Source organism: Sarcophilus harrisii, chromosome 3, assembly GCF_902635505.1.
Source record: "Sarcophilus harrisii chromosome 3, mSarHar1.11, whole genome shotgun sequence".
Classification (NCBI taxonomy): Eukaryota; Metazoa; Chordata; class Mammalia; order Dasyuromorphia; family Dasyuridae; genus Sarcophilus; species Sarcophilus harrisii.
This window is the reverse complement of record NC_045428.1, coordinates 185,300,718-185,444,896: the sequence shown is the minus strand read 5'-3', so window position 1 is coordinate 185,444,896 and position 144,179 is coordinate 185,300,718. Positions and strand designations below refer to the sequence as shown.

General features: G+C 33.7%; 1 protein-coding gene across 3 annotated transcripts; it reads left to right on the top strand.

Moving 5' to 3' along the window:
• The first annotated feature begins 34,268 nt into the window (after positions 1-34,268).
• Positions 34,269-105,902, top strand: VGLL3 (vestigial like family member 3). 3 transcript variants are annotated; one of them, XM_031958844.1, is made up of 4 exons: positions 34,269-34,641; positions 46,516-46,633; positions 57,831-58,346; positions 101,026-105,902. In XM_031958844.1, exons 1-4 carry the CDS (start codon positions 34,516-34,518, stop codon positions 101,067-101,069), a joined length of 804 nt encoding a protein of 267 aa, XP_031814704.1. In that variant the 5' UTR covers positions 34,269-34,515; the 3' UTR covers positions 101,070-105,902. The 3 variants fall into 3 exon arrangements, with proteins under 3 accessions (XP_031814704.1, XP_031814702.1, XP_031814701.1); XM_031958842.1 differs by having other exon boundaries at positions 46,339-46,633; XM_031958841.1 differs by having other exon boundaries at positions 46,336-46,633.
• The last annotated feature ends 38,277 nt before the right edge of the window (positions 105,903-144,179 follow it).

The following is a 144,179-nucleotide window of genomic DNA, read 5'->3' as shown; positions in this document are numbered from 1 at the left end:
CCTTGCTTTCAAAGACCTCATAGTCTAATGGGAAAGAAAACAGACAAATACAAAGAAATATTAAATTAAATTAGGTAAATAATAATTAAATAAATAATAACAGTATTCATATGGTGCCTTAATGTTGGCAAAACATGGCAAATACTATCTTATTCTGTGCTTACAACAACTCAGGGCAGGAGATGTTATTATTATTATCCCCATTTTTCAAATAATAAAACTGAGGCAAGACAGAGGTCAAATGACTTATTAGGATCATGAATCAAGTATCTACATATCTAAGGCTTGATCTGAACTTGAATCTTCCTGACTTTATCCAATATGGATGAATTAAGGATAAACAATAGAGGAAAGATTAGAATTAAAGGAGATTATGAAAGGCTTCTTTTAGGAGGTGAAATTTTAGCTGGGACTTGAAGGAAACCAGAAAAGGCAAAAGACAAAGACAAAGAGGAAGAAAATTCATGAGATGAAGTATCTTGGATGGGAAATAGTGAGGAGACCAGTGTCTCTGGATCACAGAACATGTGGAGAATAAGAAGCAATAGAGTATAAGAAGTTAGGAAAGGTAGAAAAGAGGCAGCTTATTAAAGGCTTTGAATGTCAGAGGATTCTATATTTTATTTTGGAGATGAAAGGAAGCCACTGGAGTTTATTGAATACTGGCAGAAGTTGTAAGACCTGTAAGACCTGGCAGAAGACTGGCAGAAGAATGTAAGACATTCATTTAGAATAATGAAACTAATAGCTGAGTACAGTATGGAAGTTGGATAAAACTTAAAACATGGAAAGCAATAGACTATTGCAATAGTCGTTGTGATATAATAAAGGCCTGGCCAAAAGTTGGTTTTGGTGTCAAAGAAGAGGATATAGAAATATTATAAAGATAAAATTGTAAGGACAGTACCTCGTTGGATGTTGGAAAGTAAGAATAGAGAGCTGAGGATGACACCTAGTCTATAAAGCTGGAGAACAATGATGTCCTTGATAGTAATAGGGAAGGAAAAAAACATAACTTAGGAGGAAAGATAATATTCAGTTTGGGACATGTTGAGTTTAAGATATTTGCAGGACATTCAGCACATGATGTCCAATAGGTAGTTAGAGATAAAGACTGGAATTCAGTAGAGAGTTAGGGATGGATAAATACATTTGTGGACCATCAATATTGAATTGATAACTGGATCCATGGGAGATTCTGAGGTCACCAAGTGACATGATAAAGAGATGTAAAAGAAGAGGGCCTATAACAGAATTTTAGATTTAAAATAGCAAGTTAGTTAGATCTAGGAGGTTAGGTAATCAGTGTGATTTGGATGAAGATCCATCTTAGTTGACTAAGGAGACAAACCAAGTCAGAGATATCAGACAGGTAGGAGGAGAATTGCCTAAAATTTTATTATGAAAATCTAGAGAGAAGGAAAGGAGGATGTGATACTTTTAATGTCAAAGGCTTCAAAAAGTTTCAGGTAGATGAGGTTTGAAAAAAGCCCATTAGATTCAGCAATTAATGGAAAGTGAGGGGATGTCCATCAATTGAGGAATGGCTGAATAAATTGTGGTATATGATTATATTGGAATATTGTTGTTGTATGGGAAATGATGAGCAGGATGTTCTCAGAGAAACCTGGAAAGTCCTTTATGTACTTAGGCCAAGTATAATGTGCTCTATACAAACTAATAGCAATGTTCTGGGATGATAAGCTTTAATCTAATAAAATGACTTATCTATTCTCAGCAGGATATTGATCCACGATTACTCCAAAGGACATATGAGAAAAAAAAATCTTATCCATCCCCAGAAAAGGAACTGATTGTATCTGAATACATATTGAAGCATTCTCTCTCTCTCCCTCTCTCCCTCCCCTTCTCTGTCCCTCTTTGTCTCTTAACTCTGCCTCCCTCTGTCTCTTTGTTTCTCTTTGTGTCTCCCTCCCTCTCTCCCTCCCTCCCTTCCCTTTCTCTCTCTCTCTCTCTCTCTCTCTCTCTCTCTCTCTCTCTCTTTCTCTCTCTCTCTCTCTGTCTCTCTCTCTCTCTCTTTCTCTCTCTCTCTTTCTCTCTCCCTCTCTCTCCCTCTCTTTCTCTGTCTCATCTCTTTCTCTGTCTTTCTCTTTTTCTCTTTCTGTCTCTGTTTCTATTTCTCTGTCTCTGTCTGTCTGTTTCTCTCTGCCTCTGTGTGTATGTGTGTGTGTATGCGCGCATGTGTATGTGTATGTGTCTATTTTTCTTGGGCTTTTTTGGGAGGGTGGGGGATCTATATTTTCTTTCACAACATGACTTTTTGGAAATGTTTTGCATAAGATCAAATGTGGTTTCTTAATGGGGATTGGGATGGGGTTAGAAGAGAGAATTTGAAAACCAAAAGTTTTAAAAACAAATGTAAAAAATCTTTTAAATGTAACTGTGAAAAATATTAACTAACTAAGCAAACAAACAAACAAAAAAAGAAGTGGTAATTGATATCATTGGTAAGTTTGGAGAGAATAGTTTCAGCTGAGTGATAAGGTGGGATATCAGACTACCAAGTGTTAAGAAGAAAGTGAGAGGAGAGGAAATAGAGACACTTGTTATAGATGGTCTCCTTAATAAAGAATAATAGAGGGAGATAAATATGAGATGATAGTTACTGGAATGGATGGATCAACTAAGGGATTTTTAGGGGTGAGAGATATGTGTGTGTTATAAGGCAGTAAGGAAGTAGTCTGGCAATAGGAAATGATTGAACATGAGTGAGAGAGTAGAGATGGTAGTAGGGAACAATCTATTTGAGAAGATGGAGGAGAACATGGATAAGGAGTACTTGAAGAGGAAATAGACTTCACTTGAGAGGGATTGTTTCTTCTTGTGAGACAGAGATGATGCAGAAAATAGTGGAGGAATGCATCAGAGAGATATGAGATGAAAAAGAAAAAAAGGGGACCTTTTGGCAAAACATGTCAATTTTTATGAATTATGTTAAGATTCTCACCTGAGAGAATTGAGGACAAGAACCATGAGAAGCTTGAAGAGAGATGAAAAAAAGTTTGGGAAAAGCTGTTATGTTGAGTAGCATAGTGAATCAATGAAAGAGGTCTAAAATGATGGCCTTACTTCCCTAAGCAAGATTATGTAACGTAAATTTATAGACTTAGTAAGCATGATGCCATAATTTTCTTCATATTTTTAAAAAAATCTATTTATTTTAAAACACATTGCTCTATGAATTGGGAGAGAATGCTTTATTGGGAGAGAAAAAAATCAGAAGAAAAAGGAAAAACCATGGGAGAGATAAAAAAAAAACCAGAAAAAAAAGAAGTGAACACAGCATGTGTTGATTTACATTCAGTCTCCTTAGTTCTTTTTCTGGATGCAGATGGCATTTATTTTCTGTCCAAAAATCTACTGGGATTACTTTGAATCATTGAACCACTGAGAAAAACCAAATCTTTCATAGTTAATCATCACATATTTCTGCTGTTATTGTGTACGTATTCCTGGTTCTGCTTGTTTCACTCAGCATCTGTTCATGTAAAGCTTTCCAATTTGTTCATCCTTTTTTATAGAACAATAATATTCCATTACCTTCATGTTAGAATCTTAGTGTTAACTCAATGGAATTGATAGAAACAATGCTTACACGTTTGAGAGTTCCCACATTAGCTCACACATTAGTTCACAAATCTGGAGATATCCAAGTTTACACCTCCCATAATCCTACTGTCTTAGAGAAAGAGTCGACCTTTGGGTTCACACCTTTAAGAGATCATATATAAGAAGCTCTCAGTCTCAGTGAGAGTCAGTTGGAGATAGGCAGAAGCTGGAAGAGTTAAAGGACTAGCAACAAGAGCTCTCGGAACCAAGGAAAGCTTACCGGGATGTTTTGGAAGAAACAATAAAGAACTGGATTTTAACTGCTGGATTTTAAACAAAGGAGAAGATAGAACTGGATTTTAACTCTTGGCTGCATTTGAGGTGATTATTACTCTGAACTGAAACTAAGGCTGCCTCCAGAAACCCTCCCCAAGAAACCTGCTCCCAGAGAACCATCATTATACAAAAGAAGAGAATACCACACCTTCATATATCACAACTTGCTCAGTAATTCTCCAATTGATGGGTATCTACTCATTTACCAATTCTTTGCTACCATAAAAAGAGCTGCTACAAACATTTTTGCACATATGAGTTCTTTTCCCTCCTTTATGATTTTCTTGGGATATACATTCAGCAATGGCACTGCTGGGCCAAAGTTTATGCACAGTTTAATAGCCCTTTGGGCATAGCTCCAGATTGCTCTCCAGAATGGTTGAATCAATTCACAACTTCACCAACAATGCATTAGTGTCCCAGTTTTCCTACACACCTCCAACATCTATCATTATCTTTTCCTGTCATTTTAGCCAATCTGAAAGGTGTGAGGTGGTATCTCAAAGTTGTTCTTCATATTTGTTTGCACCACATGAGTAGAAGGCAATGGATAGTGGAAGCAATTCAGTTGGATTGTTAGGTAGGTTGATATCAGCAATAAAGGTCAACGGTCTCAAGAGAAGATGGCAGGGTAGAAGTGAACTGATTCACCAAAGTAGTCAAGATGAGGAAGGGAAGAGAGAGTTAGCCAGGACAGGGATAATTGCCTAAGAAACAACTGAGAGGTAGAGAGATTGGAGACCACAGTGAACTCAAAGAACAGATTATCATATACCCACAGTTCATTTTGCTATATATTTAATAGAGATTATTTTGTTTATTAACTTTCTGACTCTTTAGGGAAAAGTATGTTCACATTTTTGAAAATTAAATTAATTTTTTATCCATAGTGATAAGAAGATAATTAGTGTAGATTGTAGATTACAAAAGAAGCAAGAAATTCATATACATAGAAAGGTATTTTAGGTGATGATTCTTGTGAAATTAGAATGGTGCTAATTTTATAAATACTGTAGAGTAGATATCTATTCAAAAGAGATCTTTGTAATCACATACATACATATGTGCACACACATGGACAACTCATAGAGCAGGGCCATTAGTGTATTTATTTTAGGCAGACACCTTGAATGGACCATAAACTGGACCTGGAAATGAGTAACAGAAAGTAGTCTGGATTACATTTGATAAATTGTATAGTGTTTTTAGTGAACCTAAGCTTCTTCTTGAAATGAAGGCTCACATTTTATCATCAATAAAAGTGTATTGTTATTTATGGAATTCCATGGTTGTTGATAGATAATTCACAGAACAAAGAAGGCCATGATAGACAAAACTAATCTGTGATAAAAAATTTCTTAGGAGAAACAAAATAAAGGCTATAATTGGAGATTTGGGAACATAAGTGGGACAGGATACATAGCAAGAACAAGTAATAAGCGGTGAACAGTTAATGGGCTCCACTAGCACCATAACATACATGAGGCCCAATTATTCTTCTTCCTTCTTGTGATGTGAATTAGTTTTCTTTAAAAGGTGACATGGTGGTTCTGGAATCTGAGAGGCCCCTATTTCCCTATTGTAGCTTCCTTGTCATTTAAAGACATAAAAATCCCATATATACTGACTAGGTGAATTTTTGAAAACTATTTGATTTAAGCATGTCCTTCACCATATTTTGCCCTAATGACCACTCTGTTTCCATATAGAGACCAAGGGGTAGAAGGGGGGATGGGGTAGGTGACAGTTGCATCGAAAAACTAAATGTCAATGTATCCATGCTGGGTTAAGGTAAAGTTAATCACTTTTTATAAAGTATTCAATAACTTTCAAGGCCTTATTTCATTCCAATGATGAAACTGAACTAAGAAAGTTACTGGCATTAAAATTTCCTCCAATACCATCCAAAATCAAGAGATCCAGAATGAGAACGCTAGCATATTTCTTAGACTTTCATGGAATATTTATGGAAATGAACATAGAAGGGATTTCAGCAGATAAGAAGGTATAGATGAGTTAGGAAATTTACAATTATAGGGAGTTCCCACATGGATAAAATTATAGCTTTATAAAAGCATTAAAGTAATTTAAAAGTTATGTTATCTAGCCTCAATTGCTCAGAAACCCCAGGATTTTAGAGAGACATGTAGCTAGATTCAGGTACAGATTATGTTGGAAGAGGAGAGGTGTCATGGAGAGTAAGTATTCATGAGCATTACAAGGATGGATGGGGCGGGGGAGCAAGACCCAGAGTTTACTTTTTACCAGCCAAGAAAATAACAACAAAGAAAATGAGGGGAAAATCCTTAGAGGCAGAGGCAACTTGTTATAATTGGCAATAAATTTTGATTACATTAAATAGAAGAGGGAATGTGTTTGTAATACTATGTTGATATCCCTGAAACCAGAAGTTTTGTCACCAACTTTCACAAATCCTGAAAGTGGAACTAATGACATGCTGGACTTTAGACACATTGGCATATCTCCATATTAGATATCAACAACAAGTTAGAATAGATGAGGAAACTACTCATTCATTCCTTGCCCCAAATGCTCAAGCATAAGATGGATAGTTTTTCCACACCTAAATTAATATCCATTGGAGTTTCAATTGAACCTTTGCATGGTGGAGTAGGAATAGAAGGAGTATGTAAAGTACTGGGTTAATCTTGTGGAAAGAAAAATGTGGTAGGGGATTTCTAGATTCAAATGAGATAACTGATAAGGAGGATACTTGAAAATATAAAACTCAACTGTTCTTGGTGAATAGGAATTTAAGTCAGTGAGGATCAGGATGGACTGAGGAAGATATAAGGTCTTTAGAGGGGAAGGGTTGAAATAGATGAGGGCTAATCTTCAGGATGAGGGCAGGGAAGGGATTTGACTATTAGCCAAAACCTTAATATGTTAAATAATTATTTTTGAGGGAGACATCCTTGACTACCAAAAGAGGAATCCTTCAAATCCTGGCAAGGATATGCTGCAAAAACAGAGCCAGACAGGAAGGGAATTGATGCAGGGAAAGGTAGGAAACTAATATCAGGTCTCAGAGGATCTACATTTAACCTCACATGCACAAAAATGTTTGTAGCAGCTCTTTTTATGGTAGTGAAGAATTGGAAAATGGGTAGATGCCCATCCATTGGGGAATGGTTGAACAAGTTGTGGTATGCAAAGGTAATGGAATATTATTATTCTATAAAAAATGATGAACAAGCTGATTTTAGAAAGGCCTGGAAAGATTTTCATGAAATGATGCTGAGTGAAACAAGCAAAACATTACATTGTTCACAATAGCAGCAAGAATGTGCAATGATCAACTATAAAAGACTTGGTTCAATGATTCAAAGTAACCCCAATAGACTTTGGACAGAAAATGCCACCTGCATCCAGAAAAAGAACTAAGGAGATAAATGCTCACTTCTTTTTTATGTTTTTTTTCCCTCTTTCCCATGATTTTTCCCTTTTGCTGATTTTTCTCTCTCAACATGATTCATAAAGCAATGTGTATTAAAAATAAATAAATTTACAAGAAAAAAATCAAATCAGCTTGTTCATCATTTTTATATAACAATAATCATTCCAATACTTTCATATACCATTACTTATTCAGCCATTTCCCAATTGATGGGCATCTACTCATTTTCCAATTCTTTGCCACCGCAAAAAGAGATGCTACAAAAATTTTTGCACATATGGGTCCCTTTCCTTCCTTTATTATTTCTTTGGGATACAATCCAAGGGGGTCCTGTTGGGTCAAAAGGTAGGCAGTTTTATAGCCCTTTGGGCATAGTTTCAAATTGCTCACCAGAATGGTTAGATTATTTCATAGCTCCACCATGAATGCATTAGTATCCCAGTTTTTTCACATACTCTTCAACATTTATCATTATCTTTTTCTGTCATCTTAGACAATCTGAGAGATGTAAAGTGGTACCTCAGAATTGTCTTAATTTTCATTTCTCTGATCACTAGGGATTTTAAAAGTTTTTTCATATTGTGTATAGATGGCTTCAATTTCATCATCTGAAAATTTTCTATTCATATCCTTTGACCACTTATCAGCTGAGGAATGATTTGTATTCTTATAAATTTGACACAGTTCTTTATATATTTTAGAAATGAGATCTTTATCAGAAACACTGGTTGTTAAAAAAAAAAAATTGTCCTAGCTTTGTACTTTTCTTTTATCTTGTTTGTATTGGGGTTTTTTTGTGCAAAGGCTTTTCAATTTAATATAATCAAAAATTGTCCATTTTGTATTTCATAATGTTCTCTAGTTCTTCTTTGCCATAAATTCTTCCCTTCTCCATAGATGTGATAGATAAGCTATCCTTTGTTCTCTTTATTTCCTTATAATTTGGTATGGAGTGTGAGATATAGATCTATGATGAATTTTTGATACATTACTTTCCAATTTCCCAGCAATTTTTGTGAGATATCCCAGAAGTTGGAGTTTAGAAGTTTATCAAATACTAGATTGTTATAGTCATTGATTATTGCTTGTGTTTCATTGATCCACACTCTATTTCTCAGCCATTACCAAATGGTTTTGATGACTGCTGCTTCATAATATAATTTTAGATCTGGTTCTGCTAGCCACTGTCCTTTGTATTTTTTCCCCATTAATTCCTTTGATATTCTTTACTTTTAGTTCTTCCAGATCAATTTTATTATTATTTTTTCTAGTTCCATAAAATAATTTTTGTCAGTTTGATTGGGATGGCACTGAACAAGTAGGTCAATTTAGATAGAATTGTAATTTTTATTGTTTTAGCTTGGCCTATTCACAAATTGATATTTTTCCAATTGTTTAGATCAGACTTTGTTTATATGAGCAGTGTTTTATAATTATGTTCATATAGTTTTTGGCTTTGTCTTGGCAGGTAGACACCCAAATATTTTATTTTGTTTACAGTTATTGTAAATGGAATTTCTCTTTCTATTCTTGCTGCTGGGTGTTCTCAGTAATATATAAAAATGCTGATGATTGTGGGTTTATTTTATATCCTAACAGCTAAAGCTGTTAATTGTTTCAAGTAGGTTTTTGGATGATCCTCTAAGTATTCTTAGATTCTCTTAAGTATATCATCATATCATTTACAAAGAGTGATAGTTTTATTTTTTCATTACCTGTTCTAATTCTTTGAATTTCTTTTTCTTTTCTTATTGCTAAAACTAACATTTTGAGTACAATATTGAATAATAATGGTGATAATGGGCATCCTTGTTTCACCTCTGATCTTTTTGGGAATATATCTACCTTCTCTTCATTACAAATAATGCTTGCTGATGGTTTTAGATAAATGCTGTTTATCATTTTTATGAAAACTCCCTTTATTTTCATGCTCGCTAGTGTTTTTAATAAGAATGGAGGCTGTAGTTTGTCAAAAGCTTTTTCTGCATCTATTGAGACTATTATATAAATTCTGTTAGTGTTGTTATTGATGCGGTCAATTATGGTATTAGTTTTCCTGATACTAAACCACCTGATATAAATTTATATTTATTACATTATATAAAATATATATTTCCTGATATAAATCCCACTTGGTCATAGTATATTATCCTACTGATAAGTTGTTATAATCTTTTTCTAGTATTTTATTTAAAATTTTTTCATCAATATTCATTGACAGACAATTCATATTGTCTATCAATACAGACAATATATTGGTCTGTAATTTTCTTTCTCTGTTTTGGCTGTTCCTGGTTTGAGTCAAGCCAACCTTTACTCCTATACTCCAATCTTTACTCCTACTTGCCACCACCTTTCAGGTTGAATGTATTCTCCTCCCCAATTTCCCCACCTCCCACCTCCATTTTCAGCTCTCTTTTATATGCTATTTTCTGTAATCAGAATGTAAGCTTCTCGATGGCACCTTCTCTATTATCTTCATATTTGTATTCTCAGCTAAACACAATGCCAGATATATAAATAAGTGCTGACTGACTTTACTTACATACAATTAAAATAACATGTTGTTTAGTCATTTTCAATTATATCCCAGTCTTCATGACCTACCCCATTTCTTTTTTAGGGAAGTGATTCTTGACAAAGATTTTGGAATGATTTACCATTTCCTTCTCCAGTTCATTTTACAGATGTGGAATTGAGGCAAATAGTATCTGAAGTTGTATTTGAACACAGATTTTCCTGACTCCAGGCTTGGCACTATGTTCACTGTGTCATCTACCTGCTTACAAATACTGGAGTGGGGAGATATAAAGAGAGGCAAGATAATAATAACTTCAATAGTCTAGATTTTCCAAGGGAAAATAAAAAAAAACCTAGGAATAAAGAGGTAATAATAGTACTTCTATCTTAAATTATATGGAAAATAGCAATTATTAAAATAGAAAAGTAAAACAGAGAAATAAAAAAGAATCAAAAGCAATTGAACTCAATAATTCAACATTTAATATAGCTGAGAATATAAATATTTGCTAAGCCTACTATTGACAAAAACTGCTAGAATTTAAAAGAGAAAGCTATATAGTAGAAATTAAAATTAGACAAAAATTACAGCATATATCACAATAAATTTAAAATAAATGCACAACTGAATATTCGAAGTCACAATATATAAAAAAAAAGTACAAAATCAAATCAGGCACACTTTATAACTATGGCTAAAGGGACATTCTTAACTGAAGGAGGGAGGTGATTAAAGGTAAAATAGATAATTTCTATCACATTGAAGACTTTTGCACTAACAAAAATTATTGCAGCAAGATAAAAAGAAAAGCAGTTAAAAAAACTTTTATTTCAGTTATCTATAAGGACCTAATGTCTAAGATATTTAAAGAGAGATAAAACTATATAAATAAATAATAATTTGAAAAATCTCCAATAGGAATCATTTGAAAGAGGTTAAGGGTTTTCAAAAGAATTGCAAATTAAGAATTAACAAACATGGCAAAGATTATCTCCAATCACTAATTATAACAGAAATGCAAATCAAAAACACACTTGGGTTTCCTGAACACTCAACAAATTAGCAAATACGATAAATGATGGAAGTCAATCTCAATGTAATTTTAAAAAGAGAAATATGTTAATATACTCTTAGTGTAACTATCAATTAGTCCATGCAAGAAAGAAATTTGTAATTAAACTAAGCAAATTATTAAAATGTGCATAACTTTTGACCTCAAAATACCACTCCTATTTATATCCCTCAAAGAGGGATTTAAATTTAGATTTCCCATTTACATTAATTTTTTTTATAGCAATACTTTTTATAGTTAACAAAGATTTGGAAATACTTATAAAATAACAATGTTATCAGAGATGAATGTACTGTAATATATGCAGTAAGAAACACTAAATATTAAAAATGTAGAGAGGTAGGAAATGACATGAATTGATATAAAGTGAAGTAAATAAATCAGGAAAAATAAATAAATGATTACAACAATGAAAAAGAAAAAAAAAACCCCACAACAAAATGGAATTTGAATGTTATAAAATTATAATGGCAAAGAGTAACTCCAAAGAAACAAATATAAGAATATATTTCCCTCTCTGTAGAAGTGGTACAATATGGGTATGTAACATTGTATACTTTTTCAATGTACTTGTTATTTTTACTGTTTTTATTTTTTCTACCTTAATATTAATAATGTCCAAACATCCTAATGGTCCATGTATTCTTCATGGAAGCTCATATAAAGATAAAGTACAGGGTTCAAAGATAGCACTGAAAAATACTTTATCTTAGAGGTAGATAATTTTTACTCTGGAGACTCCAAATGCCTGAGGAATAAAAGGATCACCTAGAAAGAAATTTGTGTTTTCTTTGCATGTGGGATGTACCAAAGGAGAAACTCAGAACAATCTCAGTGATTCCTGACCTTGTTGGGATCAGGCTAAGAAAATTGTCCTTTTAGAGTTGAATGACCTCAAGAACCTAAAGTATGTGTTTGCCAATAGCATCATCAGAGTTCTACAATTTATAGTAGTAATAGAGATGAAATTATACTGATTTCTATGTATTTGGACTGTGGCATTTATATAAGTTGGCTAAAGTGAATTAGTTTATGATGCCAAGAACTAGTAATGCTCTGGCTAACTTCCAGGAGAGTTATTTTATTTTGATGCTGGATATATGCTGTGAACAATAACAACAAAAAATGTACAGTGAATACTATCAAATCTTTATAGCTGAAGAAAAAGAAAAGTGTGCTTTCAATTGTCAGTAATATTCTATTAATTTGAGTATATGCCACCAAGGAATTGGGAAGGGAGGGGGTATTCACTTAAAAAAAATAGTTTAAGACAAATTTTCATTTTGTATTTTTTTTTTTGCATTAAATACAAAATAAGAAAGAAAAAAGCCAAATAGAAAAAAGAAAAACAGACAGGAAAATTAAAAATAAAACTTTGTCATGTTCCCAGAAGAATATCAGGTAGGATTTGAAATATATAACAATAAATTTCCATTTCAAGAAAGCACATATAATAATAGAAGAAATTATAGTCATGTATGTCCATCTTTTCTTTGGTTCCCTTATGGGTTTTTCTTTTGTTCTCTGCTATGTACTTTTTTACTTTATTCTTTTTTCCCCTTTTCATTTACCTGATCTCCTCCAAGCAAGACACAGTAAAACACAGATATATATGTGTATTGTGTGGATGTGTGGATGTGTCTCTAAACATATACCATTATATAAACATGCATCTAAAACAATATTAGTAGAGCTAACATACAATATAGATTTCTCTCTTGATGGAATCTTTGTTTGACCTTGTATAAGATCAATGATTACTAGCCCTCCTTTTTTTTTTAGTGAATTCTATTCCTGATTCTTATTGTAATGTTTGTGTATATTATTTCCTATCCCTGCTAACTCTTCTACTTTAATTCTGCTCCTTAACTTGTCTTGTTATAACTTAACCTTTTCCTAACCATGGATCCCTCCCTTATCTTCTTCATATATGTATATATATGTGTGTGTGTACGTGTGTGTGTTTGTGTGTATATATATATATATATATATATACACATACACATACACATACACACATGCACACACATTTGTGTATGTATATATATACATACACATACACACACATGCACATACACACATTCCCTCTTCCCTCTTCTAATGCCTCTATATCAGTTCTTCCTTTGCACCTCATTTTTAATAATATAATTACTATTTTTACCTTTTCCTGGATAGTTTTTCTTTTGAGACGAGCTCATACTCAACTCTGCCCCAATCTTTCTTTAGAGCTACCCAATTACTGATGTCAGTCTTAAATATATGGCATACATTACCATGAAAAAACATAAATGATTTGTTCATGTTGAGTTCTTTGAAAATTAATATTTGTTATTCTAATATGTTGACTTTTCTATTATGTTGAGAGTTTGTTTGCAAGTTTGTTGAATGTCCTTTTTTTTTCATTCAATGTTATTGATAATTTTGCTGGATATAACTTTTTTTGGTCATTTTGTTCTGGGGGTTTTGAAATTTGGTAACCAACCAGGAAAACAAATGGGAAAAAAAAACATAGGAATAGTGCTACCAAATTTCAAAATCCCCAGATCAATAAGAAAATTTTGAAAGAAACAAAACAAAACAAACAAACAAACAAAAAACAACGCAAATAAGCTGGAGCTGCAACTAAAATTGTACAGATTTATCAGCAGCCACAATAAAAGACTTAATATTTGGTAATAATATTCCTATGTGTTTTCCAGAAAGGTTTCTTTTGTGGTTATCAGTAGTTTTTTTCTCTTTCTACTTTTTCTTCATGTTCTACCACTCATTTTCTGTGATTTTTTTCTTGAATTATTGTGTGAAGGTTTTTATTTTTTTTTTGGGGGGGGTCACATCTTTGAGGTAGATCAATTATTATATTTTCTCTTTTTGATTTGTTCTCCAGATATGCTGTTTTTCTTATTAGATGTTTCACATTTTCTTCTATTTTTTCATTTCTTATATTTTGTTTTGTTATTTCTTGGTCTCTTACAACTTAATGGTTTCCTCTTGCCCCATTTTAATTTTCAAAGAATTATTTTCTTTTTTAAGACTCTGTATCTTCTTTTCTAGTTGCTTAACTTTTTTTTCATAATTTTGTTTTTCTTGGTTGGCTCTTTTTTTTCAGTTTTTCCTCAATCTCTCCCCTTAATATTTAAAGTCTTTTAAAAGTTGTTTTATAAATTCTTTCTGGGTGGGTAGCCATTTGACATTACTCTTTGGGCTAGATGGGGCTTTTTAAATTTCACTGTCCTCTTCTAATTAAAAACAACAACAACAACAACAACAAAACAAAGAACTATTAGTGTAAGCACCTCTAATCCTGAATTTGAGAGTATGGTGCTTCTAGTTTCACTTCAGCTCTTTCCTCTGACTTAGAATCCCAAACCACCCTCCTGCAAGTGATGACAGCCAAACCTTGCTTCATTGCTTGTGCATTGACTAGGTGTGCTAGTGCCTTCTCATGCAGGGCCAGGTCTCACAGCACAGCTGAGTCTGATGATCCTAATCAACAGAGGTTCCCTTAGCAATCCCAGACTCATATCCATTCCCCACACTGTCTAGGAGGTGAAAAGTTCCTGCTGAAGCTCCAGCCAAACCCAATTAGTACCAGGGGTCCTCAATTAATGCTTCTGTGGAACCAGCCTGGTTAAACTCCATCCTGCAGTCTTTCTTTGGGTCTTCACAGATTATTCCAGGAGGACTCCCATTCTTCCCCCAAGTCTTCTTTATTTTTCACCAGTATAAGTATGTGCCTCAGGACAAATTGTTTGTGGGAGGAAATCTGGAGAGTTTGAAATTTTCTGACCTACTCTGCCATCTTCCCAGAATTTTCCTCAATGTTCACATTTTTTTATCAAGGAAGATTTACTTAGAGGTGCTGTTCTATTTCAATGATCTCATCATATGTATGAAGAGGCTGAACGAGTATCAGAAAAACCAATCAAACTATCAAAAACTTTTTTAGAGAGCTAGAAAAAATAATAACAAAATACATCTGAAAAACCAAAAGTAAAGAATGTGATGTTCTGATTAGCTTTCTGGAGGGCCTTCAGACCAGTCATAATCTCAACAGAATAATCAACACAAGAATAGTGTGGAATAAAGTCCAAAGTCTTTATTATCTCCTTCACAGTCTGTCTCCTTCACCTGGGGCTGGGCTAGCTTTCTGGAGGTTCTCTAGAATGGGTCTTGGTTTCAGTGGAGGAATGCAGGAGGCAGGAGAGTCATCATGAGGCTGATCAAAAATGGAATCTCTGTGGCTGACTTTGTCCTCAGTTTATATATTCTATTACAATTACATCATTACAATATACTGAGTATAAACCAATCATCATATTACTAGAGAACCATTATTTGTTGTAAGATTTAATCAATCATACTGAACTAGAGAACTATTAATCACCATGCTAAACTAGATAACCATTGTCTTATCAATTCCACTGAGTTAACACCTTTCTCCAGAGTTTTGGCCCATTACAAAAGAATATTAAGAGAATCAGTGAAATAAAATGTGAAGAGAGGTGACCTAACAGTGCCAGATTTTAAATTATATTACAAAACAATAATAATCAAAATAACCTAGCACTGGCTAAGAAATAAAGTGGCAGACTAATGGAATAAATTACATACACAAGACCCAGTAATAAATGTAACCATTAATTCAGTGTTTGATAAACCCAAAGACTCCAACTTTGGGATAAGAATGTACCATTTGACAAAAATTGCTGAGAAAACTGAAAAACAATTTGATGAAAACTAGGCATAAAACAACCTATCACACCATACATCAAAATAAGGTAAAAATGGACATGTGGTTTAGACATAAAGCATGATATCATAAATAAATGAAGGGATCATGGAAAAATTTAGCTGTCAAATCTATGGAAATGGGAAGAGGGAACCAAGCAAGAGGTAGAGAGGATCCCAGAAAGTAAAAGCGATAATTTTAATTGCATGCAATTAAATTAAAATAAAAATAAATAAATAATAAAATAAATAATTATAAATAATATATAATAATAATAATAATAAATAAAATAAAATAAAAGCAACAATTTTAATTTGCATGCAAAGTTTTTACACAAATAAAACCAATGCCAACAAAATTAGAAGAAAAGTAAGAAACTGGGGAGGAAATTTTATCACAATTTTCTCTGATAAAGGCTTATTTATTCAAATGTGGGCGATTGTACCAAATTTATAAAAATAAGAGCTAACACCAATTGATAAATGGTAAAAGGACATGACCAGGAAGTTTTTAGAAGAAGAATGAAAAGCTATCAATATGTTCTAAACAACTACTGATTAGAGAAATGCAAATTAAAATAACTCTGAGGTACTATCCCACACCTATCAAATTGTTTAACATAGCAGAAAAAGAAAATGACAAATACTGGAGGGAATGTGGAAAAATAAGTATACTAGTACACTGTTGGTAGAGTTGTGAACTTTTCCAAACATTCTGAAGAACAATTCAAAACTATCAAATTAGGCATAGCCTTTGATCCAACAATATCACTACTAAATAAAGATCTTAAAGAAAAGGAAAAAGAACAATATGAACAAAAATATTTATAGCACTCTTTTTGTCATATGTAAAGTATTAGAATTTGAGGGAATGCAAATCAATTATGGAGTGGATAAATAAGCTGTAGTATATGATTGTGTTGGAATTATTTTGCTATAAGAAATGATGAATGAGATAGGTTCAGAAAAATCTGGATAATTTATAAGAACTGTTGCAAAGTGAAATTAACAGAACCAGGAGAACACTGTACACATAACATTAATATAATAACAATGACTCTGAAATACAGTTATTCTAATCAGTACAATGATCCAAGACAATTCCCAAAAACCCATGATGAAAAATATTATCTGCCTCTAGAAGTATGCTGTTTTTTTTTCAACTTTATTTATTTTTCTTCCTTTTTGTTTTTTGGTAACATGGCTAGTAGGGAAATATATTTGATATGATTTTATATGTACATTTGATATTATATTGCTTGTCTTTTTAAGAAGTGGGGAAAGGACCTGAGGAAGGATAAAGATTTGGAACACAACTTTTTAAAAATAGATATTCAACTTCAGTTCCAATTGGTACCTGGTCTTCCTGATCCCTACTAATATTAGTGCCTTCCCTTCATTTCTTTCTAATTACTCACAATTTAACTACCTTTTATTTATTTGTATATGCTTGTTTGTAACATATTATCTCCACAATAGAATATAAGCTATTTGAAAGTCAGGATTATTTTACTCTTGGTTTCCCAAGGTGTTCAGTGAATACTTGTTGATTGATCAGTTGATTGCTGGTTAAGCAAAAGGAAAAGCATAAGAGCAAAAATGTCTAACTTGGCTTGAACCCTTTGGAATCATTAAAAAATCATTGAGATAAAGAAAGGTAAGTGATACTTAAAGATTTGATTAAATGTCCCACCCATTTACCAATTTGGGCTTTTTAGGTTGAAGTAAGACTTTTGTGTTGTATATGAACACCATACTGAAGGACTTCAGAGCATTCTTTATTACCAAGAAAGGCATTTGTACCAAAAGCCTGTGCCAGGTGCTAGTGGAGGACTTCTAACAAACAAATAAGATTTATTATACTATCCTATTCTATCCTCTCCATAAATTATAGTGATTGGCTTTGAAATAAGTGTCACCAATAAACTCTGAAGTAATATATGGAGCTCTATTCCTAGTATAAATGGACAATGATTCATTATCTTCTATGCTGACAAGCATTAAGTTGGATGCTGACAGCCAAAGATGGATAGTAGCATTAGCCAACGATGAGTTCAGCATTTATTATCAGGGAATACCAGTATAGATTCATATATATCCTTCTATAGGCCTCATGCATTGGAAACAATGTTAATTCCTATCGTGAAGGGCAAGAAAGAACAATAGAGCTGAAATGAAATATATTATATTCTACTGTTGATAGATATATGTAAGAATTGTGAGATATATGAATTGTTTATCTATAGAACAGAAGCAGCAATAAACTTTTAGGGTATGTGTACATAAATTTCTTATAAATATATGGGGGGAAGAAGAACATAATCAATATCCTAAGTTGTGGCATTATCAGGAATAAAAGAATATGCAATTATACTCCATCTTAACAAAAATAATAATAATAGTTTGCATTTATATAGTGCTTTAAGGTTTGCAAAATGCATTACATTAGTAATCTCACTGAATCCTTACAACTTTATTGTAGAGCTATTGTTATCCCAATTTTAAAGATGAGGGAAATTAAGACCAGACAGAGTAAGTAACTTCTTAGGGTGTTGTGTAAACTCAGAAGTATCTGAATTGTGTATTACAAAGGAATATTTACTTCAAAGATAGAACAAGAACAAACATGAAAATATTTCCTCCCAATATGAGCAGGGGGAAATATTTGGTTCCTAACCATTTCATTCTAGGAGAAGGGTTTGTGAATGAGGCTCACAGTTTAGTTTAGTTCTGGTTTATTTATCAGTCCCACCATATTCAAGCCCAAAGTCATTTTTCATCCCAGTTTCTGCTGGGCTGTGTTCTTGGACTGTCAAATCATTGTAACTTCTGATCCAGATTGGAAACTCCTCTCTTTACATCTAAAACAGAAGATAATAAATGAAAAGAACAAAGACCTAAGACTTAGCGTCTTGTGGCCTATAAGTTGGAGTAGAGATAAGGAAATGTCTCTCAGACTCCTCTCATAACACAGTCCACATGATTGTGTTAGCAAAAGAGTCATTTTCTCCTTAGATGTGAATAAATCAAATTCCTAGGTCTGGATTGTCAGGCTACAAAGATGTCAATAGTTTGGGTTGCACAACCCATGGAAGAGTATCTAAATATCCTCATATTTCCTAGAAGGATTTCTTTTCTGTTCTCCACTTTGATTAAAGCATTTTCTAAGATAGCACCAAATGTCTACTGCATTAGTATTTCCCTCAGCATTCTTGTTTTTTAACTTAAAAATGTATATGTTTTTTAATATCAATTTTTAAAATGGAGTTCCAAGTTTTCTCCTTTCCTCTCATTCTTCACTCACCCATTAAGAAGGGAAGCAATGTGATAGCATTCATACATGTGAAGTCACGCTAAACATATTTCCATTTTAGCCATCTTGAAAAAAGAAATACACACATGCACACATACATACACATACACCCACATACGCGCACACACACACACACACACACACACACACAAAAGCAAAGAAAGTATACTTCAACCTGCACTTTTGAGTTCATGAATTTTCTCTCTGGAGGTTCATGGTATTTTCCATCATGGAATTGTCTTAAATCATCATCTTGATCAGAGTACCTAAGTCTTGAACATCTTTACCAATTGCTGTTATTGCATACAATATTCTCTTGGTTCTGCTCACCATATTTTCCATGAGTCCATATTAATACTTACTAATTTTTTTTTCTGAAACCATCCTGCTTATTATTTCTTAGAATACAAGACTATTCCATATATATCAGTTTGTTCAGCCATTCCCTAGTTGACAGACATAGCCTCAATTTTCAATTTTTTGCTATCACAAAAAAAGCTGCAATAGATAGATTTTTACAACAAGGATCTGATGAGGTTTGTATCCCCCTCAATTCCTGGTGGTGCTGAGGTTAGTGGCAATAACAGAGTTGTTCAGAATTCCCCTTTTTGATTGGCTGCAGGCTTAGAGTGAAAGAATTCATTTATTCCTGAATTATTAATTGTAAAATGAAAATTTATTGTTGGATAGAAACAAGTTTGCTAAGAGACTGACTTCTATAGTGGCCGAGCCCTATTTGGAAAATGGAATTTTATGCTGAGAATGCTCAGTGGGCAGGATCCTGACAAATTGGTTGGCCCTCTGCAAGGAATTTAGCTGAAGGAAGCTTGTTATATAGGTAACTCTTGGTGGGGGCTGGGAGCAGTTTGAGTTGGAATCAGAATAGAGAATATTCGAATTCAATGAGTTTCCCTGGATTAATCTCCAACTCAATAGAGTTGAATAGAAATCTCCATCTCCAGCTGGGGCTAAGTAGGAGTGGTCCTGGACTCAACTAGTCCTACCCAGATAACAGAATGAAATCACTTTATCTTGATTTCCTGGGGTGGTTCTCTCAGAGGAGAGCTTCTAAAGGGCTCAAGTGTTCCCCCCAAAGTCTTAGAGAGTGAGAGAGTTTCAGGGCTCCCCTCATCATTTCTTTTCCTTTTTTTTTATCTTTGGGGTACAGTACAGTACAGTACAATACAGATCTGCTAGTAGTATCTCTGGGTTAAGGCATATGAACTCTTTAAAAGTCCTGTGAAAATAGTTCTAAATTTTTCTTCAGAAAAATTTCTTCAGAAGTTCAGAACTCCACCAACATTTCATTAGTGTTCCCTCTGCATTCTTCAGTACTTTCTTTACCACTATACCCTTTATTCTAAGCTTTAACCCACTTAACACAATTCTTTTATATTAATTCTCAATTAATTCTCTAATCACATATAAGGAAGTTTAAAGCCACATGCACTTGTCAGTCAGGAATTTAAAGCAAAAGGGAAAATTGCTTTGCCTCTCAGAGATTATACCTCGTAAGTCTTTCCTTGATTTTTAAAATATAATTTGTATAAGACCCCATAAACAACTTGATAGGATGAATGAGTGGAGAAAAATAAGGAAATTTTGGGTGTTTTAGACCCATATAGCTCTTTGTTTGGTAGGATCTTTTTATAAATTTATTTTTATTTTAATATTATATTGTTTTCAATATCTATTTTTGGTAAGATTTTGAGTTCCAATTTTTTTTTCTCCCTCCATCCCTTCCCTCCTTTCTCTTCAAGGCAGCTTGCAATCTGATACAGATTATACATGTACAATAGATTTTTAACATCTTTCCATATGAGTCATGTTGGTAAGGAAAAATCAGAAAAAAAGGAAAAACCCACAAGAAAACAACAAAGGTGAAAATAGTATACTCTGATTCACAATTAGTCTTCATAGTTCTTTCTCTAGATGTGGATTGTATTTTCCATTCAAAGTCTATTGAAATTATTTTGAATCACTGCATTGTTGAGAAGAGCTAAGTCTGTCATAGTTGATTATCATCCAATCTTGTTATTATTATATACATTTTCCTAGTTCTGCTCACTTCTTTCAACATCAGTTCATCTAAGTCTTTTCAGACTTTTCTGAAATCAGCCTGCTTGTCATTTCTTATAAAACTATAGTATTCCATTACATTCATATGTCATAACTTATTTAGCCATTCCCCAAATAATGAGCATCCTGTCAATTTCCAATTTCTTGCCATCACACACACACACACAAAAGTTGCTACAAACTTTTTGCACATGTGAATAAATGTTCTTTCCCCTCTTGTATGATCTCTTTGGCATACAGACCCAGTAGTGGTACTGCCAAATCAAAGGATATGCACAGTTTTATAACCCTCTGTGCATAGTTCCAAATTGCTCTCCAGAATGGCTAGATCAGTCACAACTCGATCAACAACACATTAGTGTCCCAGTTTTCCCACATCCCCTCCAATATTTATAATTATCTTTTCCTGTCATCTTAGGCAATTTGATAAATATCATGTGGAACCTCAGACTGGTTTTAATTTGCATTTCTCTAATCAATAGTGATTTAGGGCATTTTTTCATATGACTAGAAATGACTTTAATTTCATCATCTGATGCTATGGGCCAGAACTCTGAATTTGAAATAAGGATTTTACAAGGTGCTAACTCAGTGGAATTGATAGAGACAATGGATATTTAGCATGGTGCTTAACAGTTCTCTAGTTCAGTACATGTACTTAGTACTTAATATAGTTACACAAGATTCACACCTATGATAAGAGAGCATATAAGCTCAGACAAACTCAGCCAGAATCAGAAGTAGGGAAGATAGAGAAGTGGTGGCAGGCTCTCCTCCTTTGCTTTTCCACTGAAACCAAGATATGGAAGACCTCCAGAAAACTAGCCAAGACTCAATCGAAGGAGATAAGACCTTGAAGGAGACAATAAATATTGGACTTTTACCCCTTCCTACTCGTGTGGTGATTACTGAACTGAAACGAAGGCTGCTCCCAGAGACCCCAAGAAAACCTCAACAGAGAACTTTACATTTTAGAGAGAATGCTGCAATCTGAAAATTGTCTGTTCATATCCTTTGATTATTTATCAATTGGTGAATGACTTGTATTCTTAAAAATTTAACTTAATTCTCTATATATTTTAGAAATGAAGCCTTTATCAGAAAAAAAAAAAAAACTGGCTGTAAAAATTGTTTTGAAGGGAGTATTCTTAATTGGTTTGAAAAGTTCCTTGAAATAGTTTGAAGGAGGATGTAGACTTAATTAAATTAATTAAATGGGAGTGTAAAGAACTTTCTAATCACAGATCAGATAGAGGTTTGCTTCAGAGATCTTTAAGGTTAGCTGGAGGAAATGAGTGCAAATAATAAATTTAATCTTAGCTGGGGGCATTCTGCTTGAGTTTGAAGTCTGCTTGAGTTTGGAGTCACTCTATCCTAGATTAGAGTTTCTTAACTAAAGAATTTGTAGCCTGTTCTTATCAGATAATTTTTTTTTTTTTTCAAAGAGGCATCACAGTATAAGGGTAGCTTGGTGGCATAGTGGATATCCCAGGCATGGGGTCAAAAAGAATTGAGTTCAGATCCAATCTAATATATCTTTTAACTATGTGACCCTGGGTAAGTAACTTCATCTTGTTTACCTCAGTTTTCTTATCGTAAAATGAACTGGAGAAAGAAATGTCAAACCTTTAGTTTCTTTAATATAGAGTGCTGGGTGTAGAATTAGGAAGATTCATTTTCCTTAGTTCAAATGTGGCCTCAGCTGTGTGAACCTGAGAAAGTCCCTTGACCCTGTTAAATTTGCCAGAGAAGGAAATGGCAAATGCCAAGAAAATCCCCAAGGGAATCATGAAGAGTTGGATACCACTAGAAAATGACTGAACAACAACAACAAAGCATGGTATAAAAGATATGAACAGATATTTATCAACTCGAAAATGGCTTGAATTCTTATAAGTTTGAGTCAATTCTCTATATATTTTGGAAATGAGGCCTTTCTTTAAATGTAAAAAATGTTTTCCCAGTTTATTGCTTCCCTTCTTATCTTGTTTGCATTAGTTTTGTTTGTACAAAAACTTTTTAACTTAATATAATCAAAATTATCTATTTGGTGTTCAACTATGAGTTCCAGTTCTTCCTTGGACACAAATTCCTTCCTTCTCCACAGATCTGAGAGGTAAACTATTTTATGTTCTTCTAATTTGCTTATAATATTACTCTTTATGTCTGAATCATGAACCTGTTTTGAACTTTGTTTATTTTCTTTTTAGAACTCAGAATGAACCTCATTATTCAAATCCTGAAACATATTTAACTACATGTTAATTTAAGAATAGTGGCTCTAATATTCATCCCCAATTCACTTCTTATTCATCAACCCCATAGAGGAGAATTGGCTATCATGAACTGCATTTTTGCATGTCAATCACTTTATTCAACAGTCAACAATAAACATTTATTAAAACACCTCTATGTGCCAGACATTATGTAAAGCTCCAAGGAAACAAAGAAAAGCAAAAAAGTAATCCTCTTTCTGAAGGTGCTCAGTCTAAAGAGGGAGGCAACATAAACAACTATATACAAATACAACATAACGCGGAGATAATCAACACAAGGAAGATTGTTGTGCCAGTTTTCCTAAATTGTTCCGCTTCAGTTTCCCTTTTGTTCTGCCTCAGTTTCCCTAATTGTCCTGCCTCAGTTTTTCTAAATTGTCCTACCTCAGTTTCTCTAAATTGTTCTGCCTCAGTTTCCCTGAATTGTTCTGTCTCAATTCCTTGAATTGTTCTGTCTCAATCCTCCTGGTTGTAACCCCTCTTTTCTGTTCATTAAGATTGAGATGATTAGGGCTGTAGAGACATGAAATTCTAAAAGATAAGACTCCAGATGTCCTATCTCAGATACCTAATTGGCATCCTTTATATCACTAAGTTTCATATTTCCTAGCTTTAGTTGGACACCTAAATCCTCCCAATTTGTAAGAATTTATGGTCCTGCCCAATAACCTGTTAGAACCTCACTGATGGTCCCTGCCTGGAAATTCCCGCTCTCAAACTTCTGACTCCACCCCTGCCTTTGTCTACCTGAGCTTATAGCCACATTATATATATTTCATGGGAACCTCACATTCCCTGCTGGATTCTTTGAGATGAAAGTCTGATTTAGCCTTGAGACCAAAAATGGATCCTTTTGGTCCCAGAAAATCTCTCCCTCTCAGAAATCCAAATAAAATATTAAAAACTCTCTAATCTCTATTTTGCTTCAGTTTCTCCAGCATTACAAGATGCCATTGTTTACAATATTTCAAGAATATTTTTATCTTTTTTATTTTCTTTCTTCTCCTTAGCTTCCTTGAATTTGTTCAAGATTCAGCTCAAATTCAACTTTTGTAGTTGGCCTGAAAATCAAGTCAAGCAACATTTATTAAATGCCTTATTTGCTTTTCATCCATGTCAAACTTTTCACAACTCCATTTGGAGTTTCTTTTTGGTAAAGATACTGGAGTAGTTTGACATTTCTTTCTCTAGGTCATTTTGCTGATGAGAAAACTGAGGCAAAGAGGGTTAAGTGACTTGCTCAGGGTAACATTGCTGGTGTTTAAGGCTAGATTTGAACTCAGGATTTCTGACTCCAAGCCTGGTGTACCCATTGCTCACCTTGCTTCTCCCTATTTAAATACTCTATGCCAATTTTTGGGACTAGAAAGGCTGGCCTACTCTTAAGAAGCTCCCAATCTATGGACTAAGGCAGAGGTCCTCAAACTTTTTAAATAGGGGGCCAGTTTACTGTCCCTCAGACTGTTGCAGGGCCGGACTATAGTAAAAACAAAAACTTTGTTTTGTGGGCCTTTAAATAAAGAAACTTCATAGCCCTGGGTGAGGGGGATAAACATCCTTAGCTGCCACATCTGGCTCGTGGGCCGTAGTTTGAGGACTTCTGCACTAAGATAACATGCTAACAACTATGTACAAAGGAGATGTATATGGTTAAATTAGAGGTAATCTCAGAGAGAAGGCAAAGGGAGGAAGGACCAGGAAAGCTCCTTGCCAAAGATAGGATTTTAGTTGAGACTAGGGGCAGAGTTAAAAAAATTCCCAGAACTAGGAGATTGGATGAGGAACAGTTAGGAGACCAGTGTTTCAAAATTTTAGAATCTATGCAAGGGAGTAAAGCATAAGAAAACTGAAAAGGAATTAGATTATAAAGGGCTTTAAAAGCCAAATAATCTCCATCTTCTCCAATCTGAGTAGATCATAAAAATTCATGTAGAAGGTGGATTAACTTGTTGCCATTGTACAGTCATTCACTCATGTCTCATCTTCATGAACCTGTGGACCACAGCATATCAATATTATCCCCCATAGAGAAGAGTTGTTTTTTCTTGGCAAAGGTAATAGAGTTGTTTGCCATTTCCTTCTCTAGTGGATTAAGGTAAATAGAGTTTAAGTGACTTGCCAAGTATCACAGCTAATAAGTAGCTGAGCTTGGATTTTACCTTGTGTCTTCCTAACTTCAGATCTTCAGATAGCTTTATCCACTGAACCACCCAGCTACCTCCTGGCAAACAAAGGCTAAGTGATTTGCTTAGGTTCACACAGCTGGTTAAGTGTCTGAGACTCAATTTTAATTTAGGTCTTTCTGGCTCCAGTCCCAGCATTCTATCCACGGAGTTAATTTAAAGCAGGGTTAACTGAGGCTAATATTTTAAGTAAACAAGGAATTCTAAAATGAGGAAGTAAGGAAAGAATATATTATAGATGCAAGAAAAGGAAAGAATATATTATAAATGTAAGAAAACTAATTTGGCTGGACATTGGTATGGAAGAAGAGTAATGTGTACATAATACATAGGTAGGATAGAACCAGATTGTAGAAGGCTTGAAAAGTATATGAGGTACTTAGTATATATCTCTCCATATCTGAAAAGCTGAGAACTCCCTTTCCAGAAGAAATGTGACAATGGGGAATAGAAATGCCTCAGAGAGATTGTGGAGAACATGCAAATATTTTGTAACTGTTTCTGTTTCGCTAACCTAATGTAGTTATGAGTGACCTTTTTTCAACTGATTGCCTAGCCAGTACCTTCAAATATTGTTTCATTCTCTCACTTCAGAACTCTTGGGCTACTGGGGAGAAAGTGGAGATCACAATGATTCCTTTGCTTACAGCATCTGATGAGAGAGCATCTGCAAAAGGAGAGGTCTTCAGGTCTTCTCCCTTCAGTAGCCAAGTTGCCCTGTGAAATGTCTTTGACCCCTCCATTTGTTCTTTCTCTGTTGCTTATTCTTTGCGAAGAGAGTAGATCCTATAATCTTGTGCTTCAGCATCCTGGTGTTCCAGGTGAGAGAGGCTGAACAGAGGATAATACTAAATTTGTGAATCTCGGTAACATGATGCTGTTGACAGGAGTCGACTCCAAATAAAAAAGTACATGAATATTTCCAAAATTCCATCATTTCCTTGGGGTGGATCTATATTCCACCAACAAATTAGATTGCTAATAGCCCACCTCCACATACACATACCATATTGAACTGTCTTCATTAAGTAAGTTTTTCACTTTCATTGTCTATTATCTAACATTTTAGTGAAGAATCTCTCTAGAATCAGGTTGGATTTTGGGCAGCAGATATCAAAATTCATTGCCTTGCCTACTTGATAGAACATGAAATGCCCTGTGCTTCAGTAATAGGATTTTTAGGAATCCAAGAAGCTCACTGAACCATGAAGCATTGGTAGAATCTCTCTGGCAAGTAGTCTTTATGACCAAATTATTATTTTTTTTAAATAAGCAAGATTCAGAAACTTTCTGATAAGCTGAATTTGTGAAAAATGAACTTTAGAGTTCATTTGCTGACTACTCAGCAATGTGTTATACTAGAAATATCCTAATCTTAGCAAATTTTATAAAAAAAATCTAGGATTGGGGGCAGCTGGGTGGTATGGTACAGTGGATACAACACCAGCCCGGGAGAATCTGAATTCAAATTGACCTCAGTCACTTGACACTTACTAGCTGTATGATACTGGGCAAATCACTTAACCATTATTGTCTCACACAAAAAAGGCAAAATAAACATAAGACCTTGGATTAAATTGTACCTCCATTATTTCCTAGCTCTGTTAAGAAAAATGTTGAGAAAATTGTTACATGTTAAGGCTGGAGAAGAGATCCTTTAGTCCAAACACTATATATTATTGAAAAGATAGGAGAGAAATGTGTAAAACCAATCATAAAAGACATTTATGTATATATATATATAAAATATATATATAGCCTTTGTGTGTAGAGGGCTGAAACTCTGAAAAGGTGTACTTGAATCAGACAGCAGAGCTCTTAAGGATAATTACGTATTAGATGTGAGATAATGTCTCTATAAGCATATACTTAGATGATATGGTAATGTGATGACTCTCCTCACCATTGGTGCTTGCTGAATGTGTAGTAGTGAGGCAATCCTAGGCAAGGATTGGAGGGCTGAGGAAGAGAAGTCAGGATCACTTGGTTGCAGGATGAGGAGGAGAGAGGCTGGAGGGTCTGGACTCCAGAATCCAAGATACATCTTTGGCAAGCCACATGGCAACTTGCCTGCCTCCTTCATTTCTCCCCCTAAAAACCAAGGACTTTGACTGATCCAGACTTGATCCTGAGGCCTTCCAGAGAGTTAGCCCAGACTTTACATTCGCATGTTTGGGGGTCCTTCGGGTTGCAATATATTTTCAGGTCTAGGTGACCAATCTGCATACATTTCTCTTTTACTACTCAATCCAGTTTCAATTCCATTGATGTTCTTAATTGCTTATATTTATTACTTTTATTTCATCACCATGCTGCTAAACCTTAATTGATACCACCTCTTCAGCCTCCTCTTCCCTCTGATTAGAGGACTCCTCCTAATGTTCTTCTTTATAGATGGTAAAAATTGGTCCTTTCAGCTCAGTCCACTCTGCATATACTGCTCTTCCTATGTTTAACACCACAGAGCTCTAGCTAGTCTACTCCCATCTCCTCCCACCACTTCTTGTCTTCTTTTATACTTTTTCTCCCCCATTAGATTATAAACTCCTTGAAAGTAGTAGCTGTCTTTCTTTTCATTGTATTCCCAGAACTTAATATGCCTTGCACATAATAGATAATAAATATATTCAACTGGATATATAGCAGTAGATTACAAGGGACTAACTATTAGAAAAAACAACATTTTGGAATTGTCAATTGCCTTCTATATAACTTATCGACACCAACACTATCATTTCAGCAAGATTTTTTAGTGTTCAATATGTAATAGTGCCTTTGTTGGAGACTCAGAGGTCTCCTCAGTCAGTCACTAACATATAAAAAAAAAATCTATTTATAAAATACTATGTGCTAGAAAAACAGTGAGACATAAGGACAAAGAATGAAAGGACCCCTAAGAGAGAAGTCAAATAGGACATATAAAAACATGTTTGTGTGTGTGTGTGTGTATACACACACACACACACACACAGAGAGAGAGAGAGAGAGAGAGAGAGAGAGAGAGAGAGAGAGAGAGTACCATGTATGCCAGGGTCTCTGAATTGTAGAGGACCATAAAGTATAAGAATACTGGACAGGTTGTGAAAAGCTTTAAAACAGAGGATTTTGTATTTGATATAAATTTTACGTTGGGAGCAACTAGCAATTAGGAGAATTAGGAAATTTGAAAGAGTACTTAGGGTGAGACATGATATGAGTTCTAATATGGCATACCTATATAGGTAAAGCATTTCCAGCATGGCAGCCAGTCTTTCTGAAAGGCACAGAATTGGGAGATAGAAAGGCAAGTATAGGAAACAGCAAGAAGGCCAGCTTTCTACTAATATTTTATGCATGAGTGTGTGTGTGTGTGTGTGTGTGTAAGAGAGAGTGTTATTAAAGTGCCATAAGTCTGGAAAAATCCTGAATGCCAACTTTTAACTGAAGATTTTGAATTTGGAAAATTTCCAGCTACTCCTCTTCTGTGTCTTTCTACCTAGTCCTCTAATGCCAGGACTGTTAAATAGGTTTAAAAAAAAATGACCCATAAAGGAAATCAACGAGGAGTATTTGGTGGCATTTTTTTTTTTTTGTCAGCCTTTCAATATACATACAAAATAGTTCTGTGGACATATTTCAGAAAGGATGCCTTTCTTCCTTGAAAAAGAAACCCTCCAAAAAGCCAGCTATACAAGAATCACAAAGTCCCCATGTTCATTAGTCTCCTTAACCTCTCATTTTCCCATAAGAATACCCATATGGGTTGTTTATCAAAAAAAAAAAAAAAAGCTTCTATTATTTTAACACTTCTATAATCCACTCTACTGGTGCAATAAAAAGAATATTTGTGACTAAAATTTATCTTTAACTCTTGAAAAAAATAAATTCCATGGACATGAAAGAAGTGATGAATAGGATTTACTATCTTTTTTCCCTCAGCTCTTTACTTTTTCTTTAGAATATAGAAGACATGAGTCTTCTGAACAACTGGGCCAAAGCTTGGTATTCTTCTCTTGGTGATTGTTTTCTCTAATGCAAAAACTCTTCTGTCCACCAACTAGCTTTAACTAGACCTCTATAACTCTCAAATTAAGAGACCATCTCTAAGTCTGGACACATTAAAATCAATTACAATATTCAGTCATCTAAGAGGCAGTAAGGACTCTTAAATATAATCCTACACTTGCTTACAGAGGACATATTAAAGTTGCCATGTGTTCAGTGTTTCATGATGGTTGGTTGTTGGAATCTTTACAAAGTGTAAACTCATTAGAGTTGATAGAGACAATAATTAACTAATTTAGCATGGTACTTCTCTAACTCACTAATGTATTTAAGTACTCATTGGAGTTCACAAGTATGGGAGATTCACAAAGTTAACTTTGTAACTTTGTGAATTCATTCCTCCCTTAATCCCTCCCTCGGAGGAGGAGTCAACCTTTTACACCCAGCATAAATACAGCTTCAGTGAGCCAGTCAAGGCAGTTCAGAAGAAGCCCACGCATGGAGGTGCAGCCAGATTCATTCACTTCATCTCATACCACCTAGTGGCCTGGCCTCCTGCACTTCCCCCACTGAGACCAAGGCTGGTCTGAAAGGCTCTCCAGAAAGCTGGCCAGGCAAGGAGACAAGAGATTCATTCCATTTTCTACCTTTGTGCTGGCTGGAGGCTGAAGGACAAACCTCTGGATTTGGAGACATTCAGAGGGAGCTCTTGGAACTGAGCAGAGAGATAGGCCACCAAGAAAACTAACTGGGCTATTTTGGAGGAAGCAATAAAAGATCTGAACTTTTAACACCTGGTTGCATTTGGAGTGATTATTACATTTACCTGAAAAAAAGGCTGCCTCCAGAAAACCTCCCCAAGAAATCTGCTCCCAGAGAGAACCATTATATTATATAAAAGAAGAGAACACCACAGTTGGTGTCACAAGACCCAGAATTTCATTCTATTTATAGAGCTTAGAGAGAATATCAAGGGGGTAGAATAGCTATTTTTCAAAAAGTCCACTAAATCATCATTTTTTTTTGTTGTTCAGTGAACAATGACGTATTAAATTTCTCTTGTAAGAATTTGGTATTTAAGATATATAAACACATGTGTATATATATATATATATATATATATATATAATACAACATCTGTATATGTAAGTATAGTGAAAATCATTCTCAATAGATAAATGATCAAAGGATATGAACAAATAGTTCTCAAAAAAGGAATACTTCAAACTCTTAACAGCCACTTAAAAGTATGCTCCAAATAACTATAACAAGAGAAATGAAAATCAATACAATCCTAATGTTTATTCTGACGTATTGAAAATTGGCAAAGATGACAAAAGATGGCACTACTCAGCACTGGATAGATTGCAGAAAGGCAGGCATATAAATGTATTGACAGTAAAGCTTGGGATTAGCATTAACATTTTAGAAAGTAATTTGTAGTTAGGGTAATAAAGTGACTAAAATGTTCATACACTTTTACCCAGAGATTCCATTACTGCATTTATACTTCAGGAAGTAACTAATAAGAATAGAGTCCCTGTAAAAATGGAATGTTGGCAAAAGCATTTTTTGTGCTAGTAAAGAATTGGGGGACAGAAGGATGTAAATGTCCATCAATTGGGAAACAAATTATGGTCCATGACAATAATGGAATGGATATAACTGATGGATATGATCAATACAGAAGAGCATCTATATATTCAAGATCTACATGAACTGATTAAGAATGAAATAAACAGAGTCAAGAAAATCTATACACAATGACTACAGCAATATACACACACAAGTGAAAGTTGTGAAATTATAAAGAATAAGCATGGCTCAAAAGTTGAGATGAAAGAAGAGACTCATACCTATCTTTTAGTGGAGGAATACTAGTGTTAGACATTGCACATATTTCAGGTTTTCAAAGTATTGGTCAGTCATGTTGATTTTACCTCTTTGGTAGGGAGAAAGGGAGAGATAATGTAGGAAAACAAATGGAGAAAAATGTATTAAAAATCAAATCATGTAAAATATTGAAACATCAGATATCATGAGAGACAAATTCTGTTGCTTCTAAAATTTTATGTGAGGAAATAGATTTTAAAAAGGAAAGTGGTCTGTCAAAAGTTAGAGCTAGCTCATTTATAAAATAAGGGAAACTCCTAAATAACTTGTTAATTAACATTTATTGCTAATGAAAAATAATTTGATTCATAAGAACAAAATTCCATCTTTACAGCCTTTTTCTTAACAACTAAGTGGCTCCTGTTCACATATCAGAATGCTTTAAGAGCCTCAGAAATATTTAGCAATAGAAATAATTCTATATAATGGCTCTCTGATATTAAATATCAAAAATATATTAAATGTAAAAAAGAGAGATGGATTCCCATCAAAAGTATTAGTCACTGTGATGAAGGATTCAGGGAGACCTCTAAGTGGGATTCCATGTAGATGGTGTTAATTTCTTGCTTGTGGATAGCATTGTGCTGATTTCATTAAGCCCTAAAGCTTTTCAAAGCCCCTGAAGTCCCTCATCATTCAAAGGAGGTTGTCTTGTCCATTTACAATGGAAAGTCTGTTGTCCAGATTTTATCATGCATTTGGATAAAAAGCTCATATATCTTGTCCAACACTATATATATCTGGACAGGCAAACATAGATGGACACAGAGTTGACCTGGAAAAGGAAAATAAGTTGGATTATTTAATTTTAGGAAATAGCAAAACTGCTTTTCTGCCTCCCAAAGTTTCCCATGAAAGCAAAGGCCTAAAAGAATTGGAAATTGAGAGATGACCATCAATTGGAGAATGGCTAAATAAATTGTGATATTTGTTTCTGAAATAAGAAATGATGCTCTTAGAAAAATCTGGAAAGTCTTCCATGATTTCAAGCAAAGTGAAATGTACTGTGTACATAGTACAATACTATGTACTATATATAATAATAGCAAAGTTGTGGGATGATCAGCTGTGAATGAATTTACTATTCTCAGCAATACAATGATCCAAAACTACTCTGAAGAACTTAAGATAAAAAATGTTATCCATATTCTGAGAAAGAAATGATTATGTCTGAATACAGATTGAAACATGTTTTTTTTTTTTTTTTCCTGAAGTCTTATTTTTGGGGGTGAGGAGATGTATGTTTTCTTTTGCAATATTACTTTTATGTAAATGTAATTAATGCATGACTTCACATAGACCTTCACAATGGGAAGGGAAGAAAGAAGAGAATCTGGAGCTCATTTTTAAAAACAAATGCAAAAATTGTTTTACATGTAACTGGAAAAATAAAAATATTTAAACATTAAAAAAGAAAATAAATAAATAAAAATATATGTCAATACTACTGACATTCTACTTGGTGGTGTATTCTAGACTGAAGACATGGAATACAACTGTCTCTGAAGAACTAAAAAAATTAATATCATTCAGAGCAATGATGAGGTACCATATTAGGAAGAACAGGAGTATAAAATATGATGAGTACTATGGAATTGGTCCTTTGAGCCAAAGGTCACAATAAGAAATAAGATGGACTGGTCAAGAAACAGGGATGACATATGGACAGCCTAATGTTTTCACAACACCCTTCTAAAAGAAGGAGAAAGTGAAGAAAGCTTCCAGTAAGTTGGGTGGACTCTACATGGCTAGCTTTAAGCAGGATGGTAAGGCATGGAAGGATTGCAATCTACATCTTTGGAGGAAAGGGACGAATTAATGAGATCTATTTTAGTATTTGAACATATTAGAATAATGCTATCTGAAAGAGATTTCCCCCACCCTCCACTCCCATTAAAGGGTTTTGAGCTCCTTGGAAATAGGCAGCATATTAACTTGTAAAATGGTTTTAATCAACTGTTCCTGCTCTATTGCTCTATAGTGCATTTACTGAAAAACCAGAAAAGTTGATTTCCCACAAGTATGCTAGACCATGAGGTTGTAAAATTAAAATGGAAATTGCGCACAGAATAGTACATAGCATTCTGGATTTGTTCATACTTGAAGTCATGTTAACTTTCACTTTGGGGTACTGAGTGTGGAACTTAATCCTTGAACCTCGGGAGATCTTTTCGTCGGCTTGGCTCTCTTTTGCATTAACTCGCTGATATATTCCGCATAGCAATCGGGAGAAAGAAAGCAACCCCCAAACCGGGCCGCCAGGTGAAGCGTCTACTAGGCAGGGAGAACCAGAGAATTGAAGAAAGTACACAGACTCTCGCGTCATGACCCCCCCCCCCCCCCCCCCCCCCCCCCCCCCCCCCCCCCCCCCCCCCCCCCCCCCCCCCCCCCCATCTCATCCTTCCTAACCCTTGCCCTCCCTTCCTCTGTCTTTCCTCCAGGGAAAAATAGGAGCGGGCTTTCCAACTTTGCTCCAATCAGTGCAGCAGCCCCTCCTCTGGGGTCCCCCTGCTGGATGATATGCACCCACCCTGGAGGCAGTTGGAGAAACTTTTCAGCAGCTTCCCTCCCTAACCAGAGGAGGCGAGCACGACCCTACTCCAACGCCTCCCGCCTCCAGCCTCCACACCCTCTTTCTCTCCCCGCCCCTAGGCATTCCCCAGTTCTTGCCCAGCCCCAGGAGCTACTGATAGGCCGAGCGCTGGGCATTCACTGTGTATATGCAAATGAGAACCTCTCCTCACCGGGCGCAGTTTGGACCCGGGCTGCTGTTGCCGCCTCTGCCTACCCTGCTGCCTTTGCTCCTGCCTTTGCTGGGGAATTTGGTACTCTCATGCGGTGGCTGACCCACCGGACTGCTGTATAAGTATGAGAGAGGAAGACCCGGAAGGGGGCTGAAGATGAAGGAGTCCATGCATGAATCACCGTTGAATGTCAAACTAGCACAAGCCGGAGTCCAGTTCCGAGCCGGAGGCTGTGAAGTGCCCGTTGTAGCAGCCTGGGTTGCAACCACCGAGGTAGCAGCTGTGGCTGCAGAGGCAGCGGCGGCGGCGGTGGCAGCGGCGGCGCCAACAGCAACTGCAACTGCAACTGCAACAGTAGCACTAGCATTAGCTCTGTGGCCGCTGCTGCCACAGTTGCCATGAGTTGTGCGGAGGTGATGTATCACCCTCAGCCATATGGAGCAACCCAGTATTTGCCCAACTCAGTGGCAGCTGCATCCTGCCCCACAGCTTATTACCATACCGCTTCCCAATCCAGCCAGCAGGTGAGTCGTTGTCCTGGGGTAACTGGGATAGGGAGTCTGGAGGCTGCGATCTGTTCTGATATTGAGAAGTATTTACTGAGCACTCTCGGGACAGTTAGCCAGGAAAGGAGGAGTTTGTAGAGGCTGCCTAGGATACTGAGGGCTTCACAGTGGCAATTGAACCAGAAGAGGAAGGGAACAGGTGGAGACCAGAGGTAGGGACTGAGGTGAGCCAGATTATGAAAGCTTTGAAAAGCATCTGAGGTCTATTGTTGAGGATTATCTATCTGGAAATCTGCTATAAAGTGTCTCGGGGATATTGTAGACCACTTCAAAAACAGATCTTAGTTCTTAGCATGAGGTTCTTTGAAACTCAGCAGGTAAGGAGTCTTTTTTAGAGTCTGAAACAATAAGACGCCTAAATAAAACAAACTTCTTTTAATCAAATATTGTTTTTTTCCAAGTGAAAAGGAGGTCCAGGCGTCCAGGTATAATGATACACTATCAAATTCAGATGTCAAAAACATAGTAACCTAATGAGTTGAAAATAAAAATGGGCCCTTGGGCTGTGAAGTGGGTTCCTGGACCTAATCTCCACTTCTCTTGAAAATGAATTTAATATAGGTCTAGGGGGGTAGAGCATGGAATGACCACATAGTGTAGACTAAAATATCCATTCAGTCCCAGGGAAGGCTCACATGAATTATAATCCCTGGTCACAGGTATGGCCAGACATAGATCAAAGATTAGAGAACCAACAGGAAACTGTGAGATTAAGCAAGAGAAATGGAATACATTTTGAGGGAATGCATAAATAGTTGGCTACCCTCCTCCCATGAAACCACTGAGTAAAGCCACTGGTTGTGTGTGTTTCATAACCTAGGTAGCACATAGAAAAAGGATATGTCGCAAGAGGTTACACCAAGACAACGATCATATCTTTAGCTTTTGGGGGTCAGGGTGTTTATTTGGAAGATCTGAATCAGCATATTTTATGCAGAGAACTCCACCAAAATATGAGACAGGGTTTAGGAAAACTTATCCTCAAAACATTTATAGTTAGGTGTTCAAGATTAATTTGCTCTTCTACTTTTTATCAAACGGCCTCCTCATGCATCCTCCCGTTTTAAAAACTGTTAAGCCACTCTAGTACTAGTCCTTGGAAGAAATCAGCACTAATATTTGAAAAGGAAGACAAAAGTCTGTTCAGGAATTTCACTAATTGGAAGGAGAGGATTAGTATTTGTATTTGATTTAATACAGTATTAAGTATGAGGCTGGCCAAAGCTTGTTATATTCTATTGTTACTTATCCTAATCTCTGAACCTCTTATGGCTAAATTCCTTACCTGTGACTAGAGAAAACAACAACAACCAACAACCTTGATTTCTGGACAAGGGTGAGGGCTTTTTTTCTTTCAAAATGTAAATGATTTCATGAGTAATTGTAACTAAGCATAGAGCTGGGTAGAAGAAACATGGAAAAAAGGATGTTTACCATGAATTTTGTGTTTCTTGTCAAGATCCTGTACCAGGAGACAACAAACCCAGCCAGCATAGTTACAATGAGTTGTCTATTAGTATATATATATATATATATATATATATATATATATATATATAAAAGGACAATATCAGAAATGGATAAATATTTAGGTATTCTTACCCTCTGCCTCATATATATATATATATATGAGGGTTATACATATATATAAAATAGTACAAGAAATTGACATCTTTTCCTTTATCTTATAAAACAATCAGTAACCTCCTTTTAGAAATTATAGATTATTTTTGGCATGGCAAAATTTTTTTGTAAATATTAACTGATAAATAATAATTAACTAATAATTTATAAAACTAAATAGTTTTATTTATAGAAGATAATGTTTAGAATCAGAATTGTAAATTATCAAATTTAGGATGTGATCAGAAATGACCTGGGAATTGATTTTGTATTGTGGTATACCCAAAAAATCATGCCATAAATATTAGTTTGTGTTTAAATTTTCCAAATGATGTTAACCACAACAAAAACAAAAAACAAGTTGAATTCATATAATTGGCCCCAAAATGTCTGAAAGTTACTTGCAATAGCAGGTTAGTTAACCTTCCTCCTTTGTGTGATTAGTTAGACTTATTAGTACTTGGTTGATTTGAATTTGAGATTTTGAGTGTATAATTGAACTTTGGATTTTAATTTTGTTTTCCCAAATGTAGTAGGATGACCATATTTTCAATCTTGTAATTATTTGTCACTGCCTAGTTGAAATGAAGAAATTGTTCCTTTGCATCATTAGCTAGTAAGAGTTTTATACTTTAGTTTGATGACCTATGTTTTTAAATACAAAAAAAAAAAATCAGGAAATTCTTATCAGATTGACAGCATTTTTAGACTTTGTGTGCATGGGTGAAGTGGGACTAATATTGACTTGGCCTAAAGTAGTCATCTGAGGATACATTTTTTTTTTTGTTGTTGTTGTTGTTGCATTCCATAAGGTTTTATCATTATTATCCATGAAGATTGTTTTCTCTGTACATGGGAAGTGACCTCTAATAGCATCTTGACAGGAGATAAAAAAAAAAAGGAGAGCTATAACTCGCAAATTCCTAATACATTTCAAAAACTTATTTATGGAAAGACAAGAAAGGAAGGGAAATTGAAAAAGTGACATAATCCAAAGGACAGAGTGACCATCCATTAATATTAGCCCATCTGATGTAATGATAGAAAAGAGAAGCAAAGTTTAGTATGGCTGCCTTTTTCTGGAGTAAGCAATAGGCTTCCCTAAATTTATTTCCCCCAAAATCTGTACTGAGCTGGTGTCTTTAAAAACCAATGGATTAACCCTGACCAATATTCTGTGTTTTCTGTTTACATATTTTCCTTTCTTTTTAGTTCAAATAACTTTTTTAAATGATTTGAAAATAGCAGACTTTCTCGACTCTTCTATTCCCCAACAAGGAAATGTCTAAGTTTAAAAATGAAGCTTTCTCTTTTTTTTTTTGAAAACACATTATATTACAGACTGTGGATGCCTAGATAGATACATTTAGATGTCTTCAGATACATCATATCATAGTCATAGAACTGGAAGGGATCTTAGAGATTATCTCTAGTCCAATTTTCACAATTTATAGATTAAAAAACTGAGACTAAGAGACATATCGCCAATCACTTTGGTAGTGATATAGCAAAATGGTGATTCAAAACCAAATCTATTGACTTAAAATCTAGAAGTCTCCATTGCAATGTGCTCTACAATATCTTGTAGCAGGAGATTCATTAACAAGTTGTTTTTGCTTTTGCAATACTTTCTGTTCACACTGGGCTTCTTTGAAAGTCACAGTTAAAGATTTCCTTTCTCCTGAAGGATTTGAGTTGTAATGTTCAGTTGTAGAAACATCATTCTAAGCTGTGTCACTAAAGTGTCTCAGATTTATAGTGAGGGAGCCTATTCATGTTAAATTGTGCTTTTCAGGCACACAGAGAATACAATCTGGGAAAAATCCGTTGGTTCTGTAAATGTGCATGAATTAGAAATGCAACATTTTTGATTTGGTCCTCAGAATGTCTCTTGAAGTTTATATGGAAGTTTTTCTCTGACCTGCAGGAAGATCTGGGACTTTCCAGATAGATTTCATGACACCGCTACATATGTATACCCCTTCTCATTGCTTTCACTCCCCATCATCTCCTTCAAGACTGATCTTTCCCTATATCTTTATCTCACCACTACTCAGCCATGCCCTCCTCACCTCCCACCCACTAAAAAAGAACAGGAAAAAAAAAAAAAGAAAAGACAAGACATGCAATAACTTGAAGAATCCACATAAAATTTTGTAATAAGTATAGAGGAAAACTAAGGGACATACATCATGGAATAAGGAACTCCATTCTCTTCTAAGGAACTTGCCATCTAAATGCAAGATTTCTTGTTTTAAAAATTCCCCTTTATTTGAAATGATATGTTTAAATCAGAAGTTTTCTAAGATTGTGCCACTGTGTTGTGTAATTTTCCAGAATAGTATTTATAATATGGTCATACTATAGCTTGGTAAAAGTCTGTAGATATCAATTCTGACTCTGCTCTTTCAGAGAGACAGCTGAGTTAATGTATCTTTAAACAATTAAATTCAATTTTAAAAATCTGCCTCTTTTGTTGATAGTTCAATTATAGATCTGAAAGAAATGTTCAAACTTAAACTTCCCTCTGACATTGCACAACAGTTGTGTACATATGCAGATGTGAAGCATCTCAAACTGATCTTTTTTGATAATGAAAATTCATATGGAGTAGATTCCTTGGCTTTGAACTTTATGAATTCTTTAGAAGTCCTTAGTAGTATACTTCTTTAAAACTTTTGCTAGGAACAAAATTGCTCTGATTTTTTTTTTTTCTATCAGAAAAAAGCTTATGGTTTTTTGTTTGTTTGTTTGTTTGCAAGACATTGACTCCACTAAGCAAAAGAATAGCTATTTATACTTTGTGAAGATTTAGGAAGCAAAATTAACAAAAACTATTAAGTCCTATTGAGTCAAGCCTACATTTTACTTCAGTGAGGGAAAAGAACAGAATTATACACTAAGTAGATTGACCATACCGTTAGTTTATTTAAACCAGAGGATCTAATTTTCTTGCATCTATAAGCAAGGACTTAAGTGGATTTGTAGGAATTCATGCAGGCCCACTTTGAGGAAAAACAGTCCCTATAATTCTGTTCTGCACAAATAAACTTGACACAGAGACTTAGGGGCTTAAAGTGTTTCATAATTCCATGCACCTAATAACTTTCCAGCCAGAAAATCCAAACCTGGATGAAAATTAAAACTTGAAGTAGCCAAATGAAATTATTCTCTGATAGCAAATCACAATGACATGCTATAAAGTGATGGTTAAATGATCAGAATATATAAAATCATATACATAATATGGATAAGGTAAAATGTGTTTATCAGATTCTGAAAACTTTTTAACAAGGGTTGGTGGACCTTTTGAAACTTGAGTGATCTAAGTTTAGGATAAGTACCATGAATTAGATTGAAAAGAACCATTACTTTCCTTTCAATGGGTAAGTAGGATAAATACTATTTTATAGATGAGGAACCTGAGATTTAGGAGGACTTGTGAAAGATTATATAGTTGGTAGATTAAGTTGTACAACTGGAATTTGAACCCTTGATTCTTGCCTTCAGGTCCAGCTCTTTTAATTACACCACTACTGATATTACAAGGTGGTATAAGAATGAAATTCAAATTGGTTTGAGTGGTTTGAACAGTTTCTTGAGTCACTGCAGCCTATATTGAAATACAACTAATCCTACAAGTAAATGCCTCTTAACTAGCTTTTAATTGATTCTTTTGTCTGATTATAGCTTAAGGTATTACTATACCAGGAGCTTTTGCTTATTCTTAGGAGACTTTTGAAGATGGACAGTTTCCAAGATTGAAAGGAATAAAACTGTAATAGTAGAATTCCAGGCATTGTGAGGGGGATGGGAGAGATATTGAGGGCACTGGTTCCTAACTCAAAATATACTGCACAAACTATTTTCTACTTCACTAACTCATAGTTAGCTTTCTTTATTCTATTATACTATCTCACTCACATAAAAAAGCAATTTGAGGTAATAAATAATCAACTTTTAAAACCAGATGGGAATTTAGGGATTTTTTTACCCAGTCATCTTTTTTGATTGATGAGAAATCTAAGGATGATAAAATTGACCTTTCAAGGTAAAATAGATGGTTAGGACCAGAGCTGACTACAATCCAAGTCTTTTTACTCTTATTCTCTAGTTTTATTTCCCCTTTACCATGAGGGATATACACAAATTTTTGATAAGTATAATAAATGCTTGATGACCAAAACTTTTCTCAAATAATTCATACATCTAAAATGAGGAAAAACAAAATTGAATAATTAAGGCTGACCAGATGACCCCTCAAAATATATTGTATGTACTGTTTTTGCCAAAATTGCTTCTGTTTCTTTATCTGAAAAGTGAAGGGATTAGATTCCATAATCAGTAAAGACCTTTCTGAAATTTTATGATCCTAAGATCTAGTCTAACCCATTATTTAATAAATTTGTAAACTGAGAAACAGAGATATAAACAGAAGCCACCATATAGCTTATCCTGTTCTATGAATTCTAGATGGAAATAAACCCCAGATAAATCCTTACTTCACTGTTTTTCACAGAATCAAAAAAATGTCCCTTTCTGTAATTCTGGGATCCTTTGAAACAAGAAAACATATCATCACTGATTACTTCATTTTCCTTTCCATTTTTTCTTCATTATCATCATCATCATAAACATTCAACATTTATATAATGCTAAAAGATTTGTAAAGCACTTTACAACTGGTAAGTCATTTGATCTTCATGACAACTCAGGGAGATAATTTTATTATTAATCCCCATTTTACAAATGAGGAAATTTAGGCAAATAGCAGTTAAGTGACTTGCTAAGCCAGTGTTTAAAACAACATTCACATTCAGATCTTCCTTACTCCAAGTCTAGTTCTTCATCCACTGTACAACATTGTTGCTATGAATATTGACTATATGGAGAAAATAACAAAGTTAGTCAAATACCATAATAGCTTTTATATATCTTACCACATGAAGACATGTTTATATTGTCATTGCTTTTATACAATATAGTAAATTTTACAGTAATGTGACTATTTTTAAAATAAGGACAGAAGAACTTATTCATCTAAATACATGTTATTCCTTTCAAACTATTAGTCCAGATAGAGTGACAAATAAGCAAATGTCAAAGTTTATGTTTGGAATTCTTTAAGTATTACTTTCAAAGCCTGAACTGGGAAATATTTTTTTAAAATATTCACAATGATGGTAAATTATTGTCCCTTGAGTGTAAATCTAGTATTTGGAAGCAGACAGAAATCATTCTGAGACAAGTAGGGTGAATGATATGAACAATCAGGGTTGTTTGTAGCATTTTTTGAGTTAAAAAAACTCAATTATATATTAAATATATTAAATATTAAATATGATACCTATCCTAGTTACGTGATCTAGAAAGTGGTTCTGAAGACAATTACAATCTGAAGACAAGAATTTTGTTTATTGTTATCTTTGCAATAACAAATTTATCATTTTCATACATCCCTTTTTATATTCTCATATTCTCACTTCCTCAAAAAAAAGTTCAGTTTTAAAAGTTGAATAATGGTCATGATTATCCAGGTGATATACTTTGTTTAAGTAGAGACCTTGACCCATAATTAAACACTTTGTGTAGTCTCAGTGAGAGTTCACTTTTTCAAAAATATATTTTTTCTCTCTCATTAAGGAAAAGTAGGGCTACATAATATCAATGCTTTCGAGTTGTTTTTTTTTTTAAATTTTTGGCAAATCTGATAAGCAGGTAAATGAAGAATAATATGACACAGTAATAGAATTCTGACAATAGTTTAAGAAATCAATCTTCTGAGAGTCTTCTCCTTGGGAGTAATCCTAGTCTTGTGTCTTAAAATAAGTGTATCATTCTATTGAGATCAGTAAGGATGACAATTAACCTGGCCAACCATGTTAAATGATTCATTTTAAGACATATTTTTAACTTTAGGAAAAAGTTTCAACATATGTATAATAATCATTTGTCATTTGTCACCCTGTTCGTCCGAGAAGCAAAGGTATTTTGACTTCTGACTGAGAAGACATTTTCTTCTTCATAGAAATGTTCTAAGCTTTTTTTTTTTTTTTTCAATTGTCTGGAATGGAAATATTCAGTGCAAACAGACCATATTCTGGTCCTGATGACTGTAATTGCACAACCTGAGGGAAGAAAAGGCAGCTTTGTGTCCATTAGCTGATAATTCTTTTTATATAACTCAGTTCTTTTCCTGGAGGACAATTAGGCACTATTACAAGCACTTATAGAAATGAACTATTTGAATTAGAAATGAACTTGTAAAATGTGTGAGCTTTTTTGCTTGCTGTCCTCTTTATTTCGGTTTATTTCCTCTTTATTTCTATGTTCACAATCGCCTTTCTAATGGGAAAGTTAACAAGAATCTCTGAGAATGGAGTCCTCTTAAAGCTTGCATTTGAAAAATATATTGTAGGAATAACCTTGATAAAATTGCTAATTAGATAAAATATTGTGCAGATGTGACAATTTAAGCTTTGACCTCAAAATTTAAGCTTTGCATGTTGGCTTAAAAAATTGTTTTGTGATAATATATGCTGAAATTAACTTGCATACATATGGTAAATATGGTAAAATGGGAAGTGTGCTTTTCCAAACGAAAAGGCTTGTTTGGAAAGCCATCTCTTTTACATCTTACTTCTATTACCCCAAGCTGAGACTCATTTTCCTTAACTCAACTGAATTGAACTAAAAGACCTTTAAGATCCCCTTCAGCTCTAAATCTGTGACTCTACGATCTCTAGGGAAAGCTTTCTTTGGGAATTGTTGAAATGTTGAAAATAAATAGAAACAAGATATATGCCACAAAAATTAAACAAGAAATTGGACTGGAGTTATAAAGTACAGAACTCAAGAAATAGTTGAGGATCATGATGATTTGGAAAGAAAGTGTAATACATATGAGTACATGAGAGTATGAGCTAACCAATGCAATTTCAGTAAGGAACATTTTAAAAGAAATTTAAATACTTATTTTATTTTTTCCAATTACATGCAAAGATAGCTTTCAACATTGATTCCTGTAAGACCTTGAGTTCCAATTTTTTTTTCCTCCCTCTCTCCCCAACACAGCAAGCAGTCCTATTTAGACCATACATATACATACACTCCAAATATATTTCCATACTAGTCATGCTGTAAAAGAAAAATAAGAACAAAAGGGAATAATCATGAAGAAAAACAAGTAAACACACCAAAAGGTGAATGAATAAAAATGCCACTATCTGTACTCAGCCTCCATAATTCTCTCTCTGGATGCAAATAGCATTTTCTATCCCAAGTCTATTGGAAGTGTCTTGCCTCAGTGTAATGCTGAGAAGAACTAAGTCTATCATAGTTCATTATCACATAATTTTGCTGGACCTGTGTAAAGTGTTCTCCTGGTTCTGCTCACTTAAGTAGGCATCAGTTCATGTAAGTCTTTCCAGGTCTTTCTGAAATCAACCTGCTCTTCATATAGACTCAGTAATGACACTACTGAATGAAAGGGTATGTACAGTTTTAAGTCCTTTGGGCATAGTTCCAAATTGTTCTCCAGAATGTCTATATCAGTTCACAATCCTAGTAATGAATATTTAAGAGGAATAATCAATATCAAGGCCTACCAGTTAACTTTGATTTTGATTTCTATACTTTAAGACAAAATTGAAGTCCAAGTTGGATGGAGGTATTACATCACATGAGTAGATGATAATATATTCTCTATAGCTGTTTAAGTTCTTTTCTTTATATGAATTGATTTGTTGCAAAGGACCCAAATTTATTTCATCAGATATCACTCTTATCAGTTCAGCCATCATGTTTTTCCTATTGTTCTTGGACAGTGATTTCTTTTTTTTTTTTGTTTGCTTTGGAGCTTTGGCAAGCTTTAGATGCTGTTCTTTGTTGGAGATGGGTGTGCTGGAGCCAGTTTAGGGGCACCAATTATTAACTTTTCTGTGTTAACGTTTACAGTTCTGAAATGGTAAATTCCAAGTTAGGTCTTGTTTTTTTAATTGTTTAGTTGATTGTCTAGATTTGAGAAAATAATAGGAAAAATGTTAATAATACAGATTAAACTTCACAGTGAATTCCGTGTGTGTGTGTGTGTGTGTGTATGTATTCTCCAACTTCCTCATAAAAGCTGGTTGTTAAATATTTATGAGTATTTATCTTGTTGGGAAAGTTAGTTAAGATGTTGAATTTATGTCATAGAAAAGAAATAGGCAAAGATCTTCACTAGCAAAGAAGGAAAAAAAGAAATTTGTTTTATAATTTAAAGAAATATTTAAATATTGGAGTTATATTGGAGTTTTTATAGACAGAATAAAGGTGTGACATTATAAAGTAACATATAACATTAAAAAATGCAACAGATCATAGCTTAAATTATCAGGAAAATGATTTATAGAAATTGTAAAGAGCAAAAATGTATTTGGATTCAGATATAGGTTCTTTTTTATTTCATATATTGAAAATCTTATATCATGTAGACAGATTTCTTTAATGCCTCTATCTTTTTTGAGGTACCTTATAGTTAAATTGAAAAAAAATTGCATATAGAAAAATATTGCACTAGAAAAAATGTATTTTTAGTCATTTTTGTCATTATTATTGCCTATACAAGTTTTATGTCAATAGAGTCTAACAGTTTAATTTTTTTTTAAGAATAAAAAAATTAAAAAGAATCTGTAAAAATAATCAAGTCAAGATTGGATGTAGGTCCCCTGATTAAAAACCAGTTTTTTTTTTCTGTAGTTCTGTAAGAATTCAAATGAAACATGAGTAAATATTCCTCATTTTCCATCTATGCAAAAGTGAAAATATATTCATATTATTATTGCAACAGTTTGTAGACTAGCAACAAGGATTAAATTTAATGATAAGTCTTTGAGATAGATGTGTAACCCATACTGCTACAAAGTTTGAATATAAAGCATTATCTTTATTTACAAATCCTTAGAAACTCATATGTAAAGACTTTAGGAATGATATCTAGTAAGAATAATAAACTCTTCAATAAAGAGTGTAATTGAATGAAGAAAATTTGATTAAAAGATTTTAAGATTCTGTTGTTCATAACTACTAGAATCTTAGACTTCAAGTTTATATATTTCAGCAATATTTATATGTATATATATGCATATGTATGCATAGGTGTATTTTTATATATGATATATATATATATATATATACATATTTTTACTGAGAAAATATGCTGATTTTTTACAATATTTGTTTTGTAATAAAGATAACAGTATCAATAGTACCACTTCAATTAATCATGAATCATTTAGAAATCATAATTTTCCTTAGACATGAAAATTTTAAGGCATTTTAAATGATCCAAACTTTTCTACCCCTTTTTCAATTACTCCCCCACCCCAGTTCTATGGCTAGTGAGCATTATTTTCATTTATCCTTAAGCGGTAGTTTTTTTTTTTTTTCTTATAACAATGGTAACTGGACTATCTGAAAAATATGTTCCTTATAAAATGGATCTTCACACATATTCATTCTGACATTTTAATTTGATTTTAAAGAAAGGAGTCCAAAGCATCTGCCAAATCCTTTTATAAGATGTTAGATTCCTTATGTTTTAACAAAACATTCCTTCTCTTCTCCCTTCCATACCAACACCCCTGTGTTCTGTAGCTCATAATTAGAATATTGCATTATACCATCTTTAAAACATACAGCAAAAGGAGGAGTGGTAAGATAGGTTGACTTTGAAATGAACAAGGAAAAACATATTCTCTTATTCTTGTGATATCGTGATGTGGTGTATGTGTGTGTGGGTATGTGTGTAGAATGATCATTTAATCCTAATAAATTTTGGCATTTAAAAGTGAATTGATTGTTTTTTGCGGAGTTTCACATAACAAGGATTAAATTTTAAAAACTTTAGTGGGGAGGATAAGCAAGGAGTAGGGAAAAAGAACAACATTCCATGCTATGAAGCTACTTTTATTTATTTTTTTTAAGTAATCTAGTTAATGATCTTTTACAAACTGCCTTTGATACTGTGTTTTGTTTATTCCATACCAGAAGAAGTTAGCGGTATACAGCAAGATGCAGGAGTCTCTGGAAATGACCCTTCCCAGCAAACAAGAGGAGGAGGAGGAGGAGGAGGATGAGGAGGAGGAGGAGGAGGAGGAGGAGGAGAAAGACCAGCCTGCCGAGATGGAGTACCTTAACTCTCGATGTGTCCTTTTCACTTATTTCCAGGGAGACATTGGTTCAGTAGTGGATGAACACTTCTCAAGAGCTTTGGGTCAACCCAGCAGCTTCCATACAGAATCTGCCATTTCAAAAAGCAAGATGGGGCTAACCCCCCTATGGAGAGGTAAGAATTTAAAAATCATATGCTCTCCAGCTCACTGTATTTGTTTCACAACGACTCTGACTAGGATCCAGCTGGAGACGTGCCTCTGGAGGACAAATATTCACTTGCTTTTTAATTTTTAAGGACAGCAAGGAATTTCTTTCAGACAAACAGCTGGATCAGTTTTGTCACATGTGGAATGCAGGGTTGGAAGGGATGCAGTCACACCCCTTAAATTCTTTATGGAAAGTAATGATGCAACTGGTATGAGTTTATAGTGGCAGGAGAGAGCTGCAAAGCACCATTCCTGAAGCCTCTATGGCTCTATTTGGATCTCTTAATAATAGGCTTGCCTAAAGCAGCTTTTAAGAAATTAGCTATTGCTCATTCCACAAAGTGTTACTAAGATTTGAGTCTGGACTTCAGAGGGTAGACACTGAAAAATTTTTTGTTTTCTTGAAATAGCTTTCTCTCTCTTATGTCTGCTTCATCTACTTGTGAATTGAGGGTTCTGGCATTTATTTTGAACTTGATTTAAGATCCCATACAGGGATTTCTTGAGTACTAACTTAGCAAAAATTTGTATGTGGTAAGAAATCTTATTCATGATGTAACCAAAGTGTTAAACCATTGAAGGGAAGACAAGTTATCAAGTTGAGCCCTTTTACAGCAGTCCAAAGATATGTCTGGAATGTTTGTTTCCCTCTTTATAAAACTGAATATGGGATACCAGAACAAATCAGGACTTGTTGATTTATTAATGCAAAAAAGAGAGAGGAAAATCTAGTTAGCATAGTACAAGATGATATAAGATAAAAAAATATGAAATACTTTGTGTTTGTATATTAATTATGTAAAAATGGGGCTTTGACTGATATTCAGAAATGCAGATGCTTATACTTTATGAAGTATACTAATATAGATTTTAAAAATTGGATATTGAGAGTGGGATGGATAATTTTTTTTTAACAACTAATATAATGCTATCTGTGGCTCCTTCAGCCTCAGTGGCCCTGTCTACATCTCTTGCAGATACTCACTTCACTTTTATTCTCTCTCTTAATACTTAGAATAATGGCATGACTATTGCAGGCACTTAACTATCTGTTGGATATTTGGCCAAACTAAAGCCAATAACCCTAATACTATGTAGTATAAAATCAGATTCAAAGTGATTGTTAAGTTAGAGATATCAACAACTGTCATGAGCAAGTAAGAAGTGGAAGAAGGGAAAGGAAATGTAAAAAGAAAGTAAGGCAAGGGAAGACAGATTGTAACATTTAAAGAATATATTTGACTCACCAAGTTATGGAAATCAGAATTAATCTAATGTAGCTCCCTTGTTTAATGGATAAGGGATATCTAAAACTCAGAAGGTTAAAGTGGTTTGCTCAAGATTAAGCAGTAATTAGTACAATAATGGGAACTGAGTCCCAAGTCTTCTGAGATCCAGTGCTTTGAAACAGCATTCTATTTTTGTCATTAAATTAAAGATTAAAACATGAATGTTTAATATATAAATAAAAACAGAAGACCGTATATGCAATTACTAACTTCTGTTACTGAAACTTTCTTAAAACTGTATATTCAATTTAAAAATAGCAGTGACTTAGCCAGTCTATTTGTCTGTATCACTTTCTGTACTTCCTTTGGGTCTCTTCTGGGCATTTAAAAAATGTTTCAATTATGCACTTTTTCCTTTTCTTTTTAAAAAATCACTGTCAATACCTATCAACTCTTCCTCCCTTCAAAGAGAATCCACCTCTTATAATAATTAAGTATAGTTCAGCAAAACAAATCAATGTGGCCAAGTCTGAAAAATGCATGGTTTCATTGTGTATTTCTAGTACATCAAATGTCTGCTAAGAGGAATTTGTGATTTTTTTTTCCATGATAAGATGCTGCATGGGAAAAAGGACACTAAAAGATCATAGGGTGAGATTTAGTCAATAACAAAGTGAACATGAGTCAGCCTACAGTCTTCTTAAAAAAGCAAATATCCTGCTGGGGTGTGTGAATAAGAGTGTAATGTGGAAGAAAAAAACCTATCATAAATCAATTCTTTCATTTTATTTAAAAAGGAGTCTGTGCAAAATACTGTATTAAGGCATATATTTTCCATCTTAAGAGAAATATAGAAAATTTATATAGAGTTTTCAGAAAAGCCCAAAGATAAGTACGGTACTGTAAAATAAAACCTTGGAGATAGAAATCATTTTGTGTGATGAACTGGTTAATGGTCAATTTAATATTATTCATCAATCCCACTGACATTTTTTCATAGCCTGCAGTCCCTAGAATCCAATATTATATCTCTTGCTAAGCTCACTCATTTAGCCATTTAGTTATGAGACCTTGTGTTATTATGTACCAACACTCACAGACACACCCACAACCACACACACAGAGAGTCCCATTGATGAACCAGAAAGGTCAAACTGATAATCACCCCTGATATAAGGAACCTCTTTAGGAAACTTCTGCCCTCTTCCCTTAAATGGTAGAACACTTGCCAAAAACTTACTCCTTAGCTAAAGTTTGTCTTTACTTTTTTTTATTTTTATTATAGCTTTTTATTTACAACATATATGCATGGGTAATTTCTCATCATTGACAACTGTAAAACATTTTGTTCCAATTTTCCCCTCCTTCCCCTCTTCCTCCACAGATTGCAGGTAAACCAATACATGTTAAATATATTAAAGTATATGTTAAATACAATATATGTATATATATCCATCCAGTTATTTTGCTGCACAAGAAGAATTGGACTTTGATAATGTACAATTAACTTGTGAAGGAAATCAATGAAGAAAATCAAAAATGTAGGGGGACAAAAACAGAGGGATTAGAAATGCTAACTCATTTTGCAGAGTTCTTTTGCTGAGTGTAGCTGGTTCTATTCATTATTGAACAAATGGAACTGATTTGGTTCATCTCATTGTTGAAGAGAGCCATGTCCATCAGAACTGATCATTGTATAGAAGTATATAATGATCTCCTGGTCCTGCTCATTTCACTCAGTATTAGTTCATGTAAGTCTCTCCAGGCCTTTCTGAAATCATCCTGCTGGTCATTTCTTACAGAACAATAATATTCTATGACATTCATGTACCATAATTTATTCAGCCATTCTCCAATTGATGGGCATCCACTCAGTTTCCAGTTTCTGGCCACTACAAAGAGGGCTGCCACAAACATTTTTGCACATATAGTAGGTCCCTTTCCCTTCTTTAATATCTCTTTGGGATATAAGCTCAGTAGTAACACTGCTGGATCAAAGGATATGCACAGTTTGATAACTTTTTGAGCACAGTTCCAAATCACTCTCCAGAATGGCTGGATATATTCACAATTCCACCAACGATGCGTCAGTGTCACAGTTTTCCCACATCTCCTCAAACATTCAGCATTATCTTTTCCTGTCTTCCTAACCAATCTGAGAGGTATGTAGTGGTATCTCAGAGTTGTCTTAATTTGCATTTCTCTGATTAATAATGACTTGGAGCATCTTTTCATGTGGCTAGAAATAGTTTCAATTTCTTCATCAGAAAATTGTATGTTAATATTCTTTGACCATTTATCAATTGGAGAATGGCTTGATTTCTTATAAATTAGAGTCAATTCTCTATATTTTGGAGATGAGGCCTATATCAGAACCTTTGACTGTAAAAATGTTTTCCCAGTTTATTGCTTCCCTTCTAATCTTGTCTGCATTAATTTTCTTTGTACAAAAGCTTTTCAATTTGACATAAACAAAATTTTCTATTTTGTAATCAATAATGATCTCTAGTTCTTCTTTGGTAACAAATTCCTCCCTCCTCCACAGGTCTGAGAGTTAAACTATCCTATGTTCTTCTAATTTATTTATAATCTCATTCTTTATGCCTAGATCATGAACCTATTTTGACTTTATGGGTCAAGTGTGGGTCAATGCCTAGTTTCTGCCATACTGATTTCCAATTTTCCCAGCAGTTTTTGTCAAACAGTAAATTCTTATCCTAAAAGCTGGGGTCTTTGGGTTTGTAAAATACTAGATTATTAAAATTATTGACTATTTTGTCCTGTGAACCTAACCTATTCCACTGATCAGCCATTCTATTTCTTAGCCAATACCAAGTGGTTTTAGTAACTGCTGCTTTATAATATAGTTTTAGATCTGGTAGAGCTAGGCCACCTTCCTTTGATTTTTTTTTTTTTTTCATTAGTTCCCTTGAAAGTCTTGACCTTTTATTCTTCCAGATGAACTTTGTTGTTATTTTTCCTAGGTCACAAAAGTAGTTTTTTTGGGAGTCTGATTGGTATCGCACTAAATAGATTAGTTTAGGTCATATAGTCATCTTTATTATATTCGCTCACCTTATTCAAGAGCACATAATATTTTTTCAGTTGGTTAGATATGACTATTTGTGTGGAAAGTGTTTTGTAGTTTTGCTAGTTTCTGATTTTCCCTTGGCAGATAGATTCCAAATAGTTTATACAAATCGAAAGTTATTTTAAATGGAATTTCTCATTGTAACTCTAACTGTTGGATTTTGTTAGTGATATATAAGAATGCTGATGACTTACGTGGGTTTATTTTGTATCCTGCAACTTTGCTAAAGTTGTGGATTATTTTTCTTTAGCAGAATATGTGGATTTCTCTAAGTATACCATCATATCATCTTCAGAAAGTGATAATTTGGTTTCCTCATTACCTACTCTAATTCCTTTAATCTCTTTCTCAACTCTTATTGCCGAAGCTAATATTTGTAATACAATATTGAATAGTAATGGTGTTAGTAGGCAAGATCTTATCCTTATTGGGATATGATCTTATCCTGATCTTATTGGGAATGGTTCCAGTTTATCCCCATTATATATGATGCTTAATGATGGTTTTAAAAAGATGCTACTGATTATTTTAAGGAAAAGTCCATTTATTCTTCTACTCTCAAGTGTTATTAGGAATGGATGTTGGATTTTATCAAATACTTTTTCTGCATCTATTGAAGTGATCATATGTTTTTTGTTAAATTTGATTATTGATATAATCAATTATGCTAATAGTTTTCTTAATATTGAATCAGCCCTGCATTCCTGGTATAAATCCTACTTGGTCATAGTGTTTTATCCTGGGGATGATTTTCTGTAATCTTTTTGCTAATATTTTATTTAACATTTGTGCATCAATATTCATTAGGGAGATTGGTCTATAATTTTCTTTCTCTGTTTTCAGAGATCTCAGTGCTGTAGGCAACTTTCTAAGACAACTGGAATATTTGTTATGTGGCTTTTCTCATGCACACAATTCCCTCCCTCTTCACCTTTGCTGATTAGAATCTCAAATTTCCTTCAAAGTTGATCCACCCCAGTTCCATGGCTGGTGTTTTATCTTTGATTTTGCTTTCTTATGGATAGAAGAGGACTGCCCTTGATTAAAAAGAATGTGTTATGGCCTACCTCTGATATAGTAGCTCTATGACATTAGCAAGCTACCAACCCCCAAGCAACTAAGATTCTTAAGTTATAAATAAATTGCTAGTCTACATGAGTAGACTACTCTAAAATTTTTCTACTCTACTCTAAAAATTCCTTAGATACATGAAAGTATAATATGGACTCCAACAAAAATTCTTTATCTATATACAATTCTATGCTTCCTCCCTAGTTGAAAGTAAATATTTCCTTACTTTCCTTTTACTTTTTTTTGTCTTCCTTATCTCTATGACTAGTTCTGCCACTTATACAGCTTATACATAGACATTGAATGAAATTGAATTAGACACAATATTAATGTCTATCTTGCACATAATAGACATTTAATATTTATGAAACGATTGATTACATTTCATTACTTGGGACAATTCAAAGTCTCTTTCAAAGCATTTTATTCCCTTCTACTCAGTGGTGTTTATTTGAGACCTTTTTTTTTTTGCAAATAAATGGGTATTTTACATTCCAATAAAGAAGGAAGAAAAGAAAGTTGCTGTGATTCAGCAGGATGCTGAAAAAGTGTTATAACTTGTTGAATATATAAGAAAAGTAACTAATACCCTGAATACCTTTATATTTTGAGGGAGGAGGAGATGATCCCTCCAAAAAAAGATTTACCTAGGAACACCTGAATACAGGTGAGGAATTCCAGGAAGGCTAGGATACAGATAATTTCATCTCTAGTACAGAAAATAATTTTTGCTGAAGACCAACCATTGTTGGTGGTTTTTCTTGGTTCCAAGAGATCTTGCAGCTTTGTCCTTGGCCTCTGCTTCTGCTTTCTTCAGCCTCCAGCCAGCTCCGACTCGTGGCTTCTCAATCTCTGGCGAGTAGTCTTTTCTTCCAGAGTGTTCTGTCTCAGAGCCCTGTTGATGTTCTGGAGAAATTCCTCCTTTCCTCCTAGAGCTTCCTTCATTTATGTAATCTCCCAAAGGTTAACTCCGCCTTTTGGAGGGAGAGGGATTCTGGGTTATCTCCCAGAGTGCTCTCTGGTCCTAAGGAAGGTGTAAATTCAGCTCTCATACTAGCCCTGAACTCTCTTGTGAACTCTATTAAGTACTTAGATACTTGAGCTCTCTAAAGGTGTGAACACAAGCATTGTTCAATCAGTTCCACTTAGTATCTTGTTTCAAGTTCTGGCCCAAAATAATTCTTTCTAAGATTAAATTAACTCCAATGTCTTTAACACTTTGTAAAGAAATGTCTTAACACTTTAGTAAAGATTCCAACAAACCATGAAATAATTGGTTTAAATTCGGTCTTGGCAACTTATTGTTGGTGTTAGGAAGAACTTGAATGAAAGGTTTCAGTATAGTAAAACTGTCCTCAAACAGCATATTTAAAATGTAGATGTTAAATTTATACAAGATTCTTTGACAAATAGGACTAAAGAGATAACTTTGTTCAACTCAACAGATTTGGTATTGTTCAACTTAACAGATTTGGTATTGAAGGGAAACAAACTCAAAACTCATTAGAACATGGAGCATGTTTTGTAATCTCAAGAAGAAATATTCCTTATGAATGGCAGTTTTCCAATGACATTTGATAACACTGCATTTAATGAATAAGTAGAATTAGTGCCTAGAATTTCCTAGGAGGAGGAGATATGGTTGAATTTCTTCTAAGAAACTGCCCAGTTATCAATGATCCCAAACTATTTATTACAGCAAAAACTTTTAAAAAATCCTCACAAATATCTTCATATTGATAAGATGTCACTTTAATTCATGGAATGTTATGATCTTAGAACTAGAATTGCAAATATCAACATATTCCTAGTGAATATGCACAAATAGCATACTGCATATTAGCATAGATGGCTTGGATATAAGTAGTGACCCTTCCCTTTCCCCCTTCCCCAAAAGGACATTATTAAGAATATGAAATGAGGGTTGTGGGGGTATCATATCATGTATCCAACATAGGCACAATGGACTATAAAATGCTATTCATAGTTCCCATAAAACTGAAAGAACTTGAGGAAGGCCTCCAGGATATTAGGCATGTCCTTTGTAATGGATAATTAGAAGTACTTAGATAAGAATCACCAAGGCTGGGAAATAAGGGACTTGTTGAAATTTGCTTCAGCCAAAGCAAGCCTCTATGCTATGAGAATATAGACCCATCAAAGTTTTGTAGCAAATGGAGAATATTTCTGAGATTCTTAAGAATCATATTTATAATAGGAACTTTGGGAGTGACTTTTCAGAATCTCTTCTATACTTTGTCACAGATTTCTTAACTAATATTGACAATATCCTGGATTACTAACCTGGAATAGAGAAAGTCTGAAGTACTGATAAGATTATAATATTCCCTGAGGAGACCTGGGAAGGGCCCTGAAGGGGATCAGCACAGCTTTAAGGTATCATCCCTGTGGAGGTCTTGAGACTTTACTGATTTCAATCACAATGGCCAGGTTATGATGTCAAACCCCTAAGGTTAAAATTTTCCTATAAATCTGTGCATGGCCTAGTTATCTTTGCTGAATTTCTTTTAGGTTAGCCCCCAAAGGCTTCTTTTCACCCCTTCCCCCATACCTCATGGTGTTTTTCTCCTTGTAGCTAACTTTTTTAGAGTGCTAATAATTTTTTCCTGCCAGTTAATGTCATGCTCCCACCTCAGGGATTATTCCCTTTCTCCTGGTTAATTGTGAGTTCCATTAGGGAACTTGACTTTTCCCTTGTTAATTGTTAAAAACCCCTTTCCTTGCTAACTATATCCTCTCCCAAATCTATTTCATATTTACCACTCCTGGTATCTGTTTTACCTTTTCAGTGGGAATTTTATGTTTTTAGAGCTGTTTCTCCTGGTAAAAAAACTGCTTTTTAAAATTGTCATTGCAACCCATAATAAATTTGACTTTTTTTTTTTTTGAGTACACATTAAGGTTTAAACTAAGAAGTTCCTCAACAATTAAGCACCCCAACTGTTAATTCCATATCTGCTGCTTCTTGTATCTTAGATGGATTTTTGTAACAAATATGACCCAAAGTAGACCTAGTTATTATCCCTTTTTATGATCTTTTAGTACAAACCTCTCATTTTAAAGATTAGAAAACTGTGAAAGCTCTAGAAGCTCCATAGTTTCATAAAGAACCAAAAATGGGTTTTTTGTCCAAAAGCAAACCAAACAAAAAATGACATTCAAAATAGGATTATAGTATTTTAAAGAGTTCTAAATATTTGAATAACATTAAGGCCCAAAGCCTTTGTGCAGTATACTTATTAGCATGTTTTGAAATGCCATCTCTAAAATGAAAAGTAATTTTGTACAGAAATAACTTATATTGTATGCCCTTTTGGGGTAAATTTCCAAACAACAAATGTGTCTGTGATTAAGAACATATAAGCAAAATTCATATAATAAAAAATATTTACACACATATGAAATAAGTATACTGATTTCCAGGCAAGAAACAAAGTATTCCATGTGTTTCTTTGTATCACTGTAATTTATATACTTTCTTAAGCAAACAGAATGGTTTCTGAAGCATGGACTTTTCTTAAATCGATTTGTTTTCCAAGAATTGTTTTTTTTTTTTGGTTATAAAATACATCAACATTTTTTGAAAAAAAGATTGCATATATTCCTGCAACTTTACATTAAACTCAAGAGACATACTGGCTTTAAATTACTTCAAATTTCAGGTTTTGTTCTATCTTCACAAAATGATTTAAAAAAATAGATTTCTGTTCTTAATGTAATGTAATAATGTAATCAAATTGTAAGATCTAAAATATAAAGAGAATAATGAAATTTTAGGTTAGCACACATTCTCTGCCTACTCTTCAAATTCTGTCCATGTTAAATCTTATACCTAAAAGTCTAGGTTTTTAGAAACCACAAAATAACGTATGTTGTCTGTGTTTTTGACTTAATATTAAGTTTTGTCAGCATATATAAAATAAATATATGTATGTGAGGATTTAGGTATATATTTATAATGTGCGTGTGCCTACATACACATTAGTTGCATATACATACGTGCATGTATACATACATGTGTTGCATATGTGTATAAACACATGTGATATAAAACCTTAAGGGTTTGACATCATAACTTGGCTTTCTGATTGGATATAGTAGGATGGAGTTTCCTAAGATTTCGTAAAGCTGAGCTAACATCCTTCTGTACCCATCAGGGAGTATTATAATCTTAGCAGTACTCCAGGCTTTCTCTACCAACCCTACCTAGTTACCCAGGACCTTATCAACCTGTATATGTAATATGCACTTCTAGGAACATATCAGAGTTTAAGGTTAAATAGTTCATAACTCAGAAATACTAAATTTGTGCTTTAGAATCTCAAATCTATGAATACTTAGCAATTCCTATAAAGCCCTTAGTGGCCCTAGATTTCATTTTGAAAAACACTAGACAAAAACGAAGATGCATCAACCCTAACCCTAACCCTAAATAGATAGAGGTTCAGTCTATACATAGAACTCTATACATAGAAACAATCTGTAAATGGCATTTAGAAAGAAGCTTCATCAGCAAGTATGTATTAAATGCCTATTGTATATAGGGAAACAAAATCTGGCTAAAAATTATCCTTGCTTTCAAGCAACTTACAGTAAACAACTATGTACAAATAATAAAGGATAAATATCCTGGATAAATTGAAGATAATAAATAAAATGTACTAGCACAAAGGGAATCATGTAATTAGAACAACTTTCATCCTTCTATATCTACTTTGCAATCCTGACTTCCTTCTAAAACTCAGCTCAAATCCTAACTTTCCAATAATTCAAGTCAACAACAATCTACTATATCTTATTGTTTAAAAATGGGTATAATTGATCAATTTTATAGTTTCTTTCAACCTACCATTTTAAATTTAGAGGTAAAATTTAACTTTAAAATTGGGAAATAATGATATAGTGGATAGAAATGATGTAGTGGAATCAGAAATATTGGGGCTCAAGTCCTTCCTCTGAAACATACTGGCTCTGTAAACTCTTTCATTTAATCTCTTAATGCCCTTAGTCAATACTGTTAAAATTAGTGTTTCTCAAACTATACTCTCAAGGAACTATGGATCACTCCAAATTATTTTTCTTCTTTTTCTTTTTTAATGAACCTTATGTTTGTTAATATTCATTAAAGTAATCATTTTAGAGAATTTTTCTACAAGGGTTCTTTCAAAGTGTAAGTATTCCACTAATTACAGACAAAATTGAGAACCACTATTCTAAAGCTTCGAAGTTCCTGATTTTTACTTGGAGAGATAGTTCCTTTCTGGAAGCTTCATGCATATAACTATGTACAGGACCAGTTTAAAGAAAACTATTTAGCTGTTTGAATAAATTGTGTGTGTGTGTGTGTGTGTGTGTGTGTGTATGTGAAACTATTCAAGGCATAGGATTATGACCTAGATGCATAGTTCACCTCATGGCAGCAAAGCATATCTAAGAGGATACAAATAATGTTTCAAGTGCAGGACTTGTACACTTCATTATAGAAAATGGTAGCAAAAGTCACAAGTCCAGGGAAGAAAAACAATGCAAATTGAAGTAGCTGTGGAGCCACAAGATGTATTTAATGTTAATCCGTTTTTGAGTGCAAAGAGGAATACATAACAATATCTACTTGTAATATAATATTGGATGAAAATTAAAAAATAATGAATCAATGAAATTAAAGAATATTTAAAAAATATTGGTGAACAAATAAAGATAGATCTGTTCAAGAACTGAAACTTATGTAAACTTTTCCCCTCTGCTCTCAAGACAGCTCAACTCTTTCAAGCCAGAGGAGTAGTTTCCCAGCTTCATTTTGGACCAGCTCTTACCAGCCTCCACCTCGGCCCTGTTTAAGTGGAGTTCACCCAGACTTCTCGGTCACTGCACCAGGCACCTTTGCAGCATCTGATCCTGGTCCCTGGCCAGGACACAATTTGCATCAGACTGTTCCTCCTCCACCCCCTCCCGTGTCAGAGTCTTGGCACTATCCACTGACATCTCAGGTGAGCCCATCATACACACACATGCATGATGTGTACATGCATCACCATCATCCCCATCCGCACATGCACCACCGCCACCATCACCACCCTTCTGCCAGCTCCCACTTGGATCCGCGCTATGGCTCTTTGCTGATGCCTTCAGTCCATACAGCCAGGATTCCTGCTCCCCAGTGTGACATTACAAAGACAGATCCTACTACTGTTACCACTGCTACCTCAGCATGGGCTGGAGCCTTTCATGGAACAGTGGACATTGTGCCAAGTTTTGGATTTGATTCAGGTAAGACAGTTTTCTTTATTCTTGCCAGGAAGTATATAAAGGAGGAGGAGGGAGAACAAATTAAAAGAATATTGTGAAGTATTTCTTTCTTACTGTATATTCCATATATGTGTATTAACTTATGCTAGTTTCTTTTTAAATATCTACCACCCCCTATAAGAATTCTTATATTCCTTGGGCCATTTGTATTGTGAGCAACTTATGGCCATATGATTTTTAAAAAAGATATTATGTTTGCTGCCATTACTTTATACAAATAATCTGATCCTCGATCTTTAGTGCTGTCCTAGAATTTCTAGATGACATTTCTATAACATATGAAAACTTTTCTTTCTTCATGTGATTCTGTTCCTGGTGTTTTCTATAATTGCACAAATTATTCAGAGATGATAATAGAGTATGTTGAACATTCAGCTATTGTTAAATTCCAGTGACTCTCCTTTTCTTGTGAGTTCTGTATTCATTTCAGCATGTGCAGACCTTTTTCATTATATGTAATCACAATATTTCTGTAACAATGTCTACTATTCTAAAAAAAGATAGAAAATACATTTGAGAAGGAGTGAAATTGTTTTCTAATGTCTTTCTTTCCATCATTCCTTTTTTTATCTTTTCTCCTACTTCTCTTTCCCTTCTACTTTCTAACACCAGACCTAGAAGAATGTTTATTGAATCATTTCAGTCATGTCTGACTCTTGGAGTTTTCTTGGCAAATGTACTGGAGTGATTTGCCAAGAGAAGGAATTCTCTAGGTCATTTTTACAGATGAGGAACTGAGGAAAACAAAGTTAAGTGACTTGCTCAGGATCACATAGCTAGTTAAGTGTCTGAGGCCAAACTTGAACACAGGGAGATAAATCTTCATGATTGCAGGCCTGGTACTATACCACCTGGAAGGATACAATGTACTTTGTAACCAACACTTAGAAAAAAATAAAGGGTCCAAACACTTCTTCACGTAATGTTAGTTTTTAATTTTGTGCACTTTGAATCATAGCTCACAGGGGCTGAAAAGATGCATATATCAAGTAGTAGATCATCCTTTGGGTATGATTTCTAGATTTTCGTAAAGTTTTGTTTTTATAAGTCAACAGTAAGGAAACATTTATTAAATGTCTACAATATTCTAGGCAATATTAAGTATTGAGAATTCAAAAAAAGGACAAAAATAGCCCCTTCTCTAGGATATCACATTCTAATAGAGAAGATAATATACAAGTACCTATGTATATACAAGATTAAAAAATACACACACACACACACACACACACACACACAAACACACACAGATTGAAAAAGAGAGAGAGAGAGAGAGAGAAAAGACTTTGAACAGAAAATGAGATTTTGGCTAAGACTTGAAAAATAAGCTAGGAGGTATAAGTAAGATGGGAAAACATTCTAGGCATGAAGGACAGCTAATGATAACCTATGGAGCCAGGAAATGGAGTGCAGATAATAGCAAAGAGGTCAATGGTATCACTTCATACTAGAGGGAAAGATTAAAATACCAGCAAATTGAAAAGTAGGTAGGGGTTAGGTTGTGAAGAGTTTTAAAGTGAAATTGTATTTTGTATTTAATACCAGCTATAATAGTTTCTGCTGCATTAGAAATTCATTTTCAGAATCTAAAACTTTCCATTTTTGAAACTATTTCATTCTTTTCTTATTTTTTTCTGTAATTTGGATAGGTAGTTCATTATAAACCTATCACTGGTTCTCCAATCACATATTCCTTGACAAGTTGTTTTCATTATTACAAATGCATTAGCTAATTTTGTTACTCTAGTCTAATGTATTACAGACTAATACGACAGTTTGTACAGATTTCAGTTTCCTATTGACTATAGGATTTTCACTGAGCTGTTCCAAGACAAATATGACTGCAAAGGATTGTCTCTATTGAGAAGGGTAGAATTGGAAGGAGGATTAAGATGGCTTGTATAAGTTTGTGAAGTAGCTGCTAGTCTTATTGATCCCTATGATCAGAAACATAAAGACCAGATCTGACTGAATTCTCTAGATTGTATTTGCCACCATCACAAACATCCCTTAACAATTTGCTGAGGTGTGCTTTGGGCTCTTTGGCTTACATCAAAGAAGAAAATCTCTCAATAAATTTCTCTTTTAGATGAAACTAATAGTAAAATTAGGCATGAATAATTTTTTCTCCTCCTTTCCCCCCGCTCTATGATACAAGGAAAAAAAATCTAACATGCATTTTTTTTCTTCTTTCTTTCCTTCCTTCCTTCCTTCTAAAGAAAGAAGGAAAAAACATTTCTTATTTTTCTGTCTTTCTATTTTTTCATAAGACAGAGCACCATACCATAGTTCAAAAAGTTAAAGGATCCTTGTTCAAATCCCACCTTTGACACTAATGACCTTTGTGTGAAATGTTACTTCATCCTCCTTAGACCTTAGACTTTTGTTTTTTCAGTTGTAAAACGAGAAGGTTAGATTAGATATTCTCTCAAGTCCCTTCCAGCTCCAAATTTTAATTTCTGTCATTTCTATCTCTGGATTTTTCTTTCTGCTTAATATTTATTATGCCTTGTCACTATATTAAAAAAAAAATCAATATTGGCCTGATTACTTGATCTATGTTTGAGATATCAGATTTGTTTTAAAAACTGGAGAGGATTTCTCTATGATTTTATGGGAAGATGTGAAATTCATCTTCCAATGATCATAGAAGTAGTTTTTACTTTACATGAAACCAGCACTGGGCAACAAAATTGTATGTTGAATTGTACATATAGGAATGGCATGTGTGTGTGTGTGTGTATGTGTGTATATATGAGAATGAATGATATATATACATATACATACATGTATACACAATTATGTATTTTTATGTCTACATTTTATATATATATATATAAACCAATGCTTTACATATTTTGAGGGTAAGGGAAGTAAAAGATAGGAAAGGCACCTTGATGTATACTTAGAAAATAAGATTTTCCTCAACACTTTCATATATCATCAGGTAATTCTTGATATTAGCTGTCTATAATTCCAGAAAGGGGCACAGATGAAGACCTAATTAGGGATGGGGAAGAGTTCCCAAAGGCACTTAAAATGGAAGACACTGATACACATTTAAGACAAGCTTTGGTACAAATGAAAAATCTAAAAGCCAGTTTAGAAAAGATCAAAGAAGTACAGGACAGGGAGTGATAAAGACTGGGGTAATGCAAAAAAGAGACTTTTCTGAACTTCACAAGATGATATATTTGGAACTGGGAAGGGAAGTTTGTGAGAATCTAGTCCAGTCTTTTCTAAGCAGATAGGGTAGGTGGTCTGCCTAAAATCAAATAGATAGTTTATATAAGAGCCTGGATTTGGATGCAACTATTTATCCTCCAAACATAAATATCTTTTCCATTGTACCAAGTTGCTTCTTAATTTAGTATAATTAAATTTTTTCTGAGTATGATGTAATATGTATTATGAAAAAAATATATCTTCCAGTTTCTGAATAAAAATATTCAATAAACCTAACCTGCACTCAACCTTAAGGAGATTTGAATAGACAGTTTTCTTCAGTGAAATGGTATGATATTCTTACTTACTTTTATTGCCATTCCATTACCTAGTGTAAACCATGTGGTGGCTTGTGAAGGTCGCGTATTTTAAAATCAGCCAGAGTCAGGAATTCAGGTTAGGGGAAAATCATCTATCTTTATTCTCAGTGAAGAAGGATCGGAGGTGGAAGAGAATCGGTGATAGCAATGTGTGCAGCTGAGTCAAGAAGCTAGCTAGACCAGCAGCCACAAGACCAGCAGCTAGGAGTATCGAACCCAGGCCCAATCTCTCCCAGCTTCTCTTCCTGTCTCTCTCTCTGCCTCCACCCACCAAAATCGTCATTTCCTATACAACACATCAGGACTTGCAGGGAGAGTGGTCAGGGACCATTCTTTATCCAATCATGTATATTAATAGAGTATAGCCCAATTACTATTTAGCCTCACGTACTTGGGACCTCAGTGCATCAACTCAAACCTCAGCCCATTACAGTGGCTCATATCCAAGCCACTTTTAATGAACTTTTCAAGTAATTTTTAAAGATTTTTAATCATTTCTAACTTCTAAAATGCATTTATTTTACATCTTCTCTTTCTTCTACTACTTTTAATTATAAACCAAGAGCAAAGGCAGTCATGTTTTATTATGTGATTCGTTTTCTTTGTAAACACAAGCTGTTCATTGCTCAATATTCCATTTTCATCTAGAAAACCACAGATTTATTTTTCTTATGTTATTTTAGCAACAGTCAGGTTATTCATCTTTCTCCTCACTATTTCAGAGATACTTTCATCCTTCAGTAAAGAAGAGGATGAAAAACATTGTCTAAATGGCAAGTCGTATTTCAATGCACAGACCATTGTTTTTTAGACACTTCCTATTTAGGGCGCCCATACCAAAATAAGAGCTATATTGTCACCTACAATCAAGTTAAAGAGCTTTGAATTTAAAAGGGATAGAGATGAAATTGAATACATTTCTATTTCTGTTGATTCCTCATGAATCATATCTTCATATCATTAGCAAAAGTTTTCTAGTTGATAGCTGCATTAAAAATTCTTAGAAGTATCATTAGTGCTTGCCATGTATAGAGATGTAGACTTGGACTCAAGAAGAAATGAGTTTGAATCCTGTCTCAGACACTAGTTGAATGACCCTGTTACTCAATTAACTTATGTGACAAATTTCTTTCAACCTCAGTTGGAATAATAGTACTTAGTCACAGGGATATAATGGAGATTACTTTAAAAACCTTAAACCATTTCTGTTCTTACCCAGACAGAACTTTATTGCCTAAATAAGTTGTAGAGACCTGAATTTAAATTTTGGTTATTTTTAAATAGATTATTATTTTTATGAAATGTTTCACTTTCTGAGATATGAATTTGATAAATTCTAAAATTCATTTTCTCAAGCAATTAACTTCTTTTTTTATGAATGGGATTTTCTATATTAGAATCCTACTCTTTTTTCATGAGTCAACCAAGTACTACTTTTTCTTTTCCTTTTCCTTTTCTCCACTCCCACATGGAAGTCATACTTCTTTCCTTGAATATCTCCCACTGTTGTGACCTCTCTGAGGTGATTCATCTGAGATGAATCTACTAAACTTTTATACCACTGTCTCATTGTGCTACAGAGATAACAGTAGTTTCTTTGGATTATGCAAACAGAAACATTTTTTGACAGGATTTACCAAACTATAAAGACTTTTGGTACAAGTCCAACAAACTACTATATGTAGGTTGTAGTGTGATTATGAATTCTTTGGATATCACAACAGACAAACATCATAATCATAAAATGATGGGGGAGGGGTTTACTCACACAATCAGATTATCAGACCCTTGAAGTATTAAAGCATTATATTTATTTATATATACATGTCTCATTTTTCTTACTCAAGAGTAAACTTCTTAAGAGTATCATTTTTCATCTTGTGTTCTCAAGTGCTTATCATAATGCTTCTCATTAATAAATTCTTATTGAATTAATAGGGATGAAATGGAATTATAACTGTAAAGGGAAACTTTTTGTAGGTTAAAACAGGCTAGAAATCTACTTGGGAAACAGATAGAATCATGAATCTTCACAGTTAAGTGATCTTTATTTTTCCAGGAGTAGAATCTAGAGCAGAAATATTCAGGGAAATAGTTGATAAAATACTAAAACCTTAATACAAAAGTGGATGATGGTGATGAAAAGATGTACATGAGTTTTATAATTTATTCTTGGGATATTTATTTCTGTAGGACATGTTTTAAATATCCTCCCTAATGGAGAACTTGACACTATTGCTAAAAACTGATCCAGAAGATCACTTACTGACTGAATGTTTCAGAACTACCAAAATTGCACCAATTTTAAACTATTATTGTACTGCCTTAGTTTCTTATTTTGTATTACCACAGAGCTAAGGAAACATTCTCAATTAGTTTGTGAATTTAAATTTAAGTCTCTCTCAGAGATAGCTACTTGCTCTCAGAAATTTGATGATACATTGTTTACTGCCTACCATAAGTTATATATATCTAGAAGACTTTGATAATAATGATCAAACTGAGTTCTGCCATTAACGAGGTATTTAGAAAACTTGTCCAGAATTCATAAGGGAAACATAGAGATAATTAAGAATTGGATGGAAAAATCTAAGAAGAATATTTAAATCAGTTTTCCAGGTGAGAGATGACTAATGCAACTATATATAATGAACCTATCCAGAACTCTTACATGGATGATATTGCCTGGAATGCCTGTACATTGCTTATAGAGAATGTTGATGTTAGGAGCAAATATAATCTTAGCAAGGAAGACCAGTGAACATTAGGAAAAGTTATCAGATGATGTGGAATCTTCTTTTTTTAAAAAATATTTTATTTAGAAAAACAATAAGAAAAAAAACAAAACAAAAATAAAATGAAACAAAAGAAAACATAGTAATAAGCCCAGCAGAACATCAGAGAGGATTAAAAATATATAATAACAAATTACCTAATCAAGAAAGTATATATATATATATATATATATATATATATATATATTAGTAGAAGAAATCATATTCGAATGTCCATCTTTTCTTTACATCCTTGTAAATTGTTCTTTTGTTCTCTGTTGTGCACCCTTTTTACTTTATTCTCTCTTTCCCCCTTTCATGCCCTCACTACCTCCAAGTAGGCTATACTTAAGAAAGGATATATTTATGTATACGTAAGTATATACATACACACACACCTTTCCTAGAACTGCTGATTCTTTGCTTTAATTCTGCCTCTAACTTGACTTCCTGTTACTTAACTTCCCCCTGCTGGTGCATTCTTCCCTTGTTTTTTTCCCATAACCTTTGCTTCCCTGTCCCCCATCTATCCCTCCTTATTTATTTATAGATTTTGGAAGATGCTATACCTTTCATGTTATATATGTAATGTTCCCTATTTTTTTTTTTATTAGTATAGCTTTTTATTTACAAGATATATGTATGGGTAATTTTTCAGCATTGACCCTTGCAAAAGCTTCAGTTCCAACTTTTCCCCTCCTTCCCCCCACCTCCTCATCTAGACAGCAGGTAGACCCATACATGTTAAATATTTTAAAGTATATGTTAAATACAATATATCTACATCTCCATGAAGTTATTTTGCTGCACAAGAAAAATCGGACTAAAACATAAGGTAAAAATAACCTGAGAAGGAAATAAAAAATACAAGCAGACAAAAACAGAGGGAATGGAAATGCTATGTTGTGTTTCATACTCATTTTGCAGAGTTCTTTTGCTAGGTGCAGCTGATTCTATTCATTATTGAACAAATGGAACTGATTTGGTTCATCTCATTGTTGAAGAGAGCCATGTCCATCAGAATTGATCATCTTATAGTATTGTTATTGAAGTATATAATAATGTCCTGGTCCTGCTCATTTCACTCAGCATCAGTTCATGTAAATCTCTCCAGGCCTTTCTAAAATCACCCTGCTGGTCATTTCTTAGAGAATAATAATATTCCATAACTTTCATATACTACAACTTATTCAGCCATTCTCCAATTGATGGGCATCCATTCAAATTCCAATTTCTGGCCACTGCAAAAAGGGCTGACACAAATATTTTTGCACATACAAGTCTCTTTCCCTTTAAGATCTCTTTGGTATATAAGGCCAGTAGTAACACTGCTGGATCAAAGGGTATGCACAATTTGATAACTTTTTAAGAATAGTTCCAAATTGCTCTCCAGAATGGTTGGATGCATTCACAATTCCATTAACAATGCATCAGTGTCCCAGTTTTCCCAATCCCCTCCAATATTCATCCTTATCTTTTCCTGTCATCCTAGCCAATCTGAGAGGTGGTATCTCAGAGTTGTCTTAATTTGCATTTCTCTGATTAGTAATGATTTCGAGCATCTTTTCATATGGCTAGAAATTCTTCATCAGAAAATTGTCTGTTCATATTCTTTGACCATTTATCAATTGGAGAATGGCTTGATTTCTTATAGAGTCAATTCTCTATACATTTTGGAAATGAGGCCTTTATCAGAACCTTTGACTGTAAAAATGTTTTCCCAGTTTATTGCTTCCCTTGTAATCTTGGCTGCATTAGTTTTGTTTGTACAAAAACTTTTCCATTTGATATAATCAAAATTTTCTATTTTGTGATCAATAATGATCTCTAATTCTTCTTTGGTCACAAATTCCTTTCTCCTCCACAGTCTGAGAGGTAAACTATCCTATGTTCTTCTAATTTATTTATAATCTCATTCTTTATACCTAGATCATGAACCCATTGACCTTATCTTGGTATATGGTGTTAAGTGTGGGTCAATGCCTAGCTTCTGCCATACTAATTTCCAATTTTCCTTGCAGTTTTTGTCAAACAGTGAATTCTTATCCGAAAAGCTGGGGTTTTTGGATTTGTCAAACACTAGATTATTAAAGTTATTGACTATTTTGTCTGGTGAACCTACCTATTCCACTGATCAACTAGTCTATTTCTTAACCAAAATTCAATGGTTTTGGTGACCACTGCTTTATAATATAGTTTTAGATCTGGTACAACTAAGCCACCATCCTTTGAGTTTTTTTTTTTTTTTTTTTCCGTTAGTTCCCTTGAAAGTCTTGACCTTCCAGATAAATTTTGTTGTTATTTCTGTCTAGATCATTAAAGTAGTTTTTTGAGAGTCTGATTGGTATAGCACTAAATACATAGATTAGTTTAGATAGTATTGTCATTTTTATTATATTCACTCGACCTATCCAAGAGCACTTAATATTTTACCAGTTGCTTAGATCTGACTTTATTTTTGTGGAAAGTGTTTTGTAGTTTTGCTCATATAGTTCCTGCCTTGGCAGATAGATTCCCACATATTTTATACTATAGGTAGTTACTTTAAATGGAATTTCTCTTTGTATCTCTAACTGTTGGATTTTGTTACTGATGATTTATGTGGATTTATTTTGTATCCTGCAACTTTGCTAAAGTTGTGGATTATTTTAGATTTTTAGTAGAATCTCTGGCATTCTCTAAGTATACCACCATATCATCTGCAAAGAGTGATAATTTGGTTTTTTCATTTGGTTTCCTCTAATTCCTTTAATCTCTTTCTCAACTCTTATTGCTGAAACTAGCATTTCTAATACAATATTGAATAGTAATGGTGATAGTGGGCAACCTTGTTTCATTCCTAATTTTATTGGGAATGGTTCCAGTTTATCCTTATTATATATGATGCTTAATGATGGTTTTCAATAGATGCTACTATTTTAAGGAAAAGCCTATTTATTCCTATACTCTCAAGTGTTTTTAATAGGAATGGATGTTGAATTTTATTAAATGCTTTTTCTGCATCTATTGAGATGATCATATAGTTTTTGTTAATTTGGTTATTAATATGGCCAATTATACTGACAGTTTTCCTAATATTGAACCAGCCCTGCATTCCTGGTATAAATTCTACTTGATTGTGGTATGTTATCCTGGAGATGATTTTCTGTAGTCTTTTTGCTAATATCTTATTTAAGATTTTAGCATCAATATTCATTAGGGAGATTGGTCTATAATTTTCTTTCTCTGTTTTCAACCTACCTGGTTTAGGTGTCAGTACCATGTCTGTGTCATAAAAGGAATTTGGTAGGACTTTTTCATTCCCTATTTTTTCAAATAGTTTATATAACATTGGAGTTAATTGTTCTTTAAATGTTTGGTAGAATTCACATGCAAATACATCTGCTCCTGGGGATTTTTTCTTATGGAGTTAATTAATAGCGTGTTCTATTTCTTTTTCTGAAATGGGACTATTTAAGCAATTTACTTCCTCCTCTGTTAATCTGGGCAGCCTATATTTTTGAAGATAGTCATCCATTTCACTTTTATTGGCATAAATTTGAGCAAAGTAACTCTTAATTATTTCTCTAATTTCCTCTTCATTGGTGGAAAGTTCTCCCTTTTCTTTTTTAAGACTAACAATTTTATTTTCCTCCTTTCTTTTTCTAATCAGATTTACCAAAGGTTTATCTATTTTGTTGGTTTTTTCATAAAAAACAACTCAGTTTTATTTATTAATTTAATACTTTTTTACTTTCAATTTTATTAATTTCTCCTTTTAATTTTAAATGTAAAGTTTAGTATTTAATTGGGGTTTTTTAATTTGCTTTTGAAGTTGTAAGCCTAATTCGTTAACCTTCTCTTTCTCTATTTTATGCAAGTAGGCCTCTAGAGATATAAAATTTCCCCTTATTATCAATTTGGCTACATCCCACAAATTTTGGTATGTTGTCTCATTGTTGTCATTCTCTTGGATGAAATTATTAATTGTGTCTATGATTTGTTGTTTCACCCATGCATTCTTTAGGATGAGATTATTTAGTTTCCAGTTACTTTTTGGTCTTTTTACCCCTAGCTTTTTGTTGAATGTAATTTTTATTGCATCGTGATCTGATCTGCATTTACTATTTCTGCCTTTCTGCATTTAATTTTGAGGTCTTTATGTCCTAATATATGGTCAGTTTTTGTATAGGTTCCATGAACTGCTGAGAAGAAAGTATTCTCCTTTATTCCTTTATTTCTCCCTTTAATTTTCTCCAAAGATCTATGATACTTAACTTTTTTATTGTTCTATTTACCTCTTTAACTTCTTTCTTTCTTTCTTTTTTTTTTTTTTTTTGTGGTTTGATTTATCTAATTCAGAGAGTACAAGGTTGAGATCTCCCACTATTGTAATTTTGCTGTCTATTTCTTCTTGCAACTCTCTTCACTTCTCCTTTAGGAATTTAGATGCTATACCAGTTGATGCATATATCTTTAGTACTGATATTGCTTCATTGTCTATGCTACCCTTTAGTAAGATATAGTTTCATTATCTCTTTTAATTAGATCAATTTTTGCTTTTGCTTGATCTGAGATAAGGATGGCTTCCCCTGCTTTTTTGACTTCACCTGAATTATTATGCTCCAGCCTTTTACCTTTTCTCTGTATGTATACCCTGCTTTAAATGTGCTTCCTGCAAATAACATATTGTAGGATTCTGGCTTTTTAATCCAGTCTGCTATCCACCTCTGCTTTATGGGAAAATTCATCCCATTCTACATTTACGGTTAAAAGTATTAATTCTGTAATTTCTACTATCTTATTATCCCCAGATTATACTTTTCTTTTTCTTTCTCCCTTTCCTTCTCAGTATTAAACTTATGGGTACCACTTTCCTCACGCAGCTCTCCCTCTTCAGAATCCTCCCACCCCCTTTGAGTCCCTTCTCCTTTCTTATACCTTTCCCTTGTTTTTCTGTATTGCCTTCTAATTAGCCTACTCTTTTCCTTTTCCCTTTTCCTCTCCCACTTTTTAATGAGATGAGGGAAGTTTCTCTGTAAACCAAATATGTCTAATATTTTCTCTTTGAGCCAAATCTAACTAGAGTAAGATTCACACAATGTTCCTCCCCTACCCTAAATTTCCTCAGATATGATAAGTTTCCTTTGCCTCTTTATGTAATGTAATTTCCCTCTTTTTAGCTCCCCTTTTGCCTTTTTCTGATACAATTCCTTTTCTACTTCTGCTTCCCTTTTTTTTTTTAAATATTATAAAGTAAAATCAAATTATACACATGCTCTTTACGTATGCCCATAACAGAAATACAGTTCTCAAGAGTTCTTTTTATCTTTTATGTTTCTCTTGAGTCCTTTATTTGGAGGTAAAATTTTTTGTTTAGTTATGGTTTTTTTCATTAGGAATAAGGTGCTTGGTGGGTGTGGCCACATCCTGTTAAACTCTGGTGTTTTTTGGGGGGTACACTCTACCTTTTTTGTTTGTGTAACTTCTCTGCTGATCTACTGCTTTGCAACCAAAGCAGAGCAGCCAATTTGTAGTAGAGTCCTCTCTGCAAATTCTCCACCCATGGAAACCTAACCCTGCCCCCAATCCGCTCAGTGTGCTAGCGCCCATATTCTGCCTCCCTACCTTGGCTGGCTTCCTTCCACCTCATCAACACAGACTTTTTCTGGTGATTTTCCAAGTTATCTTTGGTTGGTAATTTGTTGTACTCCCAATATTCCTAGATTTTTACCAGTCAAGCACTATTTCTGAGGCTAAATTAGGTAATTAATAAGTGAGGGTAGAAGGGAGTTCAGAATGCAGCATGTGTCCTCTCCTCCATCTTGGCTCTGCCTCCCAATGGTCCCTATTTAATCCATTCTCTCACGGATGGCTTCACTAGCTTCCCCTTGCCCAATTCTAATTTTCAAAGACTTATTTTCATCTTTGAGACTGTATCTATTTTTCTAGTTAGTTATTTTTTAAAAAAAATCTTGTTTTTCTTGGATGACTTTTATTATTATTATTTTAGTTTTTCCTCAGGGTCTCTCTTTTTTGAGTTCTTCTAAAATTTTCTCTGGGAGCCATTTCATGTTACTCTTTGGGGTAGAAGCTTTTTTTAACTTCAGTGTCCTCTACTGAAGATGAATCCAGGTCTTCCCTGTTCCCAAAGTATGTTTTTATGGTGAAGTTCTTCTTTGTTGATTCTTTTTTTTTTCTTTTTTAAATAAGAGATACCTAATTGTATAGAGATACTTCTAGTAAGCACCTTTAATCCTCCATTGGGGGTGGATAGTACCTCTAGTTTCACTTTAACTTGAACCCCAAACCAAGAGCTCCACCCCCCATCAAGTGCTCACAGTCATCAGCATCCCTGCTCCACTGCCTCTGCACTCATTGAGTATGCTGGTTCCTTTTCACCCACAGTCTTGTCTTTGAGGTACAGCTGGGCCCTACGTTTCTAATCAGCCAAGGTTCCCTGAGTCTTCCAAGGCTCAGATCCTGACTCCAGAAACAGTTCAGGAGGCGAAAGTTTCTGTGATTTCTGCTGAGGCTACAACTGTACCTAGCTAGCCCCAGGAGTTCCCACTTGGTATTTCTTTTCTTTTTTCTTTTCTTTTTTTTTTATTATAGCTTTTTATTTACAAGATATATATGCATGCATAAATTTTCAGCATTGACAGTTGAAAAACCTTTTGTTCCAACTTTTCCCCTCCTTCCCCCCACCCCTTCCCCCAGATGACAGGTTGACCAATACATGTTAAATATGTTAAAGTATAAGTTAAATACAATATATGTATATATGTCCAAACAGTTATTTTGTTGTACAAAAAGAATCGGACTTTAAAATAGTGTACAATTAGACAGTGAAGAAATCAAAATTCAGGTGGACAAAATAGAGGGATTGGGAATAATATGTAGTGGTTCATAGTCATCTCCCAGAGTTCGTTCACTGGGTGTAGCTGGTTCAGTTCATTACTGCTCTGTTGGAACTGACTTGGTTCTTCTCATTGTTGAAGAGGTCCACATCCATCAGAATTGATCTTCATATGGTCATTTCATTCAGCATCAGTTCATGTAAGTCTCTCCAGGCCTTTCTGAAATCATCCTGCTGGTCATTTCTTACCGAATAGTAATATTCCATAATATTCAAATACCACAATTTATTCAGCCATTCTCCAATTGATGGGCATCCACTTAGTTTCCAGTTTCTGGCTACTACAAAGAGGGATGCTACAAACATTCTTGCACATACAGGTCCCTTTTCCTTCTTTAAAATCTCTTTGGGATATAAGTCCAGTAGTAACACTGCTGGTATCAAAGGGTATGCACCCACTTGGTATTTCTATGGAGCTATCCAGGAAGTATTTCGCTTCACATGGTTAATCCCAAGCCTTGGGTCTTTCTTCATATCTTCTCAGGATGAATCAGGAAGATCCCTGTTCTTGCCCTACGTGTTGATTTTTTTCACCATTCTATGTTCACTCTGAGGTACAAATTTGTTCTTTTGTGTGGGAAAGCTGTAGAACTTGAAATTTACCAACCTGCTCAGCTATCTTCCCAGAATCTTCCCCACTGGAATCTTCTTTAGTGGTATTTTAAAAAGATTAAATGAATGCTTATCTGGCTAGGAGAGCTTATGTTCCTGGTACAATGGAGTATTGCATTTAAAATCAATTTTGATTTGAATAGTAGCTCTGCCATTTAATCCTTTCTAACATTTAAAATGATGAATTCTTCATCTTAACATTTATGATCTTATGAAGTCAGAGAGACAGATACACAGAGATAGATGGAGAGACAGAGACAAGAAGAGACAGAGAAAGAAGGGGAGACAGATAGACAGACACACATACATGCACAGATTGGATCTGTCGAGGTTTCTATTAGATTTACCCCTGTATAATTACAATAATGATCAATGTTGTAATAGATACATCTGTCCATTCTTTGCCCAATTTCTATCTACTCTTAATTACTGAATGAGGGTAGCCTTAGTCAAAGTGGGACCTGTTAAAAAAACCTTACCTTACTCTAGTCACTCTGATCTATATCTTGCCACTGGACCCAGATGGTGCTGGAGGGGAAAGGGAGGCAGTTGACCTTGTACAGCCTCCCTTGCTTCAATCCAATTGATTAACATGTCATGGCACCACCTACTCCAAGTCATCGTCCTCTTCAAGAAGGAAGGATAAAGAACAGCAGCAAAGGTCATACTAATATACATTTACAACAATAAAGAAAAATGTCCAAAAAAATGTACTCCAAGGGCTAGGAGCCTGATAAATTCACGAAAAATGGTATTCTCTTCAAACAATATTCACATTATTTTTTTTTTCCAGCTTTTTTCAGTTTATCAGGATCTGATGCCAATTAAGGCTAATAATAGTCATTCTAAGGCTTTAAATGTTTTGTGTTTGCTTTTCCTGACTTGTATCATGTTTGTTCTCCACTGAAGGAAAAAGCCCATCAAAGATGGGCTTTGAGTTAACAGTACACAGCTTGTGTGCAGAAAGATGTTTTCATGACCAGAATGATATTGGAAACCATCATGCAAAAAACTAAAGGAGATCCTATCCAAAAAGTGAGAAATGTGTGAACCTTTTTAGAAACCTTTTTAGAAACAATATGTGTTGTTCTCTAAGCCTTAGCTCCCTATACTGATGTAGTCTTAGTAACTTTATTTCTGCCAAAAAGATATCTTCAATGAATAATGGTGGCATCATTTTTAAGATGAATTTTCTATTGAAGCACACAGAGATGTGTGTTTGTATAAATAATGAATGTCTCATTTTAAAAGATGCCTTTTATTTAGGAAAAAATTAAAGTAGTAAAAATATAAGGTATAAATACATATAAATATATAGATAAAATACAATTATCATGGGGCTAGCTATATTCTTCCATTAAGTCTGAGAGTGAGATAAGGAAAAGTTTCATGGAGGGGGTGATAACTAATTTTGGGACTAAGATGGGTTCTTGAAGAAAAAATAAATTTTAACCGACTGAACTGTGGAGGAAATCTAGTGAGGCATTAGGGTGGGCCATCATGAATTTATAGAAAAGGAAAGTCTAAAACAAGACTGGAAATTCTACAATAATGTATAATTAACTGGAATGTAAAATAGATGGAAGAAAGTAATGTGAAATGAGCCTCAAAACTTGTTTTAAAAATATAAGAGGGACTTAAAAGATTTTGATTCAGTAAGAACTCTCTCATACACATATTAAGATTGTGCTTGATTCCTTGATAAATGAAATTACAATGAATACATTTTGTTCAACAGTTTTATGTTTATGTACATTATGGTAGATATGAAACAAGGATCTTGTATGCTTACCAAAACTCTTTAGCACTTTCCTGGAGGATATCTTATACAGGGTTGAAATCAAGAAGGAAATACTTAATATGAGGCCCTCCGAATGCCTACTTTTGTTGATACTATTGTATTAATGCATCAAACCCAAGAATATAGCAGGTACTCTTTAATGACATCCATTAGTTACTTTAAAATTATAACTATAACAAACTATACATGAAAGACTAAATGGATGGTTAGATCTGCTGTCAAAGTCATGATATCCAATCGGAAGGTCAATATAGTAGTAAATACATTTTAGGGCTAATTTTGCAAATGAACAATGAGTTGATTTCGGAATTGCATAGAAGAAGAGGACTGTGCTGAAGGGTTTTGACTGGCTAATTATTTGTTTTTTTAATTATCATTAAAATCATATAGCTTCAAAAAATCAGGTAACTTAATTAAGGGTTCTACATGTAATGGCTAGCTTTCTGGAGGTCTTGGGACCAGTCTTGTTTTCAGCAGAATAATCACTACAAGAATAGTCAGGGATTCCAAAAGTTTTTGTCACCTTCATAGTCTGTCTTCTTCACCTGAGGCTCAGCTAGTTTTCTGGAGGCCTCCGGAATGGGTCTTGGTTTCAGTGGAGAAAAGGCAGGAGAGCCACCAGGAGGCTAATGAAGATGGAATGTCTCTCTCCCAGTCCTTGTTGGCTCTTATATACTCTATTATAAGTATATCATCACAGGTGTCAATCTTATAGAAATATATTAAGTACTAAGTACATGTAAAATAGAGAATAATTGTCTCATCAATTCCTCTGAGTTAACACCTAGTTTCAAGTATACTTCTCCAGAGTTCTAGCTCTCTACATCTCTCACTTTCTTTTGTTTTTGAACATAGGTGCTAACACCCACCCTGCCTTCTCAGAGAGACGAGAACCCCCAAAAGGAGGCGATCACATCCCTCCCTGACATCTCAGGAAAGGAGATGAAAACACCAAAGGGAAATGGGGAGTCAAACCAGATTAGTGGGTTTCTGAAGGGTCTCACTTGAAACAAGTATACATAAATCCATCAACATGGGAGGTATTACACAAGCATATAGTAATATAACACAGGCTAGTAGTGATGTAAATAACAACATGAATCAACATGAGAAATTATACATGTCCATCAGTCCTAGAAATAGTCCAAAATCAATCTATTGTCCATTACTTCATGTCTCAGGGAATCCAATGATTCTTGCAGGTTTTGAAGTTCTGCAACAGTCTTATCAATAATTTTTGATGTTCATGAGTCAATTTCCATACACATTGGGTTAGCAGTCATGCTTTTTCATTGGCACATGAAGTCAGAGAAGGAAACACCGAACGTTTCTTGAGTTTTCTCCTTTGTTTCGAGATTTTTCTCTTTTTATATCTCATTGGCACCCATCTGATTCCTTCTCCATCTGTAAAAATACAAGCAAATCCTCTCCCCCAAGGAGTTAACCTATCTGGTCCCTTCCATTCACTATGGATCTCTCCACATCACCTGGTGGTTATCTAAAGATAGTGGAGCTGCTCTCACTGGACACTGTCCTCCTGGTGGGTTATAAAACCTTTCTTCTGGAGCTAATGCATCTTTATTGAAAATTAAAAAAAATTAATGATATAGAGAGCCAAATTTAGAAGTTCTCTGTGGTTACCTGTGGTTCCCCCATTCTTTTGCTTTTGGAGAAGCGTCTTGATGTTTCTTCTCTCTACTATTGCCTTTCCTTGAGAATTATAAGGTATGCCTGTGATGTGTAAAATCTGATACTATGTATAAAAGTGTGGAAAATGTTTAGAAGTATATGTAGATCCATTATCTGTTTTTATTGCTTGTGGCATACCCATAATTGCAAAAGCTTGTATAAGGAATTCAGTGACCACTTGGGCTATTTCTTTTGCTGCTGGTATTGCAACAGTAAATCCTAAAAATATGTCTACTACAACATGGATTAAAGAAGGCCAAAAGATTTATAATGAGTCACATCCATGCCAAATTTCATTGGGTCTCAAATCATGAGGGTGTTTTCCTGGATAGAGTGTAGAAATGTGGAAAGGAAGGCAAGCTGTATAGGCTTTTACTATACTCCTAGCTTCCTCTTTTGTTATCCCAAATTATAAACATAAACTCAAACAGCCTGATGATATTTAGAATGAGATTCTTTGGCTGCCTGAAATAAAGGAGTATTGGCCAACATAGTTAGAAGGTTATCTGCCTTTGAATTTCCATAAAAAATAGGACCTAGAAGTCCACTATGAGAGTGGACACGCAAGATATAAATCTTACCTGGATGCTTTCTCACTTGCTCTTGAAGTTCCTTAAAGAGCTGATATATATTAGAAGTTACAAATTTTATTTGGCCTGTGGCTATTCTTTGTACCATACTTATTGAATAGGTGGAATTGGATATTATATTTATATCTCCTGGATAATAAGTGAGAGCATGATTGCATGAGATCCATTCTGCTAAATGGACTGAAAAGGAGTTCTGAATACTCTCTTTATAGTTGTCAGCCCTAATATTATGTTTGGGTGCGTCTGTAAAGATAGTTGGTCCTTTAAGAGGAACTTTAGAAACCTTTGCTTCAAGCATCCATCATCAATTATGTAGTAGCTGGGTTATCTTTAATGGAGACTGTGTGTAAAATTTGGAGCAGTGGCCAATAAAATTCACTACTCTGGGATGGTTTCACAGCATACATTAATTTGTGCATTGGTATAAAAGGTATACATCTTGTCAGGTCTTATCCCAGATAATTGTACTGGTCGCTTAATGGCCTGTAATAAAATTCTAGCCACAAATACTAGGTAAGGAGTAAGGCTTTATTCTGGTTGTGCCGGGAGGATCACTCCAGATTCTTTATTTTCTTCTTCATAATCTGTCTTCTTCTCTGGGGCCTAGGCTAGCTTTCTGCAGGTCCTCCAGAATGTGTTTTGATTTAAGTGGAGGAATGCAGGAGAGCCACCAGGACGGTCTCTATCTTGAAGTCTGTCTCTGGCTGAGTTTGTCCCCAGTTTATATGTTCTATTACAATTACATCATTACAGTATACGGAGTATAAACCAATCATTATATCACTAGGGAACCATTATTTGTTGTAAGATTAAATCAGACATACTAAACTTAAGAACTCACATGCTAAACTAGATACTCATTGTATTATCAATTCCACTGAGTTAACACCTTGTTTTGAATATACTTCTCCGGAGTTCTGGCTCTCTATATCTACATACTGATGTTTTAATGCTTCTTCAATAGATTAGTTTCAGGGGTTTTATTCTTAATCAACAAATATTCTTTAAATATATATGAGGCACTGTCTTAGGTGCTCAGGATACAGAAGCAAATATTAAATGATCCATGCTCTAAAAGAGTTGAAATTTTATTACATTGAGAGATAACAGATAATACATTAATGAATACATTAATGTAAATATTAGAATAATTAATTTCAAGGTAGTTAGTGAGGCAAGCCACTAAGAATGGGTTGTAGTGGAGAGGTGAAGGAATCAAGAAAGTCATAATCTAAAACATAGTATTTGAGCTGAATTTTTAAAAATAATTTTTGTTGATTTATTTTAAATTTTCCTTTATATCACCAACTTCTTCCCCAGTCCTTTCTCTCTTCTCTTTCAAGAAAGAGATAAATAAGAAACGTAATATTATAAAAGGTAAAAAATGAAAATGAAGAGAAAAAATAAAATTGATTAAGAACAAAATGAAAGTATGAAAATGTATTCAATATTCTAGATTCATGGGATACCCACTTCTGCATATGTATATCATGTACCTGTTTTCAAGTATCATAATTAATCATAATCATTTTATAGCTCAGTAACATTGTTATGTTCATGTATCAAATTTTGTTATGCATTCTCCAACTGATAGATGTTTTCTTCCCCTTTCCCCTCCCCCCCCCAGTTATTTGATATTGTGAATAGTATTGCTATAAATATGTTGTTATGTATGAGAGCTTTCTTGCCAGTGTCCTTTATGGGGGCATCAGTGGATTCTCTCTGTCCAAGAATATGGACATTTTAGTCACTTTATTTACATAGTTCCAAAATAGCTCCCAATTGAGCTTGAATCTCAAAGAAAGCAAGACGTTTTATGTATTGTCAGTGCAAAGAAAAAAAGTAATACAAAGTAGCTGGACTTAGAAAACAAGGAAAATGAATAAATACATAATGAGTGTATAAAGATAGATTGAGATCAAATTCTGAAGAGCTTTAAAATCAAACAAAAAAGGCTTAATTTGCTCCTACATGCAATACAAAGTCCCCAGTAGTGTGGTGAGTGAGGAAGTGACATCATCTAATTAGAAGTTAAAAAAAATTTCTGGCAGATGTGTAGAGAATGTATTGGGATTGGGAGAGAAGATATAAAGAGAATTAGGAAATAGGCAAAAGGTGGCGAGGACTTAAACTGAAATAGTGTCTATAGAAACATAGTGAAGGAATCAAATGTGAGAAATTTAATGAGGATAGACTTGACAAGATTATCCCACAGAGTAGATATGTAAAGGAAGCTGAGTCAAGGATAATGATATGGCAATAAATCTGAGAACATTTACAAATCGTGATGCACATTTTAAAGGGACAAGAGGGACATTTTAAAAAGAAGAGGTTTTTTTTTTGGGGGGGAGGGTAGATTAATACATCTTATATTGAATATGTTGAATTGGAGATACCATTACCTCTTTGGATATTACAAAACTTCCATGACCTGCTATCATGTGCAATGTTTGTACTTGTGCCCATTAATCTATTGCTGTTCATTCACTGTGCTATGAATTTTCTTCTTCAGCTTTTTGTATTACTAGAGCAACACTAGAACAACCTTTATTTCCTTTATATAATCAGATTACATTGTTAGGCATAATTAGGCTAATATATTTATATTACATTATGCATAATTTCATCATTTGTAATATTTTATAGCTTATTTACACTCATTTATTGTTAGGGGAAAAAGTGTTAAAAGATAGGATTATTTCAGGGAGAAGCTTGGACTATTTGAAAACACCACATCATTTCCTATTCCATTCTGAGCCCAACTCATTGTTCAATTGTAGTTTTTGTCTAAAGTGTAAATGTATAAGATGTATGAAATTTGATGGAAGATAAAGATATTGGCAAAATAAAGAATCTATTCCAGTTATGGGGGACAGCTTGTGTAAATTTGTGGAATTGTATAAGCTGTCTATTCTACTGCATAGCAGAGTTTGGAAAATAATCAATTTTTTAATCCATTTATTTCCCTGCATGGATAATTATATTAAAGTCTTTTGAGTGATTTTGGATAACATTTAGTACATTTTGCAAAGTTCCAGAAGTCAGTTCAATCATAATGATGTCATTCACAAGTAGGAGAATTAGGAAGACTAACCATTGGTATGAAATACTTCTTCCATTAGACTTGACATCCTGTATGATAGTGACAAATGCCTTTGGGAAAATACTCTCATTTTTTGTGTTTTATTTTATATCAATGATTAAGTGACCAACAAAGTTTAATATATTTGTGTATATGGTTAGGGATATATACATATGTGTATGTGTATGTATATGTGTGAAAAATACTATATGATCTTATAACATATATGACAAACACATTGAGGGAGGGACTTTAATATATTACAAACTCCACTGAATCTTTCTTTTTTGTAGTTAGCTAACAATTTTAAATGATGGGATTTGTATGTTCATTATTCATTCAGGTTTATCATTACAAATATATAGTCTGCTGCAGAATAATGTTTGTGAAAACCTTGTATTTTCATCAAGGATGGTTCCAATAAAGAACACTGACTCAAGAGTCATTGAACCTGAGCTTAACGTCAATCCAGGGCATCATGAAATCTTTCTGGGTTTGAGTTTCCTTCAATGTAAAAGGAAGGGTTTTTTCCAGTTCTGAGAGTGTGATTCTATAATCTTAAATCATTCAAATTAAATGTTTATAATAATGAGAAGATAGGTGTAGGGGTTAATATTTTTTGCTGTCTACACAATGTCCTTTTTTTTTAGTAATCATTATATATTATTTTTCTAAATCTTTTATGATGAATTAAACAAATATTTATTAAGCATCTACTATGTACAAAGCACTATATTATAATCCAGAGTTACAAATCCACAAAATAACCTCTTATCTTCCTTTAAAAGAAATATATTGAGCAATATCCTCAAAACTCCCACTTCAAGCAGGTAGCTTTTTATTGTATAGTTGATATAACTTTCTTATTTTTCACACCTTTATTTTTTTTTAACCTATGTAAATGGTATTTATTATTTAATTGGCATGGGAGCTTCTTTCACAGATGTAAACACAACCCTTCTCCCCCTTAGTAGATAATCTTTAGGAGTTATTGTGACAGAAGTTGTATCCTTTGATGGCAAATCCTTTCATTTCATTTATTTATTTATTTAATTATAGCTTTTTATTTACAAAACATAATGCATGGGTGATTTTTTTCAACATTGATCCTTGCAAAACCTTCTGCTCCAAATTTCCCCCTCATTCCCCTCACTCCCTCCTCTAGATGGCAGGCAGTCCAATATATGTTAAATATATATGTTAAATTCAATATAAGTATACATATTTATATAGTTATCTTGTTGCACAAGAAAAATTGGAGCTAGAAAGAAAAATAAAACCTGAGAAGGAAAACAAAAAAAGAAGCAAACAATAACAGTAAGAGTGACAATGCTATGTTGTAGTCCCACAATCCTCTCTCTGGGTGTAGATAGTTCTCTTCATTACTGAACAATTGGAACTGGTTTGAAACATCTTATTGCTGAAGAGAGCCATGTCCATCAGAATCGATCATCTTATACTCTTGTTGTTGCCATGTATAAAGATCTGGTTCTGCTCATTTCACTTAGCATCAGTTCATGTAAGTCTCTTCAGACTTCTCTAAAATAATCTTCTTGGTCATTTCTTACAGAACAATAATATTCCATAACATTCATATAACATAATTTATTCAGCCATTCTCCAATTGATGGGCATCCATTCACTTTCCAGTTTCTAGCCACTACAAAAAGGGCTGCCACAAACATTTTTGCACATGTAGGTCCCTTTCCCTCCTTTAAGATCTCTTTAAGGATATAAGCTCAATAGTAACACTGCTGGGTCCAAGGGTATGCACAGTTTGATAACTTTTTGAGTATAGTTTCAAATTGCTCTCCAGAATGGTTGGATGCATTCACCATTTCACCAACAATGTATCAGTGTCCCAGTTTTCCCACATCCCCTTCAACATTTATCATTATCTTTTCTTGTCATTTTAGCCAATCTGACAGGTTTGTAGTGGTATCTCAGAGTTGTCTTAATTTGCATTTCTCTGCTCAATAATGATTTGGAGCACCTTTTCATATGACTAGAAATAGTTTCAATTTCTTCATCTGAGATTTGTCTGTTCATATCCTTTGACCATTTATCAATTGGAGAATGGCTTGATTTTTTATAAATGTGAGTAAATTCTCTATATATTTTGGAAATGAGGCCTTTATCAGAACTTTGAATGTAAAAATATTTTCTCATTTATTGCTTCCCTTCTAATCTTGTCTGCATTAGTTTTGTTTGAACAAAAACCTTTTAATTTAATATAATTAAAATTATCTATTTTGTGGTCTATAATGATCTCTAGTTCTTGTTTGGTCACAAATTCCTTCCTCCTCCTAGGTCTGAGAAGTAAACTAACCTATGTTCTTCCAATTTATTTACATCATTCTTTATGCCTAGATCATGAACCTATTTTGACCATATCTTGGTGTTATGTTTGTTATGCTGTGTTATGTGTGAGTCAGTTGTAGTTTCTGCCATACTAGTTCCCAATTTTTCCAACAGTTTTTGTCAAATAGTGAATTCTTATCCCAAAAGTTAGGGTCTTTGAGTTTGCCAAACACTAGCTTGTTAGAGTTAATGACTATTTTGCCTATGAACCTAATCTATTTCACTGACCAACTAGTCTATTTCTTAGTCAATACCAAACGGTTTTGATGACTGCTGCTTTATAATATAATTTTAGATCTGGTACAGCTAGGCTACCTTCATTTGATTTTTTTTTATTTTCATTAGTTCCCTTGAAATTCTTGATGTTCTTCCAGATGAATTTTGTTGTTATTTTTTCTAAGTTAGTAAATAGTTTCTTAGGTATTTGATTGGTATAGCACTAAATAAATAGATTAGTTTAGGTAGTATTGTCATCTTTATTATATTTGCTCGACCTAAGAGCACCTGATATTTTTCCAATTGTTTAGATCTGACTTTATTTGTGTGGAGAGTGTTTTATAGTTTTGCTCATATAGTTTCTGACTTTCCCTTGGCAGATAGATTCCCAAATATTTTATATTATCGTCAGTTATTTTATTTTATTTTTATTTTTTAATTTAATAGCCTTTTATTTACAGGTTATATGCATGGGTAACTTTACAGCATTAACAATTGCCAAACCTCTTGTTCCAATTTTTCACCTCTTACCCCCCACCCCCTCTCCCAGATGGCAGGATGACCAGTAGATGTTAAATACATTAAAATATAAATTAGATACACAATAAGTATACATGATCGTCAGTTATTTTGAATGGAATTTTGTTAGGATTCTTACAAGGTACTAAATCAGTGGAATTGATAGAAACAATTATCTAATTTAGCATGGTTCAGTATGATTGATCTGATCTTACAAGGAGATGTTATGGGCCAGAACTTGAAACAAGGTCCTAAGTAAGTGGAATTGAGGAGATAGTGGTTAAATCTAGTTTGGTATTGATTTAATCCTGCAACAAATAATGGTTTCCTAGTGATATAATGATTGGTGTATACTCAGTGTACAGCATATAAGCAAGAAGCTCTCAGGGCCAGACACAGAAGTCACTAGAAGCTCTTGGAGCCTCGTCCAGGATTCATTTGAGGAGATTCAGAAGCCAGAGAAGGCAGCTTAAGCTCTTAGAACCAAGACTACAGAAGGCCTCTAAGAAAAACTAGCCGAGCCCCAAGTGAATGGCTAGATTTGGGGTGATTATACTGAACTGAAACGAAGGCTGCCTCCAGAAGCCTCCCAAGAAACCTGCTCCCAGAGAGCATTACATTTTTAGCGACGAATATTACTTTTGGTTTTGTGGGATAGACATGATCTTGATTTCAGTGGAAGTCTCTGATCCTGATTTCAGTGGAAAAGTCTCCTTGACAGATGTTTAGAAAACAGCCTTCTTTTCCTCTTCAAGGAAAATGTTTAGAGAGCATTGTCATATTTATGAAAAACCAAGGTTTGATTTTAATTTGGGAGCAAATCACTGAACTTTTAGAAACTATACAGTACACATCTCCTTGGTTCTCTATGGAAAAAGAATTGGATCTAGAAGAGTGGAAATTAATAGGAGAGCAACTATGTCAATTCTATAATAAAAATGGGCCTGATTCAATTTCCAAAGATACACTTTATACATACAATTTAATATAACTGGCTTTAGGAAATTATAGAAAGAGCAGGAGGGGAAGGTCCAAATAAACTTATGTGAAAAGGATAAAGAATCAGATAAGAATGGAGTTAAGTACAATTTTAAGTTTGGTGCTTCACAGCAGGAGAAATTAGGTCATTCCCCCCACCCCCACCCCCATCCCCTAACCTATTTCCCTCAATTAACCCTTTATGGAGGGAGTAGGAGGAAGGGGAGAGGCAGTGGCACAATCAGCATCACCTATGAAGCAGCCTATGACAAGATTACAAAAAGCACTGGTTAAGGCCAAAAAAAGAAGGAGAGGATATATCTAATTTAATAAATGCATACCCTGTGATTGAAGAGCTTGACTCTTCAGGAAAAAAGGAGAAGATACACTCCTTTTGATTTGGAAAAAATCAAGGATTTGAAAAAGGGTTGCACTCTTTATGGGGCTACATTGTCTTATGTTAAAATGGTACTAGATAATTTGGCTTATGAAATCCTAATCCCTTGTGATTGGAAATCCATAGCAAGGACATGTTTAGAACCTGGACAAAACTTGTTGTGACTTTTGGAGTATCATGAATTATGTAGGATTCAAGCCCAACACAATAAGCAAACTGGAGTTAATGTAGAAGTCACCTTTGACCAACTAGCAGGTGAAAGTCAGTATGCAGAGAATTCAGCACAGATTAATTAGTCCACAACAGTTTATGAAGAAATTACTACTGCTGCAACAAAAGCTTGGGGTTCCCTCCTAGGAAAAGATCTGGGGAAAGCCTTCACAAAAATAGATCAAGGTCCCAATGAACCCTTTGCAGATTCTGTGGCATGTTTGCAAACAGCTGTCACAAGAACCATGGAGATAATGCAGCTACAAGAATAATGATCAGACCACTGGCTAAGAAAAATGTCAATGAGGTTTGCAGAAGACTATATGGGGACTATACAAAGATGTCCCTTTAGAGGAGATCATAAGATGCTGTGCCACAGTGGGTACAACTGTTTATTATACCCAGACTATGATGAACATGGGACTTCTAGAGAAAAATGTCGATGTTTTCAGTGTGGAAAAACAGGACATCTGAAAGCCCATTGTAGGTATGGAGATACAGTGAGAAGACAGGGTGAGAGAAGACCTAAAATCCTATGTCCAAAATGCCACAAGGGCTTCCACTGGGCCTCAGAATGTAGATTGACCCAGGGATATGAGAGGTGGGGCCCAGCTCTAAGACCTCAATCAAAAGACAAGTGGGGCATGATGGCAGCCGAGGTTACACCTTTAGAAGTTCAATACTCTGAGGTAATACAATCTGAGGCCAAAAAGCAATCACATGGCAGAAAGGGATTACAATTGGAGAGAATATAGACTTCTTAACCCAACAGAAGGGCAGTGTCCAGTGAGAGCAGCTCTAATATAATGAGCAGCTCCAATATAATTACTACATGATGAAGAGAAATCCCAAGAGTGGTAAATAGAAAGGACTAGAGAGTTTAACTGCTTGGGAGAAAGGGGTCTGCTTGTATTTCTACAGATGGAGAAGGAATCAGAAGGGTGCCAACAAGCCGTATTCGCCTTGTCCATCAGAGAGAGACAGAAAAAGAGAAAAATCTGGAAACAAAGGAGAAGATCTAAGAACAAACTCTACAGGAATCATTAGATTCCCTGAGATGAAAAATTGTTGCTAAAGATTGTTGCAGGACTTAAAACTATTAGGAATCACTGGATTCCCAAACACAAGAGATTATTGCAGGACTTCAAAACTTGCAGGAATTATTGGATTCCTGGCACATGAAGTAATGGACAGTATATTCCTTTTGGACTATTTCTAGAACTTATGAACATGTATAAATCCTCATGTTGTTTCATGTTATTTGTTACATCACTACTAGCCTGTATTAGTATGTGCTTATGTAATTTATGTAATTATTTTTAATGCCTCACATGTTGATGGATTTATGTGTAATTGTTTCAAGTGAGCCCCTTCAGAAACCCGCTAATCTAATTTGATTTCCCATTTCCTTTGGTGTTTTCATCTCCCTTCCTGAGATGTCAGGGAGGGCGTGACCACCTCCTCTTCTGGTATTTTCACTCCTTTTTTTTTGAGCAGTCAGGGAAGGCATGATCACCTTCTTTTTTGGGGTTTCTCACCTCCTTGAGAAGTCAGGGAGGTCATGTCCACTATGTTCTAGAAATCAAAAGAAAGCAGGAGATGTTAGGATTCTTACAAGGTACTAAGTCAGTGGAATTGATAGAGACAATAATTGTCTAATTTAGCATGGGTTAGTATGATTCATCTGATCCTACAAGGAGATATTATGGGCCAGAACTTGAAACAAGGTCCTAAGTAAGTGGAATTGAGGAGACAGTGGTTAAATCTAGTTTAGTTGGATTTAATCCTACAACAAATAATGGTTTCCTAGTGATAAAAAATGATTGGCGTATACTCAGTGTACAGCATATAAACAAGAAGCTCTCAGGGCCAGACACAGAAGCCCACTAGAAGCTCATCCAGGATTCATTTGAGGAGATTCAGAAGCCAGAGAAGGTAGCTTAAGCTCTCGGAAACAAGACTACAGAAGGTCTCTAAGAAAAATTAGCTGAGCCCCAAGTGAAGTTGATAAGACTTTGAAGGAGACAATAAAGTATTTGGACTTTAATACCTGGCTGCATTTGGGGTAATTATACTGAAATGAAATGAAGGCTGCCTCTAGAAGCCCCCCAAGAAACCTGCTCCCAGAGAAGATTACATTTTTAGAGAAGAATATTATAGAATTTCTCTTTGTATCTCTTGATGTTGGATTTTGTTAGTGATGTATAAAAATGCTGATGATTTATGTAGATTTATTTTGTAATCTGCATCTTGGCTAAAATTGTAGATTATTTCCAATAGCTTTTTAGTTGAAAGTATACCATCATATCATCTGCAAAGAGCAATAATTTGGTTTCCTCATTACCTACTCTAATTCCTTTAATTTCTTTTTCATCTCTTATTGCCAAAGCTAATACAATATTGAATAGTAATTGTGAAAGTGGGCAACCTTGTGTCACTCCTGATTTTACTGGGAATGGTTCCAGTTTATCACCATTACATATGATGCTTAATGATGGTTTTCAATAGGTGCTACTATTTTAAGGAAAAGTCCATTTATTCCTATATTCTCTAGTGTTTTTAGTAGGAATGGATGTTGGATTTTATCAAATACTTTTTCTGCATCTATTGAGATGATCATATGTTTTTTGTTAATTTAGTTATTGATATAGTCAATTATGCCAATAGTTTTCCTAATATTGAACCAGCCCTGCATTCCTGGTATAAATCCTACTTGGTCATGGTGTATTATCCTAGCAATGATGTTCTGTAATCTCTTTACTAATACTTTATTTGAGATTTTTGCATCAATTTTCACTAAGGAGATTAGTTTATAATTTTCTTTCTGTTTTCAACCTACCTGGTTTAGGTAACAGTACCATGACTTTTTCATAAAAGGAATTTGGTAGGAGTCCTTCATTCCCTTTTTAAAAAACCATTCCAAATGGTTTATATAGTTTTGGAGTTAATTGTTCTTTAAATGTTTGGTAGAATTCACATATAAATCCATCTGGTCCTTGGGATTTTTTCTTAGAGAGTTGATTAATAGCTTATTCTATTTCTTTTTCTGAAATAGGATTATTTCAGCAGTTTATTTCCTCCTCTGTTAATTTGGGCAATCTATATTTTTGTAGGTATTCCTCCATTTCACTTAGGTTATCAAATTCATTGGCATAAAGTTGGGCAAAATAACTCCTAATTATTGCTCTAATTTCCTCTTCATTGGTGGAAAGTTCTCTCTTTTCATTTTTAAGATTAACAATTTGATTTTTTTTTTCCTTTTTCAAATAAAATTTACTAAAGGTTCATCTATTTTGTTGGGTTTTTTTCATAAAACCAACTCTAAGTTTTATTTATTAATTCAATAACTTTTTATTTTCAACTTTATTAATCTCTCCTTATATTTTTAGAATTTCAAGTTTAGTGTTTGATTTGGGGTTTTTAATTTGTTCTTTTTCTAGCTTTTTTATTTGCAAGTCCAATTTACTGATATTCTCTTTATTTTATGCAAGTAAGCATCTAGATATATAAAAATTCCCCTAAATGCGCGTTTTGGCTACATCCCATAAATTTTGATATGTTGTTTCATCATTGTCATTCTCTTGGATGAAATTATTAATTATGTCTGTGACTTGCTGTTTCACCCAATTATTTTTTAGAATGAGATTATTTAGTTTCCAATTACTTTTTGGTCTATTTCCCCCCTCACTTTTTATTGAACATAATTTTATTGCATCATGGTCTGAAAAGGATGCATTTACTATTTCTGTCTTTTTGCATTTGATTTTGAGGTCTTTATGTCCTAATATATGGTCAATTTTTGTATATGTTCCATGAACTGCTAAGAAGAAAGGGTACTCCTTTCTGTCTCCATTTGTTTTTCTCCAAAGATCATACTTAACTTTTCTAGCATTCTATTTACCTCTTTAGCTTCTTTCTTATTTATTTTGTGGAGTGATTTATCTAGTTCTAAGAGAGCAAGGTTGAGAATCTTCCGTCTATTATAGTTTTGTTGTCTATTTCTTCTTGCAGCGGTCTTAATTTCTTTAAGAATTTTCATGCTATAGCACTTGGTGAATATTTATATTTACTATTGATGTTGCTTCATTATCTATGGTACCCGTTAGCAAGATATTGTTTCCTTCTTTATCTCTTTTAATTAGATCAATTTTTGCTTTTGTTTGATCTGAGATCAGGGAGGCTACCCCTGCTTTTTTTATTTCACCTGAAGCATGATTTTGTTCCAGCCTTTTACCTTTACCCTGAATGTACTGCTCTGCTTTAATTGTGTTTCTTGGAAACAACATATTGTAGGATTCGGTTTTTAATCCAGTCTGCTATCTGCTTCTGCTTTATGGGAGAGTTTACCACATTCACATTTATGGTTAAAAGTACCAATTCTGTATTTCCTACTATCTTATTATCCCCAGATTATACTTTTCTCTTTTATTTTCCTTTTTCTCTCCTCCTTAGTATTTAACTTATTGTGTTGAACTGTCCATGCACACTATTCTAGACTGCCAGGGCCATACATACCAGTCTTGGTCATATCCCCGGTTACACACAAAGACGAGCTGATCTTGAGGTGCAAAACAGCCTTTCTTATTTGGTAATCTCAGCAGGGGTTACCAGGAAGCAAAAGCAAGAGAGTACAAGAGCAAGCATAGTCTGCATCTCTCTCTGAGTTTATTTATACTTATTCTTCTTCCAGATTATCCCATGCTGAGCCCATTTAGTATTGCTTAGGTAAATCCCCAGAAGGGAGACACCTGGAGTTAGTGCTACATTGTAGGTAGAGATCTAGCAAGAGGACATACTCCTTGCCATCCCAAGGAACCTATTAGCAGTTCCTTTAACACCTGCAAAACACAAACTCCTGCCTCTCAGGCCAATCCCCTTTTTACCTCCTGGACCAGCACTACCAGCTGACACGGCATACATGGCAATTCTCAGAGAGAGAGAAACCCCTAATAACTTATCAGCTCCACTTGCCTCAAGCATCACTCCCCTCTGTAGAGTCCCTCCCCCTTTCTTATACCTTTCCCCTACTATTTCTGTTTTCCTTCTATTTAGCCTATCCTTTTCCTTTTCACTCTTCCTCTCCCACTTTTCAGTAAAGTGAGAGAAATTTCTCTGTAAACCAAATATATCTAATATTTTCTCTTTGAGTCAAATTTGATGACAGTAAAATTCACACAATGTTCATCCCCCCTCCCTTCTTTCCCTCAAATATAATAGGTTTCCTTTGCTTCTTCCTGAGATGTAATTTCCCTCATTTTACCTCCACTTTTCACTTTTTCTGGTACAATCCCCTTTCCACCTCTAGTTCCTTTTTTTATATTATAACAGTAAAATTAAATTATACATGCACTCTCTATGTATACCCCTAACAAAAATACAATTCTCAGAGTTCTTTTTACTTTTTTATGCTTCTCTTGATTCCTGTATTTGGAGGTCAGATTTTTTGTTTAGCTCTGGTCTTTTCATCAGCAATAAATGGAATCACCTGTTTCATTGAATGTACATCTTCTTCCCTGTAAGAAAATGCTCAGTTTAGTAGGGTAGTTTATTCTTGGCTGCATTCCAAATTCCTTTGCCTTTTGGAATCCTCAGGTTCCAAGACCTTCCTTCCTTTAAGGTAGAAGCTGCTAGATCCTGGGTTATCCTTATTGTTGCTTGTTGGTATTTGAATTTTTTTTTTTAATGCTTGCTTATAATATTTTTTTCTTGTCCATTAGTTCTGAAATTTAGTCACAATATTATTTGTTTTTGGTTGGAGTTTTAATTTAATTACTAGCAAGAAAGAATATCAAATATAACATCCAAATATACTTGAATAGTAAAAGAATTGGGTTGGTTATGTCAGAAGATTGAAGGATAATTTGCTGGACCTTGTAAATATGGAACCTGTGCCTAGAAAATATTTTTAAATCTATAGTACAATCTAATATGGAGAACTTCTGGGAGGATATGGACAAAAGTAACCAAGAATAATGAAGAAATAATTGTTGAAATCTGCATTATTGAAAGAAATTTTTGCATCTTTGAGATCACAAATTCTCTGATGTTACCAAAGTCCCCTTTTATATGCTTCATAAATAGGATAGAATCTTTGGCTTCTAAAATTTTCTCTGTTGAGAAAATTTCCTTTGAATTAAAGGTAAAAAATAACCAATATTTTCACTTTTTTTGCTTACTTATTTGAGCCATTTGTATTCTAGTCCAAGTGAATCTAGGATTCTGTGCTAGTACATCTTGAATTTTTGTGGAAGTTTCTTATACTTTCATCATCATGCAGTTTATGGTAAAAAAAAAAAAAAAGAAAAAAAAGTTCAAAGAAAGGAATTCTATTTTAAAAATCCCACCCCCCAAAGAGATTTATATCAGTATTATTTTCTCTTATTTTGAGTATTCTTTGCATGAGGACAAATTTCAACACACATACTCTCTCTATTTGGCTAGATGTGTGTGTGTGTGTGTGTGTGTGTGTGTGTGTAATAGATCTAGAGAGATATATATAGATGTATATACACATACACATATCTGTATATATTTATTTAATCTTGAACTGTTCTTATTCATGAATCCACAAAGGATCTCATCTATATGCTAGAATCCTCTTTCTAGGATGGAATAGCTACATTTCATAGACACTCTTGTATGAAGATCGCGTATTTTAAAATCAGTCGGAGTCAGGAATTCAGGTTAGGGGAAAATCGTCAGTCTTTATTCTCAGTGAAGAAAGATCAGAGGTGGAAGGGAATCGGCGATAGCAATGTGTGCAGCTGAGTCAAGAACCAGCTAGACCAGCAGCCACATGACCAGCAGCTAGGAGTATCGAACCCAGTCCCAATCTCTCCCAGCTTCTCTTCCTGTCTCTCTCTGCTTCCACCCACCAAAATCGTCATTTCCTATACAACACATCAGGACTTGCAGGGAGAGTGGGCAGGGACCATTCTTTATCCAATCAAGTATATTAATAGAGTATAGCCCAATTATTATTTAGCCTCATGTACTTGGGACCTCAGTGCAACAACTCAAACCTCAGCCCATTACACTCGCAATATTTTGGGTACTCTGTTACAATCTCACTTTCACTACAAGATCAGCTCATATTTTCTTCCAACCAAATATTACCTATATAGCATGTCTTTACTTCTTGCAAAGGAAATCATCTTCAGAAATATGTTAAAGTCTAATCAAACCCAATATGTACCTCAAATGATAACCTACAACTTGGATTCTTTGTAGTCTCTACTGCCCTAAAATTTTCAACCTTAGGGAATTACCTGAAAAAAAAAGTTAAAAGTATTTAAAAAAATATGGCTGAAGGCTTGAGATATTTGAATATACTTCACAGTTCTCCAAATTCAGCCCAATCCTCTCTTCCTGTGAGTCCCTGCCTCACAAAATATACATACGTGTGTGTGTGTGTGTGTGTGTGTTGGCAGGCTGGGTTTCCAACTGCATATCTTATCCTAAACAATAGACATTTTCTTTTCATCAAGTTTTTCATACTTGGATGTTTATGTTTATTTCTTTTATATATACGTATATATGTATACACACACACACACACACACACACATATATATATATATATATATTTATAATTACATGTAAGAGGTCTATGACCTCATGTTCTAGTTCTTGAGGCATCAACATAAGTTATTTGGAAAAAGAGGCATTTATTTTGTACTTTTCTATAGGGAAATCGGATACTCTTCTATAGGGCATCTCATAATTCTGCATAAGAAATTCTCTATGATAGTTTTTTGAATAATATACTAATACAACAGAAAGTTGTTAAACAAACAATATTGTCATCCCATTTATCAAGAAATCATGTATAATATTAACATGTATAACACGTTTTAGTGAAGGAAAGTCTTTAAGGCTATATTTTGCTCTACTGAGTAAAAAATCAATTTTTTTTGGACATTCATGGGTTCTTTAAATTTACTGGTATGCTAGCAAATATTTAACAGCAAACTTTCTGGCGAAAATAGCATACACATAGCACACTTTTAAGTTAAATCTACATTATTAACATCACTTTTTAAAAGTGTAAACAGTCTTGATTTTTAGTTTTTGCTGCTCTTCAAAGTATAAATATTCCCATTGAACATTTAACCATCAGTTTTCATGAGCTAGTTCAAACTAGCTCTATCACATTGTTCTATCTACAAGCTGTTATCCCAGACTTTTCTTCCCTATCTTAGTCAAAATTCTTTGAAAAGCTATCTAATCTCATCATCCCCACTCCTTTTCTTATCACTGTTTTCCAAATACTCTTTAATCTGCATTCTGAAACACATAATCTCTAAATTGAAAATGCTCTATTCAAAGTCACCTGGTGCCCAAACTAGTAGACTTTTCTCAGCCATTATCCTTTCTTGCTTTTGTGCAACACTTGAAACTGTTGAACCATAATCCTTTCCTCCACCACCAGTTCTCTCCTCCTGCCCCCATTCAAGATGTTCTGAGATGTTCTCTGGGTTTTCATGACATTGTACTCTCTTTGTTCTTCTATGTTCTATTTTCTATGACTTCCTGGTATCCTTTGATCATTATCTATAAAGTCCATGTAACTCTGGATGTAGCCCAAACCTCCATCCTGGGCACTCCTTTTTTGTCTCTTTTTTTATTCTCAGGGCTTTCATCTGCCCACAGAGTTTTAATTATCTCTGTGCTGATAATTCCCAGATCTCTATTTCCAGCTCTCATCTCCTTTTTTGAGTTCTATTTTTTTAATCTCCAAGTGCCTACTGGACATTTTGAATTGGATAGCTCATAGATATCTCTAATTCGGTATATCCCAATCTAATTATTTATTCCCCAAACTCATCACTCTTCTAAATTTACCTGTTACCCACCCTTTAGCCTTTGTGTCATTCTCAACTTTTCACTATCTTTCTGATATTATCTTCCTCCAAAAACTCTCTTCTTTTCCAAACTTCCATCTTATAATCAAAGATACCATGAACTTCTAAGTCATCAAGGTTATTTTCTCCTTTTTATTATCTCCAGGCTTGCAACTTCAATACCATTTTTTCAGTATTCCTCACTCTCATTTACCCCACATATTTAGTCTCCAAATATTGTTTCTACTTCCTTGTGTCTTTTCTTTTTTTATATTCTCACTGCCTCTAACCCTAAGTTAAGGTTTAATCTCTCCTGACTCAAGTTTCTTACCACTCCAAGCCATGCTTTACACAGCTGCCAAATTGATTTTCCTTAAGTGCAAACCTGACCATATAATTTCTCTACTTAATAAATGCCAAAGATGCCATAAATATGTGGGATAAAATATAAATTCTTCTCTTTTGGCATTTAAGACCTCAACCTGGCCCTAATCTACTTTCCTTTCTTATATACTCTGTGTACACACCCCCACTGTGATCTAGTAAAATTGACTTTATTAATATTTCTCATGCTGGGTACTCTATCTGCCACTGACTGTCCTTGTATCTGGAACATATTCCCTCCTCACTGCTGTGTCAGAATCCCTAGTTTCCTTTGTAGGGAAGTGCCACTTTCTGTAGTCTTTCCTTTTCCAATCTCCAGCTCCCTTTATATCATTAACTTCAAAATATTTTGTATATATTTTGTATGTATCTATATGTTTATATATTATCTGCTCCAGTTAGATTATAAACTCCTTGTGAGGACAGGAACTAGTTTTTCTTGTGTTTTTGTATCCTTAGGACATAGCTTATGGCCTAAGATATGGTGAACATTTAATAATTTCTTGTTAATTAGTCAGATGATTAATTTATTCAGTCATGACTATGAACATATATCCTAATGCAGAAAATCATTTGTGAAACTTTGCATGTTTCTTCCTGTATTATAAAGATTTTATACTTATGAGAAATAATGTATACTTATTAAAAATTTTATTCCCCTATATTAGTTCACTTTAAATTATCTTTTGTGCTTTTAAATTCACATACTATTTCCCCCATTTTAAAAAAAAGACATTTCATTTTGTAACATGATCCTCATGGTTTTTAAAATCATCTCATCTCAGATCTGTCTCAGATTGGTCTTTGTAGTTATTATTTCTACTTTTATTTTCTAAATTTCATTTTCTATTTCTTACTCCCCCTTCTTACCACCACCCTCAGCCCCAGCAGATTCTGGTTGTCAACTAAGATTTAAAAGTTCAAGTGAAGTATTTCTTCATCATTTAGTTATATATTATTATAACAGTATAGTTAAATCTGTTTCATTATGCATCAATTTCTTGGCTTCTTAAATTTTTTTGTTTATGAAACTTACACTGCCTATTTGATTCTGATAGCAAGCTTTCTACAGATATGTCTTGACTTTCACTGATTTTTATTGTTTTATGAAGCATCATAGCCAATAATTCTTAATCATTGTTCTCTGAAATGTTTAATAAATGAGTTTGCTTTCTAAACTAATGTTGCCTTCACTCTCTGCTTGCTATTTCCTCCATAAACTCTTTGCTTTGTTTAATTTACTTAATGAAATCAAGTGTTTCTTTGACTTTTTTCTTGTGGGGAGGGCTATTCATTGGTCAGAATTTTTCAGGAAATTCTGATTAATATTTTTGTATTTTTTCCACTTAATTTTTGTCTGCTAATTTGTTAGTTGCTTGTTTGAATTGACTGGATTGAAGCTGTTGCAATAATAGGTCCTCTTTTCATTTTTATTTTTTCTGCTATTTGATGTAGATTTTTTTTAACCTTTGCTCTCTAATTGATGATTTTAATCACATACACCTGATACCAAAATCTCTATAATTTCTTAAAGCTGAATCATTTATTTGAATTAATAATTCATAAATACTCAGCTTGAAAAAAATCATACATTTGTATTACTCTGGCTTTAAAGTCCAATTTTAAATCAGGTATGTTTTGATAACTCCTGCTTCCAGGTAAAAGATTTCTTGTTTTTCTCTTGTGTTCTTAAATATATTTTTATGGGTAAATAGTTGTTTCAGATTAACTTCTCTTTTGGTTGGATTATGTTTTTTGTATCATAAAGCTGTCTCTGCATAACCCAGAAACCTCTTTAAAGATACATATTTGGCACTATTTGTTACTCAACAGATGTTTGGATAGTTAGAATCTCCAGAGAGTATTATAACTTGTGGTTTCAGTTACATCAACTTAATCCAGGAAATTTTTGCTTTTTGTTCTTCTCTAATTCTAGGAGAAAGTCTGTGGAAGAAATTTTTTTAGTCTCTTCTCCTCCCTTTCCTTTACTTCCTTCCCTCTTCTCTTCTCTTTCCTCTTTTTTCTATCATTCCTTGAATTGTTTTCCAAGTTTTCAAATTTTTCCAAGTTGAAATACACAAGTTGAAATCAATATTAATTAATAGATACTATTGATTAATTTCTTTATACTTGTTTCTGTCATCTAGTATGATCTCAACCACTTTTTATTTTTTATGCTAATAAGCAATTCATATCTATGATTTCTGTCTTACATTTTAATGTATACTTTTAAATGGATGAATACTTTTAATACTTTTAAAAGGAATGATTTAGCCTCATGCTGAAACTTGATGCTAAAATACTTTCATAGTCATCCTTCCATTTAGAAATCCAGAAATATGTGGAGGTTGATAAAATACAAGCTACTATCAGTGAAGAGGCTATAAGAAGAAAGAAGAGGATGTATAATATATAATATAGCATGTGAAGAGAGATGCGTTCATGGATTACATGGTCATAGAAATTTAAAGCTGGAAAGGGACCTTAGTGGTCATCAATTCCAATACCCTCTTTTTATAGTGGAGAAATCTGGAGAACAGTGAGTGAAGTTGTTACTTACCAAAGGTCACACAACTAACTTTGGAAGGAAGGAATGAAGTAAGGAAGCAAAGGAGGAGGGGAAATTAAGTATTTATTATGTGTGAAACACTGTGTTTATAATAATAATAATAACTAGCATTTACATAGCATTTTAAGATTTGCAAAGCTCTGTACATTGGATCCCCTCAACCTGTGAAAATTAGATACTATTATTATTTTCATTTTACAGATGAGGAAACTGAAATTGGAGAGCTTAAGTGTCTTGCCTGGGGTTAAGCTGCTAGTAAATATCTAAGGGATGATTTGAAATCAGATCCCGACTCCAATTGACTCTTGCCCACTGTGCCATTTAGCTGTCTCACTAGAGAAAAACATGAGGGTTATAAATGCAAGCAAAAAGAAACACAGTCCAAAAATAGAACAGAAAGGGGAGAAGGGTGGGGGAAAGTTTGAGAATTAGTCCGGGGAAGAGTCAGTTTATTTTAAAAACTTAGCCAGTTTTGGAAAAAGCAGGATAAAGCATGGCTGTTGTGGGTCAGACTGAAGTCTTTCTGACTTCATCCAGGGCTTTACTATGTTGGCTGGGTGTGGGACCTTAAGGCAAATATCTTAAATCTTGATGGATTTCAGTTTTCTCATTTGTTAACTGAGGGGTTGAGTAGATCAACTTCAAGATATTGTCTGATTCTAAATCTATGGTCTCATGATCCTGTTTTATTTGGTGGGAAGGAAGCATCTAATGCTAAAAGCTAAGGTAGTTTGATGTGTAGGGGTAGGAAACACCTGGGTCTTGAACAATTAGTTGCTTAAAAACTTGCCTCAAGTGTGCAGGTGCTGCACTTTATACAACAACATAATAAATTAAAGTATAATTTGTGACGTCAGTTCCAGTCATTCCAGTTAATATTTTGTGTCCTATTTTAGATCAAAATTTAAAATCTATTTAACAAGTTCAGACAATTTTAAACATTTTTCTAGTAGGGAGACTATTACTGCAATCCAAACAAACTACAAAAAGCATTACCATAATCTAGAGATCTAGAATTCTTCTCTGCCGATAAGTAATTTGTCTTCTGGCTCAATTAAGGTTGTTAAAATCTCATGGGTTATGATGGATGGACAGTTGCCACTAGAATATCTCTTCATATTTTGAGGTGTGTTTTTTTTTTTAAACAAGGATTATTTGGTGCTGAAGCATTAATAATGGAGAAGGAGCTCTTAAATTGTGTGTCCATAATTTATTCATAAATTCATTTTTTATAGGTAAAATGTAACTTTATCTCTCTTCATCTTTTTTCCCCCCTTTCTAGCTACCCTATTATGCTATCCCTTTTCTTAATAGATCATATTAAAAAATTATTAACTTAGTGAAGTTTATGTGATAAACCTAACCTTTTGGTAGATCATTCTTATCACCATTAACAATAAGAGTTTTATAAAATAAAATAAAAAGCTTTGTTACAATTGATTCTAGGTATAAGAATAATATAGTTTCTGTCATGTCATTAGGAACATAGGATAGAAATCTAGAAGAGACCTTTAATGCTCTTATTTACAGGTGAAGAAACTGAGACCTAACATTGCACATTAGGTATTTAGTAACAGATAGGATCTGAACTAATAGCCAGTCTTCCTCCAAATTATGTTATAAGAAAACATTGAGCATCTGATAAGGACACTTCAAGCTCTGATATGAATTGATTTTTTTGTGAGTTGGTGAAGAGAAAAAAATTAAAAAAATTTGTGTAATGAGGCAATGGTGAGGAAAGTAGATTCTATCAGTCAAGTTTTGAGATATTTGTAAATAAATTTTGCCTTCCTATGTCTAACATTTAAAATCTTAATTCATTATAGGTGTATTGAATTTTAATAATCCTTTGTCTTTATATTGCATTTGTTTCTTAATATATTTTTTCATTTTCCTTAAGCCATTCCATGTAACAAATAAAAAAAAGAAAAAAAAATATCAGTTCATCTAAACTAACCACTATATTGACCTTATATGACAGCAGATACAACATTTTACAAATATAGTACCCCACCTAATATTGAAAAACTTTTGTATGAGCAATATTCATGCAACAAGAGAAGAAAGGAAATCATTAATTGGGGGGGGGAATCTTTGCATCAAATGTCTCTGATGAATTATAGAGAGGATTAAGTTTCATTTAAAAAATACCTAACAGTAGTAATTAATTTTTAAGTAATAATTCTTAGCTACTATTACCCACCCAGAATGACTTGCCAAGATAGTCATAATTGAATAAGAATTATGAATGGATACTGCAAAAAAAAGTAGACAGTTTTTAATGGAATTAAAGAGAAAAAAAATTGTTAACACAATACCTGGCATTAGCAACAGCCTTCATGATTTGTATTTCTAGTATTGCATAAATTGATATAGTCTTCAAATGTGGAATCACTAAGCCATTCAGAAGACATTTTGATAATGAGAAAATTATTTATGCACTCAGCAAACTGTCGGTGAAGGTAGTTTAAGTTGGATAGATTATTCAATTGGGATACTTTCAAGACTACAAATTATTTTGGACATGAAATAATTTTTAAAATGAATATAGGAAATTTAGATTGATATGCACAAGATCCATTATTTGGGGAGAGAATAGAACAAATCATTGTTTCTGTTTTCTACATGTGGCAACAACCTCTCTGAAAGACAATTCTGAGGCTTTCTTCATTCAGGCAGTTCTGATTTTAACAGAGATCAGTGTCACAATCCATAGATGGTTTTTATAATTACATCAAATGCCTACATCTCACCTTTCCCTTTGTCTATTTCCTAGTCCTATACTGTGCTTTTTAGATCACTTTCATGTCTCCATTACACTTACTAATTGTGTCTGTTTTTGTAATGATTCCCTGTAGTCTTATGAAATACTTTGACAAGTTTAAGGTAAGAAAAGGATTTGTTGTAGCTGCTTTGGGAATATGTAAAAAGTTAAAGTGACCCTTTAAAGAGTGAACAGACATAAAACAATCTGTCAGTCACATTTCAAGACAGATTGTCTCATGTAGCAAAATAATACAGTGTTCATCAAAAACAATAAACTCAATTTTACCTGCCCTTGTATGATATTTGTGGCCATAAAACCACAAATCACAAAAGAAGTTACCTCAGAAACTAAACAAAGTCTGGGTCTTATGGTGTGTTGTAGTCACATCCCAGTTATAAAGATTAACAGACGGTGGCTTCAAGTAGCATTTAAACTTCAGCTATCATCCTGATTTCCTATATTCTAAACCAGAGGTGCCAAATCCATGGCTCATAATAGTCCTGAGTATGGCCACACTAGATTAAAATGTAATTGAGAAATATTTAACAAATTAAACAAAAATACAATAACACATAGATAATGCTGCATTTTAAAACTAAGTCAATATGTGGCCCATAGGAATCCTTATGTACTGATGAGAGTCAGTCACTATTTCTATTTGAATATGATATTACTAGTCTAAATTGACCAGTTCATAGGCTTAACTTCATAATGCCACATGTTTGCTTTATGACCCTTCTTTCATAGATGCTTTCTTAAACATTACATGTTGTGTGTGAATTAAATATTTATCTCTGTGTGTGTGTGTATGTGTGAAACACAAACACACATACACACACACACACATATACACACACACCTCAACCCATTTTTATTTTAAGTGTCAATGTGCAATAGAATTCCAATAGCTGGGAGTGTAGGTTTTTGAGACATTTTACTCAACAGATTTGATAGCTTTATTGTCAGTTCCAGTAACAAGGAGAAATCTAGTTTTCATGGTGAAATTCCAGGTTCCTGTTGATTGTTGCTTGAATGTCCAGCAACTAAGAATTTCAAATGTAGAAATTATACATTTTGTGCATTTATTTTTGTCATTGACTCAGTTTCTAAGAAAGCAAAACCTTTCTCATTTTGCCAGTGGCTAAAAATTTCCTCCCAACTCTGTACACACCCTACCCCAGTGAAGAAAACCCAAAGGGCTGGAAGCTTTCACATATATAGTGCTTTAAAATTCGCAAAGTCCTTTATAAATATTATCTTATTTGATCTTCATAACAGCCCTGGGAGTAATTGATGCTATTAATAACCCTATGTTATGGTTGAAGAAGCAGGCAGGGGTTAATGACTTATATAGGTTCAAACAGCTAATATGTTCTGGGGCCAGTTTTGAACTTGGGTATTCCTTACTCCGGTCTGGTGTCATTCACTGTGCCACCTATTTTTCTTAAAACAGTTTCATCCTTATTCCAAATTCATTACCTTTTTGAAAATTATGGCATGATATTTTCTCTCCATAGGAGAATAAATGTTCTGGAATATTAGAAGGCATAATCACAATAACTAGTATGCATATAACAGTACAATAACATGGAATAGTGGAAATATGGCTGGATCTCAGAATCAGGAAGACCTATGTTTAACTCTTTATGATACATATTGTGTCTGTGTGATCTTTGGCAGATTCCTTAATATTTTAATGTTCCTAGATAACTTCCTATAGCTGTAAGTGGCAAAGTAGAAGGTGACCTGCTTTGATAGATGGAGATTTGTCATAGAGAACTCCATTTATCAATGACTAGATCACAGGAACAATCCAAAAAAAAAAAAAAAAAAGAGAGAGAGAGAGAGAGATTGTATGTATGTGTATGTATGTGTCTAAGGGCAGCTAGGTGGCACAGTGAATAGAGAACCAAGCCAGGGGTGAGAAAGACCTGAGTTCAAATTCAGCCTTGGACACTTATTAGGCAAGTCATTTAACAGTCAGTTTGCCTCAGTTTTCTTATCTGTAAAATAAGCTGGAGAAGAAAATACAAAAACACTCCGGTATCTTTGCCAAGAAAACTCCAAATGGTATCACAAGGAATCAGACATGACTAAAACAAGTGAAATTACTTTATTTAATTTTAGCTCTCAAACCCATCTTGTGAAGTAGGCAATAATAGATTATTTCAATCATTTTAAAAATAAGGAAACTGAATCAGAGAAATTAGGTGACTTTGGTAAAATCACATTACTATATATTAGAGGAAGTGTCACTACAGAAGAATACAGACATCGCTTTAATTTATATATCTTGCTTGTTTGATTTTTTTATATTTCTAAATATAGTATATGTCCACTTCCAAAAATAGCTTTTTTTTTTTTTTACCTATTTTGCATCCTCCTTTATCTTTTTACCCATATAGGTCTGCAGCACCAGGACAAGGGCAAGGAGTCTCCTTGGTTCTGAAGCACACAACAGCAGCAAAATAAAGCTGAATTGGGAATCCCAGAACAACTGGCATGGAGCTGTCCTCAGTGTTTTCTTGTTTCTGCATGAGGACAAGATACATACACATGGAAGGAGAAGATGAAAAGTCAGCCATTTTTATATTGTTTTTAAGTCTTTTTTTGAGAAGGTTCAATGGGACCTAGAACATTGAAAAAAAAATCTTTTTGTTTAATTCTTCCCCTAACTGAGTCTGTGCAAGTCTCCTCCTCTTTGATCTTTTCAACAGCATGGTTTATTTTCATTTAATTTTGAATGTTTTGTTGTTGTTGTTGTTGTTGTTGTTTTAAACAAATCACCTTGTTTGTCAGGAAAAGCCAAACCACAATGGCAATGTTCATCCTTTCAGGAATACAATTTTGTAGCTCTCTGTGCATCTATTTTTTGTAGAAATACAGAAGTGTGGTCTTGCATTGATGGGCTATTTTAGAGGGATGTATTTTTTTTTAAATGTAAAAATTGTTAAGTTCTGTTTAAAGAACTTGCTCTCAGAAAAGCACTGGCAACAATGTATAAAAATGCTTACTTGTAGATATCTGTGATGTGATGTGTGTCTATATTTTTACAGGTTACCTCAAGTGTTTGATATTTTCAGTAGCACTATTGCCAAGCAAATCTGGTATAGTTTTCACATGACAGTGCTTTGAAGGGTTGAAACTTTCAACCCTTGCCCTAGCTTGTACAGCTATTAGGTGCATATAAGGTTTCGGAGAAAAGTTCTTTAATGTTCATGGTAGAACAGAAAATGAATTATTTCTTTGGTACTATATGAAGAGTTTTCCTATAGTATTGTAATTATATTCCCAACTAGTCCAGCCTGCATCACTGTATCAAAATTCATATGGGCCCACAAGAGAACTAGTAACCCATTAGTTCCAGTGGATCAGCTCCATTGTTTCAAATTAGCTGTTCTTGTTAACATAAATTCCCGTTGTGTTAAGTGGATTTCTTTTTCCTGGTAAGAGATCTAGAGAGGGGATATGCAAGTTTTGTAAGCAAGGTGTTCTACAAATCACAAAGCTATAAGCTTAATGGTTATTTCATAAGAGTATTACAAAATCCATGTTGTCTTTTTTTTTTCTCCCTCAGATATCTGAGGGAGATATCTCCCTCAGAGATATACTCTGTAATATTTCCAGCATAAGTTTTGCAGTTCTTGAAGTGCATTCTTTTCTTTCTTAAGTGAATAGGAAAACCTGTGGGTATGATTTGAAACAAGCAAAAAATTGATTTGGGTTTTTAATCAGGATCACTTAGAAAAGTTAATAAACTGAAAATTTGAGGATTCTGAAGGGAAAGGCACAGATCAAATCAGATGAAATTTTACTTTTATGCTATTGACTTGTATAGAACATGGACTGGCATTGAGAATCAACCAACAAAATGATGTTTTCAATATTTGCAAAAGGAAAATAGGCATTAATATTTCTAATTTTTTTCAATAGCTAAAATATAAGGCTTGTTTACTTTTTTGGTGACTCAGAGATGAGCGAAATTCAAAAATTAGCTCCAAGAATTTCTAAGTTTTGCTTGCTGAGATGATTTCTCATTTTCCTCTCTCTTATGAAATTCAAAGTACAATAAATTACCACTTTAAAGCTTGAAGAATATATTTCTGTGTGTGTGTATCTATCTATCTATCTATCTATCTATCTATAGATAAATAGATCTTAGTTTGTTAAAAATGCCATAAACTTAGCTAGGGTGGGTTTTCATAGCTGATTTTCAAATCTATGGTTATTTTCAACTCTTCTTTTTATCTTACAATCTGTATATTCTTTCCAATGTATTGTTTGGATTCTAGGCCTTTACCTTGTCCCCTTCCCTTTTTTCCTATGTCTCTGTTTCATGATTTCCTTTCTGAGTGGACACAATTTTTACACAATATGCTCTAAATTGCCTTCATTTCTTTCTGGGATATAGTCCAAAGTTAGGGTATCTTCCATATATGGGTATTAGACATTAATAATAATAACTAGATATTGCTTTAATTTTTACAAAGTGCTGTACATATGTTATTTCCATTATTGTGCTCATTTTACATGTAAGGAAACTGAAGCAGAAGTTAAATGATGCTAGTACATGAAATGGAATTCAAACTCTCTCCAAGTTGAGTGCTTACTTACAGCCACTTAGCTATCTCCCACTCAGTAGGATATGGGCTTGCCCTTTAGGAAATTATAGCCTGGTTAATGGTGTTGATTCTGTTATTCAGAATGATAAGTGGAAGCTATGTTCTGAAGAAACTACATTATAATCATTCACACATATCCTTACATTTTTTCAGCATATGTTTCAACATCATTTCTACTCAGCAGTGGAAAAGTCAAAGATTTATACTAGAGCCTTGATCACAATATATTACTAATTAATCATTGGATTATCAATTTGGCAAAGCAAGTTATAAAAGAGTGTTCCTGAATGCCCCTTTTCCAATTCTATCAAAAAATATAGACATTATTCTTTAGTTAAGGCAAGAAGTCCTTGATTCAAGTATTGTCTCTGATACCTACTTTTTGTGTTACTCTAAACAAATCATTTACTCTAACCATGTTCTAGGCCTCTCTGTAAAGCTATAGGTTGCAGAAAAAGTGCCAGACTACATTAGTAGAAGGAGGTTTCTAATCATGGGAATCACAAGTCAATCCTTATTTCCTGGTTATTTTCTATAAGTCAAACTTTCTGAACTTGAATTTCCATTCTTTTACTAGGTGAGGTAAAAAATTAAAAATCAATGTGTGCTCTGGTTTCTTAAATATACAAATTCATAAAGAAATGAGGTGGATGATTCTATATTCTATATATATTCTGTATTTCATGGAATTTACTTGTATTCATTAGGGACTCCAAAGTTCTGCCTCAAGTAGCTAATGCAATTAATTGACTTAGCATATCAAGATTTGGGATTTTTTTCTCCCTTGTGCTTTAGATTTTCTTGGCAGCTAAATCAAAAATCATTGCATTTGAAATTGGCCATTAATTTACTTATCTACAAGCTTAAAGAAAGGTGGTAAGAGCTCGTAGGAAAAAAAAAATCTACATATGAGGGGGGGAGAAATACTATAAATAATTTCAGTCAGTGATTTACTCAAGTTTAGGAAAGAAGAAACTATTAGAAGCAGATGTATACAATGTGTCTGTTATTGAAGATGGAAAGAGTTCACTATTACCATTCCAGTTATAAAGGAATATTGATGGCAGTTAAAAATACTATGATCAACTTTTCAGGCAGAGGAGAAGGCAAATACTTTTAAAAGTATTACTGAAAGTACCTTACCAGTTTTTATATAGTATAAGCAAATACTCAACCCTTTTATTAAATAGGGCTAGAGATAGTCACCTCTTTATCAAAGGATAAGTAGTTCTTATATGTTACTTACATTGGTGTCAGTCATTATCTTTGGAGAAAAATAATTTTCATTTTATAATAAAATAACCTTAAAACACTCTTAGACCCATGATGAAAACACTAGTCTTTGAAAATATTATTTATGTGAGATTACCATTCACATAACAGTTGAAACTTAAGATTCTTTTGATAGGCTTTTTCTCTAATCCTTTCTGAGAATTAATTGTACCAAAGGCACTCTCTCCACTATGATAGAAATACTATTAATATTTATCAAAAGGCATAGACATTCTTTTATGTCTTTTATCTTCCATAATAATAAGATTTTAATCTTTATTTTTTTTTTTTAGTTTTTGTCTAAAAGTGTCAAAAAACTACATCTACTAATTTTCTTCTTATACCTGTCAGTGCAATTAATATGCCCCAATAATTCAATATGGCTTCTTGCTTCCTCTTTGCTTGCATCAGTCCTAGATCATTAAGTATAATGTGCCAATGTAAGAGCACATGGGACATAAATGAAGGGGACTGAAGACTATTTAATATCAAACATCATTCTTTCAAAAAAATCAAGAAAGATATATTTCATGCATGATCTCTCTTTTAGAAGGAAAATTCACTTAATTTTATAAAACATAATCAACATCAGAACTTTTCTTTGCCCTCTTAATAGAGTATATTTCTTTATGTAATGGGTTAGGGCAATAATCACTAATTACTAATTTATGTGGATTTTGATTTCTGAAAATAATTAGAATCTTGAAAAAAAGCTAATTCACAATTGAAAATCCACACATACAATTTTAAAAAGCTACAACACAGAATTAGGTTTTCCTTTTTATTCTTAAGGAAGAATGTTCTCTGGATTCTTTTTAGTTCTTAACTATTTGAGTAGGAAAACCAAAAATGGAAAAAAGAATTGCTACCTAACAGTGGAAATGCTATTATTTATATTATATTGCTTTGGGAAACTGCAAGCTAATATAGAAAACATATTTACCAATATAGGCAAAGTAAATCCAACTTAGGTCTACAAACAGTTTTTTGTACTAGTTGAAGTCTGCATTTCTAGGATGGAAGATTTGCACTTCTCAGCAGCATTAAATATCTATGAAATCACATCAACAGGACTTTTGGTCTCTAGAGTTGGATTACAAATGATGGCATTTTCTCCAACAAAAAAAAACTACTCCATATTCCCCTTGCCTCTACAAATTCTGATCATCCCTTCAATGAAACTGCCATTGGTATATGTAAATGATATGAAATGAAGAACTTTGTATTTAAAAGGTGTCATTGTTTAATAAGTAATTTAATGTGAATTTTTAATGATTATATTTTAATGTAACATTTTGTTTTGTTCTGTATTTCTTGACAATTAGCTATTGAGCTCTTGTTTTCTTCATATTCAACAAAAGAACCCATAAATATCTTTGTAAGTTGCAGTGTCTTGTTCTTTTTTTTTTTTTTTTTTTTAGATAAGATTAATTCTAGAAACAATTCAGTAAAGGAGCAGTTAGTCTTTACACTAGAAATACTAGTGAAGGTCAGTTATAAATCACATTGTAATTAAAGTTCTTCTATGAGAGTTCTTCCAAAGTTATCAGCTGATTCCTTGGGAGGTATTTTTATGTTTGTTAAATCTAATGTTCATTGTGGCCATAGAAATTCATCCCAAAGTATCACTCTTCCTTTTCTATAATTTACTGACACAAAAGAAGACAATAGAAATGTAAAGGAGTGAACTGAAATCCTGGGGAATCTGGTTTCAAATAATAGCATGCCAAGCTGGCAAGGAATTTGATAAAATTGAAAACCAGTGCCCTGATTTTACAGATAAAAGATACTGAAGCCCAGAGAAGGTAAAGGACTTGCCTAAGTTCACAAGAATTGCAGAACTCAGATGCTTTACATGGTACACAACTCCTCACAGTGTAAATATTTAATCAGGTAAATCTGTATGTTGAAAAAATGAAAGTTTAGTTAGTTTAGATAAATCTAGACACACTGGTATTTTTGATAAAAAGTTGTCATAATTCCCTTTTTATTATGCTAATGTAAAATTTCAATTGTGTTCCCATCCATCATTAATCATAGAATCATTCTTTTATAGCCAAAGGGAATTTTAGAAATCAGTTTGATTCATTTTACAAATGAGAAAATTTTGGGCTAGGGAGATTAAGTGGTAAATTTAACAAATGTCATATAGGGTACAGTCAAAATTCAGACAATAAATTTGATGTTCTTTTCATCATACTGTTAAAAGTGTCATCATACTTTCAAAAGTGTGAATATTTTAGACAAATGGAGCATGGTCACAAAAGAGAGGAGAGGAAACTTTGTTGCTTTTATGTTCAGTTACTTCGTTAAAGAAAACTCGATTTCATTTCGCTTTCAAATGATCTTTAAGGGATGTTTCAGAATCCAAAGGGTTACAGTGTATTTATACTAGACAGGCGCTAAGTAGGGTGGAGACCAAGACATCTGTTGAGAATTCTTCATAGCTGAAGTGTGTTTTCTCTGGGGACAACCAACTACTATTTAATTGTTTTGCTTCCTTTTTTGGGAATGTATGCCCATTCTGCAATGTTCCAAATTTCCAAACATCCCTTTTGACCTTCTCATAAACAATTGATAAAATTGTTAAGAAAGTTGTAAAGCTTTGCACTTTTACCCAAACTGAATCAGTACATCTGCTATGAGTTAACCAGTAGAGAGGAAAAAATAAATTTTAAAGAAAAGCAAAGAAAACATTTTGATCCACTTAATGTGTAAAGCAGATATCCATGCCTTGGAATTTTGCTAATCAATACATAATCTATGTGTCTGAGCTAGCATGAACTAGTAAAATACAAATATTTGATTTTCCATACCAAGTTTGGCTATGGCTGAATGAAGGGCTCTGGCATTGATCTTTCTCTTTACACTTATATAAGAAAGAGACTATTTGTAGAGAGTCAAATATAGCAACAGAGGATTTTGTATCTTGCCAAAAAAATAAAAAAATCTGTTCCCCTTTAAGCATGACATTCTATCCTTTTCTTGTGGATCAAGCTAAAAGGAAAATGCAACTTTAAAATGACTCTACTCCTTCTTTTGGAAGCTCCCTAATCTTTTTCAAATGGCCCATCTGTAGTTTTGTGGATTATATGTTATAAAAAGGAATATGGCAACATTCAGTTCTGTCATTTCCTTCATCAGAAATCACAACCAAATCACAGACTGTGGACAGCAATAAAGTGAATCACTTTTAAATGAATTAGGTGCTCCCTCCCAAATCATTATTATCACCACCTACCTCCACCACCACACCACCACCACCAATAGCAACAGCAATAACAGCAACAATAAAAACTACAAACTGGTCATATTTTGTTTTGAATAACTACTATTAATTGATTGATTATATCAATTTGAACTTTGGTTCTGTTTCTTTACAAAGTACTTTCCTGGGTTTGAAACTCCCAGCATGCTTTAAGATCATTAAGAAATGATTTCTGCTGTGTACATGATGTGATGTGAAGTATACTGAAGTATATTGAAAATATTTTTTTTATTTTTTAATTATAACTTTTTATTGACAGAACATATGTCTGGGTAATTTTTTATAACATTATCCCTTGCACTCACTTCTGTTCCGACTTTTCCCTTCCCTCCCTCCAACCCCTCCCCTAAATGGCAAGCAGTCTTATATATGTTAAATATGTTACAATATATCCTAGATACAATATATGTGTGCAGAATTGAACAGTTCTCTTGTTGCACAGGGAGAATTGGATTCAGAAGGTAAAAATAACCCAAGAAGAAAAACAAAAATGCAAACCGTTTACACTCATTTTCCAGTGTTCCTTCTCTGGGTGTAGCTGCTTCTGTCCATCACTGATCAATTGGAACTGAGTTAGATCTTCTCTTTGTCGAAGAAATCCACTTCCATCAGAATACATCCTCATACAGTATTGTTGTTGAAGCATAAAATGATCTCCTGGTTCTGCTCATTTCATTTAGCATCAGATCATGTCTCTCCAAGCCTCTTTGTATTGAAAACAATTTTGTACACTCACCAAGCAAAGAGATTTCCACTGTGACTGCTTTACAAGACATCTCAACGTGGGATTTTAAAACAAACACCAGGCTATTTGGAAATACTTGATGTATGTATGTATGTATGTATGTAAATATGTAAAACAGCTGTAGGGTGTATTCTCTCATTCATGAGTGGAATATTTTGGTAGCAGTGTGGTTATTTTTTTTTTTTCATCTTCACTGGTCATTTTTATTTTTCCTCTTTCCTCTCTCCCTTCTTCTCAAGCACCATATACATAATGCTTCCCCTTCAGTCCTTTCACTTTTGACAAAACTTTTCCAAAAGAATCATTTTACTAGATTCCCACTGGAAAAGGTGGGTGGTGCCTGGAAGGAATTTTTCTGAGTTGCATGATGTTGTAAAGACAGTCTGAACTTCAGGGAACTTGCTTGGACTTGTGCTAAAACCAGACTTGTGCATAACCCAGATGCTTTGGAGTACAGATTCCATTAAAGCTTGTCATTAGAATGGGAAGGAAAGTCTTATTGGAAATGGGCCTTAAACAGTGATGACCCCCAACCACCAAGGAATAATCTTCATAGAATTGTTTTTATCTTGTATCATAAAATCAGGAAATTCATCCTGTCTTGAAAATCAGTATGTGTTCCTCAAGCTAGGGTCAAAAAAAAAAAAAAATGAAAGAAGACCTGAGATAATATGATAAGAGCTCTAACAAAAACCAGACACCTGGTATTAGGTCTAAGTTAATTTTACTATTCTCTTTGAATTTTGTTTTCCTAAAGTGTTCTGGAGTTGAAGGTTGGGAGGGGAAATTTTAATGAATCATAGATTAGAAAGTTGAAAGGCTCTTTTAAATCTACCTTGTCAAACTCATACTAAAAAGAAATATTAAATCATGTATGACAAGTGGGTATCCAGCTTCTGTTTGAAGATGTCCAGAATCTAATGAGATCACATCTTTTAAGTGCTTGGCACATAGTAGATGCTACATAAACACTCATTCCCTTCCTCTTTCCTTCTCTTCCAGTGAATGGAGCCTACTACCTCCCAAGGTAGTTCATTCCACTTTTAGACAGTTCTTATTGAAAGGAATTTTATTTCCTGACTTCAAGCCACATAGTTTTCTCCTGGCAGTTTGTACCCACTGCTCCTGTTTCTATTCAAATGCTCCAAATAGAGAAAATCTAATTTTTCTCCCCCATGACAGCCTTTCAAATACTGGAAGAGAGCTATAGTTCCCCACTTCAATCTTCTCTGTAATCTCTCTTCTCCAGGTTAACCATCCTTAGTTCCTTTTTCTGCTACTGCACTATGGAAGTCAGTTTTGTAAGGAGCCCTGTGATCTAGTCCCATTTTAGTTATTAACTTTATCTACTTCTCTACCTCTTCTGTTAAAAAGGAGGGACAATAATAACTGCCTTGTTAAATTCATAGACAAAATTATTGTTAATGTTTGAATAGATAAAAGTGCTTTGGGAAAAGCTTTAAATCTTATGATTGTGTAAATTATTTTTTATGTCTGAAGGTAATTTCCATATAAACATACACACATACACACATACATACATAAACACACACGCACACACACTTGATCTCAAATTAAAAAAGGAAGGGTGGGAAACCATAGGGATATCTAAAAAGAGAAGAATTGTCTTTGGAAATTGAGGGCACAGTCAATGAATATTTGACAGACCAAAAAGCATGCTTGAGCCAAAGCTACGATTTTCCCAGTTTATGCTATCATCCACTTTGTGTTGCCATGACATTGCACTTTTAAAAGGGAATTTATCAGCTATTATTTACAGTATTTTAAGGTATTTAAAATTCCAAATCTGCTTTTGGTAGATGATTGTAGTAAACCATTCATCTGGACATAACTCAGCAGCCTAGATAGAAGTCAAGACAATAAGCATTCATTTAGGGCCTACCAAGTAACAGGCATTATTCTAAATGCTGGGAATACAAGGAAAGGCAAAAACAGTTTCTGCCTTCAATGAGCTTGCAATTTAATGAGGATGAAGAGGCAATATACTTTTATACAAAGATTTATACTAGATAAATTGGAAATAATTTACAGGGAGAAGATACTACCATTAAGCAAGATCAAGAATGATTTTTGCAGATGGTAGGATTTAAATAGTAAGATTTAGAGGAAGGCTGAGAAATCAGGAGGAAGAGATGAAGAAACTGAATTCTGGGCATGGGACATTGCCAACTACCTAAGAAAAAATCTAAAGGGCCAGATGGATTCACAAGTGAATTCTACCAAATGTGTAAAGAACAATTACTTCCAATACTATTTATCTATTTGGAAAAATAGGTAAAGAAGTAATTCCTTTTATGACACAAATAGGGTACTAATACTAAACCAAGAAGAGCCAAAACAGAGAAAGAAAATTACAGACCAATCTCCATAATGAATATCAATGCAAAAATTTTAAATAAAATATTAGCAAATTGATTACAGTAACTTATTAGCAGGATAATACACTATGGTCAAGTGGGATTTATAACACAAATGCAGGGCTGGTTATCAGGAAAACTATTACTATAATTGACCATATTAATAACAAAACTAACAGAAATCATATAATAATCTCAATAGGTACAGAAAAAAGCTTTTGACAATTACTGTTCTGTAAGAAATGACCAACAGGATGATTTCAGAAAGGCGTGGAGAGACTTATACGAACTGATGCTGAGTGAAATGAGCAGGACCAGGAGATCATTATATACTTCAACAACAATACTATATGATGACCAGTTCTGATGGACCAGGCCATCCTCAGCAACGAGATCAACCAAATCATTTCTAATGGAGCAGTAATGAACTGAACTAGCTATGCCCAGAAAAAGAACTCTGGGAGATGACTAAAAACCATTACATTGAATTCCCAATCCCTATATTTATGCACACATGCATTTTTGATTTCCTTCACAAGCTAATTGTACAATATTTCAGAGTCTGATTCTTTTTGTACAGCAAAATAACATTTTGGTCATGTATACTTATTGTGTATCTATTTTATATTTTAATGTATTTAACATCTACTGGTCATCCTGTCATCTGGGGGAGGGGATGGGGGAGGTAAGAGGTAAAAAATTGGAACAAGAGGTTTGGCAATTGTTAATGCTGTAAAGTTACCCATGCATATATCCTGTAAATAAAAGGCTATTAAATAAAAAAAATATATAAAAAAAAAGAAAAAGCTTTTGACAAAATATAGCACCCATTCCTATTAAAAATACTAAAGAGTATAGGGATAAAGGGAGATTTCCTTAAAATAATAAACAGTATCTATCTAAAACTAATAGCAAGCATTATTCATAATGGGGAGAAGGTAGATACATTTCCAATAAGATCAGGGGTGAAACAAGGATGCCCGTTTTCATCATTATTTTTCAACATTGTACTAAAAATGGTGACTTTAGCAACAAGAAAGGAAAAAGAAATTGAAGGAATTAGAATAGATGATGAGGAAATAAAACTCACTCTTTGCAGATAAGATGATACTTAGAGAATCCTAGAAAATCATCCAAAAACCTTCTGGAAATTATTTCAGTAGGGAAAAAATAACTTTTGTAAAGTTGTAGGATATAAAATAAACCCACACAAATCATCAATATTTCTATATATTACTGACATCTCATCAGCAAGAGATAGAAAGAGAAATTCCATTTGAAATAATTGTAGACAAAATATGTAGGGACCTACCTGCCAAGATAAACTCAAGAACTATATGAGCACAGTTACAAAACACTTCTCATACAAAGTCAGATGTAAACAAATTTTTTGGGCAAAAAATCTTTGCAGCCAGTATTTCTGATAAAGATCTCATTATATAAAAAATGGTGTCAAATTTATAAGAATACAAGTCATTCCTCCAATTGATAAATGATCAAGGATATGAATAGACAGTTTTCAGATGATGAAATTAAAACTATCTATAGTTATATGAAAAAAAATGCTCAATCATTATTGGTTAGAAAAATGTAAATTATAACAACTCTGAGGTACCACCTCACACCTCTCAGATTGGCTAAGATAACAGGAAAAGATAATGATAAATGTTGGCTGGGATATGAGAAAACTGGAACACCAATGCACTCTTGGTGGAGCTGTGAAATGATCTAACCATTCTGGAGAGCCATTAGGAACATATCTAAAACTGTGCATATCCTTTGAACCAGCAGTGCCTTTAGTAGATCTGTATCCCAACGAAATCTTAAAGGATGGAAAAGGACCCATATGTGTAAAAATGTTTGTAGCAGGTCTTTTTGTAGTAACAAAGAATTGGAAAATGAATAGATGCTCATCAATTGGGAAGTGGCTGAACAAGTTGTGGTGTTATATGAAGATAATGAAATATTATTGTTCCATAAAAAAGGATGAACAAGCTGATTTTAGAAAGTCATGGAAAGATTTACATCAACTGATGCTGAATGAAACAAGCAGAACCAGGAATGCAGTGTATACAATAGCAGCAAGAATGTGCAATGATCAATTATGAAAGACTTGGTTCTTCTCAGTGGCTCAGTGATCCAAAACAATTCCAATAGATTTTGGACAGAAAATGACATCTGCATCCAGAAAAACAACTAAAGAGACTGAATGTAAATCAACACATGCTATGTTCACTTCTTTTTTCTGTTTTTTTTTTTTTTATAATCTCTCCCATGTTTTTTCTCTTTTGTTCTGATTTTTCTCCCGCAATATAATTCATAAAGTAATGCATATTAAAAATAAATAAATTGCTAGGGGAAAAAAATAAACTGAGAAGTAGTTTACAAGTTGGTAAGATAACCAGGAGAGTATAGTGACATGAAAACCTAGAGAAAAGAGCATCAAGGAGTAGAATGTAGTCAACCATCTCAAAGATTACAGAAAGATCAAGAAGAACAAGGACTAAGAAAGGCCATTAGCTCTAATAATTAAAAGGTCACTGATAAATCTGGAAAGATAAGTTCACATGATATTGAAAGCCAAGCTGTAGAAAGCTAAAAGATGACTGAGAGGAAGGGAAATAGAATCACTAATTATGGACAAGCAAAGCCACTAAAGGGAAGGAGAAATGTAGAACAGTTGCTACTAGGTATGACCAGATCAAGAAAGAATTTTTTTTTTGCAGATGGAAGAAAATAAATGCATTAGTAGTTAATGGCAAAGTAGCCAGCAGATAAGGAAAAAATAAATATTAGTAATAAAAATAAACATTATTATAATAGCAATTATAATGTTTAGCATTTTTGTGATACTTCAAGATTTTCAAAGTGTACATATGATATCTGTTGATTTTCATAATACTCTTCTAAGTAGGAGCTATTATTATCCACATTTCACAAATGATGAATCTGAAATTAAGAAGTTAATTGTTTTGCCTTAGTCACACAACTAGTTAATGTCTGAATCAAGATTTGAACCCAGGTCAGGAAGACCTGCCAATTTTTGCTGCAAGCATTCCAACTCTATTGCAGAAAGCACAATTCCATTGAGTTGGCCACATTGATAGAATACCAAATGTATGCTTTCCAAAAAAGTTATTTCATGAAGAATTCACACAGAACAGGCCCTCACAAGATGGTCAGAAAGTAATAAGAGGATACATTTTAGAATTGATTATATGACATGGGAAACATTGGTATAATATTGCACAGCATGGCATGCCCATATCAGAGAAGGAGCTGTGCTTTATGAGCAAAACATAATTGAATTAGTTCAGAAGAAACACAAGGTGCCCAAAGTTAGTGAATTCACCTTAAATGTTCATAGGGACTATTTGTGTCCAACTTATGACAGAGCATTCAGAGCTCATATTGGTCTGACCAGACATACTGTAACTCTAACAAAGTGATCCTCTTTGAGAACAAAGGACAACAATCAACCAACTTGGGAATGTAGAGAGATATAGCTTATTGAAAAGAATGGTTTTGAAGTTGTCTTTCATTCTAGAAAAGGAGCATGATGACATGCAAGTGAATTAGATTTAAGTGAGGGAGGCCTATTCAAAGTTACCTGCCACATTTTCTCCTCCAGAACCATCTGGATAAAATGGCCAGATATAGCTTAGAATGACTAAAGATGGCCCTGGAGGAAATGGGAGACGTTTGACTTTTTAAGCTAGTCTTCAACAGGTCTCAGTTTGACTGAGACTACATCCATTCAGTGATTAAGGCTAGGCAGGAATTGGGGCAAAGAATCTCCTCTTTCCCCTAATCCAAAAATAAAGAAAGAAAGGAGAGAGAGAGAGAGAGAGAGAGAGAGAGAAAAGAAAAGAAAAGAAAAGAAAGAAAGAAATGTAAATAAATAAATAAACCTGGCTTTGAAGAATATGTTTAAATGAGGGTAAAAGTGGAATAGTGGGGGATATGACATGAGAAAGAAGGAAATGTTGGAGTTCTTTTGGTAAATGGCTTAATTCTTTTTTCAGGGAGATATGAAACAAAATTCTCAAAGAAGAGGGTAAAAGGAAAGAAGGAAGGATCAATTAGGAAAGTATAAAAAGATTACCTTGCTAAAATATGCTAAAATATTACAGTTGAGGTAATATAACAGATTTATAGTGAACCTGCTCAGTAAGATTTGTGATTTTCTCCATTTTTATTCAGCAACATATGAACAGAGGGAAAGGCACTGGAGCTTAGCAGGACAACATCAGAAATAAGATTAGAAGATAGTATGAAATTGAACTTAATCACTAAATAGTGAAGGTGGGAAAGCTAGAAAAATATAGGAAAATGAGTAAACTAAGGATCTGGGAAATTAGGATACTTGAAGGAATATCAAAATTTAGTATGCTAAAGTTGGGGAGGAGGGAACAAGTTAGACATTGAACTCTCTGAAGAAAAAAGAAGGCAGTTCTAGAGGTTGGTATATAACAGCTTTCAGAAGATAGAGCAGGCCTCTGACATAATGACCTTTTGCAAGTCAAAAAAACAAATAGTGCTCTTGAAATTATCAATCTTCATTGGTAGAAAAAGTTTCCTCAGTCAAATCTTTTTAGTATTAAAAACACCTGGTCTAATACTTTTCCCTAATCTTCCCTCAGTCCCTAGGAACTGCCTAATAAGTGATTAGTAAACCAAATCTTGCCTGAATATTGATTTGATGTCTTTTTATCTGCCCACCTATTCTATGTAGGAAGCACAGAGTCCAATTCCCTCATTTTACACATAAGAAAACTAAGAGCTTACATTACTTTTCAACAGCAAGGTGATTTAGGCTAGTTCCATTGGTCTTGTGATGAAGAGAATTATCTGCACCTAGAGAGGACTGTGGGGAATAAATGTGGATTATGGTGTAGTATTTTCACTTTTTTGCTGTTATTTGCATTTTATTTTTCTCATTTTTTCCTTTTTTGATCTGATTTTTCTTGTACAGCATGATAACTGTGGAAATATATAGAGAAGAATTGCATCTGTTTAACATATCTTGGATTACTTGCCCTCTATGGAAGGAGGTAGGGGAAGGAAAGGAGAAAAAAAAGTTGAAACACAAGGATGTGCAAGTATAGATATTGAAAACTATGTATATGTTTTGAAAATAAAAAGCTTTTAAAAAAATGTGAGGAGGAAAGAAGTAAGAAACAACAACAACATAAAAGAAAACTAAGAGCTTGAGAAGTTAACACAATTATGCCCAAACTCACAAAGTGTAAAATGTATGCACAAGAATTGGGATTCAAACCTTGTCCTCCATCTCTAAATCTAGAGTTCCTTCTACTGTACTAATAATCCTCTAAGCAAAATTAATTCAATTAGACAATTGCTAATTAAGCAACTACTGAGTACTAAGTAAGGGATAAGACTAGATATAAAATTTAGAAAAAACATCTTACAGTTTAAAAATAATCTATTTGTAATTGATTCTTAGTCTTTTTTTTTTTCAAAGATTAAGGCTAGCTTTAGATCAAAATTATTTCTTTTTAATGTCACATTATGTAAAGGGAGATTATCACTTTACATGAGTATTGGCTTGTGTTTGTTTTTGTTGTTTTTTTGTTTCATATCTTGGAATTTTAAGCATAGAAATGATATGGGAGTAAGATGTAGAGTTGATTTAATTACAAATGAAATGATAACTTGCTGTTTAGTAAATGTTAGGATTGTTAATCAATTTCTGAATCAGTATTTATTGAGAATTTACTATTCATATAGCCTTGCATTCATCCCCAAAATTTCACAATCCACCTACTTAGTAGAAAAAGCATTAATTTGGGTATTTGAAAAGTTAATGTACTCATTTGACTCTTCCTTATGTGGGTTATGCTCTCTCAAACAAAGCACTTGCCTCCTTATCTGTAGAATTGGGTTCGATGCTATCCAAAACCTAGCAAAATGACCAAATTATCTATCAATTCAATTTGTGGATCAAAGTTAGGCTGTCATAAACTTATGGAAGCTGTCCCGATGTTTTTTAGCAAGGAATTGTCTCCATTTCTCCCTATCTCTATTCCAGGAGCAGCAGAGAGATTTTTTTGCTTTCTATAGCTTTCTATAGAAAGTATCCTGTTCCTCTCCATAGTCAGCAAAGATAGACTCTTTGGATTTAGTATACATGAAGTGATCTTACTGATAGAAGATAGTATAATTTCCTCCTAAGCATGATTTGTTGATAAACTATTACAACTAGACCCACATGTTTTGTATTCTCCTTGGTTCTTACTTATTTTTTAAAGTGCTATAGAATTTGATTGAAAATAATTTGGAATTATTTGATTGTCTTTTTTTTTTTTTTTTTTTAAGCCAAATCAGTTTGTATCTTTCTTATGCTTCAGTCCCTGCCCACCCACTGAACCCAATTCCCTCTATTTCATTTGAAGCTCTATCCACTTTGGGATAGCCAGATATAGCAGGTTGCATAATTTGACTTTAAAAATACAACAGACAATAAGATGGCAAAAAGTAATCTTTCTAGCTGAAATTCCAACTATCCTTTACATGATGGCTTTCCCTCCCTAACTTCCAGCAGTTTTAGTTTTATAGGATCAGGTAGAATTAAAGACAAGGAACTGGAATTACTCCAGTACCTTGATGAGATGGCTTATTTTATAACTTTTGTCATAAAGACTTTTAATTATAGTGATTAAAATATTAAGAGTTATTTTGGCTTAAGATAAGAAACTGTTATATCTAAAGGTATTGATTTATGGTTCCAAGTTTTTTAATCTTCTGATTTTACCAAACTAAAGTATATAGTATATAGTAAATAATGATTAACCAGTATATTACTAAATCCTTAACTATGCCAGCTATGTTAAAACTATGAGATCCACATTTGTCTAATAATCACAAAACATTCCTGGGATTCAGAGAACCCTAGTCATCAACTTCAAAGTTTTCCCTTTGGTCACATACAAATTGAATCTGGTTAGAAAGAGGTACTAATTCGATTGTTTCCCTGAATAAATGCATTATCTTTATAGGCTATTATCTTGGTGTTTTTCAGAAACAAGTCTCACATTTGTTTTATCTTTGCCCCTTTCAATCCATATAATCCACAAAATCTGAAAGGAACACATTTTAAGAGATATTTAATAAAGACAGATATGTAACTGTGATTGTGATTGGGTAACTCACAATAAGATTTCCCATATCCCTTGCCCCCACATAATACAATCCCTCATAATTCTGCGAAAAGCATACCAATCATCAGAATTCCCACATCTAGTTGAAGCAGTGAGTCTTGGATCCAGGAGATCTGAACTATATCGTCTGCCACCTACCTAAAGTTAGTGTCCGCATAACAAAAATGGCTGATATATATATATATATATATATATATATATATATATATATAAATAAAAACCATCTATTATGGTAGGAGTGTGGGTGTAAATGTTTGAGGAGAAGGGGGAGAAAATTTACCACCCTTTTCTTGTAATCTTCTCTAATCAGCATAGACTTTGCTACTTGCATGGAATTTAAGATCTCAGAGGAGTGGTGGTGGTGATGATACTAAAAAGAATTTCTTAGTTTGAAGGGCTTCTTAATCTTTTTCCACTTGCAACCCCTTTTCACCTGAGAAATCTATACATGACTCAGTCTTGAATCTGAGCTGTGGTGTTTTTGGCAGTGTTTGTGCGTACACAGTGCAAATATGCTTGTTGTAGGTTGAGAACCAAGGGCTGTAGTGAAGTCATGTGATACAACATGAGAAGAATCTTCCAGAAATACCTAGGATTCATTACATGTTTGATTTTGAATTAATTTTTGGTCATTGGGTTAAAAAACCTTTTACTGTTGCCAAATTTTTCATGACCACATTCAGCTATGTGATCCCATATGGGGTCACAACCCACAATTTAAACTTTGATTTAAGGAACTTCTTCTCAAAGAAGTTAGATATCATAAAAAATATATCAGATAGAAGTTGAACTAAAGGATCTCTGGAGGAATTTTGGAGGAGTAAAGAGTTAATAAGAGTAGACATGATCATCTCCTGGACATCTAGATAGATGTGATAGAATTTTCTTTAGGAAAAATGGCTCCTAATTATTTTTGAAAGAGTTATGGGTTTCTCTTTAGGAATCCTCTTCCCCACCCACTAGGTGATAGAAATTACTGAAAAGGTTGGTTGAATATGTGAAAAAAGATAATGTGGTGAAAGAGAAGAGAAACAGATAGATAAATACAAAGACAGAGACAGATATAGAAAGATGAATTCAGATGCGATCTTAACACTTATTAGTTGTATTATCAAGAGAAAATTATTTAACATTTCAGTCTCAGTTTTTTGACATTTAAAATTGATATGCATTAATTGGGTAGGTGTTAACTAATTTATAGTTCTCATGTAAAGGTATATTGTAAACAGTATAGTATGGTTTAAATATAAATTATTACTTTCAATTTTAACAGTATTAAGAAAAATATTAACCAAAGGGAGACACATTAAATATATATATGTGTATATATATATATATATATATATATATAAATGTATATATGTGTATGTGTGTACATGTGTGCATGTGCATGTGTGTGTGTGTGAGAGAGCTTCCTAAGATAGGAATACAGATCCTTGTAGCAAGAGGAGTTGAAATCAATGGGGTTTGAGATAAAGAGAATATATGATCTAAAAGCATAGAGAGCTTGAGCTGAAGAGTATTTTCATCTGGAAGTCAACTTTATATAGAAGTTCCAACTATTGTGGTGGGCTCCAGAAAGCAGGACAGAAAATACTCAGTGAAGTAAAAAGCAACTAGACAATTCTGGCATGTCCAACATCATCATCTACAGCAATTAGAAAAGATTGTAGGAACTTGATTGAAGGAAAGAGAGTGGGTGAGAAATGTTACTCCCTTCTGTCCTCCCTCCATCCATTTAGGAGAAGCTGGAAAAAAAACGCATCTTCACTTGATTACTGCTTGTAGAGAGCTAGAATTTTGGAGAAGTATACTTGAAACAAGATATTAACTCAGTGGAATTGATGAGATAATGGTTCTCTAGTTCACATATATACTTAGTATGGTGATGTAATGGTTCTCTAAATTCACACATAATCAGTATGCTGTAATGATGTAATTACAATAAGATATATAAGGGCTAAGAAGGCCTGGAAGAGAGACATTCTATCTTTGACCAACCTCTTGGTGGCTCTCAGGACTCCTGCACCATAAAGGGAGGCTGGCAGAGGAGACTGGGTCAGACTATGATAGACACAGACTGTGAAGAGGATAATAAAGACTTTGGACTTTATTATTGACTATTTTCCTCGTGATTATTCTGCTGAGACCAAGGCTGGTCCCAAGGCCCTCCAGAAAGCTAGCCTGGACATTACAACTGCTAGTTGTTTTATAACTCAAATTATTTTTAATAAATTATTTTATTCCAATTATTTGTGGCATGTTGTTATTTGAGATCAAAATGTGCATAAAAGGATGACCCTGAAGGATTTTTTGTTTTGTTTTGTTTTGTTTTTTTTATTTCTTAGACTAAGCTCCCCAAGGTTCTACAACCAAAGGAAAAAAGATTCCCAGCAGGGTAAGGGAAGAGATTATCAAGTCATAGATGAGTTTTACAAATGATCTTTTTATTCCTTAAAGTAGAACCATAAAAATTAAGTTATGATTTACTTAGATGTGTGTCTTAAAACAATGAATATTTGAAGCGATGGCATTGTTGAGGAAACTAAATAAATTCTTTATTTGAAGGAAGGAGAAAACTGGAAGAAAATTAAGAGGAGAGCTCTACCTTAGAGTCAGTCATTGAGAAGATTTCAACTGCCCCTTTCTGATTATGAAAGTTACTAAGATCATTTGTAAAACTGCTCTCTGTTTCTATCATATAAAAAGAAAACCTGAAAGCATGGATTATTTAGAGAATTTATTTCTTATAACCTTTTTAAAAAAGTTTATCAAGATTACCCTTTCCTATTACATTCCCATTTTATCTATTTCGAGCTAATCTGTATGGTGTTGCAATTTTTAAAAATGTACTTTTCAAAAAGTTAAATGTACTCTTCAAATACTAATTATGTGTGCATTTTGCAGTATACACACATTCACAGAAAACATATCATGAAAAACAAAACAGGTCAGCCAGAGCTTCTCCACAAAAGCATAGTCCTGCTTCTATTTATAATATGCTATTCTGGTGATTTGTCTAGTCTAATTTTAAACTGTTCATGTTATCTGAGTCTATCACTTCCTCTAGGAAACCATATAATAATCTTCTTGATTTCAATGTCAAAAACCTTTTATGACAGTTTAAATTTCTCCTGATTAAAGCCTATGCCATTACATCCCTTCCCCTTCAAGTTTTTTCCATAAAAACAATTTATCATCATCATTATTACCATCATCATTATCATCATTATCAAAGAACATTTATCAAATGCCTACCTACGTTCCCCATGTTCTTATGTGGTACTGTCCAGGAAAAGCTAAATGAACACAGTCCTTATGCCAAAAAATGTTCATTATCATTTCTTTAACTCTTTCAAGTATTTGTGAATTCCTAGCATAGTTTTCTGTATTTATAATTTTGCTGATGAAGTCATGTTTTATTACCTTCATTTCTCATAACATGATTTCTTTTTATCTTCAAAATTTAGTATTGTTCTTTTCCAGTGTTTCTGTGTATGTTTAATCTTTTCACAGACATAGGAAAACTACTATAGTCTGAATAGAATAGGGCTGTTCCCTACTTCCTCCTCAAATATTCTCTTAAATTGGCTGTGAGAAATATGCATAAAGACCTGATACCCAGAACAATATATCTTATGGAGTTCAGTCTATCTCTCACTTTCAAAAGAGTAACATTTTGCTGTAGAATCATATATTCTTATGTTCTTTTTCAAGCCCATTATCCTAAATGAGTATAGAGACAAGGCAGGTGGGCATCAAATGCAGAATGGGCAGCTGTGTAAGTAATTTCTTTGTTATGGTAGCAGCTATTATTCCTCCCAACTACCCTGCAGGGATTTTATTACTTACCATGTTTATGAAAACGAATAATAAAATGTTTCTGCTTTTGGCTTTGTAAGCGGTCACTGATTTAAAAATAAAGCAAATGTTTATTAGATATACCTACTAATAGTAAAATACTGTGGTAGATGGGGAGGATATGCAGACAAAAATGGATTGGGTTCTGTCTTCTGGGACCTTACATTCTACTCATATCTATTATGATTAATGTCTTCGGTTGGTATCTAGACTCTGGGTGAAGGAGAGATGCATGAAATAGAATTTTAATTCTTTGGACTATAGATCTAGAACCGAAAGACATATCATCTATTGTAACCCTTTCATTTCTAACTGATTTCACACTGTGCTTCTGAGCAGACCACTTAATCTCTGTCTGCTTCAGTTTCCTAATCTGTAAAGCTCCAACGTCTCAAGGTGTTGTGAGGATAAAAATAGTACTTTGAAAACTTTAGTGCTGACTATTATTTTGTACTTATTGTTGTGGCTGCAATAATGGTTTATTTCTATAAATGAGGAAACTGGGAGGTAAGTGAATCATCCTTGGTTACACAGGGGATCAGTATCAAAGGTGGGATTTAGAAAAGGGGGTTCTCTTCTTTCCTTCAGGAAAGTGTTTTGCCAGGGCTGTCCCAAGACACAAAAGACTGAGACAGAAACAGGAAAATCCTTAAAGAGCATGCAGTTAATCCCTTCTTTATAGTAGTAAGTAAACAAATCTAAAAAAACTTAAATGATTTGCTCAAAATATTAGTGAGGCAAGAAATCATATTAGAAACCGTTCTCAGGCCAGTATGATCTCTAGTCTTCTAGAACAGCTTTTCCATTTTTACACTAAAAGGTTCTGATAAAGGCCTCATTTCCAAAATAAATAGAGAATTGACTAATTTATAAGAAATCAAGTCATTCTCCAATTGATAAATGGTCAAAGGATGTGAACAGACAATTCTCAGATGAAGAAATTGAAACTATTTCTAGCCATATGAAAATATGCTCCAAGTCATTATTAATGAGAGAAATGCAAATTAAGACAACTCTGAGATACCTGTCAGATTGGCTAGAATGACAGGGAAAGATAATGTGGAATGTTGGAGGGGATGTGGGAAAACAGGGACACTGATACATTGTTGGTGGAATTGTGAAAGTATCTAACCATTCTGGAGCTATGCTGAAAAAAGTTATCAAACTGTGCATACTCTTTGATCTAGCAGTACTACTACTGGGCTTATACCCCAAAGAGATACTAAAGAAGAGAAAGGGACCTTTATGTGCCAAAATGTTTGTGGCAGCCCTGTTTTGTAGTGGCTAGAAACTGGAAATTTATGGATGCCCATCAATTGGAGAATAGTTGAGTAAACTGTGGTATATGAATGTTATGGAATATTATTGTTCTGTAAGAAATGACCAGCAGGATGAACACAGAGAGGCTTGGAGAGACTTACATGAACTGATGCTAAGTGAAATTAGCAGAACTAGGAGATCATTATATACCTCAACAACGATACTGTATGAGGATGTATTCTGATGGAAGTGGATTTCTTCAACAAAGAGATCTAACTCAGTTTCAATTGATCAAGGATGGACAGAAGCAGCTACACCCAAAGAAAGAACACTGGGAAATGAATGTAAACTGTTTGCATTTTTGTTTTTCTTCCCAGGTTATTTTTACCTTCTGAATCCAATTCTTCTTGTGCAACAAGAGAACTGTTTGGTTCTACACACATATATTGTATCTAGGATACACTGTGACATATTTAACTTGTATAGGATTGCTTGCCATCTTGGGGAGGGGATGAAGGGAGAGAGGGGAAAAATCAGAACAGAAGTGAGTGCAAGGGATAATGTTGTAAAAAAATTACCCAGGCATGGGCTCTGTCAATAAAAAGTTGTAATAAAAAAAATAGAACAGCTTTTCAATATCATATAAATAAATGGTGTGATTATCTCAATTTCTGTGACATTAATATATTTAAGAATTTATTAGTTCCTGCCTTCTTGTCCTCTCTACATAATGCCTTGAATTTAGCAAACCACCAAAGCCCAATTATTTCTCAGCATTTATATTAAGATTTAAGATCTTTCTAGCTCAATTAGTAATTATCCATAAATTATCATAGAAATCATTTTTCTCTATTTATTTTGTTCTCAATTTGGTCAACTTCATTTACTACCTGTTACAATTAGGATGGGTAAGAGCTTCATTGATATTTATGAAGGAGTTGCAGAGATGATTGGTTTTTGATAGTATTACTATAGTTTCATTCTCAGGTTTGGAAGCTCAGAAATTTTATTTTATTTTTTTAATTCATCAAGTATTGCCTGGGCTCTGAGGGAATTAACTCATAAGTCAGAATACTGCTTTGTAAATACACAATAGATTAAACTATCTTTTTGGTTATTACAGTACATATTCTAGTTATCAAAAACTCTGTGCCCCAATCTAATAATAATATCTATAAATTTGATTTCTATTTTTAAAGCATTTCTCATGTATTATTCTATTTTATTCTCTAACAATCAAATTCTAGGCAAGGTGAGTTTTATTGTTCCCATGTTCTAGATTACAAATGTGATAGGAGCAGGTTTTTTTCAATGAGATCTCTTCCTTGAGGCTCTAGGGGCTTACAGTAAAGAGACAGAGTAACTACTGTAGGTAATTGGAATACATGGAGAAGGGTTATGTCTGAATACAGTAATTGTACTGAATCACATAAACGTAGAAAAAGCAAGGAAGAAGTCAATATTTAGCACCTCCTTTGTGCCAGACACTATGCTAAGTACCTTACAAATACTGCATATAATCCTTACAATAATGCTATGAAGTAGGTGTTATTATTTTTCCCATTTTTACAGATAAGGAAAATGAAGCAGAGAGAAGTTATGATATTTACCCAGGATCACATAGCTAGTAAGTGTCTGAGATCAGACAAGAAGTTGAACATTCCTTATTTCAGGACCAGAACTCTATCCATTGTACACAAATAACATTGTATGTTACTGGTTAGTTTTTGTTAGTATCTGTCATAAGAGGTTGATTTTTTTTCCTTCCCTATCTCAGAATTGTAAGTATAATTTATCTTGAGACTGTACCCTCAAATATGTTAATTTGTTCTCTTTCTTTCAAATCTCATTTTCCCTTTTGATCAGTTTTTTCTATATCATAATATTTTTTCCCTTTTCATCACTTCCAGTCAGCTATTTCTTTTCAAACATTATTTGAAAATATTATTTTCTTTGCCCATATCTCAAATGATCTTCCCTCCCCTTCAATTCTTATCACTTATCTCTGAGTTTCATTTTCATTCATCTATAGAATTTTGAGATTCTATTTGTGTGAATAAGTCATTGATATAAAAGTTTGCTACTTTGTTCATTTAGCATTATTTTTTATCATCAGAGTTGTTCAAGACGTTGCCATATACATTCTTGGCATATTATCATTATTAATAAGAACAGCTATTGTTGAAAACAACCAGTTGAGATTAGCCAGACCAGTAAGAGTCAAAGGTAATAAATTGCTGTGACTCTGTTTCTTTGCTAAAATATACCATGTATCTTATTTCTCTTTTTATATTATTACTGATAGCCATGAAAAAGATAAAGGATGAATATAGTCTAATATATTTTCCTTTATTAGCCAATGCACTCTGATTAAACATAAACATAAACAAAAACATAAGTAAAACTTATGAATGTCATACTCTTAGTTGATAAATTACTTAGAGAAGTTTTGCCAATATACAAAATGTGAATGAGATAAAGTTATTCAGACCTCTTCTCATTCGTGTGTATAATTATCTCCATCTATACTTAGAAAATTCTCCATTAGAATGTCCACTACACACCTGTCAGATTGGCTAAGATGACAGAAAAAGACAGAAAAATGATGAATGTTGGAGGAGATGTGGGAAAACCGGAACACTGATGAATTGTTGGTGGAGTTGTGAACAGATCCAACCATTCTCGAAAGTGATTTGGAATTATGCTCAAAAAGTTATCAGACTGTGCATACCCTTTGATCCAGCAATGTTGGGATTATATCCCAAAGAGATATTAAAGAAGGGAAAGAGACCTGTATGTACAAAAATGTTTGTGGCAGTCCTTTTTGTAGTGGCTAGAAACTGGAAATTGAATGGATGCCCATTAATTGGAGAATGGTTGGGTAAATTGTGGTATATGAATATTATGGAATATTATTTTTCTGTAAGAAATGACCAGCAGGATGAATACAGAGAGGCTTGGAGAGATTTACATGAAATGATGCTGAGTGAAATGAGCAGAACCAGGAGATCATTACACACTTCAACAACAATACTGTATGAGGATGTATTCTGATGGAAGTGGATATCTTCAACAATGAGAAGATCCAATTCAATTCCAATTGATCAATGATGGAAAGAATCAGTTACACCCAGAGAAGGAACACTGGGAAATAAATGTGGACTACTTGCATTTTTGTTTTTCTTCCCAGGTTATTTTTACCTTCTGAATCCAATTTTTCTTGTGCAACAAGAGAACTGTATGGATCTGCACATATGTTGCATCTAAAATATACTTTAACATGTTTAACATGTATGAGACTGCCTGCCATCTAGGGAAGGGACTGGAGAGAGGGAAGGGAAAAGTTTGAACAGAAGTGAGTGCAAGGGACAATGTTGCAAAAATTACCTATGTAGATATTCTGTCAATAAAAAGCCATAATAAAATAAATAAATAAATATGTGGTATTTTCTTCTTTCTTATAATATGATGGTTCTATCTGGGAGCAGGTTTCTTGGGGAAGTTTTCTGGAGGCAGCCTTAGTTTCGGTTCGAAGTAATAATCACTCCAAATGCAGCCAGGTGTTAAAGTAGTTCTTTATTGTTTCTTCCAAAATAGCCCAGTTAGCTTTCTTTAGTTCCGAGAGCTCTTGTTGCTAGCTTCAGCCTCTCTCTGAATCTTGCTTCTGCCTGACTGTAATTAGAAATAATGGAATGATTGAGCATTTTATATTACCATCAACAATCATCTTCTCAGCATCTACTGTGCTTGTGATCAGGAAGAAAATGTTTAAGAATAGTTCTGTTCCTCAAAAAACTTACAATCATGAGTGCTATATTCATATTTTAAAAGTCTGTAATGTCATATAGACAAAAAAAGTCATAAATAATTTGATTAATTGTCAATAATTGAACAAAAATTATCAAAAAGGCACAGTAATTTTATTTGATTCTGACCTGCATCATTTTGTTGTACCTTCCTCAAACAAATGAACAAATAATTTAAAAATAACAACAAACAAATATGATTTCAGAACTCACCTATGAATGTATTTCATATTTCAATAGCATAGTCAGAAAGCAGAGTAAGAGAGATACTTGTATCAATTTATTAAGAGAGACCCTTGTGTAAACTTATTGCATTTGTAGGTAATATAGGAAATAAACTGAGATGGCCTTGAAAAAATATGATTTCAAAGAGACTTTTTTGCTTAGAAAATGTTATTAGAGGGGTAGCTAAATGGCACAGTGAATAGATCACTGGAGGACCTGAGTTCAAATGTGACCAGATACTTTAACACTTACTAGCTGTGTGATCCTGGGTCAGTCACTTAATCCTAAATGCCTCATCAAAAAAAAAAAAAAATGATATCAGCTACATGTAAAACAATCTTATGCTGTAAATAATAGTGGTAAAGCCCAAGTATTTTCTTCATTAAATTTTAAATTAGTACCTTAAAAAAGAAGCAGCAAATGATTATACAGAGCTCTATAGAGTATCCCTAAGATGGATAAGGATACTGGCATCTATTTGTTTCTCCCAAATACAATTATTTTCCTAGTTATTTTTATGACTTTTTTCAACAAATTTGTGGGTTACATGCTGTATGCCTAGTCTCATCTTGGGTCTTGTGCAGAACCTTAGAAAAAAAGAAAGAGGAAGAGAATTTTTATAGTGTTTATTATCTGCATTACTCATTTGGCAGTGTGTGAGTGAATAGCCTAAAATTTTCATGGTTCCATGTCCTTTCTACTACAATTCGTCCCAAAGCTGTTTCCTGTCTGTAACTCATAGTCTTAAGGAAGTTCATGAGATACAATGGAGTCTTGTACATTAAAGGAGTCTTATAATTCCGGGCCTGCAATTAGGAAGATCTGAGTTCAAATACAGCCTCAGATACTTATTAACTGGATTTGGGCAAGTCAAGTAATCTCTGTCCTAATTTCTTCAACATAAAATAGGGATAATAATAGCACCTACTTCACAAGATTATTATAAAATCAAATGAAATAATATTTGTAAAGTACTTAGCACAGTGACTGGCAATTACTAAGTACTTCATAAATGCATGCTCCCCATCCCCTCTCTACTACTTCACTTCTTGATTATAATTCAATCTTTGTCCATTGTCATATACCTCCTAACTGCTAAATGAGGATGGAAACTTTGTGTAATTTACAATATAGCAAATAAATTAGCACTGAGGGTTTCATTTGAACCACCTCTTAAATGTTCTGCTAGAAGGGAGTTCTAGCACTGAGCTTTGAATGTATACATATGAGATTTATTGAGAATGGAGATATAACTATGTTCTTCTAGAAGTGTTCTAGAGGCAGGCTTTCACTGAGCAACATTGGAACCTATCTGTCTTGCATTGATAACATTTGCCTTAAGAGTCTGTAAGTTCTTTCATGGTAGGTACTATGTCTTCCCATAGGACTTCAGGAAGGATTCTTAGACATCATCTAGCCCACTCTGTGTCTAAATTATTGTTCTTGTGGTTTACCTTTTATTTTTGAAGTGGGCCAGTGAGGATGGTCTTGACTTCTGTGTGAATTGGATTTAAAGGAGGCAGAATTGTGCAAAGTTGTTAGCCTGATTCTCTCTTGCAGAGTTATCAAAGTCCAGTAGCAAGACAAAAATCAAGATAACTGATGATGGCCCAGGAGCAATGAATGACCTTAGCATCTTTGATATCTGTCCAAATATCCAAGCTCAAAGCACTCCACAGCACCTGCTCCAACCCCTTTCATGGCTGTTGGAACAAATTGTTCTCATTCACCCCTTCTGCCAGGGGAGTCTTTACATCCTCAGGGTAGATGTCTCCATAATGCATCAATGGTTTTGAGACCAGTTATCCTCAACCTGGTTTGGCTTTTCTGCAGAGGATGTTTTACAGTGGTGGGGCTATTGAGCATGCTGCAGCTTCTTGGAGACACAAATGAGAGAAAGAATGAATTTCTAAATAAGAATCACCTCAATATAATCTACAAATATTGATCCAGTTTGGTTTGAAGTGCCGACCCAATTCCTCCTGAGACAGTCCTGTTCACTTTTGAATACCTCTAATTGTTAGAAAGATTTTTTTTTGGTTTTGTTTCCTCTTTGACATAAAACCTTAGTTTTTCTCTTTGCAACTTCCATCATTGTTCATTGTTCTGTTCTTCTGCCTCAATAGAAACCCCTTTCTACATGATAACCTGCAAATACTTGAAAACATATAGCTTTGAAGAAATTATATTTCTTAGTGAATTTCACAAGTTCTGCACAAAATAGAAACTTATAATCAAATTATATTGGCTGGTAAATGAAGATATGGCTCATAATCACAGAATCTCAGACTTGGAAGGAATTCCAGAGTCTAGGTCAATTGATACAAGAATACCCACAATATACTCAACAAGTGGCTTTTGCTTAAATGTTATCATTGATGGGAAATTCATTACTTCCTTGCATATAGCCTATTCCTCCTTTAGAACTCTAGTTGCTAGGAAGATGATGGTGGTGGTGGAGATAATGGTGGTGGTAGAGGTAATGTTAATGATAGATGAATGATATTGAGAAGGAATATAAGGATGACAATGATAAAAATAAAAACTAGGATGAAGATGCTATCTAGTAGAAAGTATTAGAGCTCTAGGTTCTAGAGTTAGAAGATTGGATTTCAAACATCCCTACCTATCTGATCTTAAAAAATTCACTTAACTTCACTATTCAGTTTCTCTATTTGTAAATGAAAGGGTTGTCCTAGATGATTTCTGAGGTCTCTTTTAGTTATGGATCTATGCTAATATAATGTTGCTAATAGAAAAAATTCCTAATCTCCAGGAGTTTATAATCTAGTTGGGGAGATAAGATATGCATATATATAAAATCATAAAAAATTGCAAAATAGGAAAGCCTGTAAAGATTAATTCATCCCATAAATACTCTAGTGGAAGGAAAATTAGGTTAGGAATATAATTTCATTCCCACCCAAGCTTGCAATCCAGTGTTCTGGGATCTGCTCAGTTACTAACAGGTTTAGTGACCTTGGAGTAGCTACTTCACTTCTGAGTACTCAGTTTTGTCACCTCTAAAATGAAGTTTCAATTAGATCAGAATTGTTAAACACTTTTGGTTGCAGCATGTGGTCCATAAAAATCTTGAGTGAAATTTGAACAATATTAAATTTTAATTGAAAAATACTCAGCAAAATAAATAATACAAAAAAAGATTTTACTTTAAAGGGTTAAAATGAAACTTTCAAAGGTTTCTTCAAACTCACATCTATGAATTTAAAATCATCTTGGGAAATTTCATGAAAGATAGAAAAATTTTCAGACTAAATTAGGAAGAAAAATTAAGTAAAGAGTTTACATAAGAAATAATAAGGGCATGGAATAGGGTGGTGGTTGTGAGAGTAAAGGAAAAAAGAAGGAATGGAGATGTTTGCTGTTCAGTAGTGTTTCTGTCTTTTCATGATACCTTTTGAGATTTTATTGTCAAAGATACTATAGTAGTTTTACATTTCCTTCTCCGGTTCATTTTACAGCTGAGGAAACTGAGACAAAAAGAGTTAGGTGACTTGTCATGGGTCACATAGCTAGCAAATGTGGGTCCAGTTTTTAATTTAGAAAGATGAATCCTGTCTCATAATAATTTGTTTTTTGTACCTTCTGTACTTTCACACTATAATCTGTATTATGCCTGTTTGAGCTTGCTGTACTTATCGCTTTCTAGATTAACTCCTTGAATTGAAGAATTATGTCATCTTTATGTTGCACATTGTCTTGGAGGCAACACAAAAATTGTTTGCTGAACTAACAAATTAAAACTCTATTCTGGGGAGTCCAGTTTCTATTTGATTTCTACATTAGCTTGGTCACATAAGCTTGAAGAGATAATCTCTTTAAAGTGTAATGATTATTGTCATAATCTTTTTAAAGTACTTTGCAATTCTCAAATGAAAGGTCTTCTAAAAATGTGAATTATATAATTAATAAAGAAAATCCAGATGGTATTTCAATAAACAGAAACATTCTGCCTTTGTATCATCCTGTTGTAGTTGAAAGATGTTTTTAAAAAGAAAAAAAGAAAAGCAGCATCAATAGCCTTGAAAGCAGTACATTCCTACAGCAATTAGGGCTGACATTTCTGAGTACTTTCTATGGGACTATGATTGACAGTTTGAATAAATCTAAAAGGAATATTAGCAACTCAGACCTAAAGAGTGTCAAAACCTTTATGTCCACAGGGAGTGTCAAAACCTCAACATAATCCACAATTATGACGGTTCTTCAGAAAATCACAAACCTGTCATTTTCTTTATAGGAAATCAATAATCACTGCAATTTCCTCATGGTAGGATTTTTTTTTTTGAGGGGGTCAAATTTAAACCATCTGCAGGCAGATGGAAGGGAAAGTGGGATTAGTGTTGTTACTGAAAACTTTTGCAGCTGTTAGGGTGTGTTTGAGATGAGGCTGATGTTCAGAGGCAAAAGGAAATTTTGCTTCCTGGGTGAAAACAGTAAGGAAAGGGGGGGAGATGATAGAGGAGGATGAGGGGGTTGTTAGTTGAAGAGCCCATGAGTAAATGAAGTGATGGAATTGTCACTGCAGAATGTTCTTCTCATGGTCTCCAGCTGCTGTTTCTTCATGGAAATGTTTGCTCTGAGGTTCATCAAACCCATTTGAGATTTCCATTTCCACAGAGGAATGAAACTGGAACTAGGTTTTCATTTTTCATCCACATTCTTCATCCACATTTGATTTGCCCACATTCTTCCGGTGGTGATCATCAACTTTTCATCTGCTTGGTTTAACTTTTTTTTCTTTTTCTGGGGGTGTGAAACAAAAGTAGGGGATTTGGGGTAGGGGACAACAAAAGAGAAGTTGAAGTTGGACTACTTTGCTAAGATGATCCGGCAAAAATGAGATGCATAGAATTAAGAGAAACACTCTAAAAGATATCCTCTAGGGACAGAGATGTGCATTTCTGGCCAATGCTACTGAAATTCCCATTTTATGTCTTGTTTGAATAACAATAATTCCAGATTCTTTTTACTTCCTTTCATCATATAAGCTAATTGAAGATACTTTTGTTTTGCATCTCAAATTATTTATCAAAGTAAAATTGAATTCTTGGAATATTAAATTCCTGTTAAAAGTGGGGTGGGAGGGAGGGAAGAAATAAAATGCAAAAAAAAAATAATCTATTCATGCTGGTAAGTATGTGTAACTATAATGAATATCACTACATGATATTTAAAAAATCCTTTTCATTTGCTCAATTAATAATTACTTTTTTTGGAAAGAGATAATCATAAGAGATAATAGTCAGTTTTGATTATATGAAATTGAAAAGATTTTACACAAATGAAATAACTAGGATAAGAAGACAACAGACTAGTTAACCGTGTAGCTTGTTTAAGAACCTTATAAATATAACAAATACAGAGAAGTATGGGGAGATTTCTGTGAACTCTATTTGTCATATAATAAATATTTAATAAATTTTTGTTGTGTCATGTAAGGAAAAGTAAACAGAACTAGGAAAAGAATACACACAATGACTACAGTATAGAGTAAAAGAACAACAACAAATTCAAACTCAGTGCTATGAAATTATACTGAGAATGGTCCCCTAGAGAAAGAGAGATGAGAATGAAATTCTTTTCATCTTTCTCTCCCTAGATCTATCTTTGCAGATGTAGAGGAATATGGCAAATAATTCCAGAACCTTTAAATATGTTGGTTAGTTTTACCAGGCTGTATTTTTTCCTCATTTTTCTTTTTTACTATAAGTGATTGCTTTCAGGACATATAGAAAATGTGGGTGATGTGAAAAAAAAAACAACAAAATAGATAAATTTTTTAAAAGATTCATTATAATATTTATTTCTGTGGAGGAAACACTACAGAATAAAGCTTGCATATTGAACCATTGATTTTTCTCTATACCTTCACCTATCTCCTTTCCTTTATACAAATGTTTACATGTTTAAATCCTATCCATTTGTGAAAACAAAAACAATTTAAAGGCTTCTTTTTCCATGAAGCCTAACTGACTTTCAATTCTTTCATTTATTCTTTGGAACTCTAATGACACTTATTGTCTGTGACACTTATTTAGTACTTATCATATATTGCCTTTTGTTTTTGCTCTTTACTTATATGTCTCTTAGTAGATTATAAGTACCTTTTGGGAAATGTCCATTCATGTCTTTTACATATGTGTGGAGGGGAGAGAGGACAGGGATGGACAGGTGAGAATCTGCTAGGATTGTCAAGATAAAAAAGATCTTTTGCTTGTATCCATGTTATCCCTAAATCTTATCAAATTTGAAGTAAGAATATAATTTATTCCTAAAATATTATAAAGAAACTAAATAGAATAGTATAAGTTTGATTCTTAACATCTATTTCATAGTTTTGTGAAGAAGACTACAGAAGAAGACTACAGAAGAAGACCTACAGAAAGGACTCTATCACCATTACAATGCTACCTAAATACTAGTTGTATATGTCACACAGCTAGGAGGTGTTAAGTGTCTGAGGCCAGATTTGAACTCAGTTCCTCCTGACTTCAGAGCTGTTGCTCTAACCACTGCACCACCTAGCTGCCTCCAATACTAGTTATTATTACAATTATTAAACATTTGTCGTTTTCAAAACAAAATTTCACTTGAAAAAAACCAATTAATTTATATTTCTGGAGTGAGAAAAATACTTTGATAAATTCAGATATAACTTCTCAGTTTATCTTTTTACCTCCTCTTTTTTTTATCTCCTTTTGGTCAAATCTTTTCAATATCATGTCTTAAAAAAGTCAAAAGCATTTGGAACTGAAATTAGAAAATTTTGATTTATTCTCTGCTTCACTATTTCCTACCTATATAAGTCATGCAAATCTAGCAACTACAATGCACATCAAGTTCTTCATCAATAAAGCAAAAGATTTGGACACAAGTCCTTTTCTCACATATTTCTATCCACCTACTTCCAATTCCCTTTCCCCTCAATTGCCTTCTTCACCTGCCATTTGGATTTCAAGAAGCAGATTTGAAAAATTCCTGCATAGACTTATTATCAGAAGAACCAAAATCACATTATGACCTTGTTTTCATTACTTTCTTCCCTTTCACACCAAGGAGGAGCTTATGCTCTCAAAAGGAAATAGCAATGAGGACACAGTCATTTCAACTCTGTTTGATAATTCTTGTATTAGAATTTTCCATACCTGCTATATATAGACTTTTCTATATTAGAAAAATTATCTAGGAGTATCCCAACAGCTTAAGAGTAAATTTCCAAGGCAAATATCTTTCTATCCAATACTTGCAAGTGAAAGAAATTATTACCATTGTGGAAGTGAAATAAATGTTTACTTTTAGAAGGAAAAAAGTCTTGGGAGTTTTCACAAACTGGCTATTACTCACACCTACTCCTACAAGTTTTCTCATTGCCCAGGAACTCTGGCAAGAACTTTGCTGATTGTCTGACAGAAATGTTTCCAAAACTATTTTGGCAGTTAAGATGATCCAAACATTTCTGTAAACAATTTTAAGGCAAATATGTGCTTGTAGTGAAGAGAGTTGCAAGTTTTTGAAACTATTTACAGCTCCTGGCAATACTGGCTATTAAAGACTTTCTAAAAGTGACCATTTTTCTTCAAAATATTTCTTGTAACTGTTTTCACTCAGCTTTTATTGCCCTTGCACTTGAGGAATTTATTGTACTTATTCTCTAGATATTTTCGCTCTTATTTATATAAAATGTTTCATACAACAATATTTCTCAAATGAAATTGTACCAATTTCCTTGTCTTGTTTGTTACATGAAGTCAGAATAATTTCAAGAAGGCATTTCAGAAAGAATAAAAATCTACCAGCCACAAATGGACTTAATGGAGGGATATGAGTTAAATGGTAGGCTAATTATCTAGGTTTAGAAGTGATTAAATCACCAGACCCAAAGAGTTCACTATGCCAACTTCATGTCAATTCAGAGGGGCATCACTAGTGGACCTCAAGTATTTGCTTTTGTTTCTAAAAGTTTCATTTGGAAGTGTTGTCTATCAATCGTAGAATGGTTGAACAAGTTATGAGATATGGATTGTACTAAAAGAAATCACATATTAGATAACTTCAGGTGAGCCTGAGAAGATTTGTAGGAATTGATATAAAGTGAATTGAGCAGAAGATCAATGTATTAAACTATAAAATTACAATTGTTGGAATACTTAAGAACACTGATCAATATGAAAATAACATACACTAATAAAGGATAATTGGCATTTTCAAATTTGTAGATGATAAAAAAGTAGCGGTAAATTGATAGTATGCTAAGCTAAAATCTAAAAACAAATTCAAATAGGATGGAATTTTGCTTTAAATTTAATTAAAATTTAATGGCAATCATAAAATTACAGAACTCAAGAGTTGGGAGCAGCCATCTAATCCAATCAATATCAGGAAAAAAAAAAAAAAAGAAAAGCACAACTTATAGCATACCAACAAGTACTTATGCAGACTGCTTAAATGAACCCACTATCTCTTGAAGAAGTCCATTCCATTTTTAAATGGCTTTAACTATTAAGAAAAAAAAACTTTTTTTCCTTGACAATAATCTTTGCTCTTTACAACTTCTACCCAGTTGTTCTCATTCTTTTCTTTGTATTTAAACATACCAAGTCAAATACCTTCTTTAAATAAAAGCCCTTCAGATACTTGGAACAGCTAATATGTTTCCCTAAGTCTTCTTTTTTCCAGATATGCCTAGTTCTTTCAAACAATGCTCATGTGACAAGATTTAGAGTCCTTTGTTATCTTATAATTGTCTGTTTCTTATATTGAAATTGTGGTGTCCAGAATTAAGACGATATTGGAAATGAAGTCTGATGAAGGCACACATAATAAAGTAGGACCATTCCTTCCCTGTTCTTAGAAACAATATTGCTCTTAATTCAGCCCAAGTATGATTTTGCATTTTGGACTGTTTCAGCAGACTGCTGATTTAGATTAAATTGTACTCCTGAGGCAGCCTAAGTGACAAAGGCAAAGCCCTTGAGTCAGGAAGACCTGAGTTAAAATCCATTCTCAGACACTTAGTAGCTATGTGACCCTGGGCAAGTCACTTAATTCTGATTGCCTACCAAAAAAAATGAGAATGAGAATAATATCACCTACTTCATAGAGAAATAATTGTGAGAATCAAAAGAGATATGTATAAGCCAGTCTGGATAAGTACTTGTTGGTATGTTGTAGGTATGTTTTATCTTTTTCTGATATTGATTGAATTAGATGGCTGCTCCTAACTCTCAAGTTCTGTATTTTTGTGATTCCCATTAAATTTTATTGTAGTAAGCATATAGTAGGTCTTTTAAAAATAACCAGATAGTAGATCTTTTAAAAACGCTTTTCCCCCTTTGCACAAATTCATACTCTAAATCTTTCTTAGAAAAACTCCCACCTAATCATGATTTCCTCAACTTTACCTGTGAAGTTGTATTTTTTTAACATTGAAATAAAAGACTTTACATTTAACCTTATTGAATTTAATCTAGTGAGATTCAGTCAGATTCTCTTGCCTCTAGTCAAGATCCTTTTGTATACTGACTCTATTATCCAGTGTGTTATTTATGCAGCCCAACTTTCTATTATTTATAAATTGTATGAACATGTACTATCTATGTTTTTATTTTAGTTATTGATACAATAAATGTTACAATAAAAAAATAGAACAGGGCCATGCAAACATTCTTGTGGTACTCTACTAGATACTGCCTGTCTTGTTAAGAATGAGGTATTAACAATTACTCTTTGAAAATAGTCTAAATCTATTTGATTGTTTTATTGCTTATTCCATATTTCTCTATTTGTTCCAAAAGAAAAATAATATATTTTACCAAAATGCTTTCTAAAAAATAGGCAAACTATATTCATGGCAAAAATATGAGGTTAATAAAATGACTAAATCTTAATATAGCCATGCTGGCTTTTTATAATTTTTTTCTCTTATAGATTAAACATCAGAATTCAGTTCTTTTTCCAGTTCTGTGGTGCCTTACCAATTTTCTGTGATCTTTCACATATCAAAGACAGTGGCTGGAAAAGCCATTTTTCTTTTGAGGGCCCTAAAATGTACTTTATCTGTACTGATTTGAGTTTGTTAAAGGCAACATCTCATTTTCAGTATCAAGTTCATTTTTCTTTGAAAGGAAAAGAGATAAATATGAAATCCTAAATGTGGGTCTCAATTAATCTGAATACCTGAATGTTTTAGTGAGATTCCATGAGTGAGTTGTTTTACATAGCAGACAAAAAAGAGCAAATATGTGTTTAGATTTAAAAAAGGAATTACGGTATTCAAAACATAGGAAATGATGGTCTTGTTGGACTATAGTTTAGTCAGATGAACTCTAGAAATCTTGTTTGATGTCACATCTGAGTAAGGACATTGACAACTTAATATGACCAGAAGAAAGGGCCTTCAGACTATGTTTATATGGACTGGTTAAAGGAACTGGACATGTTTAACTTAAATAAGACTTAGAGAAAAGATATCCAAATATTTCGATTCTCATCAAGTAGGAAAAAAAAAAAACTTGACTTTTCTGTTTGGCCCCAAAAAATATTGTAGAGAGGCAAATTTCAGCTTATAATTAAGGACAAACTGCCTAATAATTAGGGCTATCCAAAAGTTATGAGTTGGGTGATTGGACTAATTTCTGCAACCATTTTTAACCCAATCCCCAATCAATCCCCAATAGAGATTAGTTTTCTTAAGATAATGATAAATGTTGGATGGGATGTGGGAAAATTGGGACACTAAAACATTGTTAGTGGAGTTGTGAATGGATCCAACCATTCTGGAGAGTAATATGGAACTATGCACAAAGAGCTATCAAATTGTGTATACTCTTTGATTCTGCACTGTCTCTACTGGGCTTGTATCCCAAGGAGATCATAAAAAAGGGAAAAGGACCCACATGTGCAAAAATGTTTGTAGCAGCTCTTTTTGTAGTGGCAAGGAACTAGAAACTGAGTGGATCTCCATCAATTAGAGAATGGCTGAATAAATTATGATATCTGAATATTATGGAATATTATTGTTTGATAAGAAATAATCAGCAGGATGATTTCAGAGAGGCCTGGAGAAACTTATATGAATTAATGCTAAGTGAAGTGAGTAGAATCAAGAAAATACTATACATAGCAACAACAAGATTATGTGATGATCAACTGTAATGGACTTGACTCTTTTCAACAATGGGATGCTTCAAGGCAATTCCCATAGACTTGTAATGGAAAGAGCCATCCACATCTAGAAAGAGAAATATGGAGACTAAATGTGGATCAAAGCATAGTATTTTCACCTTTTTATTTTTGTTGTTTGTTTGCTTGTTTTTTTTTTTTTTATTCTTGTGTTTTCTTCCCCCTCCCTTTATCTGATTTTTCTTACACAGCATGATTAATATAGAAATAGGTACAAGTCAGAACAATTGCACATGTTTTAGGATAATTTACCTTTCAGACCTGTGGAGGAGGAAGGAATTTGTGACCAAAGAAAAACTAGAGATCATTATTGATCACAAAAAAGAAAATTTTGATTATATCAAGTTAAAAAGCTTTTGTACAAACAAAACTAATGCAAACAAGATTAGAAGGGAAGCAATAAACTGGGAAAACATTTTTACAGTCAAAGGTTCTGATATAGGCCTCATTTCCAAAATATATAGAGAATTGACTCTAATTTATAAGAAATCAAGCCATTCTTGATTTATAAATGGTCAAAGAATATGAACAGACAATTTTCAGATGATGAAATTGAAACTATTTATAGCCATATGAAAAGATGCTTCAAATCATTATTGATCAGAGAAATGCAAATTAAGACAACTCTGAGATACCACTACACACCTCTCAGAATGGCTAGGATAACAGGAAAAGATAATGATGAATGTTGGAGGGGATGTGGGAAAACTGGGACACTGATACATTGTTGGTGGAATTGGGAATGTATTCAACCATTCTGGAGAGCAATTTGGAACTATGCTCAAAAAGTTATCAAACTGTGCATACCCTTGGACCTAGCAGTGTTACTACTGGGCTTATATCCCAAAGAGATCTTAAAGAAGGGAAAGGGACCTGTGTGCAAAAAATGTTTGTAGCAGCCCTTTTTGTAGTGACTAGAAACTGAAAAATTGAATGGATGTCCATCATTTGGAGAATGGTTGGGTAAATTGTGATACATGAATGTTATGGAATATTATTTTTCTGCAAGAAATGACCAGCAGGAAGATTTCAGAAAGGCCTAGAGAGACTTACATGAACTGATGCTAAGTGAAATGAGCAGAACCAGGAGATCATTATACACTTTAACAACAATACTACATGATGATCAATTCTGATGGATGTGACTCTCTTCAACAATGAGACAAACCAAATCAATTTCAATTGTTCAATAATAAAGAGAATAAAGAGAACACCCAGTGAAAGAACTATGGGAAATGAGTGTGGACCACAACATAGCATTTCCACTCCTTCTGCTATTGTCTGCTTGCATTTTTGTGTTCCTTCTCAGGTTATTTTTGCCTTATTTGTAAATCTGATTTTTCTTGTGCAGCACGATAGTATAAATATATATACATATATTGTATTAAACATATACTTTAACATATTTAACATGTATGGTCTACCTGCCATCTAGGGGAGGAGGTGGGGGAAAGGAGAAGGAAAAGTTGGAACAGAAGATTTTGCAAGGATCAGTGCTGAAAAATTACCCATGCATATGTCTTGTAAATAAAAAGCTAAAATAACAAAAGAAAAGAAAACAAACAAACAAAAAAGAATTGCACATGTTTAATCTATATTGGATTGTTTGCTGTCTAGGAGAGAAGAGGACGGAAAGGAGAAAAATTTGGAACATGAAAATTTGCAAAATTTAATGTTGAAAACTATTTCAAAAAATATAAAGCTATTAAAAATTTTTTTAAAAATGTGAACTTCTTAAAGCATAGGTTTAAGTCAACTTTTCTACCCAATAAACACCCGTGGGTTCCTATTACCTCTCATATCAAATATAAAATCTTCTAGGAATCAAAGCCCTTTATAACTTCTCTCACAATTTTATTCTTTTCATATTTAATAATCTCTGCTATATTCATCTAAAGACCTCCATTTCATAAATGTAGGCATTTTACTAGTTGGTTACTCACCATACAGGAATAGTATCCCTTTTCTTTCCCCTCCCCCTTAGCTTCCTTGACTTCCTGAAAATCCCTGCTAAAATCCACATTCCATTTAAAAAAAAAAAAAAAAAACTGTGTCCCAATCTCTCAATTCTAGTGCCTTCTTTCTGTTGATTATTTCCATGTTATCAGGAGATGGATTTTTTAAAAATAGTGTTTATATCTAATCTCTCCCATTAGACTATCAGCTCTTTGAGAATAAGGACTGTCTTTTACCTTTCTTTGTATCCCTGGAACTTAGCATGGTACCTGGCACATACTAGATACTTAATAAGTTACTGTTGATTGAATGTCTGACTATCAGGTCAAACCATCTTCTCTATGTGCAGGAAAGACTCTGAAATGTAACTACAAATTCTGGGAATAGATTGGATAGACAGTGTGTTCCTTTCTCCTCATCCTGGGAGAGTTTCTTGCAGGAGAATAAGTTTTGCAACGCAATGCAATGCAAAAGTCTGAAAGTTTCCAGCTTGGATCCAACAACCACAGACTTGGTTAATTGGAAGAAAAAAAAAATCTCTGATGGATGTGGCTGGAATGAACTGAAGCCATATAATTGTTACTACTTGAGATCCATTTAAAGTTAGTGATGATTTAACTTCCTTTTCCACTCATTTTGGTTGCCAGTGGCAAAGAATTCCAAAATTCTCAATTTCTTTAAGTTGTTAATAATTACTGATTTTTCCAATAAAGCTATAACCCATCATAGCTGCTCTGTGAATTTATGTCTGTTTATTATATACAGGATATAGCCTGTGGTAGATACACAGGACTAATAGGACAAAGATATGAACCTTTGTTTAAAATAGTTAAGATTCTATTTATCTAGCTTGGGGGCTTTGCTCTATAATCATGAATGAATTTTATAGCTTTAATTTTTATTAGTAATAATTAAGCAATTTAAGAGTGAAAGAGAAAAAAGAACTAGTAACCACAACTCTTTTATCCTTTGCTTTTGTTGGTATTTTTAAATCATTTCAATCATGTCCAACTCTTTGGAACCACTTGGGGTTTTTCTGACAAGAATAATGGAATGCTTTGCCATTTCTATTTCCTTCTAGTTCATTTTACAAATGAGGAAAGTGAGGCAAACAGGGTTAAGTGACTTAGAGTCACACAATTTATTTCTAAGGTCACATTTGAACTTCTAACTGCAGGCCCAGCACTCTAGCCTCTATGCCACTTAGCTGCTCATAGGCTTTTGAGGTCTGGCAAAAATATAGGTAGTGCAAAGGTTACTCAAGCAAAGTTCACCCTTACATTCAAGGGCTTTGCCCATAGAGAACTGGAGTGCAATAGAAATGTAGTCCAAAGGAAAGGTCCTGCCCTAGAGGCTAAATGGAAGGAGCAGTAGAAAGAATCTTACACAAGACAATAAAATTCTAGAAGTGGGGGAGGGAAAGGTGAGAAGCCTAATTCTTTCTTTAATTTTTACTTTCCCTTTAATGTCCAAACTTTGTGAAATAGAAATTTAATTTTTTAATTCCATCAGTCCCCTTAATTTATTCTAAGCACCCTGTGACAATAAGCAATTTGGTATATTTGATATGTAATTTTATATAGTCATACAAAATGTATTTCCACATTAGCCATAGTGGATGTGGAAAGAGCAGAAAAATAAAAAAAAAATGAGCTTCTATCTGATGTAAATTATGTTTCCTTTAACCTCTGGGAGGACCTTGAAATTGCATCTTCCTTTGGGTGGAAGGGTGTTCCTGGGTCTCACAAAATCTCCCAGCCTCTGGGAGGGGCCATACCCATTCATGATAAGTAATCTCAGCTAATTGGAGATCTTGGCTAGGGCCATAATTTACCCTCTATTGAATTGGAGATTAGTCCCTGGAACTGCTCCCAGTTGGGCTTGGGCCAACAATGATAAAGCCTCAGAAGGCTAATAAAAGGTGACTCTGAACCCAGAATCTTTGCTAAATCCTAATAGGATTTTGCCCACTGATGAAGATATTTTTTTTTTTCTCAGTGTCAACCCACCTTTATAATAGTCCTAACAGAATCTTACCTACTAACAAAGCTGTCTTCTTAGCAAGTTGTCTTCTTAGTGTAAATAAATCCCCTTTTGCCAGGAACTTTAGGATTGCAAATTCTTTCACCAGGGATCTGGGTCATCGATCAGAGGGGACCTCTTACCCTCATTTCTCACACATCATCATAGTATTTTAATCTTTTTTTTGTTTGTTTTTTTCTTTCTTGTGTTTTTTCCTTTGTGTTTTGATTTTCCTTTCATAACATGACTAATATGGAAATATATTTTAAATGATTGTATATGAGTAAAGTAAATCAGGTTTCATATACCACAAGTTGTTCCCCAATTGATAGAGTTTTCAATTCTCTGCCACCACAAAAAGAGCTGTTATAATTTTTTTTTCACAATTAAAAGCCAATTTATTTTGGTTTGCTTTACAAAATGTTATTTTAAAATACATTCCCTATGGAATAATTATACTGATCAATGAGTATCTATAGAGATCTATTTTTTTTTTTAATTTGGGAGATTAGGCATTTCCATCCTTGCTTGTCAATTTTTTTAATTAAATTTTTTTTTTAATTTTCAAAACATATGTGTAAATAAATTTCAACATTCACCCTTACAAGGTTTTATACTCCAAAATTTTTCTTAAAAATCTCTTTTCATTCTTCTTTTCTCTAAATCCTTATGGTCATTGTAAATATGTTCTAAACAATATTCATGCAAATATTAAAGTATAATCACCATAGATGATAAGTAATATATGATTATGTTTTCAGGGAAATAATAGTCATCTTAAGAAAGAATTTTATATTCTTTATTGCAGATATATCTTTAGGTGAAGTTGTTATTCTTAGAGAAAAGGTCCATAATGTTTTCATTTTAGTGTGAAAAATGCTGTATATCTTTGCTTATTCTTTTGATAAGTCAGGGATCTTTTTGTAAATGTGAGAGTTCCAAGTTAAAAACTTTGTCTCAAAATTCCATGTCCTATGTCCTAAGGATATGAAAAAAAAATTATGCTGTTCCTTAAAAATTTTTACAAGCTCATAGGAATTGCAAACTGGCTCATACAGAATGACTATAATACAAATCACAATTTGAGAAATGCAAAATAGACATTTAAAAAAGTTCCAAGAAAGCTTCCATGGGGAAGTGGAAACCTTTTGTGAGGATGTGATATTTGAGTAGCATCTGAACAGAAGAGTTTCAATAGGAATTGTTTGGGGCCCTAGTGAAAAGAAAAAAAAAATTGGATTGGGAGAGAGGACTGAAGACATAGGAAAAGAGCAGGGCAAGAAAGGAATGAATGGATTGTTCAATTGGTCTAGAACAAAGCTTTTTAAACTATGAATTGTAACCCTATATGGGATCATATAACTGAATGTGAAGGTCATCAAATTATGATTTATTTTAAGTAAATGTTTTATTTATATACCCTTTTTATATCTCATAAATCCAGGGCCATATAAAAATTTCTTGGGCAAAAGAGGACTTGTAAGTTGAAAAAGTTTTAAGAAATCCTAATCTAGAACATAAAAAGTGAAGAGGATTAGTGTATGAATCTAGGTTGTAGCTAGATTATGGAAAGCATCACACCTTAGGCTAAGGAGTTTAATTTTAAGTCAGTATATAATAGGCAACTGTTGGTGTTTTTTTTCCAAAACACAGCCAGGTGATAAAAGTTCAGATCTTTTATTGTGTCCTTCAATATAGCCCAGTTAGCTCAGGCCTATCTCTCTGCTTGGTTCCAAGAGCTCTTGCAGCTTTGTCCAT

What these genes read in the sequence shown, in the direction of transcription:
- VGLL3 (XM_031958841.1), top strand. Translation starts at nt 34,516, where the DNA reads ATGAGTTGTGCGGAGGTGATGTATCACCCTCAGCCATATGGAGCAACC. An exon ending in CTTCCCAATCCAGCCAGCAG is followed by an intron (nt 34,642 to 46,335) that starts GTGAGTCGTTGT and finishes ATTCCATACCAG; the next exon opens with AAGAAGTTAGCGGTATACAG. An exon ending in GCTAACCCCCCTATGGAGAG is followed by an intron (nt 46,634 to 57,830) that starts GTAAGAATTTAA and finishes TCTGCTCTCAAG; the next exon opens with ACAGCTCAACTCTTTCAAGC.